Raw genomic sequence first — 144,179 nt, 5'->3', positions numbered from 1 at the left:
ACACTGGATAGAACCAATTCTCCTGTTCTGTATACTGGGTGTAATTCTCTGTGTATGTATTATTCTGTATATACAGTATATACACTGGATGTAACCAATTCTCCTGTCCTGTATACTGGGTGTAATTCCCTGTGTATGTATTATTCTGTATATACAGTATATACACCGCATAGAACCAATTCTCCTGTACTGTATACTGGGTGTAATTCTCTGTGTATGTATTATTCTGTATATACAGTATATACACCGGATAGAACCAATTCTCCTGTCCTGTATACTGGGTGTAATTCTCTGTGTATGTATTATTCTGTATATACAGTATATACACTGAATGGAACCAATTCTCCTGTCCTGTATACTGGGTGTAATTCCCTGTGTATGTATTATTCTGTATATACAGTATATACACCGGATAGAACCAATTCTCCTGTCCTGTATACTGGGTGTAATTCTCTGTGTATGTATTATTCTGTATATACTGTATATACACTGGATGGAACCAATTCTCCTGTCCTGTATACTGGGTGTAATTCTCTGTGTATGTATTATTCTGTATATATAGTATATACACTGGATGGAACCAATTCTCCTGTCCTGTATACTGGGTGTAATTCCCTGTGTATGTATTATTCTGTATATACTGTATATACACTGGATAGAACCAATTCTCCTGTCCTGTATACTGGGTGTAATTCTCTGTGTATGTATTATTCTGTATATACAGTATATACTCTGGATAGAACCGATTCTCCTGTCCTGTATACTGGGTGTAATTCTCTGTGTATGTATTATTCTGTATATACAGTATATACACTGATAGAACCAATTCTCCTGTCCTGTATACTGGGTGTAATTCCCTGTGTATGTATTATTCTGTATATATAGTATATACACTGGATAGAACCAATTCTCCTGTCCTGTATATTGGGTGTAATTCTCTGTGTATGTATTATTCTGTATATACAGTATATACACTGGATAGAACCAATTCTCCTGTCCTGTATACTGGGTGTAATTCTCTGTGTATGTATTATTCTGTATATACAGTATATACACTAGATAGAACCAATTCTCCTGTCCTGTATACTGGGTGTAATTCCCTGTGTATGTATTATTCTGTATATACAGTATATACACTGGATAGAACCAATTCTCCTGTCCTGTATACTGGGTGTAATTCTCTGTGTATGTATTATTCTGTATATACAGTATATACTCTGGATAGAACCGATTCTCCTGTCCTGTATACTGGGTGTAATTCTCTGTGTATGTATTATTCTGTATATACAGTATATACACTGGATAGAACCAATTCTCCTGTCCTGTATACTGGGTGTAATTCCCTGTGTATGTATTATTCTGTATATATAGTATATACACTGGATAGAACCAATTCTCCTGTCCTGTATACTGGGTGTAATTCTCTCTGTATGTATTATTCTGTATATACAGTATATACACTGGATAGAACCAATTCTCCTGCCCTGTATACTGGGTGTAATTATCTGTGCATGTATTATTCTGTATATACAGTATATACACTGGATTGAACTAATTCTCCTGTCCTGTATACTGGGTGTAATTCCCTGTGTATGTATTATTCTGTATATACAGTATATACACTGGATTGAACCAATTCTCCTGTCCTGTATACTGGGTGTAATTTTCTGTGTATGTATTATTCTGTATATACAGTATATACACTGGATTGAACCAATTCTCCTGTCCTGTATACTGGGTGTAATTTTCTGTGTATGTATTATTCTGTATATACAGTATATACACTGGATAGAACCAATTCTCCTGTCCTGTATACTGGGTGTAATTCTCTGTGCATGTATTATTCTGTATATACAGTATATACACTGGATAGAACCAATTCTCCTGTCCTGTATACTGGGTGTAATTCTCTATGTATGTATTATTCTGTATATATAGTATATACACTGGATAGAACCAATTCTCCTGTCCTGTATACTGGGTGTAATTTTCTGTGTATGTATTATTCTGTATATACAGTATATACACTGGATAGAACCAATTCTCCTGTCCTGTATACTGGGTGTAATTCTCTGTGCATGTATTATTCTGTATATACAGTATATACACTGGATAGAACCAATTCTCCTGTCCTGTATACTGGGTGTAATTCCCTGTGTATGTATTATTCTGTATATACAGTATATACACTGGATAGAACCGATTCTCCTGTCCTGTATACTGGGTGTAATTCTCTGTGTATGTATTATTCTGTATATACAGTATATACACTGGATAGAACCGATTCTCCTGTCCTGTATACTGGGTGTAATTCTCTGTGTATGCATTATTCTGTATATACAGTATATACACTAGATAGAACCAATTCTCCTGTCCTGTATACTGGGTGTAATTCCCTGTGTATGTATTATTCTGTATAAACAGTACATACACTGGATAGAACCAATTCTTCTGTCCTGTATACTGGGTGTAATTCTCTGTGTATGTATTATTCTGTATATACAGTATATACTCTGGATAGAACCGATTCTCCTGTCCTGTATACTGGGTGTAATTCTCTGTGTATGTATTATTCTGTATATACAGTATATACACTGGATAGAACCAATTCTCCTGTCCTGTATACTGGGTGTAATTCTCTCTGTATGTATTATTCTGTATATACAGTATATACACTGGATAGAACCAATTCTCCTGTCCTGTATACTGGGTGTAATTCTCTGTGCATGTATTATTCTGTATATACAGTATATACACTGGATAGAACCTATTCTCCTGTCTTGTATACTGGGTGTAATTCTCTGTGTATGTATTATTCTGTATATATAGTATATACACTGGATAGAACCAATTCTCCTGTCCTGTATACTGGGTGTAATTCTCTGTGCATGTATTATTCTGTATATACAGTATATACACTGGATAGAACCAATTCTCCTGTCCTGTATACTGGGTGTAATTCCCTGTGTATGTATTATTCTGTATATACAGTATATACACTGGATAGAACCAATTCTCCTGTCCTGTATACTGGGTGTAATTCTCTGTGTATGTATTATTCTGTATACACAGTATATACACTGGATAGAACCAATTCTCCTGTCCTGTATACTGGGTGTAATTCTCTGTGTATGTATTATTCTGTATATACAGTATATACACTGGATAGAACCAATTCTCCTGTCCTGTATACTGGGTGTAATTCTCTGTGTATGTATTATTCTGTATATACAGTATATACACTGGATAGAACCAATTCTCCTGTACTGTATACTGGGTGTAATTCTCTGTGTATGTATTATTCTGTATACACAGTATATACACTGGATAGAACCAATTCTCCTGTCCTGTATACTGGGTGTAATTCTCTGTGTATGTATTATTCTGTATATACAGTATATACTCTGGATAGAACCGATTCTCCTGTTCTGTATACTGGGTGTAATTCTCTGTGTATGTATTATTCTGTATATATAGTATATACACTGGATAGAACCAATTCTCCTGTCCTGTATACTGGGTGTAATTCTCTGTGTATGTATTATTCTGTATATACAGTATATACACTGGATAGAACCAATTCTCCTGTCCTGTATACTGGGTGTAATTCTCTCTGTATGTATTATTCTGTATATACAGTATATACACTGGATTGAACCAATTCTCCTGTCCTGTATACTGGGTGTAATTCTCTGTGTATGTATTATTCTGTATATATAGTATATACACTGGATAGAACCAATTCTCCTGTCCTGTATACTGGGTGTAATTCCCTGTGTATGTATTATTCTGTATATACAGTATATACACTGATAGAACCAATTCTCCTGTCCTGTATACTGGGTGTAATTCTCTCTGTATGTATTATTCTGTATATACAGTATATACACTGGATAGAACCAATTCTCCTGTCCTGTATACTGGGTGTAATTCTCTGTGTATGTATTATTCTGTATATACTGTATATACACTGGATGGAACCAATTCTCCTGTCCTGTATACTGGGTGTAATTCTCTGTGTATGTATTATTCTGTATATACTGTATATACACTGGATAGAACCAATTCTCCTGTTCTGTATACTGGGTGTAATTCTCTGTGTATGTATTATTCTGTATATACAGTATATACACTGGATGTAACCAATTCTCCTGTCCTGTATACTGGGTGTAATTCCCTGTGTATGTATTATTCTGTATATACAGTATATACACCGCATAGAACCAATTCTCCTGTACTGTATACTGGGTGTAATTCTCTGTGTATGTATTATTCTGTATATACAGTATATACACCGGATAGAACCAATTCTCCTGTCCTGTATACTGGGTGTAATTCTCTGTGTATGTATTATTCTGTATATACAGTATATACACTGAATGGAACCAATTCTCCTGTCCTGTATACTGGGTGTAATTCCCTGTGTATGTATTATTCTGTATATACAGTATATACACCGGATAGAACCAATTCTCCTGTCCTGTATACTGGGTGTAATTCTCTGTGTATGTATTATTCTGTATATACTGTATATACACTGGATGGAACCAATTCTCCTGTCCTGTATACTGGGTGTAATTCTCTGTGTATGTATTATTCTGTATATATAGTATATACACTGGATGGAACCAATTCTCCTGTCCTGTATACTGGGTGTAATTCCCTGTGTATGTATTATTCTGTATATACTGTATATACACTGGATAGAACCAATTCTCCTGTCCTGTATACTGGGTGTAATTCTCTGTGTATGTATTATTCTGTATATACAGTATATACTCTGGATAGAACCGATTCTCCTGTCCTGTATACTGGGTGTAATTCTCTGTGTATGTATTATTCTGTATATACAGTATATACACTGATAGAACCAATTCTCCTGTCCTGTATACTGGGTGTAATTCCCTGTGTATGTATTATTCTGTATATATAGTATATACACTGGATAGAACCAATTCTCCTGTCCTGTATACTGGGTGTAATTCTCTGTGTATGTATTATTCTGTATATACAGTATATACACTGATAGAACCAATTCTCCTGTCCTGTATACTGGGTGTAATTCCCTGTGTATGTATTATTCTGTATATATAGTATATACACTGGATAGAACCAATTCTCCTGTCCTGTATATTGGGTGTAATTCTCTGTGTATGTATTATTCTGTATATACAGTATATACACTGGATAGAACCAATTCTCCTGTCCTGTATACTGGGTGTAATTCTCTGTGTATGTATTATTCTGTATATACAGTATATACACTAGATAGAACCAATTCTCCTGTCCTGTATACTGGGTGTAATTCCCTGTGTATGTATTATTCTGTATATACAGTATATACACTGGATAGAACCAATTCTCCTGTCCTGTATACTGGGTGTAATTCTCTGTGTATGTATTATTCTGTATATACAGTATATACTCTGGATAGAACCGATTCTCCTGTCCTGTATACTGGGTGTAATTCTCTGTGTATGTATTATTCTGTATATACAGTATATACACTGGATAGAACCAATTCTCCTGTCCTGTATACTGGGTGTAATTCTCTGTGTATGTATTATTCTGTATATACAGTATATACACTGGATAGAACCAATTCTCCTGTCCTGTATACTGGGTGTAATTCTCTGTGTATGTATTATTCTGTATACACAGTATATACACTGGATAGAACCAATTCTCCTGTCCTGTATACTGGGTGTAATTCTCTGTGTATGTATTATTCTGTATATACAGTATATACTCTGGATAGAACCGATTCTCCTGTTCTGTATACTGGGTGTAATTCTCTGTGTATGTATTATTCTGTATATATAGTATATACACTGGATAGAACCAATTCTCCTGTCCTGTATACTGGGTGTAATTCTCTGTGTATGTATTATTCTGTATATACAGTATATACACTGGATAGAACCAATTCTCCTGTCCTGTATACTGGGTGTAATTCTCTCTGTATGTATTATTCTGTATATACAGTATATACACTGGATTGAACCAATTCTCCTGTCCTGTATACTGGGTGTAATTCTCTGTGTATGTATTATTCTGTATATATAGTATATACACTGGATAGAACCAATTCTCCTGTCCTGTATACTGGGTGTAATTCTCTGTGTATGTATTATTCTGTATATACAGTATATACACTGGATAGAACCAATTCTCCTGTCCTGTATACTGGGTGTAATTCCCTGTGTATGTATTATTCTGTATATACAGTATATACACTGATAGAACCAATTCTCCTGTCCTGTATACTGGGTGTAATTCTCTCTGTATGTATTATTCTGTATATACAGTATATACACTGGATAGAACCAATTCTCCTGTCCTGTATACTGGGTGTAATTCTCTGTGTATGTATTATTCTGTATATACTGTATATACACTGGATGGAACCAATTCTCCTGTCCTGTATACTGGGTGTAATTCTCTGTGTATGTATTATTCTGTATATACTGTATATACACTGGATAGAACCAATTCTCCTGTTCTGTATACTGGGTGTAATTCTCTGTGTATGTATTATTCTGTATATACAGTATATACACTGGATGTAACCAATTCTCCTGTCCTGTATACTGGGTGTAATTCCCTGTGTATGTATTATTCTGTATATACAGTATATACACCGCATAGAACCAATTCTCCTGTACTGTATACTGGGTGTAATTCTCTGTGTATGTATTATTCTGTATATACAGTATATACACCGGATAGAACCAATTCTCCTGTCCTGTATACTGGGTGTAATTCTCTGTGTATGTATTATTCTGTATATACAGTATATACACTGAATGGAACCAATTCTCCTGTCCTGTATACTGGGTGTAATTCCCTGTGTATGTATTATTCTGTATATACAGTATATACACCGGATAGAACCAATTCTCCTGTCCTGTATACTGGGTGTAATTCTCTGTGTATGTATTATTCTGTATATACTGTATATACACTGGATGGAACCAATTCTCCTGTCCTGTATACTGGGTGTAATTCTCTGTGTATGTATTATTCTGTATATATAGTATATACACTGGATGGAACCAATTCTCCTGTCCTGTATACTGGGTGTAATTCCCTGTGTATGTATTATTCTGTATATACTGTATATACACTGGATAGAACCAATTCTCCTGTCCTGTATACTGGGTGTAATTCTCTGTGTATGTATTATTCTGTATATACAGTATATACTCTGGATAGAACCGATTCTCCTGTCCTGTATACTGGGTGTAATTCTCTGTGTATGTATTATTCTGTATATACAGTATATACACTGATAGAACCAATTCTCCTGTCCTGTATACTGGGTGTAATTCCCTGTGTATGTATTATTCTGTATATATAGTATATACACTGGATAGAACCAATTCTCCTGTCCTGTATACTGGGTGTAATTCTCTGTGTATGTATTATTCTGTATATACAGTATATACACTGATAGAACCAATTCTCCTGTCCTGTATACTGGGTGTAATTCCCTGTGTATGTATTATTCTGTATATATAGTATATACACTGGATAGAACCAATTCTCCTGTCCTGTATATTGGGTGTAATTCTCTGTGTATGTATTATTCTGTATATACAGTATATACACTGGATAGAACCAATTCTCCTGTCCTGTATACTGGGTGTAATTCTCTGTGTATGTATTATTCTGTATATACAGTATATACACTAGATAGAACCAATTCTCCTGTCCTGTATACTGGGTGTAATTCCCTGTGTATGTATTATTCTGTATATACAGTATATACACTGGATAGAACCAATTCTCCTGTCCTGTATACTGGGTGTAATTCTCTGTGTATGTATTATTCTGTATATACAGTATATACTCTGGATAGAACCGATTCTCCTGTCCTGTATACTGGGTGTAATTCTCTGTGTATGTATTATTCTGTATATACAGTATATACACTGGATAGAACCAATTCTCCTGTCCTGTATACTGGGTGTAATTCTCTGTGTATGTATTATTCTGTATATACAGTATATACTCTGGATAGAACCGATTCTCCTGTCCTGTATACTGGGTGTAATTCTCTGTGTATGTATTATTCTGTATATACAGTATATACACTGGATAGAACCAATTCTCCTGTCCTGTATACTGGGTGTAATTCCCTGTGTATGTATTATTCTGTATATATAGTATATACACTGGATAGAACCAATTCTCCTGTCCTGTATACTGGGTGTAATTCTCTCTGTATGTATTATTCTGTATATACAGTATATACACTGGATAGAACCAATTCTCCTGCCCTGTATACTGGGTGTAATTATCTGTGCATGTATTATTCTGTATATACAGTATATACACTGGATTGAACTAATTCTCCTGTCCTGTATACTGGGTGTAATTCCCTGTGTATGTATTATTCTGTATATACAGTATATACACTGGATTGAACCAATTCTCCTGTCCTGTATACTGGGTGTAATTTTCTGTGTATGTATTATTCTGTATATACAGTATATACACTGGATTGAACCAATTCTCCTGTCCTGTATACTGGGTGTAATTTTCTGTGTATGTATTATTCTGTATATACAGTATATACACTGGATAGAACCAATTCTCCTGTCCTGTATACTGGGTGTAATTCTCTGTGCATGTATTATTCTGTATATACAGTATATACACTGGATAGAACCAATTCTCCTGTCCTGTATACTGGGTGTAATTCTCTATGTATGTATTATTCTGTATATATAGTATATACACTGGATAGAACCAATTCTCCTGTCCTGTATACTGGGTGTAATTTTCTGTGTATGTATTATTCTGTATATACAGTATATACACTGGATAGAACCAATTCTCCTGTCCTGTATACTGGGTGTAATTCTCTGTGCATGTATTATTCTGTATATACAGTATATACACTGGATAGAACCAATTCTCCTGTCCTGTATACTGGGTGTAATTCCCTGTGTATGTATTATTCTGTATATACAGTATATACACTGGATAGAACCGATTCTCCTGTCCTGTATACTGGGTGTAATTCTCTGTGTATGTATTATTCTGTATATACAGTATATACACTGGATAGAACCGATTCTCCTGTCCTGTATACTGGGTGTAATTCTCTGTGTATGTATTATTCTGTATATACAGTATATACACTGGATAGAACCAATTCTCCTGTCCTGTATACTGGGTGTAATTTTCTGTGTATGTATTATTCTGTATATACAGTATATACACTTGATAGAACCAATTCTCCTGTCCTGTATACTGGGTGTAATTCTCTGTGCATGTATTATTCTGTATATACAGTATATACACTGGATAGAACCAATTCTCCTGTCCTGTATACTGGGTGTAATTCCCTGTGTATGTATTATTCTGTATATACAGTATATACACTGGATAGAACCAATTCTCCTGTCCTGTATACTGGGTGTAATTCTCTGTGTATGTATTATTCTGTATATACAGTATATACACTGGATAGAACCGATTCTCCTGTCCTGTATACTGGGTGTAATTCTCTGTGTATGTATTATTCTGTATATACAGTATATACACTGGATAGAACCAATTCTCCTGTCCTGTATACTGGGTGTAATTCTCTGTGTATGTATTATTCTGTATATACAGTATATACACTGGATTGAACCAATTCTCCTGTCCTGTATACTGGGTGTAATTCTCTCTGTATGTATTATTCTGTATATACAGTATATACACTGGATGTAACCAATTCTCCTGTCCTGTATACTGGGTGTAATTCCCTGTGTATGTATTATTCTGTATATACAGTATATACACCGCATAGAACCAATTCTCCTGTACTGTATACTGGGTGTAATTCTCTGTGTATGTATTATTCTGTATATACAGTATATACACCGGATAGAACCAATTCTCCTGTCCTGTATACTGGGTGTAATTCTCTGTGTATGTATTATTCTGTATATACAGTATATACACTGAATGGAACCAATTCTCCTGTCCTGTATACTGGGTGTAATTCCCTGTGTATGTATTATTCTGTATATACAGTATATACACCGGATAGAACCAATTCTCCTGTCCTGTATACTGGCTGTAATTCTCTGTGTATGTATTATTCTGTATATACTGTATATACACTGGATGGAACCAATTCTCCTGTCCTGTATACTGGGTGTAATTCTCTGTGTATGTATTATTCTGTATATATAGTATATACACTGGATGGAACCAATTCTCCTGTCCTGTATACTGGGTGTAATTCCCTGTGTATGTATTATTCTGTATATACTGTATATACACTGGATAGAACCAATTCTCCTGTCCTGTATACTGGGTGTAATTCTCTGTGTATGTATTATTCTGTATATACAGTATATACTCTGGATAGAACCGATTCTCCTGTCCTGTATACTGGGTGTAATTCTCTGTGTATGTATTATTCTGTATATACAGTATATACACTGATAGAACCAATTCTCCTGTCCTGTATACTTGGTGTAATTCCCTGTGTATGTATTATTCTGTATATATAGTATATACACTGGATAGAACCAATTCTCCTGTCCTGTATACTGGGTGTAATTCTCTGTGTATGTATTATTCTGTATATACAGTATATACACTGGATAGAACCAATTCTCCTGTCCTGTATACTGGGTGTAATTCCCTGTGTATGTATTATTCTGTATATATAGTATATACACTGGATAGAACCAATTCTCCTGTCCTGTATACTCGGTGTAATTCTCTCTGTATGTATTATTCTGTATATACAGTATATACACTGGATAGAACCAATTCTCCTGCCCTGTATACTGGGTGTAATTATCTGTGCATGTATTATTCTGTATATACAGTATATACACTGGATTGAACTAATTCTCCTGTCCTGTATACTGGGTGTAATTCCCTGTGTATGTATTATTCTGTATATACAGTATATACACTGGATTGAACCAATTCTCCTGTCCTGTATACTGGGTGTAATTTTCTGTGTATGTATTATTCTGTATATACAGTATATACACTGGATTGAACCAATTCTCCTGTCCTGTATACTGGGTGTAATTTTCTGTGTATGTATTATTCTGTATATACAGTATATACACTGGATAGAACCAATTCTCCTGTCCTGTATACTGGGTGTAAATCTCTGTGCATGTATTATTCTGTATATACAGTATATACACTGGATAGAACCAATTCTCCTGTCCTGTATACTGGGTGTAATTCTCTATGTATGTATTATTCTGTATATATAGTATATACACTGGATAGAACCAATTCTCCTGTCCTGTATACTGGGTGTAATTTTCTGTGTATGTATTATTCTGTATATACAGTATATACACTGGATAGAACCAATTCTCCTGTCCTGTATACTGGGTGTAATTCTCTGTGCATGTATTATTCTGTATATACAGTATATACACTGGATAGAACCAATTCTCCTGTCCTGTATACTGGGTGTAATTCCCTGTGTATGTATTATTCTGTATATACAGTATATACACTGGATAGAACCGATTCTCCTGTCCTGTATACTGGGTGTAATTCTCTGTGTATGTATTATTCTGTATATACAGTATATACACTGGATAGAACCGATTCTCCTGTCCTGTATACTGGGTGTAATTCTCTGTGTATGTATTATTCTGTATATACAGTATATACACTGGATAGAACCAATTCTCCTGTCCTGTATACTGGGTGTAATTTTCTGTGTATGTATTATTCTGTATATACACTGGATAGAACCAATTCTCCTGTCCTGTATACTGGGTGTAATTCTCTGTGCATGTATTATTCTGTATATACAGTATATACACTGGATAGAACCAATTCTCCTGTCCTGTATACTGGGTGTAATTCCCTGTGTATGTATTATTCTGTATATACAGTATATACACTGGATAGAACCAATTCTCCTGTCCTGTATACTGGGTGTAATTCTCTGTGTATGTATTATTCTGTATATACAGTATATACACTGGATAGAACCGATTCTCCTGTCCTGTATACTGGGTGTAATTCTCTGTGTATGTATTATTCTGTATATACAGTATATACACTGGATAGAACCAATTCTCCTGTCCTGTATACTGGGTGTAATTCTCTGTGTATGTATTATTCTGTATATACAGTATATACACTGGATAGAACCAATTCTCCTGTCCTGTATACTGGGTGTAATTCTCTCTGTATGTATTATTCTGTATATACAGTATATACACTGGATTGAACCAATTCTCCTGTCCTGTATACTGGGTGTAATTCTCTGTGTATGTATTATTCTGTATATACAGTATATACACTGGATAGAACCAATTCTCCTGTCCTGTATACTGGGTGTAATTCTCTGTGTATGTATTATTCTGTATATATAGTATATACACTGGATGGAACCAATTCTCCTGTCCTGTATACTGGGTGTAATTCTCTGTGCATGTATTATTCTGTATATACAGTATATACACTGGATAGAACCAATTCTCCTGTCCTGTATACTGGGTGTAATTCTCTGTGCATGTATTATTCTGTATATACAGTATATACACTGGATAGAACCAATTCTCCTGTCCTGTATACTGGGTGTAATTCTCTGTGCATGTATTATTCTGTATATACAGTATATACACTGGATAGAACCGATTCTCCTGTCCTGTATACTGGGTGTAATTCTCTGTGTATGTATTATTCTGTATATATAGTATATACACTGGATGGAACCAATTCTCCTGTCCTGTATACTGGGTGTAATTCTCTGTGTATGTATTATTCTGTATATATAGTATATACACTGGATGGAACCAATTCTCCTGTCCTGTATACTGGGTGTAATTCTCTGTGTATGTATTATTCTGTATATACAGTATATACACTGGATAGAACCAATTCTCCTGTCCTGTATACTGGGTGTAATTCTCTGTGTATGTATTATTCTGTATATACAGTATATACACTGGATAGAACCAATTCTTCTGTCCTGTATACTGGGTGTAATTCTCTGTGTATGTATTATTCTGTATATACAGTATATACACTGGATAGAACCAATTCTCCTGTCCTGTATACTGGGTGTAATTCTCTGTGTATGTATTATTCTGTATATACAGTATATACACTGGATAGAACCAATTCTTCTGTCCTGTATACTGGGTGTAATTCTCTGTGTATGTATTATTCTGTATATACAGTATATACACTGGATAGAACCAATTCTCCTGTCCTGTATACTGGGTGTAATTCTCTGTGTATGTATTATTCTGTATATACAGTATATACACTGGATAGAACCAATTCTTCTGTCCTGTATACTGGGTGTAATTCCCTGTGTATGTATTATTCTGTATATACAGTATATACACTGGATAGAACCAATTCTCCTGTCCTGCATACTGGGTGTAATTCTCTGTGTATGTATTATTCTGTATATACAGTATATACACTGGATAGAACCAATTCTTCTGTCCTGTATACTGGGTGTAATTCTCTGTGTATGTATTATTCTGTATATACACTGGATAGAACCAATTCTTCTGTCCTGTATACTGGGTGTAATTCTCTGTGTATGTATTATTCTGTATATACAGTATATACACTGGATAGAACCAATTCTCCTGTCCTGTATACTGGGTGTAATTCTCTGTGCATGTATTATTCTGTATATACAGTATATACACTGGATGGAACCAATTCTCCTGTCCTGTATACTGGGTGTAATTCTCTGTGTATGTATTATTCTGTATATATAGTATATACACTGGATGGAACCAATTCTCCTGTCCTGTATACTGGGTGTAATTCTCTGTGTATGTATTATTCTGTATATACAGTATATACACTGGATAGAACCAATTCTCCTGTCCTGTATACTGGGTGTAATTCTCTGTGTATGTATTATTCTGTATATACAGTATATACACCGGATAGAACCAATTCTCCTGTCCTGTATACTGGGTGTAATTCCCTATGTATGTATTATTCTGTATATACAGTATATACACTGGATAGAACCAATTCTCCTGTCCTGTATACTGGGTGTAATTCCCTGTGTATGTATTATTCTGTATATACAGTATATACACTGGATAGAACCAATTCTCCTGTCCTGTATACTGGGTGTAATTCTCTCTGTATGTATTATTCTGTATATACAGTAAATACACTGGATTGAACCAATTCTACTGTCCTGTATACTGGGTGTAATTCTCTGTGTATGTATTATTCTGTATATACAGTATATACACTGGATAGAACCAATTCTCCTGTCCTGTATACTGGGTGTAATTCTCTCTGTATGTATTATTCTGTATATACAGTATATACACTGGATAGAACCAATTCTCCTGTCCTGTATACTGGGTGTAATTCCCTGTGTATGTATTATTCTGTATATACAGTATATACACTGGATAGAACCAATTCTCCTGTCCTGTATACTGGATGTAATTCTCTGTGTATGTATTATTCTGTATATACAGTATATACACTGGATAGAACCAATTCTCCTGTCCTGTATACTGGGTGTAATTCCCTGTGTATGTATTATTCTGTATATACAGTATATACACTGGATAGAACCAATTCTCCTGTCCTGTATACTGGGTGTAATTCTCTGTGTATGTATTATTCTCTATATACAGTATATACACTGGATAGAACCAATTCTCCTGTCCTGTATACTGGGTGTAATTCTGTGTGTATGTATTATTCTGTATATATAGTATATACACTGGATAGAACCAATTCTCCTGTCCTGTATACTGGGTGTAATTCTCAGTATCTGTATATACACACTGCACGGCTAAAATAAGATGTATAATAATAATAATTTGAGTGGTTTACCCTCTGCTATGTACCACTCCCAGCATGCGCTGTCAGATTTAACCCTTCAGGGTCTGCTGGGAGTTGTAGGTTTGTTACTGCAGGGATGATGGGGGGACAGCATCAAGTCATTCACACTTTAAAGAGAACCTGTCGCGTCCTAGCTGCCCTCTACACTGCCCCCATAGTGTTGGTAGTGACGCAATGTGCATCACTAGCAAGCTGTTTTCATGAAAATCAGTGCATCTATAATAAATTTATAACGTTTAATATACTTATATCCTACCTGCCTTTTCAATCATAGGGGCGTGCTTGTCATATTCAGTCAAGGGCGGGAGCAGCATTCACTCACTGCTGACGTCGTCCATGTATTTGAATCCTGTTTCCGGCCAGCGCTGATATTGTGGGACGCAGGCACACTTGTAGATGTCCAGCCGCCTGCGCAGTGAGGCTGTGTGATTAGCAGATTCACTGCGCATGCGCTGGGAACATAGCGCGTTAAAGCGCCTGCGCAGTGAGGCTCTGTGATTACCAGATTCACTGCGCATGCGCTGGGAACATAGCGCGTTAAAGCGCCTGCGCAGTGAGGCTCTGTGATTACCAGATTCACTGCTCATGCGCTGGGAACATAGCGCGTTAAAGCGCATGCGCAGTGAGGCTCTGTGATTAGCAGATTCACTGCGCATGCGCTGGGAACATAGCGCGTTAAAGCGTATGCACAGTGAGGCTCTGTGATTACCAAATTCACTGCTCATGCGCTGGGAACATAGCGCGTTAAAGCTCCTGCGCAGTGAGGCTCTGTGATTACCAGATTCACTGCTCATGCGCTGGGAACATAGCGCGTTAAAGCGCATGCGCAGTGAGGCTGTGTGATTACCAGATTCACTGCTCATGCGCTGGGAACATAGCGCGTTAAAGCGCATGCACAGTGAGGCTCTGTGATTAGCAGATTCACTGCGCATGCGCTTGGAACATAGCGCGTTAAAGCGCATGCGCAGTGAGGCTCTGTGATTAGCAGATTCACTGCGCATGCGCTGGGAACATAGCGCGTTAAAGCGCATGCGCAGTGAGGCTCTGTGATTAGCAGATTCACTGTGCATGCGCTGGGAACATAGCGCGTTAAAGCGCATGCGCAGTGAGGCTCTGTGATTAGCAGATTCACTGCGCATGCGCTGGGAACATAGCGCGTTAAAGCGCATGCGCAGTGAGGCTCTGTGATTATGACTTTTTCTTCACTTTGAAAATTGTTTAAGTTGGCTGAGGGACTGGGTGGTTTACCTAGGACAAGGAATGGCCATGTGTAAGAAAAACCGCTACTGATTGTAAATTACGGATTCTGTTAACTACAATAAATAAGTTGGTTAACAAGAAACACTTTGACATAGTGCACTACACAATACAGTTCTCTTTTACACACTGTATAGTTTGCTAAAAGGCACACGTTTTAGTGGGAGAGGCCGAAAAATGAACGAGTAATACAACCGTTTACGGATGCTGTAATGTGGGCCCCTAGAGTCAATTTTTCTGGTGGGCCCTAGGCACCCCAATCCGACCCTGGTTACAGGAATCGTTTGATTGCAGTGATCGCCTCAAAAGGTCGTTCAACAAAATATTAAGTTAAGAAGAAGAAGATCCATCATTTCTGTCCAGGCCGATTTCATGAGGTTCATTTTTTTTTTTAATTCTGTGGAAGCAGAAAAGCAATGTCTGACTTTCGTTTGTTCATTTTCAAAGATTTTTAATTTATTATTACTTTTGTTAGATTCAAGTTATTTCTGTGACCATTGTGGGTTTTTCATTCAATAAACGAGGGGTACCGACAATTTTGACCACGTGCGTATAACCGCCAGATAACGCGGCGCCTATGAGGTTAATCGTCCTGTATATTTCCGCCATACACCGCAGGGATTCTCCTATTCCCGCTCTCTATCTATAGCGCGGTTCCCCTTCCTCCGAACGTTTCCCGATTTACATGCACTGATTTGCGGTCATTAATTACGTGACGCGGTGGCGGCAGACGGGTGCGAGATGAGGGTTTTGATTTACGGCTGTAGTGAGATGAACATCTGTTAAATATGACTGTGATCTCCCGCTGGATTCCAACACAATCCATTTTATTAACGCAAAGGCCAAAAAAAAAAAAGACGAAGCAAAACCCACAGATGGCGGCTCGACGCGTCTCAGCCGGCGCGGAAAAACCTCTCTTCTTTGATGCATGTGACGTAGAGACGGTGACAAATGTCTTTTTTCTTCTTCTTTGTTCATCACTTTGGAGCTTTGGAAAGAAAAAGTCGCATAAAGTTCTGCTTATTCTAATGAGAAAAATGTGCAAGTAAACGGAAAAGCGCAGGTGAAGGGGGAGCGCCGCCGCGTTTCAACACCGTTTCACTAATGAAAGCGATAAAAAAAAAGTGTAATTAAGAATAATGTAAAGTTCCACATGTTTCTAATATATTTTGTATTTTAATTTCTTACCATTTTCAAGACCTCTGCTTGCAGACGGTGAATTTAGTGCCCTGTAATAAGCAATCTATTAAGGTGAATGGACCCTGTGTAATGTTTCATTTCTCCCTGTGGTGGCGCTGCAGTGAAGTCAAACACTTACTACCATGTCGGTCAGATTACAGTTAATCGCTGAGGATCCCAGCTTGAAGACACTTTGTGATCTGCTTAGACTCTGTTCACATTAGAGGTTCCGTTCAAAAACCTCCAGATCGGGCCAAAAATGCCAGGAACACCACGACTGACACCATTAGAGTCAAGGGGTTTGTGGGGAACCGGCTTTTCAGGGTCCATACATTTCTGTTAGGAATTAAACACTGATGTAAACAGAGTCTTATGGTCTAAGAACGGTCCAAAGTACAGGAACCTTCTACAACTATTCACAGCGGAGACTTTGCTACAATTATCATCTTAAGTGGAGGTTGCAGATCAATAGAGGTCACCGGCCGCTGTGGTCATCAGTGATCATCAGTGGTTGCGGGATCAGTGACTGCGCTGATGAGCAACTGTGCCAATCAGTAATTATCGGAACCATTATCAAATGGGGGGCTTGGAATCAGCAGCTCAGGAAGGGGGGGGGGCAGAAATCGGCGACTGAGGGAGGGGAAATTGGCGACTGAGGGAAGGGAATCGGCAACTGAGGGAGGGGAATCGGCAACTGAGGGAGGGGAATCGGCAACTGAGGGAGGGGAATCGGCAACTGAGGGGAAATCTGAGGGAGGAGGATCGGCGACTGAGAGAAGGGAAGAGAGTTCAGCGACTGAAGGGAAATCGGTGACTGTGGGGAATCAGCAGCGGAGGGAAGGGAGGGGAGATCAGCGACTGAGGGGAAATCTGAGGGAGGGGAATCGGCGACTGAGGGAGGGGAACTCGGCGACTGAGGGAGGGGAACTCGGCGACTGAGGGAGGGGAACTCGGCGACTGAGGGAGGGGAACTCGGCGACTGAGGGAGGGGAACTCGGCGACTGAGGGAGGGGAACTCGGCGACTGAGGGAGGGGAACTCGGCGACTGAGGGGAAATTGGCAACTGAGGGAGTGTGTGTTTGTGTGTGTGAAGGGGGTATAAGAGAGATGGTCACCCACCAGCCGGCATGCTATATTTTAATAAAAACAGCTCATGGACATCATCTTCCTTTTCGGTTTCATCAAATCAGCTTTTATTTTTTCAATCTTTTACAACCATAAAAATATAATATATACATTTCATAAAGTATCTTCATATTTACACTCACGGCGATAGATTATCTTCTGCAATACCTTTAATCAGCCTCAGGGGAAAAAAATTCAAGAGTCAGGGTGCAAAGAGAAAAGAAATAATCTATGTATGAGAATTGCATGATTTATATAAAAAAAGAGAAAATCCAAAATACAGGATGGCTGCCCCATCTGCGCCTCCAACAGTACAGTCGCCCTGCACCATTATTTTTTACTGTATCCGATACTGTTAGAGCTGGGTATTACGATTATTACGAGATTACGCTTTAGTGTCCTTATTACGATCATATTCACCAAATCAAAAATAGATTCTTCCCATAAAAGCTTCAGGCTGGTCTCCAACTACAACCCCCAGCATTTTAACCCCCGATTAGAACAGTTATTGACTATGGTGTCAGTATTTATATACTGCAAAGTAAAGCGTTTCTCCTGCCTTAACTTATTGCGTACACATGCACGCACAAATCAGCTGAGCACGCACGGTTGTAATAAATAGGAGAGGAGAGTAAGCCGCTGCCAAGCACCTCTGGCGGCAGCTCATCTCATAGGTGGGGGTGGGGGGTGACTTCAGTCTAGTAAATCTCCCCCGAACTACTTCACATTTCTCAGAATTTGTAAGATCCCCGCTTGTGATCAGTGAACAGAAACACGTTCATTTACAATCAAAGACTGAAATATAGTGACTGGCACAGCGGAGAGGCTTCTTGCAAAGTATCAGGGAAGGTAATGTGCGATCGGCTGCTGATACATTGCACGGAAAATGGTTCAAGAGAATCTAAAGAGGAAGGTTACCATTCACTGACCGCAAGCAGAGATCTGCAAATGGTGAGATACAAAGTAAGAAAGCTGCACGGGATTGTGGGATCTTCCTCTATTCAGGAACCGATCATTCATGGTCTGATGTATAAAGAGCAAATCACAAAATTACTGCAGGCGTCAATACAGGAGATACACAAAGCGGCAACCTACACAGAAAGGTCAGTCACTTTGTAACACAGGAAAAGTAGTGGAAGAATAGTGAGTGCAGCTCTGGAGTATAATGCAGGATGTAACTCAGGATCAGTAATGTATGTACACAGTGATTACACCAGCAGAATAGTGAGTGCAGCTCTGGGGTATAATACAGGATGTAACTCAGGATCAGTAATGTAATGTATGTACACAGTGATTACACCAGCAGAATAGTGAGTGCAGCTCTGGAGTATAATACAGGATGTAACTCAGGATCAGTAATGTAATGTATGTACACAGTGATTACACCAGCAGAATAGTGAGTGCAGCTCTGGAGTATAATACAGGATGTAACTCAGGATCAGTACAGGATCAGTAATGTAATGTATGCACACAGTGACTGCACCAGCAGAATAGTGAGTGCAGCTCTGGAGTATAATACAGGATGTAACTCAGGATCAGTACAGGATCAGTAATGTAATGTATGTACACAGTGACTGCACCAGCAGAATAGTGAGTGCAGCTCTGGAGTATAATACTGGATGTAATTTAGGATCAGTAATGTATTGTATGTACACAGTGACTGCACCAGCAGAATAGTGAGTGCAGCTCTGGAGTATAATACAGGATGTAACTCAGGATCAGTAATGTAATGTATGTACACGGTGACTGCACCAGCAGAATAGTGAGTGCAGCTCTGGAGTATAATACTGGATGTAATTTAGGATCAGTAATGTATTGTATGTACACAGTGACTGCACCAGCAGAATAGTGAGTGCAGCTCTGGAGTATAATACAGGATGTAACTCAGGATCAGTAATGTAATGTATGTACACGGTGACTGCACCAGCAGAATAGTGAGTGCAGCTCTGGAGTATAATACAGGATGTAACTCAGGATCAGTAATGTAATGTATGCACACAGTGACTGCACCAGCAGAATAGTGAGTGCAGCTCTGGAGTATAATACAGGATGTAACTCAGGATCAGTAATGTAATGTATGTACACAGTGACTGCACCAGCAGAATAGTGAGTGCAGCTCTGGAGTATAATACAGGATGTAACTCAGGATCAGTAATGTAATGTATGTACACAGTGACTGCACCAGCAGAATAGTGAGTGCAGCTCTGGAGTATAATACAGGAGGTAACCCAGGATCAGTAATGTAATGTATGTACACGGTGACTGCACCAGCAGAATAGTGAGTGCAGCTCTGGAGTATAATACAGGATGTAACTCAGGATCAGTAATGTATGTACACAGTGACTGCACCAGCAGAATAGTGAGTGCAGCTCTGGAGTATAATACAGGATGTAACTCAGGATCAGTAATGTAATGTATGTATACAGTGACTGCACCAGCAGAATAGTGAGTGTAATATAAGTAATATAATGCATTTACAAAGTAACTGAACCATCTATGTAGATTGGGCGGTTACAAAATATTACCAATAATGATAAATAAAAGGCAATTACAAATCCAATAAAAAAAAAACAAAACAAAACTAATAAAATAATAATATTTTCCAGCGTTGTAAAGGAAATTTATATTCTCATTACTTTCTGATCAGTGGGGGGTTGGGGGGTCTCCTGATCCTCCACTGATCCTGTGCATGATTTTATAAGATGTGAATAGTCCTCCTAAAAATCAGCAGTGCTGCCATTTATCCAAGACAAAAATAACTTCCTACACTAATTTAGACATTGATCTGATCGCCGTTTGGTGCGTAGATGTCACTGGAGGCAGGAGGATCGCCCCGATGCAGCTTTATTCACATATTACTGATGGTCGGTCACTAAATGGAGGCAGTTCCGCTTATATTCCGCCTCCACATGGAGTAGGACGACACGGCATCTTAGGGGTTAAACGATAAAGATCACTCTATAAGATACGGGGCAGGGGGTGCAGCGTTTGGAATTTTGGTATAATTTAAAGGGATTGTCAATTAAATAACCTTTAATCATCATGTGATGATAATAATTTCTGCAATTTTCTAAAATACTTTTGATTGAAATTCCCGACTGCACTCAAGATCTTTGCTTGCTGTTGGTGAATAGAATCATTCCTATCTACAGACTACCAGATTTTTTTTTTTTTATTACCAGATAAAGCTCAAATATTTTGCAATAAGCCCGACATCGATAGACAAGGATGTTTCCATTCACTGGCAGCAAACATTTATCTTAGAGATACTAAGGAATTAAAAGTCCAAGTCGCCATTTTCTTTTCATTTTTTTTAAGTCATTCTTGCAGAAACGCTCGCTGGAACAAAATGCGCCAAATTCATGAAGTGCCATGCCACCTCTAAATGATTTTAGCACCAGTATAAGAGATTTAATCCAGTCTATAATTTCTGCCACTTTTAACGTTTTTTTGGCCTTGACCCCTCTCTGCCATTTTTCAGGAATTTGGCAAAGTTAATTGCCAAAAGTTGTAAATCTGCAACATTTCAAATAGTTTTTTTTACGCCTCATTTCTGCTGAATTTGGATGAATTTGTCCCCCAAGTATATTAGAAAGTTTTAGAACTTTTTTTCCCTAAAAAAAATTAAGATTTGTATTAACTAGTTTTATTCTTAAATTTAAAAGGGCGCACTACCCAAACGTCCGGCGAAGCTCTTCTTGACATTTTTTTGGGCGTACTAGTTACTGCAAAGCCTGGCACGTGTAAGGGTCTTCACTGCCGCACGTAATCATGTGTCCTGAAAGTGGGGGCGCAGTATTTGCAAGGCTTCAGCTACTCAGAGAGTCCAGCATTTATCATTAAGAGACCAATCACACTAATCAGTTCTGGGTGAGGGGGGAGGCAACGTGCACCATGTTGGTCTCAATGCTGGCGACGTGGCCCCGTGATCAGTAACCTCCCTCCTCATCAAGGTTAGCAGCATGAGGGAAGGTCTAGGTCATATTTCCATTGCAGATTTTAAGATACAGCATAGTTATAGAGATTTGCACTTGGAGGAACTTTTGCATCTTATACTGACGAGATTCAGCATAATCCAGAGAGAAGAGGTTCGCTGGGCGAGATGTTCAGTGACTGCGCCAAGAGCCTTATCTCAGGCGTTTATCGCTTTCCAGCGGTCGCTGTCGATGCTGTTAATGCTCCCGACGTGCGGCATGGAGGCCACGTCGTCTAGATAAGCCGTCGTGTCGATCTGAGTATTGGAGTAAAATCCAGAGTCTGCGCCCTCTTTCTTCGCCACGGCATAGGGATGCGGCAGATGCACGTCTGTGTCGTCCGGCTCGTCCACTTGAGATTTGTAGGAGAAGAGGATTTTGGGCTCAGACCTGGAATAAAAGTTAAAATTTAAGCAATGGAAGAAAGGACCTAAAGTGCATCACTTAAGTGTACTGCAATGAATTAGACCAGAATTTAACATGATGTATACAGACTGCACCTTGTCATCTATAACCATCGCACTCTAATCAACATGTCCATTTATCCATTCTTCCTACAGGTACGTCACCCAGCTTTTCAAACTCTGTGATAACTTTTAAACTCTCTTGCTTCGTATATTGACTCGGTATGTTTTTAACTGCATCACCCACTGCCCATTTTTCTTTATGACTTCCTAGTTTACTCTGCCTGTGATATATCCTGCATCTGGCTCAATTGTAATTATCCAATAAAGATGAGCACAGGCCTCTCCCCTCTGCTTCATACCTGAATGCACTTGTTAGCAAATATATTGTGAACAATACATCTTCATGACAGTCTGCTCTGCATCACTTAAGTGCGCAGCTAAGAATTATACCAGAATAAAACCAGAAGGGAACTGGATACACAATCATAGTAATCAATATTTCTACTTGTTTTTCCTCTCACCCCTATAATCCTTCACTTTCTACTAATCCCCCTAATCCCTACACCTCCATCCTCCTCATCCATCTCACCTCCTCCTCAGATCTGTTCCTCAACATACAATCCTCTGTCTCCAAACACAGATAGCCACCTCTTGCCCTCTCCTCCCACCTGCTAACACTTTCCCTGGTTCTCCTCACTGCCGGCAATATCTCTCCAAATACTGGCCCTCCTCACTACATCCCCGTAACCTTTCTAAGGTCCATTATCACTGTATGATCACCGAGGGTTCAATGGCTGGGATTCACCCATCCTGAGACTGAAAAGGAATGCAGCGCTTGTACAGCGCGGTCACCCCTTATAATTTTCCCTACAGCGCAGCGCTCTCGGCAGGGAACTGCAGCACGGATCCACTTAAGTTAATGGGACTCGTAGTTTTGGGAGACTTCACCCCCACCCAAAACAAAGCCCAAACAGATCACTTTACACACTCACCCAAAGAAGCTTTTCAGGAATGCTGCATACATGAGAGGAGCAAACAAGCTGAAGTATAGAAAAGTGGTGACGTCGACGAGGCTGCGGAGAGAAGAAACACACAGGTAAGTCCCTAATATCACAAATAGGACGGGCCGAGGTTGGATCACAAGCGTCACGTCAAGTCATGCAATTTTACTTATTGCTCTAAGGCATCAAAACTTTGAAAACAGGATGTTTCAGTCCTTGTACAAATCCTGTGTCGTCTGATCCTAGAGCCACGAATTAGAGAATAGCGTGACTGCAGGATTTATGACTGTGGAGACACACAGGTCTGCATAGGTGCTGCATGCACAAAACGGTAGATTTGTAGTCAAAGTTGCTTACTTTTTTAGATGCATTGGAGCAAAATAAAGATGCACTTACAGCCTGTCCTCCGCATGCCATCCTGCACGGCTATAAACGGTAAATGCAACATGTATTTCCTACTTTCTATAGCGGATTCTTCAGTGAGGTGAATGTGGCGACGATGTGATAAGTAACAAGGGCCTGATGGCTGCACCCAGCGGATGATCTCACCGACACCCAGCTGCTCAGCATTATCTGCTCCGAGCCAAACAGCAAGGAGTTAACCCATAAAATAGCCTATTATTCCAAATGATAAAAGCAATGGACACCTAATATGTGTGGGGACGGCCTGGCTCTGCCCAATGGCAGATATCGAGGGGGAAAGCAACACATCTGATCGTTTAATTCTTTATAAGATGCTGCTAGTGGGTCATTTCCCTGTACTGAAAACACAAGTACGCTGGTCTGAGAGGAGCGTGCATGTGTATGGGAGCGGGTCAGAAGAGTATCAGGAATGGCCACTTTTAGGACCTTCCTTGCAGAAGCTTTGTAGCTCTGTACTCACCACAGCCCATTAATGATGTCCGCACACAGGAGCGCGCTGCCAATGCCTTGCACCAAATTCAGCAAAGCCAGGATTATAGCGTAGACGTAAAAGCTTTTTCTGGCTGTAAGAAATGTCGAGCACATAAAATGGTTAATATCTTGTTTCATGGATTGTATCACAGAAAAAAAAAATAGCCCCAGGAGTCCAATAACACCATGTAGAGGCCCCCGAAAGTCACAGATTGGGGGACGCCGATCTATAGAATGACTGATTCTGCTTTGTGTTATCAGGATGGGGTAAAACCAAACACCTGATTGACATCTGAGTTTTTAATACAAAGACGGCCAAGTACAGAGGTCGGAAATCCCAGAGAATGAACAGAGCGGTGACATCCATGTCCAACCTCAGCTCCGTTCAGATGCCATCCTGTACATGGGATCGGTAGGGATCCCAGAAGCCAAACCAACCGCGATCAGTAAGGTAATCCTTCTCCTTTGGATAGGGGATGATGTTAAAGCTTGGCATAAACCCATTAAATCGTCTATACTGCCCAAGTCGTTACTCTCCACAGGACTGGACACCGGGCACAGAAGTGGTCCAAACTACGAAGGCCAGGACTGGACGCCGGGCACAGACGTGTTCCGAACCACAAAGGCCAGGACTGGACACCGGGCACAGACATGTTCCGAACCACAAAGGCCAGGACTGGACGCCGGGCACAGACGTGTTCCGAACCACAAAGGCCAGGACTGGACGCCGGGCGCAGAAGTGGTCCAAACCACAAAGGCCAGGACTGGACGCCGGACACAGAAGTGATGACCGTCCAGGTCTGAACCACAGAGGCCATGACTGGACGCCAGATACAAGCAGATCAAATCTTTTCCTAAAATCTGCTCTCTGAGACGACATCCATGAACATTACCGACTATACCCCACCTCCAGCACAGGCTGATACCACTCACATGGTAGGGAGATCCGGTCTTTCAATGGGGTTTTGGGAAGTATAGAAACCAATGCGTAGACCTATAGACAAGAACAGGAAATGATTGTTATACATGACCAGATGTGATAAATCGCCAGGACCACGACCATCATGGCTGATCTGCTTACCAAGAAGAAAAAGCAGGAGCTGGCGAGCCAGAAGTGCCGGCCGCCATGGCCGTAGATATTAAAGTCCTCTGCTGAGAGATGGGCATCCGGGTACAGGATTTCCAGTGTACCCTGAAAAGAGACAAATGACGCTCCTGGTTTATAGGATAGGTAAGAATTGTAGTACGTAGTGCTCAGGAGATGACTCCCATCATTACAAATGTAAAATCACATAGAAAAACAAATCATTTCTGGATTATTTACCTGCGTTACGGAATAACCAAGTGACAGGACGGCCGTGATCGCCAGCACCCGCTTCACACTGGATTTACTTTCAAGATGACCTGAGACACACAAAATGTAGTTTACCCAATAACGACCACGCGTTGTACATTTACTATATGCTGCCTGGATAGCAGGTTTAAAGGGGTTGTGAAAACAAACAACGGGTTATTAAAAATTCTATCCATTCTTAAGAAAAAAAAGGGATGTTTAATTCTATTGTTCACAGCCATTACCTAAGCTACCGACCACCTCTGCAGTCTATAAGAGGTAGCCTGTCTCCTTAGTAAGGAGCGTGCAAGATCTTTGCTGTACAGATTGCAAGTGATGATCTGATCCAGCAGATCCGGTCTCCCCCATGTTCCTTCGATGTTGCACAGGTAAAGCTACCTCCGCTTGCAGTTTGGACCAGTGATGCGACTATTCCGCTCGCCTGAACGATCAGTCATCAGGAGCAGATTTGGGAATAGCAATAAAGTGAATGAGATTTCAAAGATTTTATCTGTACCTTCCATGCAGACAGTGACCAGAGTTGTGGATTTTGAAACACGCAGTTTATCGATGCTCAGACTCGCACTTTGCAATGCAAAAAGTAAAATTTGCACCAAAACCCCCCCCCAAAAAAAATATTTTTTTTTTGCAATTGGGTTTAATTTAAACATTTTGCACCAAGTGCCATTCCTGGTAGCATAATGAGATCACAGAGAATCCTTCAGTGAGCTTCTTTCTTCCGAGCTCCTTTCAGTTGATTTACGACCGCAAGGTTGAGCTCAACTTTCGTGCAGCCACAAATCAGTTGAGAAAAGCTCAGAAGAAGGAAGATAAGAGTAGTAAACTCTCCCATCACTCATTCTGCAGCCGGCCATAGACGGTGCAACACAAAGGATAAAAAAAAAATGCAAATGGTACAAAATTTTTAATGAAACACAAGAGCAAAAATTACTTTTTCACCAAAAATACAAGTGTCCGTGTGCTTCATAGCTCCAGCAGGAGCAGATCGGGAGCTCGGCAGCGACACACGGTGATCAGGGGTCACACGGTGATCGGGGGTCACACACTTACAAAGTCGGTGCCTTCACTAGCATTTAAAGGTGCAGGAACCTCTCCATTGTTTATACTGCTACGTCACTTACCGAAAGCTAAACCAAGGATGATGACGCTCAGCTCTATGGCGAGAAGGAAGAACCTGGTGATTTCCCACAAAACCTAAGGAAATGGAGAGGATGAGAAGCACAAGACACCAGAGACAGATGTGCAGCCATACACGGGGGCTCGGATACAGGGGGGTCTTACCTTGTCGGTGACAGTGGCCACGCTGGATGAACTGACCGTCATGGACACAATCGCTCGAGTGATTCCCACAAGGGCCACAACAAACACCTGCGTCCGACATCAGGAAAATGCAAAATAGGTCAGAAAATTGTGCGGATTCAATACATAATTTATCCTTACAGTGGTCAGAGCTCAGACCCCAATTACAGAGCGAAATCCTCCAGTCCCAATGAACGCGAACCCTGGGGAAACAGGGGCAGCAGAGCAGGGGTCAGGTGAGAAGAGATATTGGGGGGTGATATATCGGCAGGATTAGGCTGTAAAGAGACCGTCCTCATGTCTCGGCAGGAGAGTGCCGATATATCGTCATCCGCACCGCTCACCTCCCAGTGTGAAGGCAGCGACGCCGGACACAAGATGCTACTGACGCGCCCCTGGGTCTGTGTCGCGCTGCGTTGCGCACGCGGGAGCTTACCCGGAGCCGGATCTCTTGAGGGTTGTAGTCTCGTGGCGGTGACCCGGTCCGTGCCCAGGGAGTCAAACTGAGCGGCGATGTAACAGCGGTAGATGCAGGACGACTACGCCACCCGTTGAATGCAGCTATGGAGCTGCCGCTGCAGGACAGTCCGCTGAGGCCGGTGGATGGATGGTGCAGCGTAGATGGTATAACCCCCAACGGGAGGGGTATGGCCTCAGGGCAGCAGATGTGGATGATGGGGGTAGCAGGAACCACTCAGAGACGGTGCGGTGTAATTCAGGGTCTTTACTGGTAACAACGATAGACCCTCCCGGAGTACTTGCTAGTGAACGGGGCCTGGTCAGTCCTTGAGCAGATGGGATCTCCCCTGGCCAGGCGGAGTTGTAGGCCTCCCAAACTGACTGTACTCTTCTGGCTACCTTGCTAGAAGCGGATATAAGTAGCCCACGTCCCTGAGTGTACCGTGTGGTGCTCACCCGTATGGCCGGTGACTCAGGGCCTTCTAATGGCTTCCGCTCCACGATGGCGGTGCTGGTCCCACGCGTGTGACCGTGCCTTCGGGTTTCTGGGCCTGAGGACCTGAAATCCCCTGCCGGTCGGCTTCTGCTGCTGGGTAAGAGTTAGTCCCCACAGCCTCGGACGCCGGGTCCGGTAAGAAAGCTTCTCAGTCAGGGCGAGCTCTGCAGCTGCCAGCCCCTGACTCGTAGTAGTATTGCTCCCACTGAGCTTCTGCTGTTTCTTCCTATGCTGCTTCTCTGTCTCTACTCTCCTTGACTGACTAACCCTGCCTCAGCCCAGGGTTTATACAGGGGAAGTTCTTCCCCTCCCAAGACTGGGCAGGAGGTGTGGCATGCACAGGATCCCTGACCAAAGGACCTCCCACCTGCTCTCAGACATAACATTACATTACTGTGGAAAACCAGACCCCTGGGGTGCCACACTACATGGTAGGAAAAATAATATGGAAAGGTCAGACTTACAAGGATATAGAAAGTGGTGAAGATTGGACTTGAAGTGACTCGGATTTTCGCTCTGGCGGAAGGTAATTTCCACAGCAGAAACACGAAGAAGAGAACATTGGGAATTAACAGCATCAGGTCCCAATATCTGACTCTAAAAGAGAAGACAAGAAATCTATGTTATACACATGGAGGGGATTCATAATATGCAGAGCTGCACTCACTATTCTGCTGGTGGAGTCACTGTGTACATACATTACATTACTAATCCTGAGTTACATCCTGTATTATACTCCAGAGCTGCACTCACTATTCTGCTGGTGCAGTCACTGTGTACATACATTACTGATCCTGAGTTACCTCCTGTATTATACTCCAGAGCTGCACTCACTATTCTGCTGGTGGAGTCACTGTGTACATACATTACATTACTGATCCTGAGTTACATCCTGTATTATACCCCAGAGCTGCACTCACTATTCTGCTGGTGGAGTCACTGTGTACATACATTACATTACTGATCCTGAGTTACCTCCTGTATTATACCCCAGAGCTGCACTCACTATTCTGCTGGTGCAGTCACTGTGTACATACATTACATTACTGATCCTGAGTTACCTCCTGTATTATACTCCAGAGCTGCACTCACTATTCTGCTGGTGCAGTCACTGTGTACATACATTACATTACTGATCCTGAGTTACATCCTGTATTATACTCCAGAGCTGCACTCACTATTCTGCTGGTGCAGTCACTGTGTACATACATTACTGATCCTGAGTTACCTCCTGTATTATACTCCAGAGCTGCACTCACTATCCTGCTGATGCAGTCACTGTGTACATATATTACATCATCATAGTAAGCTTTTTGCAGATGACTAATAAGTGGAAGATTCTTAGTGATGTCATGTTTGGATTTTGCAGAACTGTGAGTGCAGCTCTGGAGTATAATACAGGAAGTAACTCCTCATTCAGACCTTGTTATAATACTGGATATGAGTCTTTTACCTGGAACTTCCAATGTCTTCATACAGGATGACCAGACACACGTGCGGCACAGTAACATTTTCGCCGCTCATGCCAGGTGTTGTTGGCAGCATTGATGTGGTGTACGATGAGGCAGTGAAGGGCAGGGAGGTGACGATGGGGAGGGAGCTGTTCTCAGCCTCCGAAAACATCCCGAGTGTGATGTGAGCAGGAGACAAGTGTGAGACGTCGTCGCAGAATTTCACTTCCTGCAGAGATACCGGCCAAAGTGAGAGAAGTAGTCTGGGCCGCCAGCCCCTCCCCCACATCATCTATAATATGCCACATAAAGGGTTCTTAAAGGGGTGGTGTACATATAGCCCACTCACAAGACTAGTCACATCTGTGCTCCATGGATAAAACATGTAGAGAACTAAGCAGTAGTCACTGTGCGCAAATCTTATGGAATATGCTTAAAGGGGATGCCCACTTTAAAAAATAATCTTGACATTGTGCAGTGTGAAAAGAAGCCTGGCTGACGGCTCATCTCAATAGCGTAGTTTTGCCTGGGCTGTGACAGAGGAGAACGCTGGCTATCTACTGAAAGGTGCCGTCAGACAGACCCTTCTTAAAAATTGAGTATCCCCATCTCATAAAGTAAGGGCAAATGTACAAGACAAAAGCTGGAGAGGAGCCGCCCTGTCACCTTCATTATTGGGATCTGTGAAGTTCCCAGAGGAGAAACCCCAGCGATAGAGACATGTTGCTATTTCCCACTGATCTTCCGTTACTTTCTCAGATGGTAACACTGCTTTACCACAGCCTGGCCCCTTAAGCTGTGGCCCCCAATCAAAGGAACTAGGGAACCAAAAACATGAGATGATAAATTGGTGGGTGGTCCGATCCCCAATCGCAAGAACTGGGGTCCCGAGCTGCTACATACAGGAAATCCCCTGGCAGTCACATGTGCGAGGAGATACAAGGTAAGGAATGAAAGATAGGAGGAAACAGAGGAGGAAACAATGTCCAACAGGATTTCACAAACTGTAGGAATGAGGAAATCACCTGATCTGTGTCCTGACTGATTACAGTGGTGGTTGTGCACTGGTTATACTGGGAGATTAACCCTCTGTCACCAGTGACTCATTACACATCATGATGAGCAAGTTCTATAGAATGTAATGTAAACACTGATGGTGCAAATGTCTCCTGCTGTCCGGTATGGCTCCTCCTGCGCCACACACAACATGCCTCTTCCCTGTCCTCTCCTCTGCACAGAACCTGCCCCCACCTCTGCACACAGCCTGACCCCTCCCTGCCCCCTCCTCCGCACACAGCCTGACCCCTCCCTGCCCTCTCCTCCGCACACAGCCTGACCCCTCCCTGCTCCCTCCTCCGCGCACAGCCTGACCCCTCCCTGCTCCCTCCTCCGCGCACAGCCTGACCCCTCCCTGCCCCCTCCTCCGCGCACAGCCTGACCCCACCCTGCCCCCTCCTCCACGCACAGCCTGACCCCTCCCTGCCCCCTCCTCCGCGCACAGCCTGACCCCTCCCTGCCCCCTCCTCCGCGCACAGCCTGACCCCTCCCTCAGGCACAGCCTGCCCCCTCCTACACACACAGCCTGACCCATCCTCCGCACACAGCCTGCCCCCTCCCTCAGGCACAGCCTGACCCCTCCTACACACACAGCCTGACCCATCCTCCGCACACAGCCTGACCCCTCCTTGCCCCCCTCCTACACACACAGCCTGACCCCTCCTTGCCCCCTCCTCCGCACACAGCCTGACCCCTCCTTGCCCCCTCCTCCGCACACAGCCTGACCCCTCCTTGCCCCCTCCTACACACACAGCCTGACCCCTCCTTGCCCCCTCCTACACACACAGCCTGACCCCTCCTTGCCCCCTCCTACACACAGCCTGACCCCTCCTTGCCCCCCTCCTAAACACACACAGCCTGACCCTTCTCTGCTCCCTCCTCCGCGCACTGCCTGACCCCTCCTTGCCCCCCTCCTACACACACACAGCCTGACCCCTCCTTGCCCCCCTCCTACACACACACAGCCTGACCCCTCCTACACACACACACACACACACAGCCTGACCCCTCCTACACACACACACACAGCCTGACCCCTCCTTGCCCCCCTCCTACACACACACACACACACACACACACACACAGCCTGACCCCTCCTCCGCGCACAGCCTGACCCCTCCTCCGCGCACAGCCTGACCCTCCTCTGCACAGAACCTGCCCCCTCCACTGGTCCCCCTTTTTGGCACACAGCCTGCCCCTTCCCTGTCCCCACCTCAGCCCTCTGTGCACCCTCTTATACCCCTTGTATTCCCCCTGGTTTTCTCTGCTCCCATCGCCGTCTACAGTCTCTCCTGTGCTTCCTGCCCCGGTTATTACCTCTCATGGACCCGCCCGCAGTCCGCCGCTCCCGCCCGCTGTTAGCAGCAATCCTCTGTTTTGGTCTGACCGTGATCGATGACTCCGCGCTCTGCCAGGATCCCCGCGGAGCGCCGAGTGATGGATGCAGCCGCTTCCGGGTGACGGGGTCCTGGAGAGCAAGTCACGTGATGTGTGACTCTGCAGCGCCGCCGGGAGGGGGCGACATTGCAGTAATCTGTGCGCCTCCTGCACTAACGATGCTTACAGGCAGAAATAAAGCGCTTTAACCCCTTCACAGCCAAGCTACTTTTTTTTTTTTTTACTTTTTTTTCTCCTCTTTTTCCAAGAGCCATCATTTTTCCAATGTTCCATTTTTTGATTTCAGTGGGAAAAACAATTCAGAACTTAAAAAAAAAAAAATTGAATATTTTTATTGTGTGTCGCCATTTTTCAAGACTTATAAAAAAAAAATTCTGCCAATAGACCAGTGAGAGACAGAATCTAAAAATTAAAAAACGGAAAGTCACATTGTATGATTTTTAAATAATTTAATTGCATTTTATTGCAATTTGGGGGGGGGAGGGTTAAATACATTTCGCTCACTTTTGCTTCAGAAAAATAAAAATATATATTTTATTTTTCTTTTTTTTGTGTGTGTTTTCCTATCCTGCGACCAGAAAACTAAGTGTGAACCAGGACTACGGCTGTCGTCGCCCACAACATAGGGTTTTTTTTTAAATAAAAATTGCATTTTTTCTGGGCATTTTTTCAGGATTTTTTATTATTTTGTGGCCAAAATTGCCGCAGAGTTTATTTGTAGGTTTTCATTTTCATTTATTTATTTATTAACACGGTTTGGTTTTTTTTTCTGCCATTTTTCCTAAAGGAAAAAAAAAACATTAAAAAAAAACACATTAAAAATAGCGTAAGACACGTGATGGGAGGGCGATTTATCCCACCCGGCATTTTGTACCCTGAGACTTAAAGGGGCTCCGTCACAAGGATGAAACGGACCAGTTTTCGCTCCTATCCACAGAGTTTTCCATATTTTTTATTTTTTAATTCCACCGAACGGATCTGGAGATTTGGATCTATTTATTGCTTATTTATTTATTATTATTATTATTTATTTATTATTATTATTATTATTGCTTATTTATTATTATTATTGCTTACGTAATTATTATTGTTATTGCTTATTTATTATTATTGCTTATTATTTATTTATTATTATTGCTTATGTAATTATTATTGTTATTGCTTATTTATTATTCATATTATTGCTTATTATTTATTTATTATTGCTCATGTAATTATTATTTTTATTGATTATATATTTATTATTATTGCTTAGTTATTTATTGATTATTTATTTATTATTAATTATTATTATTGCTAGTCTTTGAAGAGGGGGCGTGGCTGAGGCTAATAAAGACACCCCCCCCCCCCCCCCCTGAGCGTCCTGTATAGTCTAAAACCCCAGAACCTCGCATTAGGGGGGCATGCTGGGAGTTGTAGTCTCACCACCGCTGGAGGTCAGCTTCCTGATACAGATCTATATACACAAACCGCAGCAGAAGTTTTTTTTTTTTTTTGCTAAAAACAATCTAAAAAATCGCGACAATGCTGGATCTGTCCCAGCAATGAAGATTGCTATGCCCCGCCCACCTGCCGCGTTACTCCGCCTCTCATTACAATATCGCTCACTTATTCAGAAGCCACCTTCTTCTATTGACCAATTGAAAGGCTCGATATGTGAGGATCCGCCCCTGAGAAGGCGGGGTTTATGCAAACGAAGAGATTTTCGCGGGCTTCAGGGGGTCACGTGGTACTTTCGCGCCAACTCGCGGGAAGGAGAAAGACTGAAGTGTGTGAGCGGCGGAGACTCCGGAGCAGCAGCGTCATGGCGGTGAGCGGGGGACGGAGGGGCCGGTGTGGGACTATAACGCCCAGCATGGGCTGATATGTCAGCCGGGACTGGAGCATGAGGATAGCGGAGAGTAGACAAAGCCATGCGGTGTAATAAGTCACAGCGACTACGACTCTCAACATTCTAAGCGGAGATGTCAATTTCCCAAACATTGTGGTAAAGTCGTCGACTACCGACCTGTTGGCTGTTGTCCCCTCTGTCAGCACATACATGGCTCCCCCCTCCTCACCGACGGGCTCTATCAGCACATACATGGCTCCCCCCTCCTCACCGACGGGCTCTATCAGCACATACATGGCTCCCCCTCCTCACCGACGGGCTCTGTCAGCACATACATGGCTCCCCCCTCCTCACCGGCGGGCTCTATCAGCACATACATGGCTCCCCCCTCCTCACCGACGGGCTCTGTCAGCACATACATGGCTCCCCCTCCTCACCGGCGGGCTCTATCAGCACATACATGGCTCCCCCCTCCTCACCGGCGGGCTCTGTCAGCACATACATGGCTCCCCCTCCTCACCGACGGGCTCTGTCAGCACATACATGGCTTCCCCTCCTCGCCGGCGGGCTCTGTCAGCACATACATGGCTCCCCCTCCTCACCGGCGGGCTCTGTCAGCACATACATGGCTCCCCCCTCCTCGCCGGCGGGCTCTGTCGGCCCATACGGGGCTCCCCCCTCCTCGCCGGCGGGCTCTGTCAGCACATACATGGCTCCCCCCTCCTCGCCGGCGGGCTCTGTCAGCACATACATGGCTCCCCCCTCCTCGCCGGCGGGCTCTGTCGGCACATACCTGGCTCCCCCCTCCTCGCCGGCGGGCTCTGTCGGCCCATACGGGGCTCCCCCCTCCTCGCCGGCGGGCTCTGTCGGCCCATACGGGGCTCCCCCCTCCTCGCCGGCGGGCTCTGTCGGCCCATACGGGGCTCCCCCCTCCTCGCCGGCGGGCTCTGTCGGCCCATACGGGGCTCCCCCCTCCTCGCCGGCGGGCTCTGTCGGCCCATACGGGGCTCCCCCCTCCTCGCCGGCGGGCTCTGTCGGCCCATACGGGGCTCCCCCCTCCTCGCCGGCGGGCTCTGTCGGCCCATACGGGGCTCCCCCCTCCTCGCCGGCGGGCTCTGTCGGCCCATACGGGGCTCCCCCCTCCTCGCCGGCGGGCTCTGTCGGCCCATACGGGGCTCCCCCCTCCTCGCCGGCGGGCTCTGTCGGCCCATACGGGGCTCCCCCCTCCTCGCCGGCGGGCTCTGTCGGCCCATACGGGGCTCCCCCCTCCTCGCCGGCGGGCTCTGTCGGCCCATACGGGGCTCCCCCCTCCTCGCCGGCGGGCTCTGTCGGCACATACATGGCTCCCCCCTCCTCGCCGGCGGGCTCTGTCGGCACATACATGGCTCCCCCCTCCTCGCCGGCGGGCTCTGTCAGCACATACATGGCTCCCCCCTCCTCGCCGGCGGGCTCTGTCAGCACATACATGGCTCCCCCCTCCTCGCCGGCGGGCTCTGTCAGCACATACATGGCTCCCCCCTCCTCGCCGGCGGGCTCTGTCGGCCCATACAGGGCTGTGTAGCTGGCGTAACGATGGTCGGTCCTCGGATACGGAGGGGCAATGCACATTTCCCTGTCAGAACGATCCATTGTTTTTCCCCCTTTCCATCGTAGACATAGAATAAAGTTTTGGAGAAGTTGTTGGAAGTTCTGCAGCAGCTGACCCATTAACCCTTGCATTGCAGGATTCCTCAGAATCATTCTCTATTGCCACCAGTCCCAGAGGCGGCTCCAGGCGCGGCGATGCCCTCACATCCAGTCCCGGGCGAGATCTTCCTCCCTTTGAGGATGAGTCTGAAGGTCTCTTGGGAGATGAGGGTCTCCCGGTGAACGAGGAGGAAGATGGGGAGGAGTTGATCGGAGACGGCATGGAGAGGTAACGATAATCCGGGCGTACGCCTGCGGCGGTGTGAACGGTCGCACGCTAAACTCAACGCTGATGTCGGTTTCAGGGATTACCGGGCGATCTCTGAGCTGGATGTGTACGAGGCCGAGGGGCTGGACGATGAAGATGTGGAGGATCTCACAGCCAGTCAGAGGGACGCGGCTGAGCAGGCCATGAGGATGCGAGACCGAGAGATGGGCCGGGATCTGGGGCGCATGCGCCGAGGGCTGCTCTATGGTAAGTAACTCTGATTGTGTAATGTCTGCTTGCTGTCACTGAATGGAAACCAGATGTTCATTTTTTTTTTTTTTTTTATAGACAGTGACGAAGAAGAGGAGGATCGGCCTGCACGTAAACGTCGTCTGGCCGAGCGTGCTGCAGAAGGCGTCCTGGACGAAGACGAAGAGATGATTGAAAGCATTGAAAACCTGGAAGACATGAAGGGCTACACGGTCAGAGAGTGGGTGTCTATGGCCGCCACCCGCCTGGAGATCTACCATCGCTTCAAAAACTTCCTGAGGACCCACGTCGACGAGCACGGGCACAACGTCTTCAAGGAGAAGATCAGCGACATGTGCAAAGGTAACGGGAATCCTCCATAGTTTGATTATCGGGGGGCTGGCGATGGATGTTCCGTATGGTGATCTGTTTTATCTCCTTTCAGAGAACAAGGAGAGCCTGGTGGTGAACTACGAGGACCTGGCCGCCCGGGAGCACGTCTTGGCGTATTTCCTCCCCGAAGCCCCTGCGGAAATGTTAAAAGTTTTCGACGAGGCCGCAAAGGAGGTCGTTCTGGTCATGTACCCCAAATATGACCGCATTGCCCGCGAGATCCACGTCCGCATCTCTCACCTCCCACTGGTGGAAGAGCTCCGGTCCCTCAGGTGAGTCCGGCTGCCATCCACCTCTTCAGGAGTAACGTGGTGCATTTGTGCCGGTACCTGACTGTGCGTCTCTTGCAGGCAGCTGCACCTGAACCAGCTGATCCGCACCAGCGGGGTGGTGACGTGTTGTACGGGGGTCCTGCCGCAGCTCAGCATGGTGAAGTACAACTGTAACAAGTGCAACTTTGTCCTGGGACCCTTCTTCCAGTCTCAGAACCAGGAGGTGAAGCCGGGATCCTGTCCGGAGTGTCAGTCCCTGGGGCCGTTTGAAATCAACATGGAGGAGGTGCGACAGAAGTTTAATAAAGTTCTGCAAGTGCAAGAAAAGTTTCCTTTCTCGCCATTAATTTATTTATTTTTCTTTTCCAGACTGTTTACCAGAACTACCAGCGTATCACCATTCAAGAGAGCCCGGGCAAGGTGGCGGCCGGCAGACTTCCTCGCTCCAAAGATGCCATCCTCCTCGCTGATTTGGTGGACAGCTGTAAACCGGGCGATGAAATCGTGAGTACTGCCTAAAAGTTAGAGTAGTATTCCCACCTTTATAAAGCGGAGGCATGGGGGTCTCCATTACTCCAGGACCTTCGCCGACTTCGCTCCCCTCCCCAACCACTGGAGATTCATCACAGCGGTTTGCTGACGATGCATGGAAAACCGAGAAATAGGCGCAGTCCCAATTCATTGCTTCGCCCACATCTCCATTTTTTGTGCATGGACAGACCACCGCTGTTGTTGAATCGTCCCTGTGATCAATCCCTGTGCTTGGATCCCCTGCAGTTTGGCAGTTTGGCATTTTCTGGTGATATGCCTTCACTTTAAGATGGGAATACTACTTGTTTTAAAAAGTCTCCGTAGATGATTATGACCCCGATTACATAATTTGGGGTTGTTTGTCCTTCCTGACAGGAGCTCACTGGGATTTATCACAACAACTACGATGGATCACTGAATACGGCCAACGGTTTCCCGGTATTTGCCACAGTCATTCTCGCCAATCACATCACAAAGAAAGACGACAAGGTGGCTGTGGGTGAATTGACTGATGAAGACGTGAAAGCCATCGTTGCACTTTCCAAAGACGAGCGGATCGGAGAGCGGGTGAGGAGGGGAGACATAGTTAATGAGCTGTACTTATGACCCGGACTTTATTGCCAGGGACCGGTCTGTAATATCTGCTGTGGATTTATTGCAGATTTTTGCCAGCATTGGTCCTTCTATCTATGGACACGAAGATATCAAGAGAGGCCTTGCTCTTGCTTTATTTGGAGGAGAACCTAAAAACCCAGGTGAGTGCATAAACTTGGGCTTGTGTAGGAGGAATATGTCCACCCAAAAGTTGCACCTTTAACAGCTAATGAAGGGGTTAGTTTCCACCAGGCCGTGCACTGATTGCAGTGACCATCGGATGTGAAGATGTCCTGATCCTGGATAAAGATCATCGTGATAAAAATGATTTTATTTCTCCCTCTTAGGTGGAAAGCACAAAGTCCGTGGAGACATCAATGTCTTGCTGTGCGGTGACCCTGGGACGGCAAAATCACAATTTCTGAAGTACGTGGAGAAAGTCGCCAGCAGAGCTGTATTCACAACCGGCCAGGGGGCTTCTGCTGTGGGTCTGACGGCCTACGTCCAGCGGCATCCGGTGACCAAGGAGTGGACGCTGGAAGCCGGAGCTCTGGTCCTGGCGGATAGGGGAGTGTGCTTGATCGATGAGTTTGATAAGGTGAGTAGTAATTTTATAGATGCAGCATGTAAAGACTCAATCGTTTCTTTTTTTCATTCCTTTTTCTTTTCCTATTCGCGTATTTATTAATCTGTAACTTTTGCAGATGAACGACCAGGACAGAACCAGCATCCACGAGGCCATGGAGCAGCAGAGCATCTCCATCTCCAAGGCCGGAATTGTCACCTCCCTGCAGGCTCGCTGCACCGTCATTGCTGCGGCCAACCCCATTGGTAAAACTTTTTTTTTTTTTCCTTTTCCGATCACAAGCCTTGCACCAGGCCGGATCTTCATTGACATTTACTTACTTTTAGGAGGACGTTATGATCCATCGTTAACATTTTCCGAGAACGTGGATTTGACTGAGCCCATTGTGTCTCGATTTGACATTCTGTGTGTGGTCAGAGACACGGTGGACCCTGTGCAGGTGAAGAACCTTATGAATTTTATTCATAGCTTCTGACTATAACCGAATCCATTTTGGTGAACGGTACAGGATAAAACCCATAATTCCAAAATATTTTAGCAGTGAAGCTCCGCAAAAAAGCAGAAGTTCACATTTCACTCCTATATGTTCATGAATTGTCCCTATTGTCATGGTCTGTAAGTAACCACTCTTAATCAGCATTCGGCCTGAAGAATCAGACTCTGCACTTCTGCTTTTTAGCCACTAGAGGGAGCCTGGAGCATAAGTGCTGTAAGATTCTGGCTTTCAATGGTCCTTTCGTGCACTGTTCACCAACGTGGCTCCTCGTGTGGCTCATCTTTTGTCCTTTTTATAGTAAAAACTCTCTCCTGTGACTTTTAGGATGAAATGCTGGCCAGGTTTGTGGTCGGCAGCCATATAAAGCATCATCCTAGCAACAAAGATGTTGTAAATGGCGACGCAGAAGAGATCGTTCTACCAAATACATTTGGCGTGGAGCCGCTGCCCCAAGAAGTGCTGAAGAAATACATTATATATGCCAAGGAGAAGGTCCACCCAAAGCTGAACCAGATGGATCAGGATAAAGTGGCGAAAATGTACAGTGACCTCAGGAAAGAGTCCATGGTAAGCCCTGCATCTAGATTTTATTTTCAGATTTGGAAATTGTATAAGTGGCTCTGCTGTATCACTGTTTGTCCACCAGGTGGCGCTGCTGTATTTTACTATCCCTCCACCAGGTGGCATTGCTGTATTACAGTTTGTCCACCAGGTGGCGCTATTGTATTTTACAATCCCTCCACTAGGTGACACTGTGGTCCCTTTACCTCTTTTTATAATTTTTTCCTTTGCCTTTTCTGTTGCAGAACTGATATATATATTATAATAATCCTTCTCTTGTTTTAACTTTTTGTTTCCTTTAGGCAACCGGCAGTATCCCTATCACCGTGCGACACATTGAATCAATGATTCGTATGGCGGAGGCGCACGCACGAATGCATTTAAGGGATTATGTGGTCGAAGATGATGTGAATATGGCCATAAGAGTGATGCTGGAGAGTTTCATTGACACACAGAAATTCAGTGTTATGAGAAGCATGAGGAAGGTACGTCGCCGTGCACATTACACTGCAAAGCCGCGTCGCAGAATGTGTCGTGCAGTCGGTGCGGCTTTTTGCTGGACCCGTCTGCAGGAGCACTAGACTGAAAAGTGATTTAATGCACAATATTTTATTTATTTTTCTGCAGACGTTTGCCCGATACTTGGCATTCAGAAGAGACAACAACGAGCTTCTGCTCTTCATACTGAAGCAGCTGGTGGCCGAGCAAGTGACCTACCAGAGGAACAGATACGGCGCACAGCAGGACTCCATCGAGGTCTCCGAGAAAGATCTCATAGACAAGGTAGATTACATGGTGGCCGCTGCCTTATTCTATAAATACTGGTGCATTTTTAGCAACGACATTACGGCGGCTAGTTCTAACCTGATTGGAATCATTAAGACCAGAACCGAACGTATCGTAGGGATCGTTAATGCACTGGGGTCAGCAGAAGTAGAGCCAAAGCTGACTTGCAGTAGGATACGGATGCTAAAACGCTCCTGTGTTACTGCATGACTTATGATGTTTTTTGGACAACTCGTCACCTAATGAGTATTGATCTATAAAGTATTTAAAGGGGTTGTCCGGCGACATCCACATTGGAAGTGACCAGGGCCGATGGTGTCATTTCCCGCCGCTCACGTGCACAATACATACCGATGGTGCAAGCGTCTTTGCTTGTCTACGGGGTGCAGCATCAGTGGATCCGTGCTCTTTGGATGCAGAAAACAGAATGTTTTGATGCTTTCTTGCTATAGGATGTAAACTGGTTACGTTTGACATGTGCCCCGGGATGCCAAATGTACAATGCAAACTCAGTGTAAATGAACCCTGGTCTTTAGTCATGGTCCAAAGTTTAAGCCTCCATTTTTAATTTTTTTTTTTGTATTTTCCATCAGGCTCGGCAGATTAATATCCACAACCTGTCGGCGTTTTACGACAGCGAATTATTCAAGATGAACCGGTTCTCGCACGACTTGAAGAAAAAACTCATTATCCAGCAGTTCTGAGCCGGCACGCTCTGCCGGATGTGATGTGGGACACATGGACTTTTGTCAGCACATAATGAGGGGAAATAAAAAGATCTTGTGGCAAATCTGCTTTTGCACCAAAAGGCAGCACCCAGGCGTGACGCCGGAGCCCAAGCTGAATTCTTAGTGCCGAGGCAAAATGGTGTCGGACAGGCCGCTCTCCATGTAAAGCTCGTCACCCCCAGTTTAATGTTCTTGTTACTGGTTTACCTTCTGTCTACAGCAATGTGCACAACGTTCTTCCACTTGCCCACGCACGGCCATAGACATTGCACATTTGTGACTTTATGGACGGCGTTTGCGCTCCGGACAAATTACTTCTATGATCGTCCCTGTCTTGTATATTTGAAACTGATGCATCTTGTAATTTTCTAGTAAAATATAACGTTTGTTTGATAGTTGCCTGCATTATTGTCTCCGCAGAAGGGTTACAGTCTTGGGGGTTCATCTTGTAATTTAAAGGAGTTTTCTGCATTTAGAAAAGTTAACTATAATGTAAAATAACAAAAAAAAAAAAAAAAAAAAAAAAAAAAGCAGATAGTCGCTGCAGCTGTGGCGTCGCCGTTACATCGACATCGCTCATAACCACTGCAGCCAATCACTTGGCAGCTCTTGCCTTCTACAGCAGTTGAGTCGTTAAGTTCAGAGATGTCGCTTCTGAGATCGGAGCAGCGGCAGGGATCTGGCACTAGATCCAAGGAGGTATCTACCATTTTTTTTTTTTACATTCCTTTCAACGTTTTTAAAAGTTGAAACCCCCTTTAATGTCTTGGAGCACATGGGCTTTTTCTTTCCAAATCTGTACCGAAAATTGAAAATGATTTGGTATGTGCCATTGCAAAGTGTAGCAGCGATGTATTTGCTCTTGTAACGGGGTCTTTGCTGTCTGGTGGTTTTTGGACTGCCATAACGTAAGCACACTTTAGCCTGCATATTAGACCCACACCATGTGCACCACCTACTTTTTTGCTGGGTTTGGGTCACTCCAGATTCTCTTCTGGAGCATCTGTTAAACGGCTGTCGTATTATTTGCCGGGAGGTAATCTGCCGATTTTGAGGTCATTCTGCTCAGGAAACCTCTTCTATTTTCCTAATACTCCATTTAGAACAGAAGTCGCACCACTTGCCTTTTCCAGCTGACCCATTAACATTAATAGAACCGTGACTCTGTTATTTTAGATTCCGCAGGCGCTGCCATCAGAAATACAGTCCTGGTGTATATAGCCTCCTAACTTATAGGAGTTGTGCAGGAATTCTCATTAAGATAAGTCCTCAATAATATGGGCTAATAATCGGGTACAGGAGTCTAGAGGACAGCAGGACACTGGGGCTCCTAGTGCAAAAATATATGTAGCACCGGCTGCAGCCATTCTGTGCTGCTGATCAGAAGCCAAAGCGCTTGTGCAATGTACATTGGATAACGCTTATTGTGTACAGGGTGACGTTTCTCTCTGTAAGTGCACATGTTCACACCTGGTGGTTACGCTGCAGATTTTCCATCCAGATTTGCAGGCTGAAAATCCTCAGCATATTGCAGTAAATTGGATTTGGAGTCTTGACCCAATCTCAACTGTATGCTGTGCAAAAAAAACAGCCAGAAAAATTGACCAAGGCCATGCTCACACTAGGCATTTTTTTTTTTTTTTTGTCCAGCAGTTTTTGATGCGTGTTTTTTTTTTTTTTTATGCAAATTTTCAGTGTTTACAGTACTAGCTAAGTTTGAGATTGCAGAAAACTCATTGGTTTTTGTTTCATCAATAGTTTGTCTGGTGCATGTTTTTTTTTGCACAATAGAGCCTGTCCTTTTCTTTCAGCGTTTTTCACCTATTGAAAATAATTGGTGTTGAAAAAACTCCTAGTGTGAACATAGCTATCAGGTTTTGCTGTGTTTTTAGTGAAAAAAAAAAAAAAAAAAGCAAATACAGCGGTATGTGAAATTCATTTATTTTTGTGATTTTTACCATCTTGTCCTTGTCATCTGAGATGGCAGTTTGGATTAGGACAGTATAATTTAGTGATGTGTACAATAAACATTGGCTGAGCTAGGTGTGAGATTGAGCAATACCAGTGGCCCATGGAGGTGTGAAATTGAACTATCTCTGAGCAACTCAATGGCAGACCATAGTGTGAAAATAAATAGTGTCCTACAAACTCAATGCACTGCCAGTGTCTTAGAATAACTATTCCTGAACAATTCACCCACCCCCACTGTTACATTTGTAATTCTGGTTAATATGGTTTCACATATATCTTGCATTGGTGACCTGACTCCATACTTCTGTGGTGAAAGCAAAGCTGAACTTTGCGATCCTGAAAAACGCACCAAAACCTGCGTTATTGACGCAGCTCCTTTCCTGCCAAGAGATCAGGTTTTGCTGCAGAAAAAAAAACGCCTACTGTGAACATAGTCTTATGAGTGCAGGTTTCAGCTTTTGCAGAGCATGAAATCCGCATAGGACGGGAATGCTGCACCAATGTAAAAAAATAAATAAATTAAAATCTGCATTATAAGTTGACCTGTGGTGTAGATCTTCATACCTCAGAACGGCGATTTACGCTGCAGTGCACAGGGTGAAATACGCCGCGGGTGTGCGACAAACCTGCACGTAAGATTTGTGATGTCTGCGGCATACAGAATAGTGGTGGCAGCTGACGTCTGACACTCGGCGGCAGATTGACGCTTAAGCTCTGAAGAATCTAAATAGCAGATGGGTAATTAGAGGTGAACTGCAACAGAGATTTTCTAAATCGGGTCAGACTGGCATCTGCCGGCTCCGCCGCTTCCTTACAGTCTGGGTGTCCAGGATCTGGGCTGCATCTCAATATGATGCACGGGCTGCACCCTACGTACAGGTGGGCGTCTCTGCTCCGCCTGCCGTAGAGGTGTGCCGCGCTTCCATGTAATGAATCTTGGAGTTGTGGATTTTATAACAGGTAGAGAGACACCAGTTTTAGAGTATTGCATGGATGCGAGACAGTTGCGTGTGTCTCTTATATTTGCACATCCTGAGCCCTCTGCTCTGCAAACTGGAGTCCACGAGATGGCGCAATTTAATTTGAATTTTATGCTAATTTCTACTATAAATCATAGGATCAGGGCAGACCACGCTGCTCCTATTAAACCAAGGTGTTTTTATATGTATATATATATATATATATATATATATATATATATATATACTGCTCAAAAAAATAAAGGGAATACTTAAACAACAGAATATAACTCCAAGTAAATCAAACTTCTGTGAAATCAAACTGTCCACTTAGGAAGCAACACTGATTGACAATCAATTACACATGCTATTGTGCAAATGGAATAGACAATAGATGGCAATTATCAAGACACCCTCAATAAAGGAGTGATTCTGCAGGTGGGGACCACAGACCACATCTCAGTACCAATGCTTTCTGGCTGATGTTTTGGTCACTTTTGAATGTTGGTTCTGCTTTCACACTTGTGGTAGCATGAGACGGACTCTACAACCCACAGAAGTTGCTCAGGTAGTGCAGCTCATCCAGGATGGCACATCAATGCGAGCTGTGGCAAGAAGGTTTGCTGTGTCTGTCAGCGTATTGTCCAGAGGCTGGAGGCGCTACCAGTAGACAGGCCAGTACACCAGGAGACGTGGAGGGGGCCGTAGGAGGGCAACAACCCAACAGCAGGACCGCTACCTCCGCCTTTGTGCAAGGAGGAACAGGAGGAGCACTGCCAGAGCCCTGCAAAATGACCTCCAGCAGGCCACAAATGTATATGTGTCTGCACAAACGGTTAGAAACAGACTCCATGAGGGTGGTATGAGGGCCTGACTTCCACAGATGGGGGTTGTGCTCACAGCCCAACACCGTGCAGGACGCTTGGCATTTGCCACAGAACACCAGGATTGGCAAAGTCACCACTGGCGCACTGTGCTCTTCACAGATGAAAGCAGGTTCACACTGATCACATGTGACAGACGTGACAGAGTCTGGAGACGCCGTGGAGAGCGATCTGCTGCCTGCAACATCCTTCAGCATGACCGGTGTGGCAGTGTGTCAGTAATGGTGTGGGGTGGCATTTCTTTGGAGGGCCGCACAGCCCTCCATGTGCTCGCCAGAGGTAGCCTGACTGCCATTAGGTACCGAGATGGGATCCTCAGACCCCTTGTGAGACCATATGCTGGTGCGGTTGGCCCTGGGTTCCTCCTAATGTAGGACAATGCCAGACCTCATGTGGCTGGAGTGTGTCAGCAGTTCCTGCAAGATGAAGGCATTGAAGCTATGGACTGGCCCGCCCGTTCCCCAAACCTGAATCCGATTGAGCACATCTGGGACATCATGTCTCGCTCCATCCACCAACGTCACGTTGCACCACAGACTGTCCAGGAGTTGGCGGATGCTTTAGTCCAGGTCTGGGAGGAGATCCCACAGGAGACCATCTGCAACCTCATCAGGAGCATGCCCAGGCGTTGTAGGGAGGTCATACAGGCACGTGGAGGCCACACACAATACTGAGCCTCATCAGGAGCATGCCCAGGCATTGTAGGGAGGTCATACAGGCACGTGGAGGCCACACACAATACTGAGCCTCATCAGGAGCATGCCCAGGCGTTGTAGGGAGGTCATACAGGCACGTGGAGGCCACACACAATACTCAGCCTCATCAGGAGCATGCCCAGGCGTTGTAGGGAGGTCATACAGGCACGTGGAGGCCACACACAATACTCAGCCTCATCAGGAGCATGCCCAGGCGTTGTAGGGAGGTCATACAGGCACGTGGAGGCCACACACAATACTCAGCCTCATCAGGAGCATGCCCAGGCGTTGTAGGGAGGTCATACAGGCACGTGGAGGCCACACACAATACTCAGCCTCATCAGGAGCATGCCCAGGCGTTGTAGGGAGGTCATACAGGCACGTGGAGGCCACACACAATACTCCGCCTCATCAGGAGCATGCCCAGGCGTTGTAGGGAGGTCATACAGGCACGTGGAGGCCACACACAATACTCAGCCTCATCAGGAGCATGCCCAGGCGTTGTAGGGAGGTCATACAGGCACGTTGAGGCCACACACAATACTGAGACTCATTGTGACTTGTTTTAAGGACATTACATCACAGTTGGATCAGCCTGTAGTGTGTTTTTCCACTTTAATTTTGGGGGTGACTCCAAATCCAGGCCTCCATTGGTTAATAAATGTGATTTCCATTGATGATTTTTGTGTGATTTTGTTGTCAGCACATTCAACTTTGTACAGAACAAAGTATTTAATGAGAATATTTCATTCATTCAGATCTAGGATGGGTTATTTCAGTGTTCCCTTTATTTTTTTGAGCAGTGTATATAGAAATATGAGAGAGATGTAGGCAAAACTTGCATTTTTTGTCTGCAAAACTTGTAATCTATGTTCCTTAGAGGGTTCTTGTATCCCACCTCTTGCATTAGGCCACTGCACAATATTAGCTGCTAGTCTGCGGCCGACCCTGAGTTTTATGACTGGGAGTAAAAGTATAGTCACGATCTACGTGATGCTGATAGTTCGCATCTGGTAGCCACAATCCTCTGCGCTCCTGTCTCTCCCCTTCTATAAAGGGACTGTCAGCACAGAATGACTGGTCAAACCAAGTACAGGCGCTCGGTGCTTCATGGCCGAGCAGCGGTACTTAGTTTGAACAGTCATTCTGTGCTGACAGTCCCTTTAAACCATGTCACTGCTGACACGTGTAGGCTGCCATGTTGTTCTGCTGTTCTTTGTTTTATTATTGATTTCCTGCGGCTTCTCTTAATCCTCTTCTGGATGTCCACAACAAAGACGGGTGTCCAGACTCGTGTATAATTTTTTTTGGCATTGGCCATGAATATTGTTGCATCATTTTAGCTTTATATACATCCTATAACTGTCTGGTTGCTATGGTAACATGAAAGCTGAGCTCTGGTTGCTATGGTAACATGAAAGGTGAGCTCTGGTTGCTATGGTAAAATTAAAGTGCCACTCTGGTTGCTATGGCAAAATAAAAGTTGAGCTCTGGTTGCTATGGTAAAATGAAAGGTGAGCTCTGGTTGCTATGGTAAAATGAAAGAGGATATCTGGTTGCTATGGTAAAATAAAAGGGGAGATCTGGTTGCTATGGTAACATGAAAGCTGAGCTCTGGTTGCTACGATAAAATGAAAGCTGAGCTCTGGTTGCTATGGTAAAATGAAAGGGGATATCTAGTTGTTATGGTAAAATGAAAGGAGAGATCTGGTTGCTATGGTAACATGAAAGGGGAGATCTGGTTGCTATAGTAAAATGAAAGGGGAGCTCTGGTTGTTATGGTAAAATGAAAGGGGAGATCTGGTTCTATGGTAAAATGAAAGGGGATATCTGGTTGCTATGGTAACATGAAATGGGAGATTTGGTTGCTATGGTAACATGAAAGGGGAGATCTGGTTGCTATGGTAAAATGAAAGGGGAGATCTGGTTGCTATGGTAACATGAAAGGAGAGCTCTGGTTGCTATGGTAAAATTAAAACTTTACCCCGGTTTCTATGTGAGCACACCATTTTGGTTTCCAACAGCTCTGATGAATGAGGCCTGATAGGTGTCATCCTGTACAAACTGCACAGTGAGAACAGAGGCCAGTTTTCGTGGCCCGCCTTGCAGACTAGGGCACATTTACTATCTCTGTACATGTTCTGGTTATATTTTCGGCAGCCTGTGCCGTATTCAGCATGTTGGATCCCAGTTCTGGTAAAAGCGACAACTCCCAGCCCTGCCTGTGGGATGCTGGGAGTTGTAGTCTCTGTCCTACTATGACATCACAACTAGGTATTAGCCAGGTGAGCAGCTGTGACATCACAAGTCTTGCAGCTGTTTTATTCCTGTAAGTTACTATGACATCACAGCGTGTCGTTCTCAGTTACACTTCTGTGACATCATAACTCTTCGGCCAGGTGAGCCCCTGTGACATCACTAGGGTTTCCAGTCAGTTAGGTTACTATGACATCATAATTCTTTTAGTCAGGGAGTCAGCTGTGACATCACTAGGGCTGCAGCGAGAAATGTTTCTGTGACATCACAACTATTCAGGTAACCGATGACATCACAATGGGCCCGATTCATTATTACATTTGCGCCGTTTTCATCTTTTCCTTTCGCCTTTTTTTAGGTCACTTTTTTACGTATATATATATATATATATTTTTTTAGTTTGCTGTTTAGGGCATTCAACTGATTCTTCGTTTGCGTCTTTTCAAAAGGTCACAAAATTTCTCAAAAATGTGCTCCAGTCCCGTCCGCCAACCCCCCCCCTGGAGTGATTTTACACACGCCTGTGATTTTGGCACAATTTTTTGTGACATTTTTAGAGGAAAAATTGACTTTTTTTTTTTTTTTTTGCTCTAAAGAGACACAAAACAGGTTAAAAAAAAAAAAAGTACAAAAAAAAATTTAATTATTTCGCGGAAATTCGATAACTTTTTAATTAATTTAGTGCAAGAAAAACCTCAGCAAATAACACAAGAATAAGAAAAGGAAACGCAAATGATGAATCGGACCCAGGTGTTTCTTTTTCGGGAATCTACTATGACAACTCTTCCCGACCTTACTGCACCATTGTGTATCATGTTTCGCCCCTAGCAGACCCCTCTATAGTGAGATATAACTGTCTCAATAGCACGCGGCTCCTATATGGGGTGGGGGGCTAGGTGCCAGTTTTTGGGGTCCAGTTGCCATTGCAGCCCCTTCTGTTGCCCCATCCTCTTGCAGGGTATTGTGTCATTTGTATTCTGGGTCCTCTGATGATTTCGTAGTGCCCTGGGCTGAGGAGGGCAGGATGGAGGAGGAGCTGTCAGCAGAATACGGGCAGTAGGACCATGAGGGTGAGAGGAGATCTGCAGACAGACACTGCGCCAGCCCTGCAGGGAGGAGGTGAGTGAGGATCTGTGCAGGATACTATGTATCAGGGAGATGCAGCGAATGTATCAGTCACTGGTGGAGGACACAGACCCCTGTGCTTGGTCATAGGGTCTTAGCACAGATTAGGCAATGCCCCTGCCACCTGCCACTATGGCATCTCACAGCTCCTGGCCTTCCTTATACAAGAAGATATAGCCGGTGATGGGAGATCTCCTTCCATCATCCTACTAAGATCTGACCCATGCACTAATGTCCAGTGCTGCCCGCCAGTCCTGGTAGTAAATGCCAACGCCGCCAGTAAATGCCCTGGTGATTTTGATGGTTCTTTCTCAACAGGAATTTGCAACGTGACACTTTGAAGTGGGCAGTGTTTCTTAGACACCTGTAGATCTCACCCTGCAGAAAGAACGACCCGGGTAAGGAAAAATAAAATAAGAAGCAAGCTGGCATATCGGTGCCCTCCATCCATTCCTGGGCTATAGGGATGTCCTCTGCTCCAAGGGTGTATATTACATACTGACGAGAACATGCTGCGAGCCTGGCACCTCTTGTTGGGTAAGATCTGCTTCTTTCTCCGCTCTGGTATTTGCATGGCAGCGGGTTATTGTGTCGCAGTGTCTGACACCATGCATACTATTTTAAAAATTCATGCAGCAAAGGGAGGGCACGTCTCACAATGGCACCTTGGGTACTGTCCAGAGGAGGCCTGCCAGCCCAGCCGACGCTGCATCCCAGCCCTGACATCTATATCTAAAGAGGCCCGCATTGTCTGCCACTTTAATTAGATTGCAAGCTCTTAGGGCCAGGCCTATATTAGGCAGACGACATTTGGCGCACGTCCTTCTGCTTGAGAGCGGTCTCAGCCGTTCTGTTTTCTGTAATGAGATTAGGAATCTGTCGACGTTCATCACACTAAACAGGCCCCCGAGGATCACATAATTAATTTAGTAATGTGTATGCGTGACACTGGCAGGCGGCCCCCCATCAGGGGGTGTAACACCGCTCCTGTAATTGAGAAGAACTGCTTTCTTGGACGCAGATCGTGTTTGTCAGGCTACATTCAACCGACATACATTGCATGGGCGAAGGGGGCAATTTACCTAAGACATCCATCCTGCCCCCTCCATGGCCTAAACTTATGGTGATGTTTTAGAAATACACATCGTAATAGTGGTGTTAATAAGACACTTGGTGGCGGTATAATTTATGTACTATAAGGCTATGTTCACACGTTGCATTTTTGCTGCGTTTTTTTTTTTTTCTGCATCAAAACCTGCTCTCTTGGCAGTGAAGAAGAAACGGCAAAAAAGCAGATTTTGATGAGTTTTTGCTGTGTTTTTGCAGCGTTTTTGCATTACCCATTTCTTTTAATGGGTGAAAAACGCTGCAAAAATGCTGAAAGTAGTGATGTGCTGCATTTTGCAAAAAAACGCAAATCTTTGACAAAACAGTCAGGAATAAAAAAAAAACAAGGTGTGTGCATGAGATTTCTGAAATGTCATAGACTTTGCTGGTATTGTGAAACACAGCTGAAAATTTGCATAAAAAAATGCATTAAAAAAATGCTACAAAAATGCAACATTTGAACATAGCCTAAAGCGGCCATATGGCATAATTGACTAAACCTTTAATCTTAAAGGGGTTGTCCCATAAACAATGTACATCTATGTTACAGATATATGTATGATCCCCTCAGACCCCCCAGTAATCCCAAGAATGGGGTCCTAAAGTCCCCTTGTGAATGCGGTTGTAGTAAGCATAGGGGTCATAGATTTATCATATTTTCTGGGATTAGGTGATAAATGTTGTTTATGGGACAACCCCTTTAATATGATTTTCCCTTTAACTACATTTTTGGGTAGAGTGAGATAAAAATCCATCATCATTTATGTGACTGATGCATTTGGGGTTCACACCGGAACTAAAATGCATAAGTTTATTATCAAGTCACAGGCGGTCAGAGCATGCTGGGAGTTGTAGTTTGTCAACTGTGGAGGCGCAGTTATATACTCGTGTATAAGGGTTATGACCAGTGGGGTCTCTCTCCGCAGGGTTCTCCTGCTTCCTCCTGGTCGCCGGTGAGGACCCCCATACAGAAGGTCTCTCCTCCACATCTCTGCTGGACGTGTCATCATTGTCCAATCTGGAGAGCGTGGATTCCAGCGAGCGCGGCGGTGACGGCTACACAGACGCCGACTTTCGGCACAACCTCCTCAATACACCGCAGGGCTCTGGATTTTCCAGCCAAGAGACAGAAGAAATCTCCATTTTTCAGTCACCAAAATATTTCTGGGATGATGAAGTGAGGAAATCGAATGACAGTGAAGATCAAAGCAGAACTCAGACAGGTAAAAGGGGAGACCCCGTATTCTACATATTATAGGAAATGCTTAAAGGTCTAGTGAATCGTCCATCAAATATAAGGCTAGAGATGTGGGGTCTGAAAGCTGGAAACCACTGATAGTAGTGAACCTGGGAAAGTGTTGTGTGCCACGCTGAACGCAACTTTATATTTAACATAGAATCATTCTACATACTGAGTAAATATATTACATTACTTTTCCTCAGGAGCTGCACTCACTATTCTGCTGCTGCAGTCACTGTGTACATACATTACATTACAGATCCTGTACTGATCCAGAGTTACATCCTGTATTATACCCCAGAGCTGCACTCACTATTCTGCTGGTGCAGTCACTGTGTACATACATTACATTGCTTATCCTGAGTTACATCCTGTATTATACTCCAGAGCTGCACTTGCTATTCTGCTGGTGCAGTCACTGTGTACATACATTACATTACTGATCCTGAGTTACATCCTGTATTACACAGTGACTGCACAAGCAGAATAGTGAGTGCAGCTCTGGAGTATAATACAGGATGTAACTCAGGATCAGTAAAGTAATGTATGTACACAGTGACTGCACCAGCAGAATAGTGAGTGCAGCTCTGGAGTATAATACAGGAGGTAACTCAGGATCAGTAATGTAATGTGTGTACACAGTGACTGCACCAGCAGAATAGTGAGTGCAGCTCTGGAGTATAATACAGGATGTAACTCAGGATCAGTAATGTAATGTATGTACACAGTGACTGTAGCAGCAGAATAGTAAGTGCAGCTCTGGAGTAGAATACAGGATGTAACTCAGGATAAGTAATGTAATGTATGTACACAGTGACTGCACCAGCAGAATAGTGAGTGCAGCTCTGGAGTATAATACAGGATGTAACTCAGGATCAGTAATGTAATGTATGTACACAGTGACTGTAGCAGCAGAATAGTGAGCGCAGCTCTGGAGTATAATACAGGATGTAACTCAGGATCAGTAATGTAATGTATATACACGGTGATGCCACCAGCAGGATAGTGAGTGCAGCTCTGGAGTATAATACAGGAGGTAACTCAGGATCAGTACAGGATCAGTAATGTAATGTATGTAGACAGTGACTGCACCAGCAGAATAGTGAGTGCAGCTCTGGAGTATAATACAGGATGTAACTCAGGATCAGTAATGTAATGTATGTAGACAGTGACTGCACCAGCAGAATAGTGAGTGCAGCTCTGGAGGATAATACAGGGATGTAACTCAGGTTCAGTACAGGATAAGTAATGTAAGGTATGTACACCAGCAGAATAGTGAGTGCAGCTCTGGAATATAACTCAGGATTGGTAATGTGTGTAGAGACTTTTACATAGATTTATTCAGTCACACAGTAACATTGTGTCACATGTGTGGGGGTCATACATTGCACAGTCTGTATGCACTACATGGGGCGGTCTATGCTATCACATCTGCTTTTATTGGAGGTGACCTGACTGCACGATGAGACCATTGTGTAATTCATGTTCCCGCCTCTGACTCTTTCAGGTTTGGATAAATAAATCTCAATCACTGTTTAATAAAAAAAAAATTCTTCCTAATGTACTTTTTGTTTGATTTTTGATTTTTACCATTGTAAGGTCTGTGCTTGGTGTCAGTGAATAGATAAACCTTGTTTATATCCAGAGGCTGAAAACTCATGAAGACCAAACATTTTTCACAATTGTAACAATTGTCTCCTGCCTAGAAAATCTTCCGTAAACTAAATAGTTTGGACACAAAACTAATATTTTTTTTCCTGCACTGATAACAGTGTAAAAAACTATCATGGCAGGAGATATCATTGCTGCTGTTTTGCTCCGCTCATAAATAGTTGTCTACATTGCAACAAACCCTCATCTCTGAGAGGTATTAGATAAAAATGGGTTTACACCCCCCACATGTAAAAAGAGAAGATAACATGTTATTTCCTCCACAGATGGACCAGATACCACGAATATCTATGAAGAGTCCACGGATCGCAGCAGCAGTTTACCTAAAGAAATCGCGGAAACATCTACAACGTTGTGGTCTACAGACATCGATGAGACCTCCAAACTAGCATCTCCAAGCGCCAAGATCCCAGAAGAAGAAAACACCGTCCAGACGACAGCACAAAATGAGAGGATAGCACTATTTCCAAATATTGAGGATAGGACACTTTCCAAGCTGGTGGTCACTACTACCGCTCACCCAACAGCCAAACCGTCCAGGAAGAACAGGAAACATTCATGGTCCAAGAACCATCATGTAAACCACAACCACGAGTCAGACAGTCGGCCTGGACCTCCGGCTGATTCACGGGGGCTTCCAGCAGGACATTCCCTTCATGGACCTGGATATCATGAAGATGAAAGCCTATCAACCCAGTCATTGCATATTGCCAGTGAAGAAGGGAAAATTAGGTTCTCCACCCAACGAGATGAATACTCGACCAAGGCAGTGGTCCCCAGTGAGGTATCAATGGCGTCACATCAGGTACAAGCAGTGAACACTCTATTGTTTCTTGAGCGCTGGGATCACAGTTGCAGGATTTGGGGGACAGTGAGTGCGGAGATCCTGAGACAGTCAGAATTCGTAGTGATGATGGGCCATAACGTACAGTGGGCCGTAAAACCTAAATATATTAAATGTCATTCTCAGATCTCAAGTCCAAGGTCAAACTAGTCCACCAGAGGACCTTCTGGAGATATTAGTTCCTCAGTAATAATGTGGACCAGCCACGAGAGGAACCAGTGGTTACTTCCCAAATATTCCTTATACTTCCATGTTTGCAGCACTAGTCTTACCCTAGTATCTGATGTGTGAGCTCTAGAGGCTCCTTTAAGGAGCTATCGCATTTCTACCTATTAATTTCGAGGACTTGTAACATTTACTGTTTTTATTTCCAGGTAATCTGCAAGGATTGGATTAATTTGGCTGGAAAGAACTATGTTATACTGAACATGTCGGATGATATTGACTGCGTAAGTGCCCGTATAGTCATAACTCTTATCATCATGGGGCCTGGTTCTTGCAGTGAACAAGGGGTTCTGTAGGGTGCTCCGCTTCAGCCCCAAAATCCGTATTAAAAGGGTTTTCCAATTTCAAAAATCACCCCGTTCCCTGGCTGCAATTTCTTGTTAAAAAAACAAACTGCGTTTTCATCTTTCTCCCCCGGTCCAGTGCCGAGTCGGCGCTACTGCTCCCAGTATGTGTTATTGTCAGCGGCTCTGCCTGAGTTGACGGCAGAAGGATGCTCACTGATTGACTGCAGCACTGTCGTTGTGATGTCAGCGCTGCAGACAATAACAGGCATCAGGAGCAGAGTCAAAGTCTCAGCGCTGGACCTGAAGAGGGTGAGTTGAGAATTTTTTTTTATTTTTTTTTAAAACAAACTGCAGCTGGATGACAGGAGTTTTCTAAAAGTGGAAAACCCCTTTAAATAGTATTCCCTCCAACTGTACCAAAGTGGAAGACCGCTCGCTTCCAGTCTTTACCTCCTAAGGTAAGCATTGATCGCCATTATTCCCCATTAAATGGCTTTATCATTGTATTTTAATACAATGGACTTGAATAAAAATGATGTCCAATATTTACATTTCGTGCTGGTATGGAACTATAACTCCCAGCATGTCCTGATAGCTCTGAAGCGTGATCCGTCACTCCACAGGAAAAGTTTCTTCCAGAGTCCAGTGATGACCGCTTTACACCACTCCATCCGACGCATTGTGCTTGGTGATGTAAGGCTCATAAACTCATACCATGAAGCTTTTGGCCTCTATTGGGGCAGCATACCTTTCTATTTCAGCTGTTTGAAGCAGCGCGGGCGCAGCACACATTTTTTTTTTTACATGGGGGGCTGCGGACGACATACGCACCACATGGCTATACAGTGGTACACGTCACAAAATGGAAACCTCCCAACATGTAGCTGCGATGTACAATCAGGTAGCGTGATACATTTATCACAAAACCCCAATTATCATCTGCAGTGAACTATCGCCTCCATAGCTGGCAAGGAATTCGTGTCGGCTTTTGCCTCCAAATTGTATTGTTGGAGCGCAGGCCGGAGCCTGCCCTGAGATTTAGCAGTCTCCATGACAACTGTCGACTGTCTTTATTAGCCATCTCCAGGGTTTCTGCGTTACTATGGCAACAGCAGCTGGGATTAGACAGGCTGCCTGGCAGGCGGGAGGAATGTGGAAGCGCTCGGTGACCTTTCAGTACCAGCAGAGCGTCGCCGGGTACATGGAGGAGGCCTCATTAGTGACCATGAAGCAGCCTTCATTTACAGGCGGCCATGGCTGATAATACAAGTCCTCGACCCCTTATGTTACGTTTTACCGCTGCAAGGATGAGAATCTTATTGTTCGCTTTCCATCATCTACACACTTCATACGATACATGGCAAAAAGTATGGGACGACGCCCCCCTCCCCCCCCAACATCATATCCACAGGAACTTACTAAACATGGCCGTTATTGCGGTACTGGTCTCGCTTTTCTGTAATGATCCATTCATTTGTAAGGATTCATTTACAGCAATTTCAGCTAGGGTTTAAGGTATCTGGCGGACCCCCTGGACTTTGGTACTAAACTTGGATTTATGTCAGTGGAAATTAACCAAATCAATAGGAAGTAGCAGAGCCGGGAGACGGGACAAACAGAGTGGACAGAAAGGATTCAACAATGATGTAGCAGAGCCCGGGAGATGGGACCGAAATAGTGGACAGAGAGGGTTCAGCAATGATGTAGGATTGCCGAGAGACAGGACAGCAACATTAGACAGTGAGGATTCATCAACGATGTAGCAGAGCCAGGAGACAGGACAGCAACATTAGACAGTGAGGATTCAGCAACGATGTAGCAGAGCCGGGAGACGGGACAGAAACAGTGGACAGAGAGGATTCAGCAACGATGTAGCAGAGCTGGGAGATTGGACAGAGAGGATTCAGCAACGATGTAGCAGAGCTCGAAGCGAAATAGTGGATAGTGAGGGTTCAGCAATGATGTAGCAGAGCCAGGACAGAAACAGTGGACAGAGAGAGTTCAGCTACGATGTAGCAGAGCCGGATTATGGTAGATAAACAGGAGGAAGTGGATAGTCAAGACAGTTCACGGTGGGGTAACTATGTAGTAGACCTGGAGTACAGTCCAAGGATGAAGGTATAGCAGAGCTGACTATGCGGCACTCACTACAATTTGGCTTGTCAGTGCCCACATACATAGCGCTGCAATATCAGAAACATAATTGGTTCTACTATGCCACACCCATGTACAGTGGGTACGGAAAGTATTCAGACCCCTTTAAATTTTTCACTCTTTGTTTCATTGCAGCCAGTTGGTAAATTCTAAAAAGTTCATTTTTTTCTCATTAAAGTACACTCTGCACCCCATCCTGACTGAAAAAAACAGAAATGTAGAAATTTTTGCAAATTTATTAAAAAAGAAAAACTGAAATATCACAGGGTCATAAGTATTCAGACCCTTTGCTCAGACACTCATATTTAAGTCACATGCTGTCCATTTCCTTGTGATCCTCCTTGAGATGGTTCTACTCCTTCATTGGAGTTCAGCTGTGTTTAATTAAACTGATAGGACTTGATTTGGAAAGGCGCACACCTGTCTATATAAGACCTCACTGCTCACAGTGCATGTCAGACCAAATGAGAATCATGAGCTCAAAGGAAGAATTGTGGCAAGGCACAGATCTGTCCAAGGTTACAAAATAATTTAGGCATTTCTCAAGGTTCCTAAGAGCACAATGGCCTCCATAATCCTTAAATGGAAGAAGTTTGGGACCACCAGAAGTCTTCCTAGACGTGGCCGTCCAGCCAAACTGAGCTTGTAGGAGAAGAACCTTGGTGAGAGAGGTAAAGAAGAACCCCAAGATCACTGTGGCTGAGCTCCAGAGATGCAGTAGGGAGATGGGACAAACTTCCACAAAGTCAACTATCACTGCAGCCCTCCACCAGTCGGGCTTTTATGGTAGAGTGGCCCGACGGAAGCCTCTCCTCAGTGCAAGACATATGAAAGCCCTCATAGAGTTTGTCCAAAAACACATGAAGGACTCCCAGACTATGAGAAATAAGATTCTCTGGTCTGATGAGACGAAGATAGAACTTTTTGGTGATAATTCTAAGCGGTATGTGTGGAGAAAACCAGGCACTGCTCGTCACCTGTCCGATACAATCCCAACAGTGAAACATGGTGGTGGTAGCATCATGCTATCGGGTTTTTTTTCAGATGCAGGAACAGGTCGACTGGTTGCAATTGAAGGAAACATGAATGCGGCCAAGTACAGAGATATCCTGGATGAAAACCTCTTCCAGAGTGCTCTGGACCTCAGACTTGGCCGAAGGTTCACCTTCCAACAAGACAATGATCCTAAGCACACAGCTAAAATAACAAAGGAGTGGCTTCAGAACAACTCTGTGCCCATTCTTGACTGGCCCAGCCAGAGCCCTGACCTAAACCCAATTGAGCATCTCTGGAGAGACCTGAAAATGACTGTCCACCAACGTTCACCATCCAACCTGACGGAACTGGAGAGGATCTGCCAGGAAGAATGGCAGAGGATCCCCAAATCCAGGTGTGAAAAACTTGTTGCATCATTCCCAAGACGACTCATGGCTGTACTAGCTCAAAAGGTGCTTCTACTCAATACTGAGCAAAGGGTCTGAATACTTATGACCATGTGATATTTCAGTTTTTCTTTTTAAATAAATTTGCAAAAATTTCTACATTTCTGTTTTTTTCAGTCAAGATGGGGTGCAGAGTGTACTTTAATGAGAAAAAAATGAACTTTTTAGAATTTACCAAATGGCTGCAATGAAACAAAGAGTGAAAAATTTAAAGGGGCTGAATATTTTCCGTACCCATTGTATTATGCCGCTTTACTGCACATATACATAGTACTCCTAAACCCCACACATAATATACCACTGCATTATATATACATACAGGTGCATCTCACTAAATTAGAATATCATCAAACTGTTAATTTATTTCAGTTCTTCAATACAAAAAGTGAAACTCCTATATTATATACAGTCATTACACACAGAGTGATCTATTTCAAGTGTTTATTTCTGTTAACAGTGATGATTATGGTTTACAGCCAATGAAAACACAAAAAAGTCATTATCTCAGTAAGTTAAAATAATTAACAAAAAACACCTGCAAAGGCTTCCGATGCATTTTAAAAGGTCCCTTAGTCTGTTTCAGTAGGCTTTACAATCATGGGGAAGACTGCTGACTTGACAGATGTCCAGAAGGCAGTCATTGACACACTCCACAATGTCCCAGAGTCTGGAGGAAGAGTGGAGAGGCCACAATCCAAGCTGCTGGAGGTCTAGTGTGAAGTTTCCACAATCAGTGATGGTTTGGGGGGCCATGTCATCTGCTGGTGGAGGTCCACTGTGTTTTATCAAGACCAAAGTCAGCGCAGCCGTCTACCAGGACATTTTAGAGCACTTCATGCTTCCCTCTGCCGACAAGCTTTATGGAGATGGAAATGTCATTCTCCAGCAGGACTTGGCCCCTGTCCACACGGCCAAAAGTACCAATACCTGGTTTACACACAACAGTATCACTGTGCTTGATTGGCAGCAAACTCACCTGACCTTAACCCCATAGAGAATCTATTATAGAGAATCTATGGGGTATTGTCAAGAGGAAGATGAGAGACCCCAGACCCAACAATGCAGACGAGCTGAAGGCTGCTATCAAAGCCACCTGGGCTTCCATAACCCCTCAGCAGAGCCACAGGCTGATCCCTCCATGCCACATTGCCGCATTGATGCAGAAGGAGCCGACCAAGTATTGAGGCATTTACTGAACAGACATTTCGGATTTTAAAACATTTTTCAAGCTGTTGTTATAAAGTATTCTAATTTACTGAGATAATGACTTTTGTGTTTTCATTGGCTGTAAGCCATAATCATCACCATTAACAGAAATAAACACGTGAAATAGATCACTCTGTGTGTAATAACTCTATATAATAGATCCCTCTGTGTGTAATGACTCTATATAATAGATCCCTCTGTGTGTAATGACTCTATATAATAGATCACTCTGTGTGTAATAACTCTATATAATAGATCCCTCTGTGTGTAATGACTCTATATAATAGATCACTCTGTGTGTAATGACTCTATATAATAGATCACTCTGTGTGTAATGACTCTATATAATAGATCCCTCTGTGTGTAATGACTCTATATAATAGATCCCTCTGTGTGTAATGACTCTATATAATAGATCCCTCTGTGTGTAATGACTATATAATAGATCCCTCTGTGTGTAATGACTCTATATAATAGATCCCTCTGTGTGTAATGACTCTATATAATAGATCCCTCTCTGTGTAATGACTCTATATAATAGATCCCTCTGTGTGTAATGACTCTATATAATAGATCCCTCTGCGTGTAATGACTCTATATAATAGATCCCTCTGTGTGTAATGACTCTATATAATAGACCCCTCTGTGTGTAATGACTCTATATAATATAGGAGTTTCACATTTTGTATTGAAGAACTGAAATAAATTAACTTTTTGATAAATATTCTAATTTAGTGAGATGTACCTGTATATATACGCATGCTACATACGTGCACGTTGCATACCCACGTTATACACACACATACTGCTACATGATGCACAAGAGACACACTATACCCACCAAACACATCACACCCATATACATACAGTACAGACCAAAAGTTTGGACACACTTTCTCATTTAAAGATTTTTCTGTATTTTCATGACTATGAAAATTGTATATTCACACTGAAGGCATCAAAACTATGAATTAACACATGTGGAATTATATACTTAACAAAAAAGTGTGAAACAACTGAAAATATGTCTTATATTCTAGGTTCTTCAAAGTAGGCACCTTTTGCTTTGATGACTGCTTTGCACACTCTTGGCATTCTCTTGATGAGCTTCAAGAGGTAGTCACCGGAAATGGTCTTCCAACAATCTTGAAGGAGTTCCCAGAGATGCTTAGCACTTGTTGGCCCTTTTGCCTTCACTCTGCGGTCCAGCTCACCCCAAACCATCTCGATTGGGTTCAGGTCTGGTGACTGTGGAGGCCAGGTCATCTGGTGTAGCCCCCCATCACTCTCCCTCTTGGCCAAATAGCCCTTACACAGCCTGGAGGTGTGTTTGGGGTCATTGTCCTGTTGAAAAATAAATGATGGTCCAACTAAATGCAAACTGGATGGAATAGCATGCCGCTGCAAGATGCTGTGGTAGCCATGCTGGTTCAGTATGCCTTCAATTTTGAATAAATCCCCAACAGAGTCACCAGCAAAGCACCCCCACACCATCACACCTCCTCCTCCATGCTTCACGGTGGGAACCAGGCATGTAGAGTCCATCCGTTCACCTTTTCTGCGTCGCACAAAGACACGGTGGTTGGAACCAAAGATCTCAAATTTGGACTCATCAGACCAAAGCACAGATTTCCACTGGTCTAATGTCCATTCCTTGTGTTCTTTAGCCCAAACAAGTCTCTTCTGCTTGTTGCCTGTCCTTACCAGTGGTTTCCTAGCAGCTATTTTACCATGAAGGCCTGCTGCACAAAGTCTCCTCTTAACAGTTGTTGTAGAGATGTGTCTGCTGCTAGAACTCTGTGTGGCATTGACCTGGTCTCTAATCTGAGCTGCTGTTAACCTGCGATTTCTGAGGCTGGTGACTCGGATAAACTTATCCTCAGAAGCAGAGGTGACTCTTGGTCTTCCTTTCCTGTGGCGGTCCTCATGTGAGCCAGTTTCTTTGTAGCGCTTGATGGTTTTTGCAACTGCACTTGGGGACACTTTCAAAGTTTTCCCAATTTTTCAGACTGACTGACCTTCATTTCTTAAAGTAATGATGGCCACTTGTTTTTCTTTACTTAGCTGCTTTTTTCTTGCCATAATACAAATTCTAACAGTCTATTCAGTAGGACTATCAGCTGTGTATCCACCAGACTTCTGCACAACACAACTGATGGTCCCAACACCATTTATAAGGCAAGAAATCCCACTTATTAAACCTGACAGGGCACACCTGTGAAGTGAAAATCATTTCCGGTGACTACCTCTTAAAGCTCATCAAGAGAATGCCAAGAGTGTGCAAAGCAGTCATCAAAGCAAAAGGTGGCTACTTTGAAGAACCTAGAATATAAGACATATTTTCAGTTGTTTCACACTTTTTTGTTAAGTATATAATTCCACATGTGGTAATTCATAGTTTTGATGCTTTCAGTGTGAATGTACAATTTTCATAGTCATGAAAATACAGAAAAATCTTTAAATGAGAAGGTGTGTCCAAACTTTTGGTCTGTACTGTACATACGTATAGTACAAATAAACTTTTCACATACTTCATGCACGTTACACACACATTATCCACACGCATATACTACTGCTACATGATACACACATGCTTATGCAAAGTACACAAACACCCACATTAAAAACACACATTACACCGTCCATACTGTACATGATCCACACACACAAATGCAAATTTCAGATGCATGCACACATGCACATTATACACATACGTTCCTCTTCTGCAGAGGGTCTGTGGTGAGGCAGAGCCCGCGTCCTGCCTGAGATGCTCCCTGCACTCCCTCCATTCAGACAGATCTGTCTGGATCAAGTTACAACGGCTGGTAACAAAATCCGGCTGTTATAACTTTTTTTCAGTACGGACAAGAGATGGAGGGGCTTGGAAGGATAACATCCTACACACCAGGTCTGTCTTTCCCCACTTGATCTCCACTATGGTTTTTGCAGGTCCTGAAAGATATAAGGAATAATAGTTATTTTTCATTTAAGTGGTAACGGAGGATTGACGTACAACTGCGGCCATCACCTAACTGTGGTATTATTCTTTACAGGAAGAGTTCAGATGGCAGAGGGGGCAACATCTACTGTCGTTGCTGGAGGGGGCACTAGCATGGAAAACGGACCCCCCTCAGAGGGACTGGGTGATCTTCCTGAGCAAACCTAACGAAAATGATAACCACCTGCTAATGACAATCACAGACGAGGAGCGTAAGTCTCATGAAGCCGCACAAGGCACATACAGGGTGACTATAGATAATAGCTGGGGCCAAGTGTAGGAAGAGTGGTGGAGTATGACTATAAGGCCACGGTCCCACTATCAGTATTTGGTCAGTATTTTTTCTCCGGAGTGGGAGCCAAAACCAAGAGTGAGTGATAAATGCAGAATTGGTGACTTGTTTCTATTCTACCTTTTCTCTGATTGTTCCTCCTCTGGTTTTAGCTCCCACTCCTGAGAAAAAATACTGACCGAATACTGATAGCGGGGCTTGACCTTAGAGGGGTATTCCCTTTTCATAACCTTGATTGCATATCATTAGGCTATGCCATCACTTTATGATCACCTGGGGTCTGAGCTCCGAGCCCCCCACTGATCCTGAGATATCAGTCAATCAGGGGTGTATCAGAATGGCATTCATTAAGATCAGTGAGGGTCAATAGGGTCAGACCCCCACGACTATAAAGTGATGGTATATCTAACAATGCTCTATGAGATGGGAATGTCCCTTTAAATCAGACCAGTCATGCAGAGTTGCGGTTGTGCAAACTACAACAACCAGCAGTCACAGGCTGTCAGGGCATGTTGGGAGTTGTAGTTCCACAACAACTCTAGAGATGCATATTGCCGATCTAAACCCATCTCTGAGCCCAAAACAGAAGCACAAATCCCTCTCTGGTCCTGATATTTTGCTACAATGTATCAGCACAGATATAATGTATCCGTCTGTGTGCAGCTGATGGAGGATAGTCTACAGTGGATACAATTGTAACAAACGCTCAGCTGTGAGAAGTATTAGGTCATTACAAGGTTCCCTAAAATTTTCTTCCAGTTAATCACATTATCTGCTGTGTACAGGTGTGGTTCCTGTAAAAGACGTCTTCACGGCACTTGGAGACATAAAGAGGAGTCTTGCAGAGGTTAGTAGTCCATACTATATAGATAATTATATATACACACATATTATATTATATACATATATTGTATTCATTTCTTAATGGATCTTTATAGTAATCAGAACTCAGTTTCTACAACACAAAACTCCAAATTCCCGGCGCAAACATGATAAAATTCTGTCTGCCTGCGGTCGCCACTAGGGGGAGCTCAATGTATACGGCTTTATACAGCTCCCATTGAACTCAATAATAAATTTATCTTCAGACTCCTTGATAGAACTAGTTGATGGTAGAGTCAAAAAAATTATCACATGTAATATTATCAGATGTCCACAAGAGGGCAGTCAGTTCTCAAAACAGATCTCAAGCAGCAGAATACAGTATACAGGGTTGTATAATATACAGCAAAGTAATGGACACATCAGAACATTTCCATACATGCAACTATAAAGTGAAACAATCATAGTAAAAAATAATACCGTATTGTGGATCATTGTGTGTTTGCGGCACTATACAGTAATGATCTAACTACAAGATAAGGAGCAAAGCCCAGAAATAACTCTTCAACTTTTTTCACTATTCTACAGATTGGTATTGAAAGTTACTCCAGCACCGCCAGCTGTCAGTCCCGGCCCAGCCCTCCCCGCAGCGATTACGGCAAACTCTTTGTTGTTTTGGTCATTATCGGCTCCATTTGTGTTATGATCATCATTGCAGGACTCATTTATATCTGCTGGCAGAAACGACTACCAAAACTGAAAAATATGGTGAGAAAAACAGAGAACATAACAAGTCATTATATAATAATGGCTATTATATTTTTGTACATAGGGGGCAGTATTATAGTAGATATATTCTTGTACATAGGGAGCAGTATTATAGTAGTTATATTCTTGTACATAGGGGGCAGTATTATAGTAGTTATATTCTTGTACATAGGGGGCAGTATTATAGTAGTTATATTCTTGTACATAGGGAGCAGTATTATAGTAGTTATATTCTTGTACATAGGGGGCAGTATTATAGTAGATATATTCTTGTACATAGGGGGCAGTATTATAGTAGTTATATTCTTGTACATAGGGGGCAGTATTATAGTAGATATATTCTTGTACATAGGGACAGTATTATAGTAGTTATATTCTTGTACATAGGGAGCAGTATTATAGTAGTTATATTCTTGTATATAGGGGCAGTATTATAGTAGTTATATTCTTGTACATAGGGGGCAGTATTATAGTAGTTATATTCTTGTACATAGGGAGCAGTATTATAGTAGTTATATTCTTGTACATAGGGAGCAGTATTATAGTAGTTATATTCTTGTACATAGGGGGCAGTATTATAGTAGTTATATTCTTGTACATAGGGAGCAGTATTATAGTAGTTATATTCTTGTACATAGGGGGCAGTATTATAGTAGATATATTCTTGTACATAGGGAGCAGTATTATAGTAGTTATATTCTTGTACATAGGGGGCAGTATTATAGTAGATATATTCTTGTACATAGGGACAGTATTATAGTAGTTATATTCTTGTACATAGGGAGCAGTATTATAGTAGTTATATTCTTGTACATAGGGAGCAGTATTATAGTAGTTATATTCTTGTACATAGGGGGCAGTATTATAGTAGTTATATTCTTGTATATAGGGGGCAGTATTATAGTAGTTATATTCTTGTACATAGGGGGCAGTATTATAGTAGTTATATTCTTGTATATAGGGGGCAGTATTATAGTAGTTATATACTTGTACATAGGGAGCAGTATTATAGTGGTTATATTCTTGTACATAGGGGGCAGTATTATAGTAGTTATATTCTTGTACATAGGGGGCAGTATTATAGTAGTTATATTCTTGTACATAGGGGGCAGTATTATAGTAGTTATATTCTTGTAAATAGGGGGCAGTATTATAGTAGTTATATTCTTGTATATAGGGGGCAGTATTATAGTAGTTATATTCTTGTATATAGGGGGCAGTATTATAGTAGTTATATTCTTGTACATAGGGAGCAGTATTATAGTAGTTATATTCTTGTACATATGGGCGGTATTATAGTAGTTATATTCTTATACATAGGAGCAGTATTATAGTAGTTATATTCTTGTATATAGGGGGCAGTATTATAGTAGTTATATTCTTGTACATATGGGCGGTATTATAGTAGTTATATTCTTATACATAGGAGCAGTATTATAGTAGTTATATTCTTGTACATAGGGGGCAGTATTATAGTAGCTATATTCTTGTACATAGGGGGCAATATTATAGTAGTTATATTCTTGTACATAGAAGGCAGTATTATAGTAGTTATATTCTTGTACATAGAAGGCAGTATTATAGTAGTTATATTCTTGTACATAGGGGCAGTATTATAGTAGTTATATTCTTGTACATAGAAGGCAGTATTATAGTAGTTATATTCTTGTATATAGGGGGCAGTATTATAGTAGTTATATTCTTGTACATAGGGGGCAGTATTATAGTAGTTATATTCTTGTACATAGGGGGCAGTGTTATAGTAGTTATATTCTTGTACATAGGGGGCAGTATAATAGTAGTTATATTCTTGTACATGGGGGCAGTATTATAGTAGTTATATTCTTGTACATAGGGGGCAGTATTATAGTAGTTATATTCTTGTACATAGGGGGCAGTATTATAGTAGTTATATTCTTGCACATAGGGGGCCGTATTATAGTAGTTATATTCTTGTACATAGGGGCAGTATTATATTAGTTATATTCTTATACATAAGAGGCAGTATTATAGTAGTTATATTCTTGTACATAGGGACAGTATTATAGTAGTTATATTCTTGTACATAGGGACAGTATTATAGTAGTTATATTCTTGTACATAGGGGCAGTATTATAGTAGTTATATTCTTGTACATAGGGGGCAGTGTTATAGTAGTTATATTATTGTATATAGGGAGCAGTATTATAATAGTTATATTCTTGGACATAGGAGCAGTATTATAGTAGTTATATTCTTGTATATAGGGGCAGTATTATAGTAGTTATATTCTTGTACATAGGGGGCAGTATTATAGTAGTTATATTCTTGTACATAGGAGCAGTATTATAGTAGTTATATTCTTGTACATAGGGACAGTATTATAGTAGTTATATTCTTGTACATAGGGGGCAGTATAATAGTAGTTATATTCTTGTACATGGGGGCAGTATTATAGTAGTTATATTCTTGTACATAGGGGGCAGTATTATAGTAGTTATATTCTTGTACATAGGGAGCAGTATTATAGTAGTTATATTCTTGTACATAGGGGGCAGTATTATAGTAGATATATTCTTGTACATAGGGAGCAGTATTATAGTAGTTATATTCTTGTACATAGGGGGCAGTATTATAGTAGATATATTCTTGTACATAGGGACAGTATTATAGTAGTTATATTCTTGTACATAGGGAGCAGTATTATAGTAGTTATATTCTTGTACATAGGGAGCAGTATTATAGTAGTTATATTCTTGTACATAGGGGGCAGTATTATAGTAGTTATATTCTTGTATATAGGGGGCAGTATTATAGTAGTTATATTCTTGTACATAGGGGGCAGTATTATAGTAGTTATATTCTTGTATATAGGGGGCAGTATTATAGTAGTTATATACTTGTACATAGGGAGCAGTATTATAGTGGTTATATTCTTGTACATAGGGGGCAGTATTATAGTAGTTATATTCTTGTACATAGGGGGCAGTATTATAGTAGTTATATTCTTGTACATAGGGGGCAGTATTATAGTAGTTATATTCTTGTAAATAGGGGGCAGTATTATAGTAGTTATATTCTTGTATATAGGGGGCAGTATTATAGTAGTTATATTCTTGTATATAGGGGGCAGTATTATAGTAGTTATATTCTTGTACATAGGGAGCAGTATTATAGTAGTTATATTCTTGTACATATGGGCGGTATTATAGTAGTTATATTCTTATACATAGGAGCAGTATTATAGTAGTTATATTCTTGTATATAGGGGGCAGTATTATAGTAGTTATATTCTTGTACATATGGGCGGTATTATAGTAGTTATATTCTTATACATAGGAGCAGTATTATAGTAGTTATATTCTTGTACATAGGGGGCAGTATTATAGTAGCTATATTCTTGTACATAGGGGGCAATATTATAGTAGTTATATTCTTGTACATAGAAGGCAGTATTATAGTAGTTATATTCTTGTACATAGAAGGCAGTATTATAGTAGTTATATTCTTGTACATAGGGGCAGTATTATAGTAGTTATATTCTTGTACATAGAAGGCAGTATTATAGTAGTTATATTCTTGTATATAGGGGGCAGTATTATAGTAGTTATATTCTTGTACATAGGGGGCAGTATTATAGTAGTTATATTCTTGTACATAGGGGGCAGTGTTATAGTAGTTATATTCTTGTACATAGGGGGCAGTATAATAGTAGTTATATTCTTGTACATGGGGGCAGTATTATAGTAGTTATATTCTTGTACATAGGGGGCAGTATTATAGTAGTTATATTCTTGTACATAGGGGGCAGTATTATAGTAGTTATATTCTTGCACATAGGGGGCCGTATTATAGTAGTTATATTCTTGTACATAGGGGCAGTATTATATTAGTTATATTCTTATACATAAGAGGCAGTATTATAGTAGTTATATTCTTGTACATAGGGACAGTATTATAGTAGTTATATTCTTGTACATAGGGACAGTATTATAGTAGTTATATTCTTGTACATAGGGGCAGTATTATAGTAGTTATATTCTTGTACATAGGGGGCAGTGTTATAGTAGTTATATTATTGTATATAGGGAGCAGTATTATAATAGTTATATTCTTGGACATAGGAGCAGTATTATAGTAGTTATATTCTTGTATATAGGGGCAGTATTATAGTAGTTATATTCTTGTACATAGGGGGCAGTATTATAGTAGTTATATTCTTGTACATAGGAGCAGTATTATAGTAGTTATATTCTTGTACATAGGGACAGTATTATAGTAGTTATATTCTTGTACATAGGGGGCAGTATAATAGTAGTTATATTCTTGTACATGGGGGCAGTATTATAGTAGTTATATTCTTGTACATAGGGGGCAGTATTATAGTAGTTATATTCTTGTACATAGGGGGCAGTATTATAGTAGTTATATTCTTGTACATAGGGGGCAGTATTATAGTAGTTATATTCTTGTACATAGGGGGCAGTATTATAGTAGTTATATTCTTGTACATAGGGGGCAGTATTATATTAGTTATATTCTTATACATAAGAGGCAGTATTATAGTAGTTATATTCTTGTTAATAGGAGCAGTATTATAGTAGTTATATTCTTATACATAAGAGGCAGTATTATAGTAGTTATATTCTTGTACATAGGAGCAGTATTATAGTAGTTATATTCTTGTACATAGGGACAGTATTATAGTAGTTATAGTCTTGTACATAGGGACAGTATTATAGTAGTTATATTCTTGTACATAGGGACAGTATTATAGTAGTTATATTCTTGTACATAGGGACAGTATTATAGTAGTTATATTCTTGTACATAGGAGCAGTATTATAGTAGTTATATTCTTGTACATAGGGACAGTATTATAGTAGTTATATTCTTATACATAGGAGGCAGTATTATAGTAGTTATATTCTTGTATATAGGGGGCAGTATTATAGTAGTTATATTCTTTTATATAGGGGGCAGTATTATAGTAGTTATATTCTTGTACATAGGGAGCAGTATTATAGTAGTTATATTCTTGTACATATGGGCGGTATTATAGTAGTTATATTCTTATACATAGGAGCAGTATTATAGTAGTTATATTCTTGTACATAGGGGCAGTATTATATTAGTTATATTCTTATACATAGGAGGCAGTATTATAGTAGTTATATTCTTGTACATAGGGGCAGTATTATATTAGTTATATTCTTATACATAGGAGGCAGTATTATAGTAGTTATATTCTTGTACATAGGGGGCAGCATTATAGTAGTTATATTCTTGTACATAGGGAGCAGTATTATAGTAGTTATATTCTTGTACATAGGGAGCAGTATTATAGTAGTTATATTCTTGTACATAGGAGGCAGTATTATAGTAGTTATATTCTTGTACATAGGGGCAGCATTATACTAGTTATATTCTTGTATATAGGAGCAGTATTATAGTAGTTATATTCTTGTACATATGGGCGGTATTATAGTAGTTATATTCTTATACATAGGAGCAGTATTATAGTAGTTATATTCTTGTACATAGGGGGCAGTATTATAGTAGCTATATTCTTGTACATAGGGGGCAATATTATAGTAGTTATATTCTTGTACATAGAAGGCAGTATTATAGTAGTTATATTCTTGTACATAGAAGGCAGTATTATAGTAGTTATATTCTTGTACATAGGGGCAGTATTATAGTAGTTATATTCTTGTACATAGAAGGCAGTATTATAGTAGTTATATTCTTGTATATAGGGGGCAGTATTATAGTAGTTATATTCTTGTACATAGGGGGCAGTATTATAGTAGTTATATTCTTGTACATAGGGGGCAGTGTTATAGTAGTTATATTCTTGTACATAGGGGGCAGTATTATAGTAGTTATATTCTTGTACATAGGGGGCAGTATTATAGTAGTTATATTCTTGTACATAGGGGGCAGTATTATATTAGTTATATTCTTATACATAAGAGGCAGTATTATAGTAGTTATATTCTTGTTAATAGGAGCAGTATTATAGTAGTTATATTCTTATACATAAGAGGCAGTATTATAGTATTTATATTCTTGTACATAGGGACAGTATTATAGTAGTTATATTCTTGTACATAGGGACAGTATTATAGTAGTTATATTCTTGTACATAGGGGGCAGTATTATAGTAGTTATATTCTTGTACATAGGGGGCAGTGTTATAGTAGTTATATTATTGTATATAGGGAGCAGTATTATAATAGTTATATTCTTGGACATAGGAGCAGTATTATAGTAGTTATATTCTTGTATATAGGGGCAGTATTATAGTAGTTATATTCTTGTACATAGGGGGCAGTATTATAGTAGTTATATACTTGTACATAGGAGCAGTATTATAGTAGTTATATTCTTGTACATAGGAGCAGTATTATAGTAGTTATATTCTTGTACATAGGGACAGTATTATAGTAGTTATATTCTTGTACATAGGGGGCAGTATAATAGTAGTTATATTCTTGTACATGGGGGCAGTATTATAGTAGTTATATTCTTGTACATAGGGGGCAGTATTATAGTAGTTATATTCTTGTACATAGGGGGCAGTATTATAGTAGTTATATTCTTGTACATAGGGGGCAGTATTATAGTAGTTATATTCTTGTACATAGGGGGCAGTATTATAGTAGTTATATTCTTGTACATAGGGGGCAGTATTATATTAGTTATATTCTTATACATAAGAGGCAGTATTATAGTAGTTATATTCTTGTACATAGGAGCAGTATTATAGTAGTTATATTCTTATACATAAGAGGCAGTATTATAGTAGTTATATTCTTGTACATAGGAGCAGTATTATAGTAGTTATATTCTTGTACATAGGGGGCAGTATTATAGTAGTTATATTCTTGTACATAGGGGGCAGTATTATATTAGTTATATTCTTATACATAAGAGGCAGTATTATAGTAGTTATATTCTTGTACATAGGAGCAGTATTATAGTAGTTATATTCTTGTACATAGGAGCAGTATTATAGTAGTTATATTCTTGTACATAGGAGCAGTATTATAGTAGTTATATTCTTGTATATAGGGGGCAGTATTATAGTAGTTATAGTCTTGTACATAGGGACAGTATTATAGTAGTTATATTCTTGTACATAGGGACAGTATTATAGTAGTTATATTCTTGTACATAGGGACAGTATTATAGTAGTTATATTCTTGTACATAGGAGCAGTATTATAGTAGTTATATTCTTGTACATAGGGACAGTATTATAGTAGTTATATTCTTATACATAGGAGGCAGTATTATAGTAGTTATATTCTTGTACATAGGGGCAGTATTATATTAATTATATTCTTATACATAGGAGGCAGTATTATAGTAGTTATATTCTTGTACATAGGGACAGTATTATAGTAGTTATATTCTTGTACATAGGGACAGTATTATAGTAGTTATATTCTTGTACAAAGGGAGCAGTATTATAGTAGTTATATTCCTGTACATAGAGGCAGTATTATAGTAGTTATATTCTTGTATAAAGGGAGCAGTATTATAGTAGTTATATTCTTGTATATAGGGAGCAGTATTATAGTAGTTATATTCTTGTGCATAGGGGCAGTATTATAGTAGTTATATTCTTGTATATAGGGAGCAGTATTATAGTAGTTATATTCTTGTATATAGGGAGCAGTATTATAGTAGTTATATTCTTGTGCATAGGGGCAGTATTATAGTAGTTATATTCTTGTACATAGGAGCAGTATTATAGTAGTTATATTCTTGTACATAGGAGCAGTATTATAGTAGTTATATTCTTGTACATAGGAGCAGTATTATAGTAGTTATATTCTTGTACATAGGGGGCAGTATTATAGTAGTTATATTCTTGTACATATGAGCAGTATTATAGTAGTTATATTCTTGTACATAGGAGCAGTATTATAGTAGTTATATTCTTGTACATAGGAGCAGTATTATAGTAGTTATATTCTTATACATAGGGGGCAGTATTATAGTAGTTATATTCTTGTACATAGGAGCAGTATTATAGTAGTTATATTCTTGTACAAAGGGAGCAGTATTATAGTAGTTATATTCTTGTATATAGGGAGCAGTATTATAGTAGTTATATTCTTGTACATAGGAGCAGTATTATAGTAGTTATATTCTTGTACATAGGAGCAGTATTATAGTAGTTATATTCTTATACATAGGGGGCAGTATTATAGTAGTTATATTCTTGTACATAGGAGCAGTATTATAGTAGTTATATTCTTGTACAAAGGGAGCAGTATTATAGTAGTTATATTCTTGTATATAGGGAGCAGTATTATAGTAGTTATATTCTTGTACATAGGGGGCAGTATTATAGTAGTTATATTCTTGTACATAGGGACAGTATTATAGTAGTTATATTCTTGTACATAGGGGGCAGTATTATAGTAGTTATATTCTTGTACAAAGGGAGCAGTATTATAGTAGTTATATTCTTGTATATAGGAGCAGTATTATAGTAGTTATATTCTTGTACAAAGGGAGCAGTATTATAGTAGTTATATTCTTGTATATAGGAGCAGTATTATAGTAGTTATATTCTTGTACATAGGAGGTAGTATTATAGTAGTTATATTCTTGTACATAGTGGGCAGTATTATAGTAGTTATATTCTTGTACATAGGAGCAGTATTATAGCAGTTATATTCTTGTACATAGGGACAGTATTATAGTAGTTATATTCTTGTACATAGGAGCAGTATTTTAGTAGTTATATTCTTGTACATAGGAGCAGTATTATAGTAGTTATATTCTTGTACATTGAGGCAGTATTATAGTAGTTATATTCTTGTACAAAGGGAGCAGTATTATAGTAGTTATATTCTTGTACATAGGAGCAGTATTATAGTAGTTATATTCTTGTACATAGAGCCAGTATTATAGTAGTTATATACTTGTACATAGGGTCAGTATTATAGTAGTTATATTCTTATACATACGGACAGTATTATAGTAGTTATATTCTTGTACATAGGGGCAATATTATTGTAGTTATAGTCTTGGACATAGGGGGCAGTATTATAGTGGTGATATTCTTGTACATAGGGGCAGTATTATAGTAGTTATATTCTTGTACATAGGGGCAGTATTATAGTAGTTATATTCTTGTACATAGTGGGCAGTATTATAGTAGTTATATTCTTGTACATAGGAGCAGTATTATAGCAGTTATATTCTTGTACATAGGGACAGTATTATAGTAGTTATATTCTTGTACATAGGGAGCAGTATTATAGTAGTTGTATTCTTGTACATAGGGGGCAGTATTATAGTAGTTATATTCTTGTACATAGGGGGCAGTATTATAGTAGTTATATTCTTGTACATAGGGGGCAGTATTATAGTAGTTATATTCTTGTACATAGGGGGCAGTATTATAGTAGTTATATTCTTGCACATAGGGGGCCGTATTATAGTAGTTATATTCTTATACATAAGAGGCAGTATTATAGTAGTTATATTCTTGTACATAGGAGCAGTATTATAGTAGTTATATTCTTGTACATAGGGACAGTATTATAGTAGTTATATTCTTGTACATAGGGACAGTATTATAGTAGTTATATTCTTGTACATAGGAGCAGTATTATAGTAGTTATATTCTTGTACATAGGGACAGTATTATAGTAGTTATATTCTTGTACATAGGGGGCAGTATTATAGTAGTTATATTCTTGTACATAGGGACAGTATTATAGTAGTTATTTTCTTATACATAGGAGGCAGTATTATAGTAGTTATATTCTTGTACATAGGGGCAGTATTATATTAGTTATATTCTTATACATAGGAGGCAGTATTATAGTAGTTATATTCTTGTACATAGGGACAGTATTATAGTAGTTATATTCTTGTACATAGGGGCAGTATTATAGTAATTATATTCTTGTACATAGGGGGCAGTATTATAGTAGTTATATTCTTGTACATAGGGACAGTATTATAGTAGTTATATTCTTGTACAAAGGGAGCAGTATTATAGTAGTTATATTCCTGTACATAGAGGCAGTATTATAGTAGTTATATTCTTGTATATAGGGAGCAGTATTATAGTAGTTATATTCTTGTATATAGGGAGCAGTATTATAGTAGTTATATTCTTGTGCATAGGGGCAGTATTATAGTAGTTATATTCTTGTACATAGGAGCAGTATTATAGTAGTTATATTCTTGTACATAGGAGCAGTATTATAGTAGTTATATTCTTGTACAAAGGGAGCAGTATTATAGTAGTTATATTCTTGTATATAGGAGCAGTATTATAGTAGTTATATTCTTGTACAAAGGGAGCAGTATTATAGTAGTTATATTCTTGTATATAGGAGCAGTATTATAGTAGTTATATTCTTGTACATAGGAAGCAGTATTATAGTAGTTATATTCTTGTACATAGTGGGCAGTATTATAGTAGTTATATTCTTGTACATAGGAGCAGTATTATAGTAGTTATATTCTTGTACATAGGAGCAGTATTTTAGTAGTTATATTCTTGTACATAGGAGCAGTATTATAGTAGTTATATTCTTGTACATTGAGGCAGTATTATAGTAGTTATATTCTTGTACAAAGGGAGCAGTATTATAGTAGTTATATTCTTGTACATAGGGGCAGTATTATAGTAGTTATATTCTTGTACATAGGGGGCAGTATTATAGTAGTTATATTCTTGTACATAGGGGGCAGTATTATAGTAGTTATATTCTTGTACATAGGGGCAGTATTATAGTAGTTATATTCTTGTACATAGGAGCAGTATTATAGTAGTTATATTCTTGTACAAAGGGAGCAGTATTATAGTAGTTATATTCTTGTATATAGGGAGCAGTATTATAGTAGTTATATTCTTGTACATAGGAGCAGTATTATAGTAGTTATATTCTTGTACATAGGGTCAGTATTATATTAGTTATATTCTTGTACATAGCGGCAGTATTATAGTAGGTATATTCTTGTACATAGGGTGCAGTATTATAGTAGGTATATTCTTGTACATAGGGTGCAGTATTATAGTAGGTATATTCTTGTACATAGGGTGCAGTATTATAGTAGTTATATTCTGGTACATAGGGGCAGTATTATTGTAGTTATATTCTTGTACATAGGGGCAGTATTATAGTAGTTATATTCTTGTACATAGGGGCAGTATTATAGTAGTTATATTCTTGTACATAGGGGGCAGTATTATAGTAGTTATATTCTTGTACATAGGGGCAGTATTATAGTAGTTATATTCTTGTACATAGGGGGCAGTATTATAGTAGTTACATTCATCAATGTCTTAGTCCGGACAATGCTTTTAATGGTTATGTAGTAAAGATACCTTATTACTTTCGAAATGTGTTTGCAGAATTGACAACCATGTACATAATCCAAAAAACTTTCATCAGTTGTCAGTTCGCTTCCCCCACTCTGAGTGCATGTATCTCAGTGTTTCGCCCTTTGCTGACCCATCCTGTGTTCTTTTTGCAATAAGGAGCTGCATTTTGTGGAGAACGGCTGCCACGATAACCCCACCCTGGACGTGGCCATGGACGGCCAATCCGAAATGCAAGAAAAGAAGACGAGCCTTAACGGCGGCACCTCTCTCCGGGCGGACGGCTGGGAAACATTAATCAACAAGACAAGCAAAGACGAGACGGACACCATGGAAGAAGACACTCACCTGTAGAGACCAAAGGGGGCCGATCCCGGGGGGCGAAGCCGAACTCTTTCTTTTTCTGATTGTTGGGCACTTGGGGTTCTCAGTGTTTTAGGTCACTTTCCTGTAACGAGATGGGTTGACACTTTGGATTGTTGGCCTGTAGCAGCACAGTATTATTAGCACATGGTGGCGGTATCGATCACTGAGTGCCCGCACTCTCGCCGTCGCCCTCCGGCCGCTCTCCAGTTTACAACGATTGATATGATTGCACTTTATTCTTCCAAAGATGATATTAGGAGCCAGCTCTCTGGTGCAAATCTTATCCGCCGGTGCATTCCAGGTCGGCCTCGGCCGAGCAGAGTATTGTTGTATTTTTTTTTTTTCTCCGTGTCGTGATGTAGGACCAGAATTTGTTGCCTCCTCCACTCGTCCGCTTCCCCGTCCCACCTGCATGCAATGTGGATCCTGACAGCTTGACACAATAACAAAAAAAAAAAATCTAATAAAAAATCTAATAAAAAAAAATGAAAAAATATCTTCGAGCCAATGAATAAAGCTAAATATGATGGGATATTTCATAAAATGTGGATATCTAAAAACATTACGATACATTGAATATGTCCTGTTATATTATATGTTCGCCCGTTATAGCATTATAAAAGGGAGATAAGATTGTGTATCCACATGCAGGGATCCCGGACGTTAGCCTGAAAAAAAAAAAGAATGAAATGGTCTTATAGGGCTCCAATGCCTTAAAACAATCAGTGTTTCAGAGGCTGGAACCAGAGGTGACGAGGATTATCTTACTTCTGATTCCCCAGATGATTGTCTGTGTATCGCTCCAGATCCATTATTACACACCTCCACAATATATATCTTTATAATTGTATATTCTTATACATAGGGGGCGGTAATATAGTAGCTATATTCTTGTACACAGGGGCAGTATTATAGAAGTTTTATTCTTGTACATAGGGGGGCAGTATTATAGTAGTTATATTCTGGTACATAGGAGCAGTATTATAGTAGTTATATTCTTGCACATAGGGAGCAGTATTATAGTGGTTATATTCTTGTACATAGGGGCAGTATTATAGTAGTTAAATTCTTGCAAATAGGGGGTAGTATTATAGTAGTTATATTCTTGTACATAGGGGTCAGTATTATACTAGTTATATTTTTGTACATAGGAGCAGTATTATAGTAGTTATATTCTTGTACATAGGGGGCAGTATTATAGTAGTTATATTTTTGTACATAGGGGCAGTATTATAGTAGTTATATTCTTGTACATAGGGGCAGTATTATAGTAGTTATATTCTTGTACATAGGGGCAGTATTATAGTAGTTATATTCTTGTACATAGGGGACAGTATTATAGTAGTTATATTCTTGTACATAGGAGGCAGTATTATAGTAGTTATATTCTTGTACATAAGGGGCAGTATTATAGTAGTTATATTCTTGTACATAGGAACAGTATTATAGTAGTTATATTCTTGTACATAGGGAGCAGTATTATAGTAGTTATAATCTTGTGCACAGGAGCAGTATTAAAGTAGTTATATTCTTGTACATAGGGAGCAGTATTATAGTAGTTATATTATTGTGCACAGGAGCAGTATTTAAGTAGTTACATTCTTATACATAGGGGGCAGTATTATAGTAGTTATATTCCTGTACATAGGGGGCAGTATTATAGTAGTTTTATTCTTGTTCATAGGAGCAGTATTATAGTAGTTATATTCTTGTACATAGGAGCAGTATTATAGTACTTATATTCTTGTACATAGGGAGCAATATTATAGTAGTTATATTCTTGTACATAGGGGGCAGTATTATAGTAGTTTTATTCTTGTTCATAGGAGCAGTATTATAGTAGTTATATTCTTGTACATAGGAGCAGTATTATAGTACTTATATTCTTGTACATAGGGAGCAATATTATAGTAGTTATATTCTTGTACATAGGGGGCAGTATTATAGTAGTTATATTCTTGTACATAGGGGCAGTATTATAGTAGTTATATTCTTGTACATAGGGGGCAGTATTATAGTAGTTATATTCTTGTACATAGGGGGCAGTATTATAGTAGTTATATACTTTGTGGTAAGACGACTCACTCGGCCGCTTTCGGAAGTAGACTCAGGAACCAGATTTTCTCTGCAAGCTTTATTGTATGACATAAAGTCCTGCAGCTCCAGCAAAATAAACATGGTCTTACTGGCAAAACAACAAAACAAAAGATAACCGATAGCACAGTCCATAGGAGTGTGGGATTCGCCCACACAGGTTGTAGTCCCAGCCTTCAGCTCCTTCCTGAGCTGTGGCTTTTCCAGTCTGAAGACCTTGCCTCTCCAAACACAACACCAGCAAAAAAAAAAAACAGTGACTGAGCATTTAAACCTTGCTCAGCCACACCCTGAGGGGAGGTAGTGTGAATGATTTCCCACCCTCTTTGCCATCCACATAAAACCACACCCTTTAGTGAGTTAACCCCCAGCAGATAACATGCTGGCAGAAATGTTGCAGGTTTCAGTTCACACAGGCTAGCAACATGAGTGACACATACAGTACAGACCAAAAGTTTGGACACACCTCATTTAAAGATTTTTCTGTATTTTCATGACTATGAAAATTGTACATTCACACTGAAGGCATCAAAACTATGAATTAACACATGTGGAATTATATACTTAACGAAAAAGTGTGAAACAACTGAAAATATGTCTTATATTCTAGGTTCTTCAAAGTAGCCACCTTTTGCTTTGATGACTGCTTTGCAGACTCTTGGCATTCTCTTGATGAGCTTCAAGAGGTAGTCACCGGATATGGTCTTCCAACAACCTTGAAGGAGTTCCCAGAGATGCTTAGCACTTGTTGGCCCTTTTGCCTTCACTCTGCGGTCCAGCTCACCCCAAACCAACTTGATTGGGTTCAGGTCTGGTGACTGTGGAGGCCAGGTCATCTGGCGTAGCACCCCATCACTCTCCTTGGTCAAATAGCCCTTACACAGCCTGGAGGTGTGTTTGGGGTCATTGTCCTGTTGAAAAATAAATGATGGTCCAACTAAACGTAAACCGGATGGAATAGCATGCCGCTGCAAGATGCTGTGGTAGCCATGCTGGTTCAGTATGCCTTCAATTTTGAATAAATCCCCAACAGTGTCACCAGCAAAGCAACCCCACACCATCACACTTCCTCCTCCATGCTTCACGGTGGGAACCAGGCATGTAGAGTCCATCCGTTCACCTTTTCTGCGTCGCACAAAGACACGGTGGTTGGAACCAAAGATCTCAAATTTGGACTCATCAGACCAAAGCACAGATTTCCACTTGTCTAATGTCCATTCCTTGTGTTCTTTAGCCCAAACAAGTTTATTCTGCTTGTTGCCTGTCCTTAGCAGTGGTTTCCTAGCAGCTATTTTACCATGAAGGCCTGCTGCACAAAGTCTCCTCTTAACAGTTGTTGTAGAGATGTGTCTGCTGCTAGAACTCTGTGTGGCATTGACCTGGTCTCTAATCTGAGCTGCTGTTAACCTGCGATTTCTGAGGCTGGTGACTCGGATAAACTTATCCTCAGAAGCAGAGGTGACTCTTGGTCTTCCTTTCCTGGGGCGGTCCTCATGTGAGCCAGTTTCTTTGTAGCGCTTGATGGTTTTTGCAACTGCACTTGGGGACACTTTCAAAGTTTTCCAAATTTTTCGCACTGACTGACCTTCATTTCTTAAAGTAAAGATGGCCACTCGTTTTTCTTTACTTAGCTGCTTTTTTCTTGCCATAATACAAATTCTAACAGTCTATTCAGTAGGACTATCTGCTGTGTATCCACCAGACTTCTGCACAACACAACTGATGGTCCCAACCCCATTTATAAAGCAAGAAATCCCACCTATTAAACCTGACAGGGCACACCTGTGAAGTGAAGACCATTTCCGGTGACTACCTCTTGAAGCTCATCAAGAGAATGCCAAGAGTGTGCAAAGCAGTCATCAAAGCAAAAGGTGGCTACTTTGAAGAACCTAGAATATAAGACATATTTTCAGTTGTTTCACACTTTTTTGTTAAGTATATAATTCCACATCTGTTAATTCATAGTTTTGATGCCTGCAGTGTGAATGTACAATTTTCATAGTCATGAAAATACAGAAAAATCTTTAAATGAGGTGTGTCCAAACTTTTGGTCTGTACTGTTCCTCCCTTCATATATCACACCAGTGACTCTGTCACATATTCCCCCCTCTGCCAAAAGCCGGGGGTTTGGGCACCTTCAGACACCAGGCAGGGAATTCTAGAAAGGGCATTAGCGTTCTTGTGTAATTTCCCGGGTCTATGCTTTACGTGAAAGTTAAAGTCCTGAAGACCTAGGAACCATTGGTTTCTTCGGGAGCGGCTCCCAGGCAAGGAGCTTCCACAGGTTCCCGGTCCCGCCACGGCTTGAGCAAGTTCACATGGTATACTTGGTGCGGCTTTCTTTGGCCTCGCTGGTGGACTTTCTAATTAACTTCGCTGACTTTCTCCACCACCTCGTACAGGCCTTGCCATTTGGCCAGGAACTTGCTCTCGACTCTGGGTATTAGCACCAAAACACGGTCTCTGGGCTGAAACTGCCTCAGCCTCACCGATCGGTTATAGACTCTTGCCTGAGCCTCCTGCGCCTGGAGGAGATGCGCCCTCACGATCGGAATCACTTTCTCTATTCTTTCCTGCATCTGGGCGACATGTTCAATGATGCTCCGGTATGGGGTAACCTCGGCTTCCCAGGTTTCCTTAGCGATATCCAGGAGCCCTTGCTTATGTCGTCCATACAGTGGCTCAAACGGAGATAAGCTGGTAGAGGCTTGTGGAACCTCCCTTACCGAGAAGAGCAGGAATGGCAGCAGATAGTCCCAGTCACGTCCATCTTTCTCTACGACTTTCTTGAGCATCGCTTTCAGGGTCTTATTAAAGCGCTCTACTAAGCCATCTGTCTGCGGATGGTAAACAGAGGTTCTCAGCTGGGTAATCTGGAGGACCTTGCACAGCTCCTTCATTATCTTGCTCATGAATGGGGTCCCTTGATCCATTAGGATTTCCTTCGGCAGACCAGTCCTGGCAAATATATGGACAAGTTCCCTGGCTATGCATTTGCTCGATGAGTTCCTTAGCTGTACCGCTTCTGGATACCGGGTCGCATAGTCCATGATCAGCAGAATGTATTGGTGGCCCCGGGCTGATTTGACTAAGAGCCCCACTAGGTCCATAGCAATCCTCTCAAAAGGAACCTCTATCACAGGTATTGGAACTAAGGGACTACGGAAGTGGGAGGTGGGCACGGTTATCTGGCAGGTGGGGCAGGACCTACAATAGTTTAAGATCTCCCAGTAACATCATGGCCAATAGAACCTCCTCATTATTCTCTCCTGAGTTTTTCCAACTCCTTGGTGTCCCCCCAGAATATGTGAGTGTGCCATGTCTAATACCCTCCGACGGTATCGCCCTGGAACTAACAGCTGTTCCACTTCCTCTTCACCTTTAATTTGGTTACCCGGTATAATAGCTCCCCCTGAACTGCAAAGTGTGGGTACCTGGTGTCCGCCCCCGGCTCTTGAGAAACACCATTGCAAACAGTAACATTGTCCCACGCCCCTTTCAAGGTCAAGTCCCGAACCTGAGCTGACCCAAAGTTCTCTCCATGCACCTCTAATTCAGGGAGGTTGGCCTCCTCGGTCACAGTCTCGTCCTCGTCACCGACAAGGACACACAGTGGGAACTCATCCTCATAGTGATATTCTTGTACATAGGAGCAGTATTATAGTAGTTATATTCTTGTACATAGGAGCAGTATTATAGTAGTTATATTCTTGTACATAGGGGGCAGTATTATAGTAGTTATATTCTTGTACATAGGGGCAGTATTATAGTAGTTATATTCTTGTACATAGGGAGCAGTATTATAGTAGTTATATTCTTGTACATAGGGAGCAGTATTATAGTAATTATATTATTGTACATAGGGGGCAGTATTATAGTAGTTATACAGTGCCTACAAGTAGTATTCAACCCCCTGCAGATTTAGCTGGTTGACACATGCGGAATTAACTTGGCATTGTGACATTTGTACTGTAGATCAGCCTGGAAGTGGGAAATGCACTGCAGCAAATTTTTTTTTTTTTTTTTTTTAAACGTAAAAAGTTAATTCAGAGTGTCATTTATTATTCAACCCCTCAAACCACAAGAATTCTGTTTGGTCCCCCTAAAGTATTAAGAAGTAGTTCAGGCACCAAGAATAATGAGCTTCACATGTGTGGATTAAAGATCTCTTTTGCCAGCCTTTTCTGACTATTTAAGACCCTCCCCAAACTTGTGAACAGCACTCAGACATGGTCAACATGGGAAAGACAAAGGAGCATTCCAAGGCCATCAGAGACAAGATCGTGGAGGGTCACAAGGCTGGCAAGGGGTACAAAACCCTTTCCAAGGAGTTGGGCCTACCTGTCTCCACTGTTGGGAGCATCATCCGTAAGTGGAAGGCTTATGGAACTACTGTTAGCCTTCCACGGCCAGGATAGCCTTTGAAAGTGTCCTCCCGTGCCGAGGCCAGGCTTGTCCGAAGAGTCAAGGCTAACCCAAGGACAACAAGGAAGGAGCTCCGGGAAGATCTCATGGCAGTGGGGACATTGGATTCAGTCAATACCATAAGTAACGTACTCCACCGCAATGGTCTCCGTTCCAGACGAGCCCGTAAGGTACCTTTACTTTCAAAGCGTCATGTCAAGGCTCGTCTACAGTTTGCTCATGATCACTTGGAGGACTCTGAGACAGACTGGTTCAAGGTTCTATGGTCTGATGAGACCAAGATCGAGATCTTTGGTACCACACACGTGACGTTTGGAGACTGGATGGCACTGCATACGACCCCAAGAATACCATCCCTACAGTCAAGCATGGTGGTGGCAGCATCATGCTGTGGGGCTGTTTCTCTGCCAAGGGGCCTGGCCATCTGGTCCGCATCCATGGGAAGATGGATAGCACGGCCTACCTGGAGATTTTGGCCAAGAACCTCCGCTCCTCCATCAAGGATCTTAAGATGGGTCGTAATTTCATCTTCCAACAAGACAACGACCCAAAGCACACAGCCAAGAAAACCAAGGCCTGGTTCAATAGGGAAAAAGTCAAGGTGTTGGAGTGGCCTAGTCAGTCTCCTGACCTTAACCCAATTGAAAACTTGTGGAAGGAGCTCAAGAATAAAGTCCACATGAGACACCCAAAGAACCTAGATAACTTGGAGAAGATCTGCATGGAGGAGTGGGCCAAGATAACTCCACAGACCTGTGCCGGCCTGATCAGGTCTTATAAAAGACGATTATTAGCTGTAATTGCAAACAAGGGTTATTCCACAAAATATTAAACATAGGGGTTGTATAATAATTGACCCACACTTTTATGTTTAAAATTTAATAAAATTCAACTGAGCAACATAACTTTTTGGTTTGTAAGATTTATGCTTCTGTTCATAAAACCTACTCTCGTTTGCAGTTTGAAGGCTCTAACTTATTTGCATCTTATCAAACCAGCTAAATCTGCAGGGGGTTGAATACTACTTGTAGGCACTGTATACTTGTACATAGGGGGCAGTATTATAGCAGTTATATTCTTGTATATAGGAGCAGTATTATAGTAGTTATATTCTTGTACATAGGAGCAGTATTATAGTAGTTATATTCTTGTACATAGGAGCAGTATTATAGTAGTTATATTCCTGTACATAGGGGGCAGTATTATAGTAGTTATATTCTTGTACATAGGGGCAGTATTATAGTAGTTATATTCTTGTACATAGGGGCAGTATTATAGTAGTTATATTCTTGTACATAGGAGCAGTATTATAGTAGTTATATTCTTGTACATAGGAGCAGTATTATAGTAGTTATATTCCTGTACATAGGGGGCAGTATTATAGTAGTTATATTCTTGTACATAGGGGCAGTATTATAGTAGTTATATTCTTGTACATAGGGGCAGTATTATAGCAGTTATATTCTTGTACATAGGGGCAGTATTATAGCAGTTATATTCTTGTACATAGGAGCAGTATTATAGTAGTTATATTCTTGTACATAGGAGCAGTATTATAGTAGTTATATTCTTGTACATAGGAGCAGTATTATAGTAGTTATATTCCTGTACATAGGGGGCAGTATTATAGTAGTTATATTCTTGTAAATAGGAGCAGTATTATAGTAGTTATATTCCTGTACATAGGGGGCAGTATTATCGTAGTTATATTCTTGTACATAGGGGCAGTATTATAGTAGTTATATTCTTGTACATAGGGGGCAGTATTATAGTAGTTATATTCTTGTACATAGGAGCAGTATTATAGTAGTTATATTCTTGTACATAGGAGCAGTATTATAGTAGTTATATTCTTGTACATAGGAGCAGTATTATAGTAGTTATATTCTTGTACATAGGAGCAGTATTATAGTAGTTATATTCTTGTACATAGGAGCAGTATTATAGCAGTTATATTCTTGTACATAGGGGCAGTATTATAGCAGTTATATTCTTGTACATAGGAGCAGTATTATAGTAGTTATATTCTTGTACATAGGAGCAGTATTATAGTAGTTATATTCTTGTACATAGGAGCAGTATTATAGTAGTTATATTCTTGTACATAGGAGCAGTATTATAGTAGTTATATTCTTGTACATAGGAGCAGTATTATAGTAGTTATATTCTTGTACATAGGGGCAGTATTATAGTAGTTATATTCTTGTACATAGGAGCAGTATTATAGTAGTTATATTCTTGTACATAGGGGGCAGTATTATAGTATCTCTATTCTTGTACATAGGGGCAGTATTATAGTAGTTATATTCTTGTACATAGGGGCAGTATTATAGTAGTTATATTCTTGTACGTAGGGGCAGTATTATAGTAGTTATATTCTTGTACATAGGAGCAGCATTATAGTAGCTATATTCTTGTACATAGGTGCAGTATTATAGTAGTTATATTCTTGCACATAGGAGCAGTATTATAGTAGTTATATTCTTGTACATAGGGACAGCATTATAGTAGTTATATTCTTGTATATAGGAGCAGTATTATAGTAGCTATATTCTTGTACATAGGTGCAGTATTATAGTAGTTATATTCTTGCACATAGGAGCAGTATTATAGTAGTTATATTCTTGTACATAGGGACAGCATTATAGTAGTTATATTCTTGTATATAGGAGCAGTATTATAGTAGTTATATTCTTGTACATAGGGGCAGTATTATAGTAGTTATATTCTTGTACATGGGGGAAGTATTATAGTAGTTATATTCTTGTACATAGGGGCAGTATTATAGTAGTTATATTCTTGTACATAGGGGCAGTATTATAGTAGTTTTATTCTTGTACATAGGAGCAGTATTATAGTAGTTATATTCTTGTACATAGGAGCAGTATTATAGTAGTTATATTCTTGTACATAGGGGGCAGTATTATAGTAGTTATATTCTTGTACATAGGAGCAGTATTATAGTAGTTATATTCTTGTACATAGGGGGCAGTATTATAGTAGTTATATTCTTGTACATAGGAGCAGTATTATAGTAGTTATATTCTTGTACATAGGGAGCAGTATTATAGTAGTTATATTCTTGTACATAGGGGGCAGTATTATAGTAGTTATATTCTTGTACATAGGAGCAGTATTATAGTAGTTTTATTCTTGTACATAGGTGCAGTATTATAGTAGTTATATTCTTGTACATAGGAGCAGTATTATAGTAGTTATATTCTTGTACATAGGGGGCAGTATTATAGTAGTTATATTCCTGTACATAGGAGCAGTATTATAGTAGTTAAATATTATAGTACATAGGATGACGCAAATAATATACAGACAGTGGGACAGCATATGATCACAGCTGATTCTGTGAGGTAAAACATTGTTTAAAAACAGGCAGAGAAATGTTTTACCTCACAGAAAGAATCAGCTGTGATCCCGGCTTCAGCCCTGCTGTGTGTAGCAGAAGTTCTCACTTGCTATGAACGCCAACCGCTGGGTGGTGATCATAGCATCCCGGCAATAACAACCGCAGGAGTCTCCTGCAGACCCTGGTTTGTCATGCCTACCCATCGGCGACCCGCGGTCATGTGACACGGATGCTGGTGGGCGGGATTAGTGACGCTTAGGCCACGTTCACACACTCAGTATTTGGTCAGTATTTTACATCAGTATTTGTAAGTCAAAATCATTAGCGGAACAATCAGAGGAAAAGTATAATAGAAACAAGTCACCATTTTTGCATTTATCATCCACTCCTGGTTTTGTCTTACAAATACTGATGTCAAATACTGACCACATACTGAACGTGTGAAGGTGGCCTTATTCAAAGATGTTTTTGCTGTCAAAGCAGAATCTGCTCCAAAATCCATGTAAAAAAAAAAAAAAACTATCTGAGCCCACCTTAACCCTCCCTCACATACAATAGGCCTGACAGGCACATCTCTTTTACTTTCATTTCTCCTTCCTCACCAGATTGTGAGGAAATCCCCTCCCTCCAGGTAGTCTCCTGTCTCTAGCAGCTCTGTGAAACCTCATACCACAGTTGGATTGCAGAGCTTCAGGAGGACAGATATAACTGCGCTAATCTCTCAGGCTCATTGTATGTGAACACGTCACACTCAATAAGGTTGGTATTTTATGTTTTTATTCATCACAATTGTTTATTTAGCTTGTTTTATGAATGTATAGCACAAAGTGTGAGGATATTTCATAGAAATAAGGCAGATTAAAAAAGAAAGTGTGCTGCTCAGGCATATACAGTAGTTCCCTAACACATATTCCTTCTCTTGCTTCAGATTATCTGCTGAAATGGAGAGGAAAATGTACAATTTATCAAAAAACCTTGATGTTGAGGAAGTAACAAACATGCTGTTAGATGATGCAGACCCCACACTGAATGAGGATTTAGGAGAGGAAAGTGAGATTGATTCTCATCATGAGGTGGAAGTATGTGAAGTGGATTCTGAAACAGAGCAAGATGGTGACAGTGATGAGGATGAAGATGTAGAATCTTATTATATGGGAAAAGATAAAAAAACCCAATGGAACAAGAAGCCTCTCCAGAAAAAACGTAGGGAACCTCAAAACATTATTACTCACCTTCCTGCAGTTATAGGAACTGCAAGTAATGCAAAAACTGCAGTTGAATGCTGGAATAGTTTATTCACAGATGACATTCTGGACTCTATTGTCACATATAACAACCAATATATAGACATTATAAAGGACAAGTTCATCTGCAACAGAACCATCAAGGCCACAGATGAAATAGAACTGCGTGCTTTTTTTGGATTATTATACCTTGCAAATGCTTATAGGGCAAATAGACAAAGTTTGGAGGAACTTTGGAGTAAAGATGGGGATGGAGTTGAAAAATTTGACCATGTTATGTCCATAAACAGATTCAAGCTTCTAATTCGTTGCCTTCGGTTTGACGACAGAACTACCCGAACCGAACGTAAAAACACATGACCGACTTGCTCCAATTCATGATATATTCCAAAAATTTGTCGAAAACTGTAAAAAAAGCTATTGCCCTGGGGAGAATCTCACTATTGACGAAATGCTCCCTGGTTTTCGTGGTAAATGTGCCTTTCGTCAATATATTCCATCAAAGCCTAACAAATATGGAATAAAAATGTATGCCCTTGTTGATGCCAGTAAGACCTACACTTACAACCTGGAAGTTTATGCAGGAAAACAACCAGAAGGTCCTTACTGTGTCAGCAACAAACCCAGTGATGTTGTAAAAAGACTGGCTGAGCCCTTATTTGGATCGGGTCGCAATATAACAGCTGACAATTGGTTTTCAAATTGTGATCTGATTGATTATCTGAAAATGCAGAAGCTTTCATATGTTGGAACTGTAAGAAAAAATAAAAGAGAATTGCCTACACAGTTTGTAAGTGTGAAAGGGAGACAACAGTACAGCAGTATGTTTGCATTCCATAATGGAAAGGTTTTGGTTTCCTATGTACCACAAGCAAAAAAAAATGTACTTCTTCTATCAACACCATCGATCCTGGGACTGAGGCACAAAAAAACCCCGGAGATAATTACATTTTATAATGCAACCAAAGGGGGTGTTGATACAGCTGATCAGATGTGCTCAACTTTCAACGTCAGCAGAAACACCAAACGCTGGCCAATGGTCATATTTTTTGCTATGTTGAATTTGGGTGGTATAAATTCACAAGTCATTTACCTTGAAAACAAGCTTGAACCACTCCGTAGACGATTCTATCTGAAAAAATTGGCCCATGAACTAGTGCTAGGAGAGCTACGCAGGAGAAGTATGAAAACAATCGGTATCCCCTCTCGCCTTCAATTTCAGCTCAAAAGATTCCGCCCAGAAGATGATAGTGAAAATTCACCACCTGCACCACCTCCCAAAAGAAGGAGATGAACCACCTGCACCACCTCCCAAAAGAAGGAGATGAACCACCTGCACCACGGAAAGCGGAATCAGAAGGCTTTCTAATTATGAATGTCACAAATGTCATAATGCAATCTGCCTGACACATGCAAAAATGATGTGTAATTCTTGCTCTTTGCTCTGCAAGTGTAATTTTTCTGGGGAAACTTCAGGATCTAATTCTGATTGAATATGTGTTTAATAGTACTTAAGGTACCTTAAAATTAAGTTTGTTTCCATAAATTTTCTTTGTAGAGTTTTTTGACAGAGTCGAACTGGGGACTATTTGGCGGGAGTTTTGAAATGTTTGTATTTCAGAGTTATTAGTTTTATGTTAAGTAAATGGTTTTTTTTGCACCTGATTATGTGTAGTGTCTTTTATTACATCCCCATGAAGGTCACTGATCACTTTTAGAGCACTGAAATTGCAAACATTAGATATTATAGGTATTTTTCTAGCCTGCGCCTGACAGTCACATTGTATGTGAACTCGTTAGAACCGATATTGTATGTGACGGAGGGTTAAGCGTATGTTCACACTGATTCTTTTTTTTTTTTACCTGGATTTTATAATGCTTCAAACTCCACAGGAAAGAAACAGAATAACCATAAGTGGTATAATAAATGTTACACCATAAGGGGTCTAAATTCTAATAAATGTTACACCATAAGGGGTCTAAATTGTAATAAATGTTACCGAAAGAAAAAGAAAAAAAAAAGCTGCAAAAAAATTATCGTTTTGCTACGATTTTGCAAAACAAACCAAAGAATTGCTTTTTATACCAATTATTAATTATTATTATTTATTGTGTTCTAAAATTCCTGGAGAATAAAGGTGACATAGGAGCAAATGAAGCGTGTTTTACGTTTTTGGGAGAGTTTTCGGTAAAATCTGCACCAAAAACCAAGCAAAAAAAGGAAATAATATAATAATAATCTTTATTTTTATATAGCGCTAACATATTCCGTCGTCGCTGTCCCCATCGGGGCTCACAATCTACATTCCCTATCAGTATGTCTTTTTGGAGTGTGGGAGGAAACCGGAGAACCCAGAGGAAACCCACAAAAACATGGGGAGAACATACAAATTAATCGAAGAAGTTGTCCTTGGTGGGATTTGAGTCCAGGACCCCAGCGCTGCAAGGCTGCAATGCTAACCAATGAGCCACCGTGGAAAAAAGTCCTGTGTGAATGCGCCCTTATGCGGGTATATGCAGATTTTTCAGAATTCTCTTGTTTTACTCTACGGATTAGAAAAATTGGGAAAAGTTGTCGCTCGGATCAGTGACGCAGGCCGGGTCGGTTCTGTGTGAAGGTGGAGAGTAAATGTCCAATTATTATTAACCCCTTCATGCCCCATGATTCATATATCTGTTATATATTGAGCTGGCTCCCTGCAGGTCAGGTGTCAGCCACGTTATACAGCCAGCACCTGCCGCCAACAGCAGTGACCAGAGCTGAGCTGCTCCAATCGCTGCTGGTTAACTGTTTATATGCTGCTGTCAATCACTGACACAATCACAGATGTGGGTCCAGCAGCTCCCCACAAGGCAGTCGCAGGGGTCTGATGGGTTACCGTGGCAGTCAGGCCGCGTCACCGCCATCTTGTTCCTCTGCTGTAGGCTGCAGACCGCAATTTATACTGTATACTGCAATACTGTGCCATACAGTGTAAGCAATCAGACGATCACAGGTTAAAGTCTTTGAAGATAAATAAAAATAAATATAAATAAACATATTTGGGTTCTATCAAAATTTAAAATAATTTAAAACATATTTTAATCCCCCCCCCAAAAAAATAAACAAACAAAAAAAAAAAGTAAAAACAGCAAAAAAAGTTTTTGAAAAATATCTAAAATCTATAATAAAAATAAACAATCTGTCAAACTATAAAATAAATTAAAATATATTTTAATTCCTCTCCCCTCCCCAAAAAAAACACGAAACAGTAAAAATGAAAAATATGTCACGGAGCAGACACGTTCCCGTGTTTACACTGCAGACTTCCGATACAGGAGGCGGGGCTGAGACAGCTCCGCCCACCTAATGTAAGTCAACAGCTGGAGGGCGTGTCTTATTATATAAGGGGAGGGGTATATGGGCGGGGTTATAGCGGGACATTTTGCAATTTGAGCAGTCTTTGAGATGTGGGCGTGGTTTATATGTCAGAGGCGTGGTTATGAGGCAGGGGCGGGGTCTCGGTGACTGTGTCAGTGCGGCACTCAGCTGTTTGGCTCCGTTGTGATCGCTCGTTCCTGGGCCTCCGGCCTCCGCCTCTTCCCGACGCCGCAGCAGTTTCCCGGTGCTTCTAGTCTCCGCGCTCCGTACCCGCCGGGTCAATGAGCCGCTCGCTCCGCCCAGCGCCGGGCCCGGGCCAATGGACACCAGCGACTTGTTTAGCAGCTGCAGGAAGGGCGACATCTTCAGAGTGCAGTGAGTGACAGCGGCCCCGGGGGTCCGGGGGTCGGGGGTCGGGGGTGGGCGCAAAGGAGCAGTAACTGGGGACACCGGGGTCTATGACCGGGGGCAGAATATCCGGAGGCCTTCTGGGCTGTTGCTGTTCTCACTTTGCGACTTCATAACGACAAAATGTTACATAATGGGAAAGTTTTCTAATTATTTATGTTTGTTACCATATAAGTCAATGGAAAGCTCTCATTACTGAGCCTGTGTTATACTCCAGAGCTGCACTCACTATTCTGCTGGTGCAGTCACTGTGTACATACATTACATTACTGATCCTGAGTTACATCCTGTAATATACTCCAGAGCTGCACTCACTATTCTGCTGGTGCAGTCACTGTGTACATACATTACATTTCTGATCCTGAGTTACCTCCTGCATTATACTCCAGAGCTGCACTCACTGTTCTGCTTGTGCAGTCACTGTGTACATTACATTACATTACTTATCCTGAGCTACATCCTGTATTATACTCCAGAGCTGCACTCACTATTCTGCTGGTGCAGTCACTGTGTACATACATTACATTACTGATCCTGTACTGATCCTGAGTTACCTCCTGCATTATACTCCAGAGCTGCACTCACTGTTCTGCTTGTGCAGTCACTGTGTACATTACATTACATTACTTATCCTGAGCTACATCCTGTATTATACTCCAGAGCTGCACTCACTATTCTGCTGGTGCAGTCACTGTGTACATACATTACATTACTGATCCTGAGCTACATCCTGTATTATACTCCAGAGCTGCACTCACTATTCTGCTGGTGCAGTCACTGTGTACATACATTGCATTACTGATCCTGAGTTACATCCTGTATTATACTCCAGAGCTGCACTCACTATTCTGTTGGTGCAGTCACTGTGTACATACATTACATTACTGATCCTGAGCTACATCCTGTATTATACTCCAGAGCTGCACTCACTATTCTGCTGGTGTAGTCACTGTGTACATACATTACATTACTGATCCCGAGTTACATCCTGTATTATACTCCAGAGCTGCACTCACTGTGTATATACATTACATTACTGATCCTGAGTTACATCCTGTATTATACTCCAGAGCTGCACTCACTATTCTGCTGGTGCAGTCACTGTGTACATACATTACATTACTGATCCTGAGTTACATCCTGTATTATACTCCAGAGCTGCACTCACTATTCTGCTGGTGTAGTCACTGTGTACATACATTACTGATCCTGAGTTACATCCTGTATTATACCCCAGAGCTGCACTCACTATTCTGCTGGTGCAGTCACTGTGTACATACATTACATTACTGATCCTGAGTTACATCCTGTATTATACTCCAGAGCTGCACTCACTATTCTGCTGGTGCAGTCACTGTGTACATACATTACATTACTGATCCTGAGTTACATCCTGTATTATACTCCAGAGCTGCATTCACTATTCTTCTGGTGCAGTCACTGGCTTCATTCTGCTCTCTTTGAGTATCGGTCAGAGTGTGATATGAGGAGGATATTGGTGTCAGGAGATCTCTCACTTTCTCTGAGCTGCACTTTGCTTTCTGCTGTTGCTGCTGTTCTTGTCCCTTTTCCTGTAGTTTGTATTTGTCATTTACTCCTCTTGTTCTTTCTTCTTCTTCAGATACCTTGTGGAGCAGAGAGACGTGGAACTGAACGTGCGGGACAAGTGGGACAGTACTCCGCTGTAAGTGCCCCATCCTGCGGTTTATCTGGGGGGGGGGGGGGGGCTCTAATCTGTGCACTTTAGTGTTAATCTACAGGATGAGTCCTAGGTGTCTGATCTGTGCGGACCACTCTCTATCTCTAGATTGGGGGTCCCCTGACCTCTCTTTCTTGACCGCGAGTTGGAATATTATCAGAGAGGCTAACTCCATAGAAGTGAATGGAGGATCCAACTGAGCGTCTGGTCAGGGAGCCCCCTATTTTTGGATAGGTGAGACCCCGATGTATCCCGCGTATAGAAGTCTATGATTTCATAAAGCCGGGGGTCTCCTCATGACTCTCCCAGATCTCTGCTCGCTGCCCATTTGTTACAATGTATCAATCTGAGATTCTACAGCGGATACAAGTGTAGAATCCTCCAGTTTCAAAAGGTTTCCAGGCTGCAAATATGGATGTTCCCATTTACTTGCTGCAAGCAGAGATATTGAAAACATTGTTTTCTCTAAAAGGATCGTGGCTGCAATATTGATGCCTTCATTTTTATGGGGGTCCCTCTTTATTAAGTCTCATGGACTGCCATTGTTTTATTAAAGGGGTTGTCTCATGAACACAAGACTCTGCCCCTGGTATGGATATGTCTGTGACCCGCGCCTGTCTCCTCTCCTAGGTACTATGCCTGTCTTTGTGGACATGAAGAACTTGTCCGGTACCTTTTAGCCAATGGTGAGTCAAGGGATGAGTGCCCTCTAGTGGTGGCTGCATGCGGACAGAATTTTATAATGTGTCCTTGTGGCTCCCCCCTCCCCATACTGACACTTAGAACTGATCATCATTCGGGGAGAGATAAAGCAGCCGACACTTATTAAATATAATGATTTGCCGTATTAGGAGCGAAGTGTGCGGTGAACACGTTTGATGGCGAGCGCTGCCTGTACGGGGCCCTGAGCGACACCATCCGCCGGCTGCTGAAAGATTACAAGCAGATCACGGCCAAGTGCATGCAAAGAGATTTCTACGATGACTTCCTGCAAAGGTAAGCGGCCGAGAAGTGCCAGCAACTCTGTTCACTTCATTTAACCCCTTCACGACCTGTGACGTATAGGTTTGTCATAGGTCGTGTCCGGCGCTGAGCCCACATCTTTCCCATGACCGGTTTGGAATTTTTTTCCCGTTTTCCACTACACTATGTGGTAAAACCAATGGTGTCGTTCAAAAGTACAACTTGTCCCCCCCCCAAAAGCACAAGCCCTCATACGGCCATATTGACGGAAAAATAAAAAAGTTATTGCTCTGGGAAAAAGGGGAGTCAAAAAAACGAAAATGGAAAATTGCAAGGTCGTGAAGGGATTAACAACGGCCATTTTTCTTTTTTGAATTCCCCCACCCTTCTCTCATGAGCTGTAACTTCTTTATTTTGTATCAGCATAGCAATATGGGGGCTTGTTTTTTGACTTTTTGGAGGGTTAGTTTTTACAACATTCATCTCGACCTGGTACCACAGTCCTACAGTTTAGTGTTCACCCAACTCATAGGGATTTTTTGTGTGTGTGTGTGTGTGTGTGTGTGTGTGTGTGTGTGTGTGGAATATAATTATATACTACAACTAATATGGAGCTTTTTGTATTTAAAAATGTAATTAAATTAGTTTTTGTCTCCATCTTCTGAGATCCATCACTTTAGGATGGAGGCACATAGGGGCTTTTTTTAATTTATTAATTTTAATGCCGTTTTGGGTACATACTTTTCTGATTGACTTATGTACAGCATTTTTTGGGGGTAAATGTGGTGACTTAAAAACAGCCATTATTTAGACCTCCTAATTAAATGGGTTTTCTTTCTGCCACATATTGTCATATAGTTTCTAAAAAATGTAAATAAGTTAAATAAGGATAGAAAAACCTGTCTGTTTTCTTAAAAAAAAAAAAAACAGCACCACCCATGACTCCAGGCTGTTGGTGGTATTGCATCTCTGCCCCATTCACTCCATTAGCTCTGAGCTGTAATACCAGATGCAACATACAACGGAGGTGGCGCTGTTTCTGGATGAAAGTAGTGGAAACAGTCAGGTTTTTCTAATCATGGACAATCCCTTTAAATTTATGGAAAAGCTGAATCACTCTTCACGTGATGCAAAGTGCTACTCTGCCGTTTCCGTAATTTTTATGTTTTCTGTAATGACAGACTCCTGGAGCAAGGCTGCTATAGTGACACCATGTTTCTCGTCCATGGGGAGTCGTTCTGTGCCCACCGTTGCATCCTCAGCGCTCGCAGCCCCTACTTTGCTGAAATGTTTGAGACCAAGTGGAAGGGGAAAAAAATGATTGCTCTGAAGCATCCGTTGGTAAGGCGGGGAATAACGTGGGAGACTACGAAAAAAGTTTTGATATATTGGCTTAAAAAAAACAAACTAAAAAAAAGATTTTGAGACTGCACCTGTAGTACCACCTTGTGACCACTAGATGTCACCTGATACATACTTTCTACTGAAGCCTTTGCGAAGCAGGTTCAGTCCATAGGGGGCCCAGCAATGGGGGTTTTGGTGATTGAGGGGGACCCCTGCTATAAATGGCACATGGTAGGGGGGTACCTGTGGCAGATTTTTTTTGCCTTGTTTATTATAATGTCATTTCTGTCTCTGCAGATCAATCCAGCTGCCTTTGGCTCCATACTTCAGTACCTGTATAAAGGTGAGTGAGCTTCCAGGAGGAAAAAAATGTCAATGTGCAACTTAAGATGTCATTCTGTGCCATAAGTGCTCAACCTACCTCACAGCAGAGGGTTTGCTACAATTGTATCTACACTTGAAAATGGCTAAAAAAAAACCAGTTCGGACTTCCACTTTCTGGCCATTGAGGTTTGTGTCGTTATCCGGATGGATCAGCGGGGTGTGAATACTTTCTTGTGGTTTCTGTTCACTGACTTTAGCGCTGTCTGACCCTCCAGGTCGGATGGACATCGATGTGGAACATGTGGAGGATTGTAAGAGATTGGCCAAGCAATGTCGCCTGCAGGATCTCATCGAAGAGCTGGAGGAGAAGTGTAAAAAAGTTTACGAATTTGGTAGGTGGGGACATTGCTGATGTGCAGGGAGTCTTGGGGGTCTCTTAAAGGGATGATATGCATTGCCTGGGTATCACTTTGAATGGTGGGGGTCTGATCTGGTCACTGTTGCATTGTGGGTAGGGATGGAGCAAACCTGGTAGAATATAGCTGTAATATTACTTCTCCTTCCACCCAATCAGTTTCTTCCAAGCCTGGAACATGTGTGAAGGTCCTGACCATCGAGCCCCCTGGCAATGAACGGCTGCATGAGGATCTGGCCATGCTCGCTGACTGCGCCCTGCCGTCCGAGCTCCGGGTGAGGTCTCCTCCAGTATTAAAACAACTTTAAGTTCCAATTCCTTATTGCTTTCAAGATCTCTGCTTGCTGTCTGTGAATGGGAAACCCATACTGCTTTATCATTGTGGGTTCGGACGCCTGGAGTCCAGGACCGGATACAGATTTGTGCTGTGCTCTTAGTATTGTCTGCACTGATACGTTGTAACCGGAGTTCTCGGTGATCGAGAATGTTTCTATATGCTGACAGCAAGCAGAGGTGTTGAAAGTGGTGGGGAAAAATTGAAAAAAAGTTTGTTATAAAGTTTCAGAAGTTTTCATACTATGGTGATTCCCATCCTTTCCAGAAAACGCTGTATGTTCCCTCCGCCGGCGTCCAGTCCGCGGAGTTATTTCTGGATCCTCTCGACCCGGACGGCTTCTAAATATAACAGACTGGCCGGCGATTCAGGAACAGAATGTTTTAATCCTCTGGGCCGAGTGTTACCAGGGTGCAGGGCTCAAGACGTCTTTGTTAATAGCGGTCTACCTGCTCTGAGGAACGCGGGGAGATAACCAATATGGCCGCCGTTCTCTATCGTCCTCCTTTCCCACCGTCACAACGCTCATTGCTATTCAGGTCTCTGGATTCCAATCCCCTGTGGGAGCTTGATTGCATCTGATCTGGTTACATACATTGGTTGTCTGTGTTCCCATTCACTGACAGCAATCAAAGATTTAAAAAATGTAAACCAACATGTTATTTACAAATAACTGCACCCCCCCCTTTAAGACAGGATGACATGACAACTCCTGTTGCATTAATGTTACAGCGTCCCCTCTGTCTTCAGGCTGTGTCTGGTATTACAGTTTAGTCCCATTTACTTAATATATGGATGAGCTGAAGTACCACAGCCGAGGGGCACCGAAATTGTGTGGTATTGCACATCATCGCTTTACCAATTGCATGATGCCAAACTGCAGTACCCGACAGCCTGTGGTCAGTAGTGGCGCTGTTTCTGGAAGAAGACAGTCATAGATTTACATTGTTACAAAAGAGGGTGTATGACATATCAACTTGTTGATGCAATTATGCATTTTTTTTTCCACTTGCCCACTAACAACTACTGATCTAGTCCAGACATTAGCACCGCCCCCTGGACGCCTTAGTATTTAGTCCAGACATTAGCACCACCCCCCTGGACTCCTTATTATTTGGTCCAGACATTAGCACCGCCCCCCTGGACTCCTTAGTATTTAGTCCAGACATTTGCACCGCCCCCTGGACTCCTTAGTATCTGGTCCAGACATTAGCACCACCCCCCTGGACTCCTTAGTATCTGGTCCAGACATTAGCACCGCCCCCCTGGACTCCTTAGTATTTAGTCCAGACATTAGCACCGCCCCCCTGGACTCCTTAGTATTTAGTCCAGACATTAGCACCGCCCCCTGGACTCCTTAGTATCTGGTCCAGACATTAGCACCGCCCCCTGGACTCCTTAGTATCTGGTCCAGACATTGGCACTGCCCCCTGGACTCCTTAGTATCTGGTCCAGACATTAGCACCGCCCCCTGGACTCCTTAGTATCTGGTCCAGACATTGGCACTGCCCCCTGGACGCCTTAGTATCTGGTCCAGACATTGGCACTGCCCCCTGGACGCCTTAGTATCTGGTCCAGACATTGGCACTGCCCCCTGGACTCCTTAGTATCTGGTCCAGACATTAGCACTGCCCCCCTGGACTCCTTAGTATCTGGTCCAGACATTAGCACCGCCCCCCTGGACTCCTTAGTATCTGGTCCAGACATTAGCACCACCCCCCCCCCCCCTGGACTCCTTTAGTATCTGGTCCCGACATTAGCACTGCCCCCTGGACTCCTTAGTATCTGGTCCAGACATTGGCACTGCCCCCTGGACTCCTTAGTATCTGGTCCCGACATTAGCACTGCCCCCTGGACTCCTTAGTATCTGGTCCAGACATTAGCACTGCCCCCTGGACGCCTTAGTATCTGGTCCACACATTAGCACTGCCCCCTGGACGCCTTAGTATCTGGTCCAGACATTAGCACCGCCCCCTGGACGCCTTAGTATCTGGTCCAGACATTAGCACCGCCCCCTGGACTCCTTAGTATCTGGTCCAGACATTAGCACCGCCCCCTGGACGCCTTAGTATCTGGTCCAGACATTAGCACCGCCCCCTGGACGCCTTAGTATCTGGTCCAGACATTAGCACCGCCCCCTGGACGCCTTAGTATCTGGTCCAGACATTAGCACCGCCCCCTGGACGCCTTAGTATCTGGTCCAGACATTAGCACTGCCCCCTGGACTCCTTAGTATCTGGTCCAGACATTAGCACCCCCCCCTGGACTCCTTTAGTATCTGGTCCAGACATTAGCACCCCCTCCCCCGGACTCCTTTAGTATCTGGTCCAGACATTAGCACCACCCCACCCCCCTGGACTCCTTTAGTATCTGGTCCAGACATTAGCACCACCCCCCCCCCCCCCCCCCCCTGGACTCCTTTTAGTATCTGGTCCAGACATTAGCACCACCCCCCCCCCCCCCCTGGACTCCTTAGTATCTGGTCCAGACATTGGCACTGCCCCCTGGACTCCTTAGTATCTGGTCCAGACATTGGCACTGCCCCCTGGACGCCTTAGTATCTGGTCCAGACATTGGCACTGCCCCCTGGACGCCTTAGTATCTGGTCCAGGCATTGGCACTGCCCCCTGGACGCCTTAGTATCTGGTCCAGACATTGGCACTGCCCCCTGGACGCCTTAGTATCTGGTCCAGACATTGGCACTGCCCCCTGGACTCCTTAGTATCTGGTCCAGACATTAGCACCGCCCCCCTGGACTCCTTAGTATCTGGTCCAGACATTAGCACCGCCCCCCTGGACTCCTTAGTATCTGGTCCAGACATTAGCACCACCCCCTGGACTCCTTAGTATCTGGTCCAGACATTAGCACCACCCCCCCCCCCCCCCTGGACTCCTTTAGTATCTGGTCCAGACATTGGCACTGCCCCCTGGACTCCTTAGTATCTGGTCCAGACATTGGCACTGCCCCCTGGACTCCTTAGTATCTGGTCCCGACATTAGCACTGCCCCCTGGACTCCTTAGTATCTGGTCCAGACATTAGCACCGCCCCCTGGACTCCTTAGTATCTGGTCCAGACATTGGCACCGCCCCCTGGACTCCTTAGTATCTGGTCCAGACATTGGCACTGCCCCCTGGACTCCTTAGTATCTGGTCCAGACATTAGCACTGCCCCCTGGACGCCTTAGTATCTGGTCCAGACATTAGCACTGCCCCCTGGACGCCTTAGTATCTGGTCCAGACATTAGCACCGCCCCCTGGACGCCTTAGTATCTGGTCCAGACATTAGCACCGCCTCCTGGACGCCTTAGTATCTGGTCCAGACATTAGCACCGCCCCCTGGACGCCTTAGTATCTGGTCCAGACATTAGCACCGCCCCCTGGACTCCTTAGTATCTGGTCCAGACATTAGCACCGCCCCCTGGACTCCTTAGTATCTGGTCCAGACATTAGCACCCCCCCCCCTGGACTCCTTTAGTATCTGGTCCAGACATTAGCACCACCCCTCCCCCGGACTCCTTTAGTATCTGGTCCAGACATTAGCACCACCCCACCCCCCCTGGACTCCTTTAGTATCTGGTCCAGACATTAGCACCCCCCCCCCCCCCCGGACTCCTTTAGTATCTGGTCCAGACATTAGCACCACCCCCCCACCCCCCCCTGGACTCCTTTTAGTATCTGGTCCAGACATTAGCACCACCCCCCCACCCCTGGACTCCTTAGTATCTGGTCCAGACATTAGCACCCCCCCCCCTGGACTCCTTTAGTATCTGGTCCAGACATTAGCACCCCCCCCCCCCCGGACTCCTTTAGTATCTGGTCCAGACATTAGCACCCCCCCCCCCCTGGACTCCTTTAGTATCTGGTCCAGACATTAGCACCCCCCCCCCCCCTGGACTCCTTTAGTATCTGGTCCAGACATTAGCACCACCACCCCCCCCCCCCCGGACTCCTTTAGTATCTGGTCCAGACATTAGCACCCCCCCACCCCTGGACTCCTTAGTATTTAGTCCAGACATTAGCACCGCCCCCTGGACTCCTTAGTGACTTGCATACGGGGTATTGTATGTCATGTGACTCCTCCCGGCTCTGCTGACGTGCCGTGCTCTTCCCTCACCACTTGATGGGGCTTTTTATTTCTTGGTATTGCGCCTCCTAGGTTAAAATGATTAGCTTTCATTTTTCAAGTCTGTCTCATTCATGTTCCCTTTTAATGGTCTTGGATTAGCACGCTGGGGGTTGTAGTTGTGTCATAGATGGAGACCCCGCAAGATAAAGATTAGAGCTTCACTATTTATCTGCGAGGAAAATCTGAATGATCCAGATAGAAATATTGTAAGCACCTATAATAATCCTGACGCGTGTCTCGCCCCAGCAGCGCCCCCGGGATTGTTAAAGGTGTAGCGTGTAATTACGCTCTGCGCCTTCCCTGTACTTAATGCTTCCATTTTCTTGTCATCGTCACATAATCCACATTGTGTGAAGCTGCTCACGATCGCAGACACATTTTCTTCCAGGATGAGCTCATAATTGTCTTATTTTGCTGGAAAGCCACAATTGCCCTGTACACAAACATCCGCATTTAAAGGGGATATCCTAATAAAACATCCCCCCCCCCCCCCTCCTAGCTATACGGGGTATATAGGCGTCTCATAGGTGACCCTGCTCTGAAGTCCCTTCTATTATCTACAGTAAGGAACAGTTTGTCGTACTGAGTCCTCCAGAGAAATAAAACAATGTAATACATGGGCATGATGCAATACCACGTTTCTCCTGCAGTGGCCGCTGTAGGAGAGCATGTCCCTTTCCCTGGTGATCACCGATCACAGTAATTTTTCGGTGTTGGTTTTCAGATCTTCACTGGTGCTAAAGTCATCGACATGGTGCAGCATATATATTCTCCTATTCTAGGTTCTTTGGGTGTCTCATGTGGACTTTATTCTTGAGCTCCTTCCACAAGTTTTCAATTGGGTTAAGGTCAGGAGACTGACTAGGCCACTCCAACACCTTGACTTTTTCCCTCTTGAACCAGGCCTTGGTTTTCTTGGCTGTGTGCTTTGGGTCGTTGTCTTGTTGGAAGATGAAATTACGACCCATCTTAAGATCCTTGATGGAGGAGCGGAGGTTCTTGGCCAAAATCTCCAGGTAGGCCGTGCTATCCATCTTCCCATGGATGCAGACCAGATGGCCAGGCCCCTTGGCAGAGAAACAGCCCCACAGCATGATGCTGCCACCACCATGCTTGACTGTAGGGATGGTATTCTTGGGGTCGTATGCAGTGCCATCCAGTCTCCAAACGTCACGTGTGTGGTACCAAAGATCTCGATCTTGGTCTCATCAGACCATAGAACCTTGAACCAGTCTGTCTCAGAGTCCTCCAAGTGATCATGAGCAAACTGTAGACGAGCCTTGACATGACGCTTTGAAAGTAAAGGTACCTTACGGGCTCGTCTGGAACGGAGACCATTGCGGTGGAGTACGTTACTTATGGTATTGACTGAAACCAATGTCCCCACTGCCATGAGATCTTCCCGGAGCTCCTTCCTTGTTGTCCTTGGGTTAGCCTTGACTCTTCGGACAAGCCTGGCCTCGGCACAGGAGGACACTTTCAAAGGCTGTCCAGGCCGTGGAAGGCTAACAGTAGTTCCATAAGCCTTCCACTTACGGATGATGCTCCCAACAGTGGAGACAGGTAGGCCCAACTCCTTGGAAAGGGTTTTGTACCCCTTGCCAGCCTTGTGACCCTCCACGATCTTGTCTCTGATGGCCTTGGAATGCTCCTTTGTCTTTCTCATGTTGACCATGTCTGAGTGCTGTTCACAAGTTTGGGGAGGGTCTTAAATAGTCAGAAAAGGCTGGCAAAAGAGATCTTTAATCCACACATGTGATGCTCATTATTCTTGGTGCCTGAACTACTTCTTAATACTTTAGGGGGACCAAACAGAATTCTTGTGGTTTGAGGGGTTGAATAATAAATGACACTCTGAATTAACTTTTTACGTTTTTAAAAAAACAAAACAAAACAAAAAATTTGCTGCAGTGCATTTCCCACTTCCAGGCTGATCTACAGTACAAATGTCACAATGCCAAGTTAATTCCGCATGTGTCAACCAGCTAAATCTGCAGGGGGTTGAATACTACTTGTAGGCACTGTGTATATGTATATGTGTGTATACTGTAATGCAGCAGGTTGCTAGAATTACTGTAAATGGTCCAGGATGTGCTTACCGGACCATGTACCTTCCCCTTTATCTGACTGGTCACATGACTGTGACATCACCCAGGTCCTGCATGCACAGTAAAGCTCTGTATACATGACTGGGACAGCACACAGGACCTATACACACAGCTGACTGATCACATGACTGTGACATCAGCAAGGTCCTGTCAGTATGAGGCTGTCTGTGCACAGCATATATAAACCTGCTTAATTTGAGACAGGTGTGTTCGGTGTGAGAGGCGTGAGGCCTGTTCCCCATGTGTGTGGGATACCGTGATACCGTGAAGCCTGGCAGCCTGAAGGCAAAGACTAGATCCTGTGCGGATGCTAGTGGCCTTGGAAGGCAGCGGCTTTGAAGTGAAGCCTGGTACCTGAAAGGTCGAGCCTGGATCCTGTGCGGATGTCAGTGGCCTTTGAGGGAGAGCCGGCTTGAGTAAGAGTCCTGGAAGGCAGAGCCTGGATCCTGTGTGGATGTCAGTGGCCTTTGAGGGAACGACGGCTGGAGACCCCTACCTGGGAAGCCGCAGAGCCACAGTGGTGGCAGAGTAACGGACTGAGACAGCTATACCCGGCAAAGGTAATACCCGGTGCTATATGGACATTGTGATATGAACATTGCTACTTTATTACCTTGCCGTAAGCTGTACCCTGGAGCAAGTGGGCCGGTGTGCCACTTGGCTCATGAATTGTTTATGTGTGTAAACCTGCCGGTGGCGGACTAAGATGAACTGTGTGTGAACAGCGGTTTATGAAGTGCCATAATAAACTGCAACACTGTGTGAAAAACGTAAAGACATTGCACGTGTGCATTGATTGACGCAGCGAAGCGAGTTACCCCCAGTATGATGACGAGCGCTGCCTTACATATGGTTCGAGAGTGCGGGCAACGGCAGCCCGGTTGCTAGTGGCAACGACAACCCTGGTTGCTAGGGGCAACGGCACAGGACGACGAGTGTGGATAAAGCATCTTGCGGCAACTCGGCGGGGTTGCGAAGATTGGCGTCGCACTCAAACCTGGTTTGCTGTGGCTCGGCGGGGCTCACGAAGTATAAAGCATCTTGCGGCAACTCGGCGGGGTTGCGAAGATTCTCATCGCACTCAAATCCGGTTTTGCGGTGGCTTGGTGGGGCCGCGAAAATTTTTCCGGGAGAGCGATGAAGTGCTAGTGTGAACAGTGTACCGCGATGGCTGTGAGCAAAGCAGCAGATCTGTCTGGAGCTATTGAGCGGTTGAAGGGCCGGTTGGGACCGGAGCAGGTATTTGGGAAACTTTTACTGGACATGGTGCAGGAACCACAGGAGCTGTGGGCACCATATGGAATGGCGGCAGTGGACCATTCTATAGACTCTCCGGGGGTGCCAGTGTTGTCCCAGAGTGCCCGGGGAGGTGGTAAGAGATGTTGTGAACTGAGTCCTATAACTACTGCTGATTTTTTGTGTAAAAATTACCCTGCCGGTGTGGTTGTTAAAAAGGGGGTGGAGTCTAAAAAAGGGGCGGATTTTCACAAGAGTGTGGAGTGTAGAAAACTGAAAATTGTTACTGGTGGTGGGTTGGTGCCTCCTAAAAATGACAATGTGACCGCTGATAACGTGGTAACTCCAGTAGAAGGGGGTGACGTCAAAGTGGGAGGTGACCTGTTAGTCCACAACACCATGGGTAGTGACACAGACCCCGTAGCTGACTGTGACACTATGAAAGTAAAAAGTGAGTTCAGTCAGGAGGGGCTAGACGAGGTGAGAGAGTCCCCATCTTGTAGACGGCGCAAGGGCCACAAAAAGGTTGCTCCTGTAGACTTGGCTGAAAATGAAAATAAAAAGAATGTAGTACTGTGTGCCTTTGCTTCAAGTGTGGATCCTCCTTTAGAGGTAGAAGAGGAGGTGACGTTTCCAGTAGCAACCTCCGGTACGGTACTGAGACTGACGGATCAGGATCTGACAGCCCCGAAAGAGAAGGTGGCCAGTCATGACCAGGAGCTGGAGCCTATCAGGCAACAGTGTCAGAGTGACGTGTCCGCAGACCAGCTGAACCTGGAGTCTGAACAGCAGAAAATATACCAGGTTATGAGGAACTGGCAGCGAGACGTGGAGGGAAGCAACGCGGAAATTAACCATTGGAAGGAAATGTTCTACGCAATTAAGGAGGACCGCCGCAAAATCAAGGAAGAAGTTTTGCAGTTGAAGCTTGAGAAGGAGGCGCGGCAGGATGGTGTTTCTGGACGTGAACAAATCCTAGAACGACTGCGCAAACAGCTCAACCAGGAGCTGTGTGACTCCAAGAAGGCGTGTGGTGAACGCAGTAGGGAACTGCAACAGAGTAAGAGAGATTATGAGGATCTCCTCAAGGTGAAGGAAAAACTAGAGGAGGATAAGGCGGGTGCAGAGCAAGTGCGCCAAGTGGTTGAGACCACTCTGCAAGACACCCGTGAGGAGAATGATGGTCTCCGGGGAAAGACCCTAGATCTGGAAGCTCAGGTGAAGGAGCTACAGATGTCCTGTGATACTCTCCAGAGGGCGGAGACGTGCCTTAAAGAAACAGTCAGCAAGATGGAAGCTGAGCAGAAAAAGATGGAGGAGTCCGTCAGAGAAGCCACAGACCAGGGCCAGGAGTTGGCCGCTGGTGAGGGGAGGTGTGAAACGGATACCTCCTCGAGTGATGCGAGCTTGGATGATTCGGTGGAAGTAAGAGCCGAGATCAGGGAGCTCAAGGAGTTGCTACAAACCCAGTGGACGCAAGAGAAGCGTGAGAGACTGGCTATTGAGAGCCGAGTGGGCACATTGGAGACGGAGAGGTCTGAGAGAGCTCTGCTGCTGGAAGAGCAGTTGAAGCAGGAAGAGCTTCAGAGACGGGCCGCTGAGAGCCGAGTAACTGAGCTGGAAGGAGAAGTTTTAGAGCTCAAAGGTCGCCTAGCAAAGTGTCACGTGGTGAACGAGGTCTCCTTGGAGAAGGGAAAAGGCAAACAAGTTGCACTTACTCCCTTAGACCCTGAGAAGGTGGACCTGAGGAGAGCTAAAAGTATGGTGTTGGAAGATAAAGGTGAAGTGGAGGTGGTCAAGACGAAAAGTTGTGAAGTGGTAGCTGTGAGTCAGCTCAGGGGAAGCGTCCAGGGTGAAGAAGCTGGAAGTCAGTTGTCCCTGAAACCTGAGCTGGTTGATCGTCTGGAAACCACTGGTGAGACCGAAACGTCTCGGTACAAGTGCCTCGTAGATGTACCCGAGGACTTGAGGGAAGAATGCACCCGTGAGTCCGTGCATGAAGAGTTTAAGAAGGCTGTGGGAGCCTGTAAGGTGTACTTGACCTCAGAAGCTAAACAGCTGGTGGTCCTGTCCACGACCGAAGTCACAGTGAAGAGGGTGGCGATCCTAAGTGATATGCACTGGCGATGTATTCGCACGAAGCGGTTTCTCCGGTTGAAGACGGAGCAAGCCGTTAGACAACTGGAGCTTAGGAGGAAAGCTCACAGTATGCGTGAAGAGGTCATCCGGGTGCCTCATGTTCTGGTGAGAAAGCTCATTGGGAGAAGCGGTCGAGCCATGCAGATGATGGTCAAAAAGTCTGGTGTGATGAGAGTAAGCAGTCCACGTGATCAACAGGACTGGATACCAGACGAAGACTGCATGGTGTCCTTCTCTGCTGTAGGAACAGAAGAAAGCCTAGAATATATACGCATGCTGATTGAGTACCGAGTGACCTACCTGCAGGAGGTAGAACAATTGAATCTCGCTAGACTGCGAGTAGATAGACAGCATCATCTGAGCAGCAGAAGATGGAAGCCGTCTAGAAATAGTGAGACCCGACAGAGAAAGGGCCCCCTAAATAACAGAATAGCTACAACTGAAGTTAGGGACCTTTTAGGATGTCCTGAGAGTAGTGGGTGTGGGTTTAGAGGTAGTGAGACCTCCAGTAACTCCGGTTTGAGCAGCCCATACAAACGACCCAATAGAGGACGGGACAGTACGGAGTCGAACCGGACCTTAGATACCGGGGCATGTGAGTCGCGCTGCTGTATTGACCGCTGGGAGCGGGGAAGACCTGACAAGGTTACAACTGACCGCTGGGAGCGGGGTAGACCTGACAAAGTTACGACCCGGAAAGGTGACCTGACGAAGTCAGTGACAGTGACAAATGGTAGGTCCCTAAGGAATGGGCTAATGTCATTGACTAAGGTTCCAGGGGCTGAGTAGCACAATTGTAAAGTTCATGGTCTATATGTGAGCTGGGGGTTATAATGTTATTGTGTATATTATGTGTTCAACCCCACAAGTTTGAACAGAGGGGGGGGGATATGTAATGCAGCAGGTTGCTAGCATTACTGTAAATGGTCCAGGATGTGCTTACCGGACCATGTACCTTCCCCTTTATCTGACTGGTCACATGACTGTGACATCACCCAGGTCCTGCATGCACAGTAAAGCTCTGTATACATGACTGGGACAGCACACAGGACCTATACACACAGCTGACTGATCACATGACTGTGACATCAGCAAGGTCCTGTCAGTATGAGGCTGTCTGTGCACAGCATATATAAACCTGCTTAATTTGAGACAGGTGTGTTCGGTGTGAGAGGCGTGAGGCCTGTTCCCCATGTGTGTGGGATACCGTGATACCGTGAAGCCTGGCAGCCTGAAGGCAAAGACTAGATCCTGTGCGGATGCTAGTGGCCTTGGAAGGCAGCGGCTTTGAAGTGAAGCCTGGTACCTGAAAGGTCGAGCCTGGATCCTGTGCGGATGTCAGTGGCCTTTGAGGGAGAGCCGGCTTGAGTAAGAGTCCTGGAAGGCAGAGCCTGGATCTTGTGTGGATGTCAGTGGCCTTTGAGGGAACGACGGCTGGAGACCCCTACCTGGGAAGCCGCAGAGCCACAGTGGTGGCAGAGTAACGGACTGAGACAGCTATACCCGGCAAAGGTAATACCCGGTGCTATATGGACATTGTGATATGAACATTGCTACTTTATTACCTTGCCGTAAGCTGTACCCTGGAGCAAGTGGGCCGGTGTGCCACTTGGCTCATGAATTGTTTATGTGTGTAAACCTGCCGGTGGCGGACTAAGATGAACTGTGTGTGAACAGCGGTTTATGAAGTGCCATAATAAACTGCAACACTGTGTGAAAAACGTAAAGACATTGCACGTGTGCATTGATTGACGCAGCGAAGCGAGTTACCCCCAGTATGATGACGAGCGCTGCCTTACAATACATATACACATATATGTGTATATACGTAAATGTGTGTAATGTGTGTGTGTGTGTGTGTGTGTGTGTGTGTGTATATATATATATATATATATATATATATATATATATATATATATATATATATATATATATATATATATATATATATATATATATATATATATATAATTACACATTACACACACACACTACCGTTCAAAAGTTTGGGGTCATTTAGAAATTTCATTATTTTTGAAAGAAAAGCACATTTTTTTTTTTTTCAATGCAGCTAACATTCAATGTATCAAAAATACTCTCTATACATTGTTAATCTGGTAAATGACTATTCTAGCTGCAAATGTCTTGTTTTTATTGCAATATAGGTGTATAGAGGCCCATTTCCAACAACCACCACTCCAGTGTTTTAATGGTACATTGTGTTTGCAAACTGTGTAAGAAGCTAATGGATGTTTAGAAAACCCTAGAAAACCCTTGCACATGGATGTTTAGAAAACCCTAGAAAACCCTTGCACAAGTATGTTAGCCCAGCTGAAAACTGTTTGGCTGATTTGAGAAGCTATAAAATTGACCTTCCTTTGAGCTAGTTGAGAATCTGGAGCATTACATTTGTTTGTTCTATGAAACTCTCAAAATGGCCAGAAAAAGAGAACTTTCTTGTGAAACTCGACAGTCTATTCTTGGTCTTAGAAATGAAAGCTATTCCATGCGAGACATTGCCAAGAAACTGAAGATTTCCTACAACGGTGTGTTCTACTCCCTTCAGAGGAGAGCACAAACAGGCTCTAACCAGAGTAGAGAGAAGTGGGAGACCCCGCTGCACAACTGAGCAACAAGACAAGTACATTAGAGTCTCTAGTGTGAGAAATCGACGCCTCACAGATCCTCAACTGGCAGCTTCATTAAATAGTACACGCAAAACGCCAGTGTCAACGTCTACAGTGAAGAGGCGACTCCAGGATGCTGGCCTTCAGGGAAAAGTGGCAAAGAAAAAGCCATATCTGAGACTGGCTAATAAAAGGAAAAGATTAATATGGGCAAAAGAACCCAGACATTGGACCGAGGAAGATTGGAAAAAAGTTTTATGGACAGACGAATCAAAGTTTGAGGTATTTGGATCACACAGACGAACATTTGTGAGACGCAGAATAACTGAAAAGATGCTGGAAGAGTGCCTGACACCATCTGTCAAGCATGGTGGAGGTAATATGATGGTCTGGGGTTGCTTTGGTGCTGGTAAAGTGGGAGATTTGTACAAGGTAAATGGGATTTTGAATAAGGAAGGCTATCACTCCATTTTGCAACGCCATGCCATACCCTGTGGACAGCGCTTGATTGAAGCCAATTTCATCCTACAATAGGACAATGACCCAAAGCACACCTCCAAATTATGCATGAACTATTTAGGGAAGAAGCAGGCAGCTGGTCTTCTATCTGTAATGGAGCGGCCGGCGCAGTCACCAGATCTCAACCCCATTGAGCTGTTGTGGGAGCAGCTTGACCGTATAGTAGGCAAAAAGTGCCCATCAAGCCAATCCAACTTGTGGAGGGGCTTCAGGAAGCATGGGGGGAAATGTCTCAAGACTACCTCAGCAAATTAACACCTAGAATGCCAAAGGTCTGCAATGCTGGAATTGCTGCAAAGGAGCATTCTGTGACCAAAGCAAAGTTTGAAGGAGAAAATTATTCTTTCGAAATCATTATTTCTAACCTTGTCAATGTCTGGACTATATTTTCTATTCATTTTGCAACTCATTTGATAAATAAAAGTATGAGTTTTCACGGAAAACACAAAATTGTCTGGGTGACCCCAAACTCTTGTTCCCATCTTCTTGGTATAATATGTTGCATGACCCTTTTGAATGTCGCACGTTTAGTCTTAAAATTAAATAATTAGCCAAAACCTCAAGAAAATGAAGACCGCACCCACGTTGTAGAACAAATAAAAAAATAAAAATAAATTGTGGTTTAATCAGGGAGACACTGCAATGTATTGGGTATTGCTGTAACGGAGTGCCTGCCCCTTTAATGTGGGGAAGTCTCTGGGAAGTTCTTCTTGTCTCCTCCGTCTCTTGCTGCTGCGTCTGTCTTGCTGTCATTGAATGGAAACCTTCTCTTTAGCCGACTGCTGGAATGTCTCCTGCTGATAGGTGTACGGGTTATTACAGTCGGAGCTCTCCGGCGCCCTCTGTTGTCTAACGCTGCTCTCCGGGCTGTTTCTTGCAGGTTGGATTCGGGCAGCTGCCGTTCAATAGCACCGATAACTTCTCCAGCTACCCTGACGTCTGCTTCCAGATAATGGGCTACAATTTCCTGTGTCACAAGGTAACAACCCTCCTTTATAAAGGGGAAAAAAATAGCATAAGTCCGCGACAAGGGTTAGCCATTACTTGGCCAAAATAAAGTTCCAGTAGGGATCATCGGACTCCAAAATGTTGATATTGATGGCCTATTCTTAGGACTTGGATCAATGCGGGTCCGACACCTGACTCCCCCACTATCAGCTGTTTGCTGCTCCGGTGGCGGCTGAATGTGAACGGAGCAGAAACACAGCGCCGTGCAGTGGTTGTTCTGTGGTACTGCAGCTCAGATCACATTCACATCAATAGCAGCAGAGCTGCAGTACCCAAAACGGCTACTGCACGGTGTACGGTGCTGCGCTGTTTCCACGCCGTTCACTGTTTACAGTCCGATGTCAGACCCCTGCCGATCTGATGTCGGTCATCAATATCAAGTTTCTGGACAATCCCTTTAATTTTAGCTCTCTGGTGGTGTTCCCTTTTATTAAAGGTGCAGTAATCCACATTTTGTGATGTATAGTGTATGCACCCGTCATATTTCCCAGAAGTTAACCCTTTCCCGTCTCCCGTTGCAGTCTTTTTTCTGTGGTCGGAGCGACTACTTTAAGGCTCTGCTACAGGATCACTTCTGCGAGAGCCACGAGCTGCAGACACAGCCGAGCATCCCGGTCATCACCCTGCACAACATCAGCGAGGAGACGTTTACCCGGCTCCTGTACTACATATACAGCGACGACACCGAGGTGAGACCCCCACACTGGTGATCAGTTTGGGGTGTGGGGAGAATTTATGAAACTGTCTTCATTGCAGCCAATCAGAGCTCAGCTTTCATTTTTTCAGAGCTGTATAAGAAATTTAAAGCTGATCTCTGATTGGTCAATATAACCATTTGATTTTTTTTAGACCAAACATCAAAACCTCTCCTTTCTTGCCCTGTACAACCAATTGCAGCACGGATTTCATTTTTTTCAGCAGCTCTCTAATAGGTTGCCATAGGTGACAAAAAAACAGGCCTTACTACTTAAACCTCTCTAGCAGTAAAACGATCCCTAGCAACCAATCACAGCTCAGCTTTCATTTCTCCAAGAGCAGAATTGAAATGAAAGCTATGCTGTGATTGGTTGCTAAGGTCAACAAGGCCAGTTTTACTGCTAGGTCTGATAAATTAAGCCCTTTATTCTTTTTAGACTGTTTTATAAATCTGTTCCTTTTTAATAAAATGCTAATAGCAGTAAAATAGTGAGTTAATCCAACACCTTTTTAAAATTATTTCCTCTGAATCCCGGGCTGAGCTTGAAATATTTTTACATTTGTTCAGTACTATACAGCTTTGCATTGTATGATCACTGTTTTCTATATTTTAATCCATTTTAAAACATTTTTTTTTTATTTAAACCATATAGTAAATGGTGAAAAGAGTGCAGAGGGGGGATTTTTTTTTTTAATTCCTATCCCCAAAAAATGCTGGGGCTGGGGGGAGCGGGAGTGATAGCAAATTTTATTTAATTTTTTTTTGGTTTTAGTGGTGCAAAAAATGCTGAGTAACAGTGAAAGGGGTTCCCAGGGGTCATTTATTATAAAGAAATGTGATTTGTTAATACATATCTTGAGTGTGTAAATAATATAAAATGATTACATATTTGGCCACGGGTGACTTGTTGCCCACCTGACCTCCTGTTTATACCTGGGCTTGCATTGTACGGGGTCTTGCATTTATTTTTTTTATTTACAGTCTTTTTTTCTATTATAAGAATTTACTTGGGTCCCTGAAAACATCAATTTGATGCCACATCCCATTTTCTACCAGCAGGTGGCAGCAGAACATTATGTTCAGGACGATCCATGTTGGAGTTTGAAAGTGGAATTTAAAGGGTCACTCCAGGGGAAGAAAAAAAAAAGTTTTTTTTCCTATGCACAGAATAGGACTTGCTGATTTCTGGGTGTCTTGACTGCTATCATGAGGAGTCTGCAGCCTCATCCTAAATGGAGCAGAGATGCATATGCTCGCTGTGTTAGTTGTCTATAGGACTCCCGACTACAGCGCTCTTTTATTTCCAGCAATGAAAGGAGTGGAGGCCGAGCAGGTGCACCTTTGTTGCACTCAGGAACAAGTTCTTAAGATTCCGAACTACAATTACTGTGGGTCCCAGCAGTTGGACCCCCAGCTATCAGCAAGTTATCCCCTATCCTATGGATAGAGAAGATGTAAAGTCACTGCAGACTTATAATTTAATATTAGCATCTTTTTATTCCATATATATATTTTAAGAATTCCTAAACTTTTTTTTTTTTTGTGGGGTCTAAACTTTTGGGAATCTCCCCTCCCCAGATGGTTGGTTTATCATGAGAAATCCCCTTTAAGGGTGGTCTGGCCTCTCCCAGCAGACCTCAGCCGGCTTAATTCCCAAGTTTTCTCATAAAATGAACTATTTTTTTGGCACTGTGACCTTTCGGTTCTGACCCCTGTGTGTTCTGGGGTCTCTGCAGCTGTCCCCAGAGAACGCTCACGAGGTGCTCTGCGTCGCTGACATGTATCTGCTCCCGGGGCTGAAGCGACTTTGCGGCAAGATATTGGCGCAGATTCTGGACGAGGACAACGTGATAGTGATCTGGAAGACGGCGAAGCTTTTCCAGCTGACGCGGCTGGAGGATCAATCCACGGAGTACATGGCCAGAATTATCGAGAAGGTACAGCGCCTGTCTGACACACTGGAACAAAATGTCACAATCGCACACAAGGGCCTGAAGGCTTATTCTAACCCTTTTTAAAGGGATTGTTCATGTTCTGTGCAGACTGATACAGTGTGACAAACCTTCAGCAGTGTGGGCAGCACACAGGATGGGAATGCACACTTGTATAATGTAGTTATACACTGATACATTGTATTTGCAACATCTCTGCTTGATGTCTTGGAATGGAAACCTTCATCTTTGAATGTAGGGGTAAAAAAAATGATGTAACAAATCCTCAGCTGAGAGAAGAATTATATTTTGTATTTGGTCTAGAAAATACTGTAAGCTAAATACCTCCGCAGCGCAAATCTCTTGTTCTGAAAGTTTGCTACAATGTATCAGCGCAGGTAACCTTTAAATGTCTGATCAATTGTAGCAAACCCTCAGCTCTTGAAATCCCAGGAAGAGTCCAGTTTTATAGAAATGCAACAGAATCTCAAAATAAAGAAAACTTCTGCAAGTTTCCAATATTTGCCATTTTTTGAGTTTTCACCATTTTTTAGGATTTCTCCTTTCTGCCAGTAAATTGAAATATTTTTGGCTCCTTACAATTTAATGGCACAAAGGAAAAATCCTTAAAAAAAAAGGTGTCAACTCGAAAAACGGCAAATATTGGAAAGTTGTAGAACTCTTCTTTAGTCAGAGATTCTGCTGCATTTCTGTGGGATTCTTTCTGGGAACCATGAAAGAAGAGAAATGTATGTATGTGTGTATATATATATATATATATATATATATATATATATATATATATATATATATATATATATATATATATTATATTATATTATATTATATTATATTATATTATATTATATTATATTATATTATATTATATTATATTATATTATATTATATTATATTATATTATATTATATTATATTATATTATATTATATTATATTATATTATATTATATTATATTATATTATATTATATTATATTATATTATATTATATTATATTATATTATATTATATTATATTATATTATATTATATTATATTATATTATATTATATTATATTATATTATATTATATTATATTATATTATATTATATTATATTATATTATATTATATTATATTATATTATATTATATTATATTATATTATATTATATTATATTATATTATATTATATTATATTATATTATATTATATTATATTATATTATATTATATTATATTATATTATATTATATTATATTATATTATATTATATTATATTATATTATATTATATTATATTATATTATATTATATTATATTATATTATATTATATTATATTATATTATATTATATTATATTATATTATATTATATTATATTATATTATATTATATTATATTATATTATATTAATAAATATATATATATATATATATATATATATATATATATATATATATATATATATATATATATATATATAGTGCCTACAAGTAGTATTCAACCCCCTGCAGATTTAGCTGGTTGACACATGCGGAATTAACTTGGCATTGTGACATTTGTACTGTAGATCAGCCTGGAAGTGGGAAATGCACTGCAGCAAATTTTGTTTTTGTTTTTTAAAACGTTAAAAGTTAATTCAGAGTGTCATTTATTATTCAACCCCTCAAACCACAAGAATTATGTTTGGTCCCCCTAAAGTATTAAGAAGTAGTTCAGGCACCAAGAATAATGAGCTTCACATGTGTGGATTAAAGATCTCTTTTGCCAGCCTTTTCTGACTATTTAAGACCCTCCCCAAACTTGTGAACAGCACTCAGACATGGTCAACATGGGAAAGACAAAGGAGCATTCCAAGGCCATCAGAGACAAGATCGTGGAGGGTCACAAGGCTGGCAAGGGGTACAAAACCCTTTCCAAGGAGTTGGGCCTACCTGTCTCCACTGTTGGGAGCATCATCTGTAAGTGGAAGGCTTATGGAACTACTGTTAGCCTTCCACGGCCTGGACAGCCTTTGAAAGTGTCCTCCCGTGCAGAGGCCAGGCTTGTCCGAAGAGTCAAGGCTAACCCAAGGACAACAAGGAAGGAGCTCCGGGAAGATCTCATGGCAGTGGGGACATTGGTTTCAGTCAATACCATAAGTAACGTACTCCACCGCAATGGTCTCCGTTCCAGACGAGCCCGTAAGGTACCTTTACTTTCAAAGCGTCATGTCAAGGCTCGTCTACAGTTTGCTCATGATCACTTGGAGGACTCTGAGACAGACTGGTTCAAGGTTCTATGGTCTGATGAGACCAAGATCGAGATCTTTGGTACCACACACGTGACGTTTGGAGACTGGATGGCACTGCATACGACCCCAAGAATACCATCCCTACAGTCAAGCATGGTGGTGGCAGCATCATGCTGTGGGGCTGTTTCTCTGCCAAGGGGCCTGGCCATCTGGTCCGCATCCATGGGAAGATGGATAGCACGGCCTACCTGGAGATTTTGGCCAAGAACCTCCGCTCCTCCATCAAGGATCTTAAGATGGGTCGTAATTTCATCTTCCAACAAGACAACGACCCAAAGCACACAGCCAAGAAAACCAAGGCCTGGTTAAGAGGGAAAAAGTCAAGGTGTTGGAGTGGCCTAGTCAGTCTCCTGACCTTAACCCAATTGAAAACTTGTGGAAGGAGCTCAAGAATAAAGTCCACATGAGACACCCAAAGAACCTAGATAACTTGGAGAAGATCTGCATGGAGGAGTGGGCCAAGATAACTCCACAGACCTGTGCCGGCCTGATCAGGTCTTATAAAAGACGATTATTAGCTGTAATTGCAAACAAGGGTTATTCCACAAAATATTAAACATAGGGGTTGTATAATAATTGACCCACACTTTTATGTTTAAAATTTAATAAAATTCAACAGAGCAACATAACTTTTTGGTTTGTAAGATTTATGCTTCTGTTCATAAAACCTACTCTCGTTTGCAGTTTGAAGGCTCTAACTTATTTGCATCTTACCAAACCAGCTAAATCTGCAGGGGGTTGAATACTACTTGTAGGCACTGTATGTGTATATATATATATATATATATATATATATATATATATATATATATATATATATATATATATATATATATATATATATATATATATATATATATATATATATATATATATATATATATATATATATATATATATATATATATATATATATATATATATAGATACATATATATATATATATATATTAGATACATATATATATATATAATAGATACATATATATATATATATATAATAGATACACATATATATATATATATATATATATATATATATATAATAGATACATATATATATATATAATAGATACATATATATATATATAATAGATACACATATATATATATATATATATATATATATATATATATATATATATATATATATATATATATATATATATATTAGATACATATATATATACATATATATATAATAGATACATACAGGTCCAAAAGTAGGTGCACAGAAAGTGTAATAAGGTTATGAAGGGGGAGATTTATCAAACATGGTGTAAAGTGAAACTGGCTCAGTTGCCCTTAGCAACCAATCAGATTCCACTTTTCATTCCTCAAAGACTGTTTGGAAAATGAAAGGTGGAATCTGATTGGTTGCTAAGGGCAACTGAGCCAGTTTCACAGATCTAGTTTTCACAGATAGATCTCCCCCAAATCTGTTTTCTTTTCAGATAATTCAGATAACACATAATGGCAAATAATTTAAATACAGATCAAAGAAAATGGATTTTAACAGAGTATTGGAAATCTCAAAATGCTGAAACCATTAGAGCAAATTGGGTTGAAACATTTGGTACTCAAGCCCCAAAGAGACAAACCATTTACCGCATTCGTGACAAATTCACTGCCACTGGATCAGTCCTTAACCCCTTAAGCCCCGCGGGTGGTTTGCACGTTAATGACCGGGCCAATTTTTACAATTCTGACCACTGTCACTTTATGAGGTAATTACTCTGGAACGCTTCAACGGATCCCCCTGATTCTGAGATTGTTTTTTCGTGACATATTGTACTTCATGATTGTGGAAAAATTTCTTCGATATCACTTGCGTTTATTTGTGAAAAAAACGGAAATTTGGCGAAAATTTTGAAAATTTTGCGATTTTCAAAATTTGAATTTTTAAGCCCTGAAATCAGAGAGATATGTCACACAAAAGAGTTAATAAATAACATTTCCCACATGTCTACTTTACATCAGCACAATTTTGGAACCAAAATTTTTTTTTGTTTGGGAGCTATAAGGGTTAAAAGTTGACCAGCGATTTCTCATTTTTCCAACAAAATTTATAAAACCATTTTTTTTAGGGACCACATCACATTTGAAGTCACTTTGGGGTATTTTCTGTCATAAAGACCTCTCAAAGTGACACCATTCTAAAAACTGCACCCCTCAAGGTGCTCAAAACCACATTCAAGAACTTTATTAACCCTTCAGGTGCTTCACAGGAATTTTTTGAATGTGGAAGAAAAAAATGAACATTTAACTTTTTTCACAAAAATGTTACTTTAGACCCAATTTTTTTTTATTTTCACAGGGGTAACAAGAAAAAATGGACCCCAAAATTTGTTGTGCAATTTCCCCTGGGCACGCAGATACCCAATATTTGGGGAAGAAACACTGGGCGCACGGCAGGGCTCGGAAGGGAAGGAGCGCCATTTGACTTTTTGATTGTAAAATTTGCTTGAATAATTAGCGGACACCATGTTCTGTTTGGAGAGCCCCTGTGTGCCCAAACTTTGGAGCTCCCCCACAAGTGACCCCATTTTGGAAACTAGACCCCCCAAGGCACCTTTCTAGATGCATAGTGAGCACTTGGAACCCCCAGGTGCTTCACAAATTGATTCGTAATAATGAAAAAGTGAAAAAAAAACCACTTTTTCATTTTTATGAATCAATTTGTGAAGCACCTGGGGTTCCAAGTGCTCACTATGCATCTAGATAGGTGCCTTGGGGGGTCTAGTTTCCAAAATGGGGTCACTTGTGGGGGAGCTCCAAAGTTTGGGCACAGAGGGGCTCTCCAAACGCAATGTGGTGTCCGCTAACAATTTGAGCCGATTTTTCCATTCAATTTGTTAGCGGATACCATGTTGCATTTAGAGAGTCCCTGTGTGCCCAAACATTGGAGCTCCCCCACAAGTGACCCCATTTTGGAAACTAGACCCCCCAAGGCACCTTTCTAGATGCATAGTGAGCACTTGGAACCCCAGGTGCTTCACAAATTGATTCATAAAAATGAAAAAGTGTTTTTTTTTTTCATTTTTACGAATCAATTTGTGAAGCACCTGGGGGTTCCAAGTGCTTACTATGCATCTAGATGGGTGCCTTGGGGGGTCTAGTTTCCAAAATGGGGTCACTTGTGGGGGAGCTCCAATGTTTGGGCACACAGGGGCTCTCCAAACGCAACATGGCGTCCGCTAACAATTTGAGCCGATTTTCCATTCAATTTGTTAGCGGACACCATGTCGCGTTTGGAGAGCCCGTGATGTGCCTAAACAGTGGAGCTCCCCCACAAGTGTCCCCATTTTGGAAACTATACCCCTCAAGGATTTTATTAAGGTGTATAGTGAACATTTTGAACCCGGAGGTACGGCACAGAATTTGTTTACATTAGGTCATCATATTGAATAAGTTGTCATTATTCTTGAGCGCAAGTGCTCGCTACTTGAGTTTGCATCGGGTACTCAGGTATGCACCATGTACAGCGTGTGCTTGAGTGACATGCTCGAGTCCCTGCTCCGCATGTTTCACGGTTATTAGGCACCCAAAAAAAAACATGCGGGGATCGCTCGTGCATGGCAGGCAATCCCCGTAAAGTTTTTTGGCCGCGAAGCATATGGGGCAGAGACTCGAGCATGTCACTCAAATACCCACGATACTCAATGCATACCAGAGCACCCGATGCAAACTCAAGTAGCGAGCACTTGCTCTCAACACTAGTCACCATATCGTCATCTTTTTTTCTTACTTTTGAAAAAAATCCCAACCCTAGCCCCAGCACAACCCTAGCCCCAGCACAACCCTAGCCCCAGCACAACCCTAGCCCCAAACCCAGCCCTAACCCTAGCCCAATCCTAACCCAAGAGTTTATTTTTGACGCCGTTCCTTGTGCGGTATAAGTGATTAGACGACTTTATTCTTCGGGTCGGTGTGATTACAGCAATGCCAGAATCATATGGGGTTTTTATGACTGACAGCTGTCACACACTAAAAGACGCATTTTTTGTAAAATCTAGTTTTTGCATCGCCATATTTTGAGAGCTATAATTTTTCCAGATTTTGGCAGACAGTCATGTGACGGCTCGTTTTTTGCGGGATGACTTGACGTTGTTATTGGTGCCATTTTCAGGCACGTGACATTTTTTGATCGCTTTCTATTCCGATTTTTGGGAGGCAGAATAAACAAAAACCAACAATTCAGGAATTTGTGTTTTTTTTTTTTTTTTTATTCTGTTCCGCGTGTGGTAAAATTGATGAGGTAGCTTTATTCTTCGGGTCAGTACGTTTACAGCGGTACCACATTTGTATAATTTTTCTATGTTTTGGCGCTTATACACAATAAAAGCTATTTTATAGAAAAAAATATTTTTTAGCATCGCTTTATTCTGAGAGCTGAAACTTTTTTATTTTTCGGCTGATGGAGCTGTATGGCGGCTTGTTTTTTGTGGGACGAGATGACGTTTTCAGCGGTATCATTTTTATTTATATGCGTCTTTTTGATCGCGTGTTATTCCACTTTTTGTTTGGCGGTATGGTGATAAAGCATTGTTTTTTGCTGCGTTTTTTTTTTTTTTTTTCCACTTTCAGACAGTTTGTACACCTTATAACTTTGTCCCACTCTGGGACTTTCACTTTTTTTTTTCTGATCGCCTGCATGGCATAGGAATGGAGCACCATCCCTATGCCATGCAGGCTGTCAGAAGTGCACAGTGTTAAGATTGCTTGGAGATGCACTGCGCATGTCCAAGCAATCTTCCTGCTCTCTGGTGACCCGGATGTTGTCATGACGACATCGGGTCGTCATGGCAACACCCGGGAAGCCGCTGCAGTCTGCGCTGGAAGCCGGAAGAGGAGGTGAGTATCGCCGATCACCTCCCCTTGCCCCCGCAATGCCGCGATCGACTTCGATCGCAGCATAGCGGGGGTTAATGTGCTGGGAGCGGTGCAGGACCGCTCCCTGCACATTGTCACAGCTGACACCCGGTACTATCAGCTGACACCCGGCGGCGATCGCGCCCGCACAGCCTGTGTGCGCGCGCGATCGCCATGACGTACTAATACGGGTCTGGCTCTTAAGTCCCAGGGCACAGACGCGTATTAGTACGTCAAATGTTATTAAGGGGTTAATGCTCCAAAAACTGGTCGACCCAAAACAGTCTGTACAGAAGATAATAAACAACTTGTTGCTGAAACATTTGTTCAGAGTCCAAAAAAGTCCCCAGAAGAGCCTCTCTGGAATTGGGAATTTCACGAGCTTCTATCATGCGAATCCTGAAATCTATTGGGTGGAAAGCTGATCGTCCACGTCTAATTCATGGTTTATTGGAGGATGATCCAGACAGGCGGCTGCAATTTAGTGTTTGATAAATCTCCCCCTTCATAACCTTATTACTAGTGTTGAGCAAGTATGTTTTATTAACCCTTTCGCAAAAGGTGGCTACTTTGAAGAACCTAGAATATAAGACATATTTTCAGTTGTTTCACACTTTTTTGTTAAGTATATAATTCCACGTGTTAATTCATAGTTTTGATGCCTTCAGAGTGAATGTACAATTTTCATAGTCATGAAAATACAGAAAAATCTTTAAATGAGAAGGTGTGTCCAAACTTTTGGTCTGTACTGTGTATGTATATATATATATATATATATATATATATATATATATATTTATTTTTTTGGGCTACTTGCCCCCATTCTATAAATAATGAGGATTAAAGATGCAGCGTGTTCCATGAAGTTGTTTAACTTTTGAGGAACTTTTCTTCATTCTTCTGCGTTTCCTGTAACGCCCCCTCTCCCTATTTTGTTCCCCCAGTTGGTGGATTCGGATGAGTTTGCCTCTGCAGTACGAGAAGACGCAGCGGCGGTAGAAGAGCGACAGGAGACGGACTCCATCCCATTGATTGATGATATACGCTTCCACATCACTAGCAACGTGCAGACCTATAGCGCCATTGAGGAGGCGAACCAGCGGCTTGAGGCCTTAGAGCGGCTGCTGGGCTTTCTGGGGCTGGAGTGCTGAGCACGGGGAGAATTGCTTTATGCTGTGCCGCTTGTGAAGGGCTGTGTGCCGCCCGCGGAGCGCTGTGTGCCGCCCTGTAGTTGTCATGCTCTGCCTTCTTGCTGTTCCCATTAATTAATTAATTCTGGGAGAATGTAAAATGATTCCGGGATGCTTCCTATTCACATACATCCTGCTCCTGTATGTAATGTATCCTGGTAGATCTGATACTTGGCAAGAAATGCATTCATGAACAAACCCTTTAAGCTTTTAAAGGGGTACTCCACTTCTGCAAATACAGTTTTGTTTTTTCCCTCTTTTAGAATGAAAAGATCTACAGTTTTCTGTATAAAGTTCTCATTGTTTTCAGTATCTCTGCTTGCTGTCATGCAATAGATCCTTTCAGAGATAACAACATTTTATCCTTGTTACAAGGCTCCGCTCTGATCGCTGCTCTGCATCTGTCCTAGGACTTACTGCGAGATGAATTAAGGGAACCTCCAAAGGTTCCTATGAAGTGACAGCAAGCAGAGATCCTGAGGCATTGATACTGAAAATACAATGAAAAGTTCTAGTTTTCCAGTATATGTTTTATTCATTTTGCTAAACCTGAAATATCCCTTTAAGGCGCCCATGTACCTGTTAGTCGGACTCTGCTGGGCCGGCAGAATGACTGACCTCTTATGGGGATCTATTTATTGCATTTACCAATGGCCGTCACTGTGTGAACTGCGTCTTCTTTTGTACCTTTATTTTGCTGTTTACATTGCATGTGACACAATTCGGTGGAGGCGACTGTGAAGCAGAATATATGAAAAATATATATATATACACCTCTGAATAAAGTATGTTGTGTTCCCACCAATAAAGATATAAAGATGATGACGTGTCTTCAATAATAAGAATAATAAACTCAAGGTAATCTATGCCACCACTGTTTATAAATGCAATAATAATGCAGCACGTTAACCCCGGCCCAGTGGACTCTCGTCACATAAGTACAGATTTAAAGCTGTATAGTTTTAGGTAAATATCATTTACATGATATAATGCATCCTGTATTATACTCCAGAGCTGCACTCACTAGTCTGCTGGTGCAGTCACTATGCACATACATGATGTAACTCAGGATCAGTAATGTAATGTATGTACACAGTGACTGCACCAGCAGACTAGTGAGTGCAGCTCTGGTCAGCTGTTGCTCACTGTGGTGATTGTGGGTGTGGTGGCTGCAGATCCTGCTGTGTGCTCCTGATCTCTGAGAACCAACACCTCTCCGCCTGGGGATCTGTTCTCTCTCCTACCCAGGGAGGGAGTGGGTTTCCTGAGAAGAGTGATGGAGCCAAGTCCCAGGCTTCTGCTTCCCGAACCAGGACGGTGGGGAGCAGGAAAAACCTGCAACCAGCCTGCACATCGGAGGACTCAGGGGTGAGACGCTCCACCACGAGTCGCAGCAATGTGGCTCCTACTCCTCCCCGGGACTGTGGAGACTCCTAGAACTCGCAAGGCTTCCAGCATGGAGGAAAAGCCTGACAGAGTGCATGATGGCGCTCTTTCTAGAGGAAAGCTGAGTGCTCACGGGGATGAGGCCGACCTCACTGAGGAAGGTTGGGCGATTCAATGTCCCCGGGAGTCTGTGTCCACCTATGCCTCCCGGGTCATGAGCCACCTCTGTGAGTATGAAGATGCGAGTAAGCTCGTCAGGAGGCTTCGGGAGGAGCTGCGCTGCACAAGCGCCAAAGCTGCAGGGGCCTCCAAATCGAGGAAGGCTAAACGCCAGGCGGAGGTAAAGAGCCTCACTACTGAGATTAATGTGCCGGAACTAAGGAAAGCCACCATCAGAGAGCAGAGTGGTACTTTTAAGGAAAAACTGATAAATGATCGATTCAGAGAAATGGCTGATAACAGAGAGCAAAGGCAGATGGGGCTGCAGCTTGAGAGCCAGGTGGATGATGACCAGCAGAAAGCCCCACCTGGCAGCCTGCAAAGTCACCCGCAGGCCACGTGCAGCGAGCTCCCTGCAGGACAGGCGACAGTGATATCCGGTCGCAGTTCTGCCGCCTCTGGGAAGGACAGTGACAGCAGCGGCCAGGGAGGGCGCTAATGGTTACATAGTTACATAGTTAGTAAAGCCGAATAAAGACTTGCGTCCATCAAGTTCGACCTGTTAGTTCTGTAATTGCTAAAGTTGATCCAGAGGAGGGCAAAAACCCCAAATGATTTAGCCAATCTTCACCTGAGGAAAAATTCCCTCCCGACTCTGAAACCAGCAGTCAGAATAAATCCCTGTATCAACCTACTATTTTATTTTATTTTTAAGTATATGCAGAAATCTGCCTGGTATCTAGAAATGCATCCAGTCCCCGCTTGAACTGGTTTAGTGAATCCGACATTACCGTCTCCTCACTCAGTGAATTCCATATTCTCACTGCTCTTACCGTAAAGAACCCCTTCCTATGCTGGTGCTGAAACCTTTTCTCTTCCAGTCTTAGTGAATGCCCTCTTGTTACCGTAATATCCCTCCTTTTGAACAAATCCCGGGCAAGGTCTCTATACTGTCCCCTAACATATTTGTACACATTTATTATGTCCCCCCTCAACCTTCTCTTTTCCAGGCTGAATAGTCCTAGTTTTGCCAACCTCTCTGGGTATTGCAGTCCCTCCATTCCCCTTATTAATTTTGTTGCCCTCCTTTGTACCTTTTCAAGCTCATTTATATCCTTTCTATATATTGGGGCCCATAACTGAGCACAGTATTCCAAGTGTGGTCTGACCAGTGCTTTGTACAGTGGAAGAACAATGTTCTCATCCTTTGCAGCTATACCTCTTCTGATACATCCCATTACCCTGTTTGCCCTTACAGCAGCGGCCTGACTTTGGGCACTCCAATTTATTTTGCTATCAATCAAGATGCCCAAGTCCTTCTCCATCTCTGAATTCCCCAATGATTTCCCATTCAGTGAGTACTGGTGACTTCCATTTTTCCTTCCCATATGTATGACCTTACATTTCTCCTCGTTAAACCTCATTTGCCATTTAATGCTCCACCTACCCAGCTTATCCAAATCCCTCTGTAGGTCTGCACTGTCCTCTTTTGTATTAATTGTTTTACATAACTTTGTGTCATCTGCAAATATTGATATTTTACTATTTATCCCGTTGACTATGTCGTTAATAAAGATATTAAATAACATTGGGCCTAGTACAGACCCCTGTGGTACCCCACTAGTGACGCTTACCCAATCTGAGTATATTCCATTTATAACCACCCTCTGCCTTCTATCCTTTAGCCAGTTAGCTACCCACTTGCAGACATTTTCCCCCAGCCCCATCATTCTCATTTTGTATACCAACCTATTATGTGGCACGCTATCGAACGCTTTTGAGAAGTCGAGATACACGACATCCACTGGTTCCCCCTGATCTACTCGAGAGCTAACCTCCTCATAGAAGTCAATCAGGTTAGTTTGGCAGGAGCGATTCCTCATGAATCCGTGTTGGTTTGGGGTTAATAGATTATTAGCGTCAAGATGCTCCATGATTGCCTCATTAATAAAGCCTTCAAAAATTTTGCCCACAACGGACGTCAGACTCACCGGCCGATAGTTTCCGGCGTCACTTTTCGCTCCCTTTTTGAATATTGGCACTACATTCGCCTGTCGCCAATCAAGTGGTACAGACCCAGTCTCAACAGAGTCCTTAAATATAAGATATAACGGTCTGTCTATCACATTACTTAGTTCCCTTAGTACCCGTGGGTGTATGCCACCAGGTCCTGGTGATTTGTTTATTTTAATGTTACTGAGGCGTTTCTGTACCCCAGCTTGGGTTAGATTTGTCATACTTAGTGGAGGATTAAGTTTGTCACTTCTCATTTCGCCTGTTAGTTCTTTTTCCTTTGTGAAAGTTGCCGAAAAAAATTTATTTAATAGATTAGCTTTATCCTCATCTTTCTCTATGATTTTGAGTTCATCACTTTTTATCGGTCCAATATTATTCGATTTAATCCTTTTACTATTTATATACGTAAAGAACAGTTTGGGATTTGATCTACTTTCCCTAGCAATACGTCTCTCTGTTTCCTCCTTTGCTATTTTTATTTGTTTTTTGCAGGTTCTCGTTTTTTCCTTGTAACACATTAGTGCCTCCTTGCTGTTTTCCTGTTTTAATCTCTTGAATGCCTCTTTTTTGCTATTTAACGCCCCTTTTACGTTCTTGTTCAACCATATTGGTTTCCTCTTATTTCTGGCCCTTTTATTCCCATATGGTATATACCTCTCGCACTGAGTATTCAGAATTGTTTTGAAGGTTTTCCATTTACTATTCGTATTTCCTTGATTAAGAACTTTGTCCCAGTCAATAAGTTGAAGGTTTTCTTTCAGCTGATCAAACTTCGCCCTCCTAAAGTTTAATGTTTTAGTTGTTCCCTTATTGATAACCCTACTGAAGGGCATTTTGAAATTGATAATATTATGATCGCTATTACCTAGGTGCCCCCCTATCTGTACCTCAGTTATTCTATCAGGCCTATTAGTCAATATTAAGTCCAACACGGCCTTCCCTCTCGTTGGTTCCTGCACTAGTTGGGAGAGATAATTATCCTTGATATTTGTCAAGAACCTTTTTCCTTTCTGCGATCTACAGGTTTCTGTTTCCCAGTCAATATCCGGGTAGTTGAAGTCCCCCATTACAATCACCTCATTATGTTTTGCTACTTTGTCTATTTGTCCTAATAGCAGTTTCTCATTCTCCTCTGTTATATTGGGTGGCTTATAGCAGACCCCCAGTAATATTTTATTATTATTTTTTGCCCCCTCTATCTCTACCCACATGGACTCGACCCCCTCTTCTCCCTCTCCTATATCTTCCCTTAGTCTGGGCTTTAGACGTGACTTTACATATAAGCCGACTCCTCCGCCCTTCCCCTGTTTCCGGTCCCTTCTAAATAAACTATAATCTGTTAAATTTACCGCCCAGTCGTAGCTATCGTCTAGCCAAGTCTCTGTTATACCTACGATGTCATGCCTCTCCTCCGATATAAGCACCCGCAGCTCATCCGCCTTATTGGTCAGGCTTCTTGCGTTGGTCAGCATGCAAGATAAAACTTTGGGGTTATTTAGCATCCTATTCTTCTCTAACGATCTAACTGTACTATCCCCACCCCCCTCTCCACCCTCATTATATTCACTTCTCCCCTTCCCCCTTGCTTGCCTCACATCCCACCTATTTCCTTGGTTCCCCCCCCGTCTCTAGTTTAAAAACTCCTCCAACCTATTAGCCATCTTCTTCCCCAGCACCGCTGCACCCTCCCCATTGAGGTGCAGCCCGTCCCTACGGTAGAGCCTGTAGCCGACAGCGAAGTCGGCCCAGTTCTCCATGAACCCAAACCCTTCTGCCTTGCACCAACTCTTTAGCCACTTATTCACCTCCCTAACCTCCCGTTGGCGCTCCTGTGTGGCTCGCGGGATTGGTAGTATTTCTGAGAAAACTACCTTGGAGGTCCTTGCCCTAAGCTTCCTACCTAGATCCCTGAAATCATTTTTAAGGACCCTCCATCTACCACTCACTTTGTCATTGGTGCCAATGTGGACCATGACCGCTGGGTCTTCGCCAGCCCCACCCAGTAACCTGTCAACCCGATCCGCTATGTGCCGGACTCGAGCGCCAGGGAGGCAGCACACCGTTCGGCGATCCCGGTCTTTGTGACAGATTTCCCTGTCTGTCCCCCTAATAATAGAGTCACCCACTACCAGGACCTGTCTAGCCTGCCCTACACTTCCCCCCTCCCCCTCATTACTGGAGCATACACTCCCCCGGCGGTCAGAGGATCTGTCGTGCTCCAATAATGCCGGTTCTGAACCAGCCTTCCTATACTTCTTCCCTCTATCCCTTCTAACTGTTACCCAGCTCCCTGCCTGTTCAGCCTGCGCTTCCCCACTAAGCTCCACCCCCAGTGTTGACCCATTGAGTGTCTGCTCGGTGAGCAGCAAACTCCGTTCCATGTTGTCGATGCTCCTCAGTACCGCTATCTGAGCACTTAGATCCAGGATTTGGGCTTCCAAGTGCACGATATGCTCACATCTCTCGCAGCAGTATGGATCCCTGAGCGGTAGCTCAGGGAATGCATACATTGCGCAAGATGTACACTGCACGGCTCCGGCCAACATGGACGTCATTCTAAATATGGGGATACAGTCAGTATATATGTACAAGTACAAAACACAATTATTTATATATAGGTGTATGGACGGGGATCAATTAGGGATGTGCAAGTGTATCGATTAGATGGTGTAAATACAGCTCCTGGAGTCCCCATTGTGCCTCCAGAACTTCCATCTTGGTGACGATCTACCAGAAGAGGCACCTGGGGGCCAGAAAAAGGCTAAGAAGACCAAGCCAAAGCTGCAGGAAGTGGTAAGATACGTAAGATATGCCCCCCTCCCTGTACCCCCTGAGTCGGCTGCAGGCTCAGCTCGCTGTATAAGCCCCGTTGCCCAGCCCAGCCCGGGTTCTGCTGTGGATCCGGTGCAAAGGCGCGGGGAGATCACAGAGCGTGGTAGTGAGGCGCAGAGCTCCGTCTCTGCTTGTAGTAGCGGGGACGAAGCAGGAGGTGCATCAGCCGAGAGGCTGGACAGTGAGGGCGGCCCGGCGGCGGGCGTTCTGTCAGGCCACGATGCTGTGGTGCGCTCCTCAGTGGGAGGGGGGAGCAGCCCGGTGTCGGCAGCTCCGGTAGCCTCGGCGCCTCTGAATGCTGTTGCTGCTGATCACTTAGTTGAGGAGCTAAAGATCAGCGGCGCCTCACAACAGCTAAAGATCAGCGGCGCATTATACCGAATGCCAAACAGAAATTACCGACTGATGATGTGGAGGGCACACATAAGACAAGGGGTGAGGTCGCCTCCAGTTCTATGGAGGTGACTGAGCCCCTTGTGCCTGATGATGCTGAGGTCAAAATGTCATCCACCATTGTTACTGGTCCAGCAGGAATGAATGTGGTGGTGGGTGTGAATTCATTGTCTAGTGGTGTGGTTGCTGCTTTGGTGGAGGGTGAGATGGAGGTGGGTAATGGTGATGCTGTTGGGGCTGTTATAGTCACTGGTCCGGTTGCCCCCCCGGTGGTGGCAACGCCTGTCCAGAGTTATGCCAGTGTCACCTCTGGGGCAAATAGGGCATCCACTTCTTCCTCATCTCCGGGCTTTGGGGACGGCATGTTGCAACGATGCCTTCTGGAGGCTCTAAAGAAGGGGGAGAGATCACTAATGGTAGAGGGTCGAGAGGTTGATCTATCCTTCTGGATAGAGAGGCATTGCCTCGGGGCCTTCCGAGAGCAAAAAAGGGAGGATACAGTGTGGTCCCTCCCAACAGCCGGGCCAGGCAGTGTGCGTAGGAATGGGGTCCGTCTTCGGTGGAGGGGCAGTGATGCATGTCCTCCAAGGTCTAAAGTTGTGGAGCTCCTGCTGAGGATGGGCTTCAAGGCGATTGACATCTACGTCTTGATACATCCCTATTCCACGCCTGAATTTGATGTCAGCTTTGTTCGGCCGGAGGGGCTTGAGCTCTTCTGGACGAATTATGAGTTGGCAAAAAAATGAGCCCGGCTGGCGAGACTTTGCCGTTCAGGCAGTGTCTCGCCAAAACCAAATCAAGAAAGTGACCGTGATGACTCGTAACGAGTCGCTTTCTTGTTAAGACATCATGACGTGGCTTGGTCAGTATGGAGAGGTGATTGAGATGCCAAAGAAAAACCGCGACGAGTTTATCTGGTCAAGAGCCTGGACGTTTATGGTAAAACTTAAGTGGTCAGGTGGTACGGTTGCCCACATTCCATCATCTGCCTTCCTGGGTAAGGATCGTATCCTGGTCTTCTACCAGGGGCAACCGAAGCTCTGTCACAGGTGCGGCGACCCCACACACTTCACTGCAAACTGCACTGTGCAGAAATGTGCGTTGTGTGGGAGTGTCGGCCATCTTGCTGCCTCTTGTGTGGAGATTAGGTGCCACCTGTGTGGTGAGTTAGGTCACCCATTCAGCTGTTGTCCTCGCTCCTTCGCTAATGCAGCTGAAACCCCTTTGGGAGAAAGCCGTGAGGCCGATTCTGCTGGGGAGGGGACTAGCAGGGGTGGGGTAGCTGAGGGGCCAGGGAAGAAAAGCAATAAAAAGACGCCTGCCCAGCTGAGGCGTCTAGACAAGCGCAGACAGGAGAGGGAGCGGGGCGAACCCCGGGTTAATGGGGCTGCCCCTGTCCTGTTTACCAGTCTTGCTGCTGAGGCCTCGAGGGATGATGAATTGGATGAGGAGGTCAGGAGGATCCACAGTGAGGAAACTACCTCTGCCTCAGAATCCTCCCATTATGAAAGTATGGATGAGGATAATAAGCGGTGGCTAGAGCACAAGCGTAAGCTCGGCACCAAAAAGAAGAGAAAGAAGGGAGATAAAACATCTTCTCCCGCTCTGATCAAGGTACCTAAGGAAGGTAAAACTGACTCCCCTCTGGTTGGTCTTTCTAACCGGTTCCAAGCCCTTGAGAACATCTCTTCCTCTGAGGAGGAGGCCGAGGGTGAGGTTCCGGCTTTGGCGGAGTTTACAGGGGGGGCCGAGTCTCCTCCTGGGGATGCAGGGTCCTTGGGGGGAGGAACTGGCCCAGAGTCTGGAGACAAGGACGAAAAAAGGAAAAATGCGGGAATGGACGCATGTTTCATTAAAGAGGGGGAAGGATTCCTTGTCTGAGGCAGAGGATAAGGGGAGTGGGAAGAAGAAAGCCAATGATGGCGGTACCCACTCCATTGATGCTGGCGTCCATTAATGTCACCAGCATTAAGTCAAATATGGCTAGACTTCCGGCCTTTGATTTTCTCAGACGGGTTGAAGCTGACATTTTCTTTTTGCAAGAGACCCGGCTGCCAAATATGGCAGAGGTGTTTATCGCTAAGAGGGAGTGGAGACTCGGGCCCTCCTATTGGTCTCTTGCGGCCGAGCCGTATAGCGGAGTGGCGGTCCTTTTTTACCACACCGGTAGAATGCCGACGGGTTATTGAGTTAGAAATGAGGAGGTGCCTGATATTAGATGTCCTCATGAAGGGACAGGAGCTTCGGCTCATTAACATCTATGGTTCCCAATCTAAGTGGGACCGGACGTGTCTCTTTATGAGGATCAAGCCCTACCTTTTTACGAGTCTGCAGGTTGTCTTTGGAGGGGACATTAACACTGTCACGAGGCCCCGGGATAGATGAGGTTCCAGAGACAAGCTGACTTATGATAGCGTCGCCCTTAATAGTATAGCTAGTGAGGCTCGCCTGGTGGATGTCCACATCCGGCACACCGCAGGCCACGAGGGGTTCACCCATCATAGAGGTAACTGTAGGTCCAGGATAGACAGGTTTTATTTAAAGGAGGAAGCCGTGTCTTCAGCAGTTTCTGTTGTTGAGGTGGAGTTCTCCCATCACTGTTTGATTTTGTTTTCTCTGAATGTTACAGAGACCCCCGGATGGGAAGAGGCCTTTGGAGGCTCAATTCGTCTCTCTTGGAAGAAGCGGAGATAAGACAGTCCTTTGAGAATTTTCTTCAGAGCCAGGTACCCTTACTGGATCTTTGTAGTAGTAAATCAGAGTGGTGGGAGATGTTCAAGAAAATGGTTGTGAGATTCTTCCGCCAGCTCTCGAGCCTCAGGAGCCTGGACAGGTACCGCCTGTATCAGGGCCTGAGGAGGAAACTCGAGCATCTTGTCGCAACTGGAGGTAGCCGCGAGGAGATCTCCAGAGTGAAATCTTTGCTAATGAGGTGTCAGTATGATAGACACACATCTTTGGTTTTTGAGAGGGATTATGGGAAGTCCCGCTCGCCCGACCCTTACAGAAAGTGCAAGATGTCAGTGAATAGTAACGTTTTTACAGGACTGGTTGACACTGCGGGTTCCCTGAAAAGATCCAGATCAGGGTTCCTGGAGGTCATCAGATCCTTCTACTTGCACCTCTTGGGGAAGAAGGATCTGGATTGGGATGAGATGTCGGCTTTTCTGACTGAAGCTGTCCCCGAACCAGGGGTAGACCCCTCTCTTGGCGTTTTGACTGAGATGATCAGGAAAGAGGAAGTTAAGTTGGCGATTGAAGGGCTTGCCCTAAAGAAATCTCCCGGTCCAGATGGCTTAACATCTGAATTCTATAAGACCTTTTAAGGACTAGTGTTGAGCGAGTATGTTCTGTCCGAGTACGCTCGGGCTAAGCTCCGAGTATTTACAGCTGCTCGGTGATATGCTTGAATCCCTCCCGTGTGCATGATTTGCAACTGTTTGGCAACTTTATTACATGTGAGGAATGTGTAAGAAATAGACAATCCTCCCATGTAATAAAACTGTCAAACAGTCGCAAATCATGCACACGAGAGTGATTCAAGCATATCACCGAGCAGCTGTAAATACTCGGAGCTCGGCCCAAGCATACTCGGCGAAAGGGTTAACAGAACATACTCGCTCAACAGTATTAAGGACGCCTTGGTTCCCCTCTTGACTGAGGTATTCAATGAGTGTCTTTCCTTAGGCACTCTGCCGAAGTCAATGAAGAGGTCTGCCCTGATCATCTTGTCAAAGGGTAAGGACCCATCTTGCATTGAAAATTGGCGTCCCATAGTGCTTCTCAATGCAGACAGGAAGGTTTTGGCAAAGGTGCTGTTTAATCGGCTGGTGAAATTTGCACCCCGACTCCTTTCGGGAGCCCAGCATTGCTCTGTTCCGGGCCGCAGTACAATTAGTGCTGTAGTCTGTGTCCGAGAGGCGGTGGAGCAGGGTAGGGCTGGTCACTGGAAGGGGTAGATGCTGTCATTGGACCAGGCAAAAGCATTTGATTGGGTTAATCCTGAGTACCTCTGGTCTGTCCTTCTGAGGTATGGCCTGCCGGGGGGCTTTGTTGATTGGCTTAAGACCTTGTACGCTGGGGCAGAGAGTTTCCCGCTTGTGAACGGTTGGATTGGCAGCTCTTTTGAGGTTTGGTGTGGTGTTCGCCAGGGTTGTCCCTTGACCCCGTTGCTGTATGTGTTTGCGATTGACCCACTTCTTAGTAGGGTGTAGCGTGGACCGTTGGCTGGGATCGGGATGGACCAGGCAGCACCGGAAGCCACTCTGAGTGTGGTGGCGTATGCCGATGACGTCACCGTTTTTGTTTCCTCTGACGGGGAGGCAGAGTGGCTGATGTCAGAGGTAAATCTCTACTCTGAGGCATCCGGGTCTAAGATCAGCCGGGATAAGTGTGAGAGTCTCTGGCTGGGAGGAGGAGATCCTGGTTTTGATCTCCCGGACACCCTTCCAGGACCCAAAGTCTCTGCAAAAGTTCTTGGCATCGAATTTGGCCAGGGGGATTACCCCAAACAAAATTGGGACAGCAGGCTAGAGATCGCCACTCAGAAGGTGAACCAATGGAAGGGTTGGTCTTTGACCCTAAGGGAAAGGGTAAACCTGATCAAAACTTACCTGCTCCCTTTGCTGATCTATTTGATCTGTGTGTGCATTTTGCCGGAGCCTCTCTGGACACTGGTCTACAGTTTGTTCTTCCAACTGTTATGGGGGAATAGACTGAACCTAGTCAAGAGGAAGGTTACCTACCATACAAGGAGACTAGGAGGGTTGGGTATGGTCAACTCTGTGGTATTCCTTGTGAATACTTTCATTAAGATCAATATTGCAAACCTCTGGAAAGAGAGGGCTCCTATGTGGGTATTCTCCTGTAGGGGATGGTTTCTGCCTTTCTTCCAGGAATGGGAGACGGGAGGGCAAGTGAAGGATCTACGCACACCGCATGGACATCTGCCGGCTTACGCTACCGTGGTTCTGAAGGTAATTCGCCGGTGGGGTCTGGGAATGTGGGAGGTCAGGACTCTGCCGAGGAAGCTCCTTGACAAAAGGGTTCTGTTGACTCATTTTCAGAGGCCTCTGGCGCTCAGGGATTGCCCAAGTCGGGGTGGGTCTGCATCTTTTGAATTCTATCAGGATCCCCTCGAAGTTTTGGGACTTGGCTTGTCACTGATTCCATGGGAAACTGTGTGTGAGGGATAATCTGAAGTGTAGGAGCTCTGAGGACAGGAACTGTCCTCGGGAGCATTGTGGTACCATGCTGGAAAGCATGGACCACTTCCTGCTTCGTTGTCCCTTTAACACAGAGGTGTACAACAGGGTGGGTGCCTCCATTGGCTGGCCCCGGCTGGCCAGTCTCTCTTATGCGGAATGGGCCTATGGAGCATTCGGAGACCTGGGTGATCGGGACCGTTGCACCTTATTTCTAGTTAGCGCAGTGGTTAGGTATCACACGTGGAACTCACGGTGCTTAGTATCGACTCAACGGAAAATCCTCCCAGTGGATCATGTGTTTAGGACCATACTCGGTGACCTGGTGAAGGTGCGTTCTCTGGAGTATGAGAGACTGGGTATATGAAGGGCCGCTCTCCTCTGGAGGGACTTTTCTTTTAGTGTGCCCTAGTCTGGTCATCTCCTCTCCTGGTGGTGGGCTGCTGCTGACACCATAGATTTTTGTTTTGTTTTGATCAGTAGACAGTGATGTCGGGCTGCAGGCTCCGAACTTGGGTTTTGTTAGTTGTGGTTATTGCAGGGGCGGAACTACCGCCCGTGCAGCCGGTTCATTGAACGGGGGCCCCGAGGGAGAGGGGGCCCCTCCAGCCTCCAGCAGGGCCGCCATCAGGGCATGACTGCCCTGACTCCAGTATGGGGCCCGGCCGGTAGGGGCCCCCGAGGGGGCCCCCCTCTTGTGCGTCTCTCTCCTCATGGGGCCCCCGGCCCCATGCTATGCGCCGGGTCCGGGACATTTCAGCGCTGAGCTGCGCTGTTGCAGCAGCGCCTTCATGATTCCCCTGACTTCCGGTCATGTGACGGTGCCGTCACATGGCCAGAAGTCAGGAGAACCAGCTGTCAGCGATTTGGACGAGCGCCAGGATTCTGCAGGGATCGCATGGGGGTAAATATAACAAGTTTTATTTTTTTTAAAATACAATTAACTAGGAGTGGAGAGATGGGAGATGCACATGTGTGTGTGTGTGTGTGTGGGGGGAGATGGGAGATGCACATGTGTGTGGGGGGGGAGATGGGAGATGCACATGTGTGTGTGTGGGGGGGGAGATGGGAGATGCACATGTGTGTGGGGGGGGGAGATGGGAGATGCACATGTGTGTGTGGGGGGGGAGATGGGAGATGCACATGTGTGTGTGTGGGGGGGGGAGATGGGAGATGCACATGTGTGTGGGGGGGGGAGATGGGAGATGCACATGTGTGTGGGGGGGGGGAGATGGGAGATGCACATGTGTGTGGGGGGGGAGATGGGAGATGCACATGTGTGTGGGGGGGGAGATGGGAGATGCACATGTGTGTGTGGGGGGGGAGATGGGAGATGCACATGTGTGTGTGGGGGGGGGAGATGGGAGATGCACGTGTGGGGGGGGGAGATGGGAGATGCACGTGTGTGGGGGGGGAGATGGGAGATGCACGTGTGTGGGGGGGGAGATGGGAGATGCACATGTGTGTGGGGGGGAGATGGGAGATGCACATGTGTGTGGGGGGGGGAGATGGGAGATGCACATGTGTGTGGGGGGGGGGAGATGGGAGATGCACATGTGTGTGGGGGGGAGATGGGAGATGCACATGTGTGTGGGGGGGGGGAGATGGGAGATGCACATGTGTGTGGGGGGGGGAGATGGGAGATGCACATGTGTGTGGGGGGGGGAGATGGGAGATGCACATGTGTGTAGGGGGGGAGATGGGAGATGCACATGTGTGTGGGGGGGAGATGGGAGATGCACATGTGTGTGGGGGGGGGATGGGAGATGCACATGTGGGGGGGGGGAGATGGGAGATGCACGTGTGTGGGGGGGGGATGGGAGATGCACATGTGTGGGGGAGATGGGAGATGCACATGTGTGGGGGGGAGATGGGAGATGCACATGTGGGGGGAGATGAGAGAGGTGCACATGTGGTGGAGGGGGATGAGAGAGGTGCACATGTGGTGGAGGGGGATGAGAGAGGTGCACATGTGGTGGAGGGGGATGAGAGAGGGGCACATGTGGGGGAGGGGGATGAGAGAGGGGCACATGTGGGGGAGGGGGATGAGAGAGGGGCACATGTGGGGGAGGGGGATGAGAGAGGGGCACATGTGGGGGAGGGGGATGAGAGAGGGGCACATGTGGGAGAGGGGGATGAGAGAGGGGCACATGTGGGGGAGGGGGATGAGAGAGGGGCACATGTGGGGGAGGGGGATGAGAGAGGGGCACATGTGGGGGGGAGGGGGATGAGAGAGGGGCACATGTGGGGGGGAGGGGGTGAGAGAGGGGCACATGGAGGGGGATGAGAGCTGCACATGGGGGGGTTTGAGAGCTGCACATGGGGGAATTGGGAGTAGGGGGATAATGAGCTGCACATAACGAATGTGGGGTGGGGGAGAGTAAATGATAAATGATGATGGGGTGGGGAGAGCACGGACATGATATAATGAATTGGGGCAGGGGGTGCATGTAAATATTGAATGCGGGGAGCAGGAAGTATAGAGTAGGGGGCGTTGCGGATGCAGGAGTGTGACTGGTAACAAATTGGCGGAAAGAGTAGAGGTTCTAATTAAATTATATATTAAGTGCCTATTTACAGTTAATGGGGGCACAGTGGTGGATTACAATTTATATTTGGAATGGTAGGTTGCCTAATAACTAACCATATATTGATGGTGGATGCACGTCTGTATTCAGCTGCGTAATGTAGAAGTTGGGGAATGTGCTCTAGATAACTGTGTTATTTTATGCAGAGACGAGTCCTGGCTGGAAGACGTGATGGCGGTCTGTGCTGGATGAAGGAGAAAAGCGAAGATGAAGGACTTCACCTAGAGACGTCACCGGTGAGTCAGTCTATTACATGTACACTGTGTATAATGTCACTGGTGATCACTGTATTACCTGTACACTGACACTATATACAGAGCTCCTGTGTATAATGTCACTGGTGATCACTGTATTACCTGTACACTGACACTATATACAGAGCTCCTGTGTATAATTTCACTGGTGATCACTGTATTACCTGTACACTGACACTATATACAGAGCTCCTGTGTATAATGTCACTGGTGATCCCTGTATTACCTGTACACTGACACTATATACAGAGCTCCTGTGTATAATGTCACTGATGATCACTGTATTACCTGTACACTATATACAGAGCTCCTGTGTATAATGTCACTGTATTACCTGTACACTGACACTATATACAGAGCTCCTGTGTATAATTTCACTGGTGATCACTAGATTACCTGGACACTTACGTTATACATACCATGTATAGAGCTCCCGTGTATAATGACACTTATGGTAATATTAGTAATGTGGTGGTAATATTAGTAATGTAGTGGTAATATGTGGTCTGGTCATGGTGTGGCAGTTTTTCTCCCTTCTGTGTGGTATTATTCGGTCACTATGTTGTGGTAATATGTGGTCTGGTCATGGTGTGGCGGTATTCCCTGTATGTGGTATTATTGGTCATTTAAAAAAAAAATGTATATGACACATTCCCTTAAAGAAAACTAAATAAAAATATATCTAAAAAGAGTATTGGATATTTTAAGAAAATTTTAATAGGTTAGAGTAGGGCCCGCCCAGAAGAGTCTACCTTATCGTGGTGGCGGCTTTAAAAATCTTTTGGCCAAAACAAAAGCTGATAACTATGTATGTGGCGCCGTCACATGGCCGAACGTCAGGAGAACCTGGTGGCAGCGACGTGGACGAGCGCCAGGATTCTGCAGGGATTGCATGGGGGTAAGTATAACAAGTTTTATTTTTTTTAAATACAATTAATTAACTAGGAGTGGGGGGGGTGAGAGATGCACATGGGGGGGGGGGTGAGAGATGCACATGGGGGGGATGAGAGATGCACATGGGGGGGATGAGAGATGCACATGGGGGGGATGAGAGATGCACATGGGGGGATGAGAGATGCACATGGGGGGGATGAGAGATGGACATGGGGGGGATGAGAGATGCACATGGGGGGGATGAGAGATGCACATGGGGGGGATGAGAGATGCACATGGGGGGGATGAGAGATGCACATGGGGGGGATGAGAGATGCACATGGGGGGATGAGAGATGCACGGGGGGTGAGAGCTGCACATGGGGGGGTGAGAGATGCACATGGGGGGTTATGTTTACATAACTTTGTTGCCTTATGAAGGGCAGGGGGGGCCCCCCAAAATTTCTTGCACAGGGGCCCACTACAGTCTGTGTCCGCCCCTGGGTTATTGTATTGTTTGTTTTGTTTCTGTATATATTGTACAACCCCTGGCAAAAATTATGCAATCACCGGGCTCGGAGGATGTTCATTCAGTTGTTTAATATTGTTGAAAAAAAGCAGATCACAGACATGGCACAAAACTAAAGTCATTTCAAATGGCAACTTTATGGCTTTAAGAAATACTAAAAGTGATTCAAGATAAAAAATGTGGTACTCGGTAAGGGTAATTTTTTTCAGACCAAGCAGAGGGAAAAAATTATGGAATCACTCAATTCTGAGGAAAAAATTATGGAATCACCCTGTAAATTTTAATTTCCAAATCTAACACCTGCATCAAATTAGATCTGCTCGTTAGTCTTCATCTAAAAAGGAGTGATCACACCTTGGAGAGCTGTTGCACCAAGTGGACTGACATGAATCATGGCTCCAACACAAGAGATGTCAATTAAAACAAAGGAGAGGATTATCAAACTCTTAAAAAAGGTAAATCGTCACGCAATGTTGCAAAAGATGTTGGTTGTTCACAGTCAGCTGTGTCTAAAATCTGGACCAAATACAAACAACATGGGAAGGTTGTCAAAGGCAAATATACTGGTAGACCAAGGAAGACATCAAAGCGTCAAGACGGGAAACTTAAAGCAATATGTCTCCAAAACAGGAAATGCACAACTAAACAAATGAGGAACGAATGGGAGGAAACTGGAGTCAATGTCTGTGACCGAACTGTAAGAAACCGCCTAAAGGAAATGGGATTTACATACAGAAAAGCTAAACATAAGCCATCATTAATACCGAAACAGAAAAAAACAAGGTTACAATGGGCTAAGGAAAAGCAATTGTGGACTGTGGATGACTGGATGAAAGTCATATTCAGTGATAAATCGCGAATCTGCAGTGAGCAAGGTGATGATGCTGGAACTTTTGTTTGGTGCCGTTCCAATCAGATTTATAAAGATGACTGCATGAAGAGAACATGCAAATTTCCACAGTCATTGATGTTATGGGGCTGCATGTCAGGTAAAGGCACTGGGGTGATGGCTGTCATTACATCTTCAATAAATGCCCAAGTTTACATTGATATTTTGGACAGTTTTCTTATCCCATCAATTGAAAGGATGTTTGGGGATGATGACATCATTTTTCAAGATGATAATGCATCCTGCCATAGAGCAAAAACTGTGAAAACATTCCTTGAAAGAAGACACTTAAGATCAATGTCATGGCCTGCAAATAGTCCAGATCTCTATCCAATTGAAAATCTTTGGTGGAAGTTGAAGAAAATGATCCATGACTAGAGATGAGCGGTGTTCGACTCGAACTGTTCGTCAATCTCAAATTCGAGCTGTTTTGGGCGGTGTTCGAGCCGTTCGGCGAACACGAACAATTTGAGAAAAATTCGGCTGTTCGAGGTTATGTTCGATAACTGTTCGTGCACCAAAATCATAACTGGATTTTTTCTCAGTAATGATGAAAATTAATGTTAATACGCAGTTTGAGTGTACAGCGGGGCGGGGGAGGGGCAGCGGATGGATCTCTGCAGGAATAATGAAGATCTCCATTTTTTTTTCTCTTTGCACCTCCCCACTGTAAATGCGGGAATCTGTCAGCCTATCAGCAGCGCACACACGGAGCGAACTGCTTTTTTTCACACAAGCAAGGGCATGTGTCATTGGCAGTGTATGTCACATGTCCTTGCCCTATAAGACCCAGCCATTTTCCCCGTCGCCACCATTTTCTCACTGCTGCAGCTGCGTGTTAGACTTCACCGCTGTTGCTGTGTGCGCTATACTTTGTTAATTTCAAGCCAATTTTCGCACAAATCTACAGATAGCTTGGGAGTAGGGAATAGTTGTGATTGCAGTCCTTTTAAGGACTAGGTTACATCATTTCCTACGACTTTTATCAGGCAGGTCTGTGCTCTTAAATAGATAGGTTGTGGGAGTAAAGACTAATTGTAATTGCAGTCCTTTTCAGGGCTAGGTTACATCAGTTCCTATCACTTTTGGCCAGGCAGGTCTGTGCCAGTGCTGTGCAAGTTTTTTTCACAGCATTTGGCTAAATCTAGCAAAGCAAATCCTTTTTGGCCTATTGCAGAGTGTGTTAGTCAGTGGAGAAGCCTATCTGTGTTGCAAGCTACACCACCTATGTATAGAATACTAATTTTTTTTACTGCACCTAGTGAAGTAAAACCTTTTGGGCATAGCATCATTCTATTAGTCCATCTATACTGACCTCCACCAGGTTGCAAATTCAAAATAATTTTTATCTGCATCTAGCTCTGAAAAAATATTTGGGCTTGGGCTTGTAGCAGTGTGTGGGACTTGTTCTATTAGTCCATCTATACTAACCTCCACCAGGTTGCAAATTCAAAATAATTTTTATCTGCATCTAGCTCTGAAAAAATATTTGGGCTTGTAGCAGTGTGTGGGACTTGTTCTATTAGTCCATCTATACTGACCTCCACCAGGTTGCAAATTCAAAATAATTTTTATCTGCATCTAGCACTGAAAAATGATTTGGGCTTCGGCTTGTAGCAGTGTGTGGGACTTGTTCTATTAGTCCATCTATACTAACCTCCACCAGGTTGCAAATTAATAATAATTTTTAGCTGCATCTTGCCTGTAAACTAATTTTGGGCATATTAGCAGTGTGTGGTACTCATTCTATTAGGCCATCTATACTAAGCTCCACCAGCTTTCAAATTACTAATAATTTTTAGCTGCATCTTGCCTGGAATATAATTTTGGGCATAGTAGCAGTGTGTGGTACTCATTGTATTAGGCCATCTATACCAAGCTCCACCAGCTTTGAAATTAATAATAATTTTTAGCTGCATCTAGCCCGGAAATTTTTTTTCTTCCCAATAGTGGTAGCAATAGAAATATGGGGCCCACTCCTGGCTAACAAAAATATACGCTTCATAACTAAAAACACCAGCCTAGCGCACTGCATTAATAAGATGGCATCATCGTCTCTCCCGTCTACGCCGGCTAGCATTCCTGTGCCTAAAACACAATGCATGGGTCCGCGCTAGCCACGATGCTTAGGGGTCTAAAGCTGCTTCTAATGCTTTATCACAATTCAATTGGCAGATTTTTACAGAGCTCCTCCCTAATGCCCACCCATCGGGCAACAGTTGCCCACCCTCCCTATGGGATCTAGTGGCGAATAGTTGATGCCATTAATCAGAGCGTCAGTTGCCCCGTCAACGTGGCAAGCATACGGAAAGGCATGGGAAGAGTGGACACGACTAGTAGCAGGCAGACGGGTTGACCAATGTGAACAAGCCAGATTAAAAGTCACCATAGAATTTCTCCACCAGCTAATGATGAGGGGCATATCAGGGGCGTTAGCGCAGCGGTGTCTGACCGGAGTAGCATTTCACTTCCAACTACTGAATTGGGGAGATGTGACAAAGAGATTCATCATCAGACAATCCATAAAAGGGTGGTAAAGGGGTCAGCCAAGTCAGGAGTGTAGACGTCCCGTCCCGTGTCACTAAAACTGATTTCTCACATCATATCCCTAACACCATTAACATGACACTCACAATTTGAAGCAACACTACTGTCTACTGCATTTGCGATCGCCTTCTTCGGGGCGCTATGCATAAGCGAATTAGTCCCTCAATCCAAAATTACCACCAGTGGAGGCTTATTACACCAGGACGTAGTCATAGCCAATAATGCAATACATCTACGCATACGCCAATCGAAAACGGTACCAGCGGGCAGGGGCACTTGGGTACTTCTACAACCCACAAACGGTACACTGAGTCGGGTAACAATAGTAAAAACATATATAACCATCAGATCACAAAGTAATTTCTTCCTATCACACATTGATGGAACGCCATTATCAAGATACCAGTTCTAAGCTATATTTAATAAATGCATAACATCGGCTGGGAACCACCCCAAAGATTACGGGACACACTCATTCCGCATAGGCGCGGCCACGGAAGCAGCAAGAGCAGGACTGTCAGAAACGGAAGTTCAGAGGATAGGGAGATGGCGATCCACGTGTTTGGCAAGATACATAAGACCGGACTTGTTATCCTAACGTGGTTTGTTTCTTTTACAGGTGACGCTAAGCCAACAGTGTGGGTGATAGGCCAATCATATATATATTGGGCAGAAAAAAGTGCAAAAGTCCGCCCAGGCGGGAGGAAATTAGAGTTTCATAACACATATTGCAACGGGAGAGGTATTAGATGCCTGCAATGGCCACAGGTACTAATGGAGGTAATGAAGGTAGGGAGAGAGGCAAGAGGTCCAGTCATCTTAGTTATACAGGCCCGGGGAAACGACCTAGGTCATCACAAGAGCGCATAACTAATGGCAATAATGAAACTAGACACTGAGCGCTTCAGAGAATTTTTCACAAAACTAACTATAGTATGGTCAGAGATTGTGCCGATAGCGGTATGGCAAGGTGCGCGAGACATCACGGCCATCGAACGGACAAGGCGGGTAATAAATATTCGGATGGCAAAATTTAGAAGAGACAGAGGCGGTGTAGTGATACAACACCGACAACTGGAAGGAGATAAAGCAGGCCTCATACGGCCCGACGGTGTTCACTTAATGGATATTGGACTGGACATATTCCTGTCAGGACTCCAGGACGGAGTGGAACAAGCATTAAGAGTGATGGATGGGGGTCAGAGTCCTGCATACGAGTACGCAGGATCCTTCGTGGCCTGGAAATAGAAAGGACATGTTGGAGAGTTACACTTGTTGGCCAACTTGCCGGTGTGGAGACACAGGGCATGCTGCAACAAGCTGAATTATTTTAGAAATAAAATGCCTTTCTAATGGAATGAGTATAAAGAGTTAATAAAGCTGTGACCGATCCTCACCCATCCAGTTGTAAGAGTTACATTATTGTATTGTCAAGGAAAGGGGGGCGGTAGGGGGGCTGAGCGTCTGGGTTTGGTTGGGGGTCCCCACAGTCTGCCTAGGCTAGATGCATTTAAAAATTCTTATTAGATACACAGGCGGTGCAGCTTGCTTCGCAGCTGGGCTACTACGCCCAAAGTATTGCCTAGGCTAGATGCAGTTAAAAATTCTACGCTGAGTAGCAGACACTGAAGCTTTGGAGCAGACCTCTGAGTAAACAGCTCTTCAGATTCAACCATCTGTGTTACCCCAAGCCATAGTGTATGTAGTTTCTTACAGTTAAAAGGGGGGGGAGCGACCCAACCCACCTGGAATTGACGATGCCAACGTTACGTAAAACACAGCAAGGGGACTCCAAAAAGAGTCTCCATTTTTTCCAAAAATTGTGGCACAGACACCACTTAAGTGGCATCAATTGCCCCAGAGTTGCTTAAAACGGTTGGTGAGGTGATTTTACCAAATCCTCAAGCTTTTAGTCTCCCCAGGATGACACAGGGGTAGAAAAGTCCTTGCGGATCCATGATTTGTTCATCTTTATGAACGTGAGTCTGTCTACATTGTCAGTGGACAGCCGCGTGCGCTTATCTGTCAGCACACCACCAGCAGCGCTGAACACACGTTCAGAGAGAACGCTGGCTGCAGGGCATGACAAGATCTCCAAGGCGTGAGTGGCGAGCTCCGGACATTTTTCCAGATTGGAAGCCCAAAATGAGCAAGGGTCCAGTGACACAGTCATAGCTTCGATGTTCACTTGGAGATTCTCCTGTACCATCCTCTCTAGGCGTTGACTATGTGTCAGATTTCTTGTCTCCTGTGGCCTTGCAAAGGATGGTCTAAAAAAGTGGTGAAACGATTCCACAAAATTGCTGTTACCAGCAGATACTGTATTACTGTTACGGTTTGAGTGATGAAGACTCGACAGTCCCACGGTTGGCAAGTTAGAACTGTGAGATTCACTACGTGCACCACTAGTGTTTTGTGGAAAAGCACATGTAAGATTCTGCAACAGCCTCTGCTGATACTCCTGCATGCGTGAATCCCTTTCTATGGCAGAAATTATTTCGGCAAATTTACTTTTGTACCGGGGATCTAAGAGTGTGGCAACCCAGTAGTCGGGATTACTTCGAATTCTGACAATCCGAGGGTCATGTTGCAGGTAGTGCAGCAAGAAGGCACTCATGTGTCTTGCGCATCCAGGAGGACCAAGTCCTTGTTGTGTTGGTAGCAAGGTAAGAATCATGCTTCCTTCCTCTGCCCTCTCCCCCCAACCTCGCACAACAGAAATGTGATCAAGGTCTCCCGCATCTGATGAGTCTTACATGCCCATCGCCAATTCGTCCTCCATTTCTTCCTCGGCTCCTGCACCTTCCTCAACAGTTTGGCTGCTACCATGGTTAATCCCTCTCCCCCACCCTCCCATGCCTGCCGCCTTGGTGCTGCCGACCGTCTGGACCTTGGAGATGTTATCCCTTCCGCATACGACTCCTCCTCTACTTCCTCCACCTCCTCTTGTCCCACCACCTGACTCTGAATTCTGTTTAACGTGTGCTCCAGCATGTAAATCACCAGAATAGTCATGCTGATAATGGCATCGTCGTCAGCACAAAACATCTTCGTCAACATTTCAAAACTGTGCAGAAGGGTGTGTGGCGCCCCTGAGGGTTCAGTCGCCACCTAGGTACTGCATCTCACCCAGAGGTGTGGTATCTCACCCTCAGGTAAGGAAGGAGTATGTTTCTCGGGACCCTAACACCTGCATCCAACACAAACCCGCAGTGGGGGTAGGGCGAGATTGCTCCTAAGGGAGAGCACAGTCCCAGGTCCCTAGCTGGTGGGAGGGTCCTATGTAGTGGGTGTGGGTGGAGAAAGCAGTTTTGGGGAGCACATGACAGGGAGAGTATAAATAGGAAGCCATCTTAGAAAGAGCAAGCCAGTCAGAGGAGAAGTGACAGGAGCAGAGGCTCTGCATGAGCTCTGCTCCGGAGGCGGGCCTAGCCTGGGAGGCCCAGGACTGAAGGAGAGAAGAGAGAAGTGGGAGCAGGAAGGCTCCAGGAACCGAAGGGACCCTAGGGGTACGGGCCGTGCAGAGGGCCACCTGTACGCCCACTGCTACCAGGAGGTAGAGGGGTCAGGCCAGATAAGGGGAACCGGTCCCTCAACTAGCGGAGAAACAGCAAGGCTCAACTAGAAACCGGAGGCTGCAGAATTTCATGTACTGCAGGCCAAAGTCCACACCACTCTCACTAAGAAGGTAGCCACATAGGACCCAGGGGACGGAACACACGTCGCCCGCCAAGGCCCGAGGATACCGGATAGAAGTGTCACTGGGTGTGAGGTGCAGGGAGAAGGCCAGAGAAAGGACACACAGAAGGGGGTCCTGCTAAGTACTCCGGAGCTATCTGGGGGTGTACTGAGCCCCTCACTGAGTACGCACAGCACGACGGGGGAGATTGCTCTGGTACCTGTAATCTGGACTGCAACAACTGTGAGTAAAGATCTTGGGACTGCATCACACGGACTCTGTGTTCATTACTGACTCCCTGCACTACAACCGCCATCATCCACCCACACTGCCCTGAAGCTACACTCTTCCTG

At 43.2% G+C, this 144,179-nt stretch overlaps 4 protein-coding genes across 5 annotated transcripts; 3 read left to right on the top strand and 1 right to left on the bottom strand.

Moving 5' to 3' along the window:
* Positions 1-18,446: 18,446 nt before the first annotated feature.
* TPRA1 (transmembrane protein adipocyte associated 1) lies at positions 18,447-32,251 on the bottom strand. Its single transcript, XM_073644939.1, has 11 exons — positions 32,111-32,251; positions 29,740-29,966; positions 28,751-28,883; positions 27,314-27,400; positions 27,154-27,226; positions 26,003-26,082; positions 25,760-25,870; positions 25,612-25,672; positions 24,668-24,770; positions 23,776-23,856; positions 18,447-22,766 (listed from the first exon to the last, which is right to left on the bottom strand). The coding sequence occupies exons 2-11, from the start codon at positions 29,907-29,909 to the stop codon at positions 22,535-22,537; spliced, it is 1,131 nt and encodes a 376-aa protein (XP_073501040.1). The 5' UTR covers positions 29,910-29,966; positions 32,111-32,251; the 3' UTR covers positions 18,447-22,534.
* A 1,604-nt stretch (positions 32,252-33,855) lies between these two features.
* MCM2 (minichromosome maintenance complex component 2) lies at positions 33,856-41,505 on the top strand. The gene is made up of 16 exons (XM_073644938.1): positions 33,856-34,001; positions 35,747-35,937; positions 36,014-36,183; positions 36,265-36,528; positions 36,611-36,830; positions 36,909-37,116; positions 37,200-37,334; positions 37,737-37,928; positions 38,023-38,116; positions 38,303-38,553; positions 38,660-38,786; positions 38,868-38,980; positions 39,362-39,604; positions 39,901-40,083; positions 40,226-40,381; positions 40,978-41,505. The coding sequence occupies exons 1-16, from the start codon at positions 33,879-33,881 to the stop codon at positions 41,086-41,088; spliced, it is 2,781 nt and encodes a 926-aa protein (XP_073501039.1). The 5' UTR covers positions 33,856-33,878; the 3' UTR covers positions 41,089-41,505.
* A 7,341-nt stretch (positions 41,506-48,846) lies between these two features.
* PODXL2 (podocalyxin like 2) lies at positions 48,847-76,298 on the top strand. The gene is made up of 9 exons (XM_073644937.1): positions 48,847-48,996; positions 49,321-49,539; positions 51,036-51,332; positions 53,287-53,825; positions 54,239-54,313; positions 62,232-62,388; positions 63,254-63,315; positions 63,879-64,058; positions 75,560-76,298. Exons 2-9 carry the CDS (start codon positions 49,512-49,514, stop codon positions 75,752-75,754), a joined length of 1,533 nt encoding a protein of 510 aa, XP_073501038.1. The 5' UTR covers positions 48,847-48,996; positions 49,321-49,511; the 3' UTR covers positions 75,755-76,298.
* A 14,042-nt stretch (positions 76,299-90,340) lies between these two features.
* ABTB1 (ankyrin repeat and BTB domain containing 1) lies at positions 90,341-121,300 on the top strand. Of its 2 annotated transcripts, none has more exons than XM_073644935.1 (12): positions 90,341-90,626; positions 92,281-92,343; positions 92,989-93,044; positions 93,210-93,354; positions 94,503-94,662; positions 94,963-95,008; positions 95,247-95,381; positions 95,564-95,679; positions 109,375-109,473; positions 110,024-110,191; positions 111,936-112,136; positions 120,233-121,300. In XM_073644935.1, the coding sequence occupies exons 1-12, from the start codon at positions 90,571-90,573 to the stop codon at positions 120,437-120,439; spliced, it is 1,452 nt and encodes a 483-aa protein (XP_073501036.1). In that variant the 5' UTR covers positions 90,341-90,570; the 3' UTR covers positions 120,440-121,300. The 2 variants fall into 2 exon arrangements, with proteins under 2 accessions (XP_073501036.1, XP_073501037.1); XM_073644936.1 differs by having other exon boundaries at positions 90,342-90,626; positions 95,265-95,381.
* The last annotated feature ends 22,879 nt before the right edge of the window (positions 121,301-144,179 follow it).

The sequence above is a fragment of the Phyllobates terribilis genome, unplaced genomic scaffold (assembly GCF_046119375.1).
Source record: "Phyllobates terribilis strain yellow unplaced genomic scaffold, ASM4611937v1 Scaffold_8__6_contigs__length_399053987, whole genome shotgun sequence".
In the NCBI taxonomy this organism is placed as follows: domain Eukaryota; kingdom Metazoa; phylum Chordata; class Amphibia; order Anura; family Dendrobatidae; genus Phyllobates; species Phyllobates terribilis.
The sequence above is the reverse complement of the archived record's forward strand: the minus strand, read 5'-3'. Positions and strand labels throughout refer to the sequence as shown.

Coding starts and splice junctions, on each gene's coding strand:
- ABTB1 (XM_073644935.1), top strand. CDS start 90,571: ATGGACACCAGCGACTTGTTTAGCAGCTGCAGGAAGGGCGACATCTTC. Junction 90,627..92,280: donor GGCGACATCTTCAGAGTGCA/GTGAGTGACAGC, acceptor CTTCTTCTTCAG/ATACCTTGTGGAGCAGAGAG. Junction 94,663..94,962: donor TTGCTCTGAAGCATCCGTTG/GTAAGGCGGGGA, acceptor CTGTCTCTGCAG/ATCAATCCAGCTGCCTTTGG.
- PODXL2 (XM_073644937.1), top strand. CDS start 49,512: ATGCTGCGAGCCTGGCACCTCTTGTTGG. Junction 51,333..53,286: donor TCAAAGCAGAACTCAGACAG/GTAAAAGGGGAG, acceptor TTTCCTCCACAG/ATGGACCAGATACCACGAAT. Junction 62,389..63,253: donor GACAATCACAGACGAGGAGC/GTAAGTCTCATG, acceptor TGCTGTGTACAG/GTGTGGTTCCTGTAAAAGAC.
- MCM2 (XM_073644938.1), top strand. CDS start 33,879: ATGCAAACGAAGAGATTTTCGCGGGCTTCAGGGGGTCACGTGGTACTT. Junction 34,002..35,746: donor GGAGCAGCAGCGTCATGGCG/GTGAGCGGGGGA, acceptor CTTGCATTGCAG/GATTCCTCAGAATCATTCTC. Junction 40,382..40,977: donor AGAAAGATCTCATAGACAAG/GTAGATTACATG, acceptor ATTTTCCATCAG/GCTCGGCAGATTAATATCCA.
- TPRA1 (XM_073644939.1), bottom strand. CDS start 29,909: ATGTTTTCGGAGGCTGAGAACAGCTCCCTCCCCATCGTCACCTCCCTG. Junction 28,884..29,739: donor GAAGACATTGGAAGTTCCAG/GTAAAAGACTCA, acceptor CTTCTCTTTTAG/AGTCAGATATTGGGACCTGA. Junction 22,767..23,775: donor TTCCTGAAAAGCTTCTTTGG/GTGAGTGTGTAA, acceptor CTTTTATTCCAG/GTCTGAGCCCAAAATCCTCT.